At 26.0% G+C, this 108,941-nt stretch overlaps 10 protein-coding genes and 1 long non-coding RNA gene across 12 annotated transcripts; 5 read left to right on the forward strand and 6 right to left on the reverse strand.

Annotated features, from left to right (window-relative positions):
- Window positions 1-4,144: 4,144 nt before the first annotated feature.
- LOC132930662 (uncharacterized) lies at window positions 4,145-6,386 on the reverse strand. The gene is made up of 2 exons (XM_060996651.1): window positions 4,382-6,386; window positions 4,145-4,312 (listed from the first exon to the last, which is right to left on the reverse strand). Exons 1-2 carry the CDS (start codon window positions 5,873-5,875, stop codon window positions 4,304-4,306), a joined length of 1,503 nt encoding a protein of 500 aa, XP_060852634.1. The 5' UTR covers window positions 5,876-6,386; the 3' UTR covers window positions 4,145-4,303.
- A 4,491-nt stretch (window positions 6,387-10,877) lies between these two features.
- Window positions 10,878-14,318, forward strand: LOC132930066 (E3 SUMO-protein ligase PIAS3-like). 2 transcript variants are annotated; one of them, XM_060995725.1, is made up of 3 exons: window positions 10,878-11,027; window positions 11,095-11,201; window positions 12,349-14,318. In XM_060995725.1, exons 2-3 carry the CDS (start codon window positions 11,175-11,177, stop codon window positions 14,095-14,097), a joined length of 1,776 nt encoding a protein of 591 aa, XP_060851708.1. In that variant the 5' UTR covers window positions 10,878-11,027; window positions 11,095-11,174; the 3' UTR covers window positions 14,098-14,318. The 2 variants fall into 2 exon arrangements, with proteins under 2 accessions (XP_060851708.1, XP_060851707.1); XM_060995724.1 differs by having other exon boundaries at window positions 10,895-11,201.
- A 1,451-nt stretch (window positions 14,319-15,769) lies between these two features.
- On the forward strand, window positions 15,770-19,099 carry LOC132928426 (protein lin-52 homolog). The gene is made up of 2 exons (XM_060993076.1): window positions 15,770-16,165; window positions 18,579-19,099. Exon 2 carries the CDS (start codon window positions 18,632-18,634, stop codon window positions 18,977-18,979), a length of 348 nt encoding a protein of 115 aa, XP_060849059.1. The 5' UTR covers window positions 15,770-16,165; window positions 18,579-18,631; the 3' UTR covers window positions 18,980-19,099.
- LOC132928424 (gamma-secretase subunit Aph-1) lies at window positions 16,163-17,351 on the forward strand. The gene has a single exon (XM_060993074.1). It carries the CDS (start codon window positions 16,439-16,441, stop codon window positions 17,171-17,173), a length of 735 nt encoding a protein of 244 aa, XP_060849057.1. The 5' UTR covers window positions 16,163-16,438; the 3' UTR covers window positions 17,174-17,351.
- On the reverse strand, window positions 17,584-27,200 carry LOC132928423 (calpain-7-like). The gene is made up of 13 exons (XM_060993073.1): window positions 26,990-27,200; window positions 25,577-25,740; window positions 25,322-25,448; window positions 22,122-22,281; window positions 21,689-21,848; window positions 21,365-21,497; window positions 21,107-21,297; window positions 20,788-21,015; window positions 20,464-20,708; window positions 20,169-20,377; window positions 19,889-20,100; window positions 19,245-19,477; window positions 17,584-18,102 (listed from the first exon to the last, which is right to left on the reverse strand). The coding sequence occupies exons 1-13, from the start codon at window positions 27,198-27,200 to the stop codon at window positions 17,958-17,960; spliced, it is 2,418 nt and encodes an 805-aa protein (XP_060849056.1). The 3' UTR covers window positions 17,584-17,957.
- On the reverse strand, window positions 27,116-28,064 carry LOC132928425 (adrenodoxin-like protein 1, mitochondrial). Its single transcript, XM_060993075.1, has 2 exons — window positions 27,605-28,064; window positions 27,116-27,521 (listed from the first exon to the last, which is right to left on the reverse strand). The coding sequence occupies exons 1-2, from the start codon at window positions 27,886-27,888 to the stop codon at window positions 27,257-27,259; spliced, it is 549 nt and encodes a 182-aa protein (XP_060849058.1). The 5' UTR covers window positions 27,889-28,064; the 3' UTR covers window positions 27,116-27,256.
- Window positions 28,065-38,682: 10,618 nt separating this feature from the next.
- Window positions 38,683-60,638, forward strand: LOC132928527 (UDP-N-acetylglucosamine--peptide N-acetylglucosaminyltransferase 110 kDa subunit-like). Its single transcript, XM_060993273.1, has 8 exons — window positions 38,683-39,189; window positions 41,708-41,816; window positions 42,369-42,451; window positions 49,465-49,600; window positions 49,672-49,690; window positions 54,715-55,861; window positions 57,566-58,426; window positions 59,552-60,638. Exons 2-8 carry the CDS (start codon window positions 41,793-41,795, stop codon window positions 60,636-60,638), a joined length of 3,357 nt encoding a protein of 1,118 aa, XP_060849256.1. The 5' UTR covers window positions 38,683-39,189; window positions 41,708-41,792.
- LOC132928529 (52 kDa repressor of the inhibitor of the protein kinase-like) lies at window positions 42,887-45,136 on the reverse strand. The gene is made up of 5 exons (XM_060993276.1): window positions 44,645-45,136; window positions 44,413-44,571; window positions 44,101-44,305; window positions 43,641-43,948; window positions 42,887-43,399 (listed from the first exon to the last, which is right to left on the reverse strand). Exons 1-5 carry the CDS (start codon window positions 44,918-44,920, stop codon window positions 43,238-43,240), a joined length of 1,110 nt encoding a protein of 369 aa, XP_060849259.1. The 5' UTR covers window positions 44,921-45,136; the 3' UTR covers window positions 42,887-43,237.
- On the reverse strand, window positions 45,822-47,536 carry LOC132928530 (uncharacterized). The gene is made up of 5 exons (XR_009662034.1): window positions 47,263-47,536; window positions 47,107-47,178; window positions 46,211-47,012; window positions 46,026-46,144; window positions 45,822-45,935 (listed from the first exon to the last, which is right to left on the reverse strand). It is a non-coding gene; the product is annotated as an uncharacterized LOC132928530 (long non-coding RNA).
- Window positions 60,639-63,928: 3,290 nt separating the features above from the next.
- Window positions 63,929-65,028, forward strand: LOC132930097 (ATP synthase subunit d, mitochondrial-like). Its single transcript, XM_060995769.1, has 3 exons — window positions 63,929-64,169; window positions 64,288-64,456; window positions 64,538-65,028. The coding sequence occupies exons 1-3, from the start codon at window positions 64,048-64,050 to the stop codon at window positions 64,796-64,798; spliced, it is 552 nt and encodes a 183-aa protein (XP_060851752.1). The 5' UTR covers window positions 63,929-64,047; the 3' UTR covers window positions 64,799-65,028.
- An 8,492-nt stretch (window positions 65,029-73,520) lies between these two features.
- Window positions 73,521-88,542, reverse strand: LOC132930770 (prohormone-1-like). The gene is made up of 3 exons (XM_060996816.1): window positions 88,421-88,542; window positions 76,955-77,185; window positions 73,521-73,803 (listed from the first exon to the last, which is right to left on the reverse strand). Exons 2-3 carry the CDS (start codon window positions 77,171-77,173, stop codon window positions 73,648-73,650), a joined length of 375 nt encoding a protein of 124 aa, XP_060852799.1. The 5' UTR covers window positions 77,174-77,185; window positions 88,421-88,542; the 3' UTR covers window positions 73,521-73,647.
- Between the last annotated feature and the right edge of the window lie 20,399 nt (window positions 88,543-108,941).

Genomic DNA, 108,941 nt, shown 5'->3' on the forward strand with positions numbered 1-108,941 from the left:
AATTCTATGTATTATATTTTGCTGTTTTTTCTCAAGAATGTTCAACGAAAACCGCTGAAAACATTTGTGACCACGGGCTAGTATAAAATAAAAATATGAAAAACACTGGAACAATATAATATACATATATATATATAATATACTTACCTACTCGCATAGTCGTTTATTATCTGAATATCTGACCACTCACAAATTGCAATTCACTTCCAATATCAGACTATACGTGTGGATATCGAAACCGGAAAACGCAACCGGATTCATACGTAATGCCATAATATATAATAATATTATACATCGTTGGCCGCCAGCTAGCTACTATAGTACTATTCCATATATTGTGTGTAATGTGTATAAACTGTTCTAGGGAAAACGTAAAAATTATATTTAAATTTATTTATAAAAAATACTGCAATCATATATTTGTATTATATGCCTTTAAATCTTTAATGCATAAAATTAAAAACAATATGCGCTAGAAAAAATAATAAATAACTTCATTTCAACAATAATAACGATGATTTAAAATTAAAATATCAGTTAATAATATGCTAATGGTATACTTTATAAATCATAAATGGCTGGACTGTGAGTAGTTCATAATGAAAAATACAGTATTATAATAAAAGTAAAAGTATTATTAAAAATAAAACATAAGATCGAAATTAAACACATTTTAAGTGAAAATAAAATATAGTATTAAAATATAATCGTCTATATAATAAAATAAGTTTACTTATTAATTATTAATTATTACTAAAAGAAGATAAATTCATTTTTAATATAGTACAAATTTCACAAAATACAAACAATATATAAAATATATTAAAACTAGTTCTCATTTTGAGAACAATATTGTTTCAAAAATATATTCATGTGAAGAAATCTTAGTCATTTCTTTAAAATTAAAAGTAAACATTTTTTTTTTTTATAACAAACTGCATTATGCAAAGAAGTTATTTTTACCATAATTTCTATAACTATTAAAACTATGGTATAAACCATGAGTTAAAAAATATGAATTTTAAAAGTTAATTGATATTCGATGCAGCATTGAATTCATTTGTTTGTAGTATGTGTATTGAAATTGAAGGCATCTCTTTAAAAGGATAAGCCGTAACTAATAATCGACTAAACCATCAGGCTAGTATAAGTTATGAGTTTAAGACTCTTGATATTGGGAATAACATATTTCTTAATATACTAAAAATATCAAAAAATGTTCACATTTTATTATCAATTTACTTAATATGAATATTTTTAAATTTATAGTCAATATACATTTCTAAATTCTAAATATTTTATAAAGCTAATTTTCTTCAAAACAAATGTATAATTAGTTGTATTATGTTATTTTAGTATTTTACATACAAAAATATTATATTTATTTAAATATTTAATATCTAAAATATTATCTTATACTGAAGTGTTAATACTAAAATATAAGTATCATAATTTTTCAATACTTGATTTTAAAGAATTATTATCATACTAATATTACTAAGAGTATTTATAGTTATTTTTAATATAATATTATAAATTATAATTATATTATTAGTAACTCTGTAAACAAAAAAAAAAATTCTGTGATATTGTTTAAATGGTTTTCAAAAAAATAACAGACTTACATTTTATATTTTTTAAACGTTTTATTCACTTTTCAGGTCTTCAAAATAAAAATTACAAGTTTTATAATACAAAAAACTGCCTTATTTAAAAATCGATAATCATCGATTATTTTTTGAAAATATGACAACATATTCAATCACGATTTTAATAATTTTAATATATATTACTCATCTCAACAATAAATACTTCATATTTATAGCTACTTTTTAATTACTATAGATACTAAAATATTTCGATTAAAAATATGAAATTAAAAATGTATACCATGCTGTCATTTAAAAAGCAAAAATACTTAAAACAACTAAAGTAATAAAAAAAAAAAAAAAATAGAATTTTTTTCAAGAATTTTGTTGTATAATGTCGTCAAATTTCAATCTTGTTATATTTCAATAATTGTTGAGCTATCATAGTTATACTAGAAGCTAATAAAAAAAAAAAAAAAAATGTCGTCAAATTATGTAAAAATATATTTTTAAAAACGTTAAAATTTATCGAGAAAATAAGTATTTACCTTTGAAAGATGAATCATCCTTTATTTGTATTATCTATATTTTTCTTGTTTACAATTAAATAACTGTAGACGATTGAAAATCTATGATGGTATTCCATTGTTTTTCGTAAGGAATATTTGCTAATAGTTAATAATCTATACTTACTATTCAACGAGCAGTGTTGGAAGAAATGTAGGTATTCCTATTCAAATATTGTTACAAGAAATTGGAAAGAATCCCTATTTTTAAGAAAATTACGTAAATTTCTGTTTCTCATGTTATGAAAAAAATTAAAGAAACACGCGTTATTTTTAATGATAATAATTCCTAGAATTATTTAGGTATCACAGACACTTTCAGTTACTATAAATTACATATATTGTAATAATAAAATCCCAGCTTTTGTATTTTCATCATAAGTTATCCTGGTAGATTTGCATCCCTTTGGCTATAGAATAATATAGATCTTCATTATATTTTGTAGATTTCTTATTGACATTGATAGTTTTTTTTTTTAACACAAATAACAAAATGTAATAGTTTTACATAGTTTTAATGATAAAAAAGTGGGCAAATGGATATCGCTCTGCTGTATAGTAGAAAATAGAGATGGGGTTGATGAGTAGGTCACTATAATGGATGTGTTAAATTTGAATGCAATGACAGGTATCAATGTATACGAAAAACGATTCTGAACGGAGATGATTTGTCAGTCTATGGATAACTAGTAGGATATATTACATTATTACCTATATTTAAATTGTAATAAATCGTTATTTTATTCGATTTCGTAAAAAAATAAATTTCATACGCACATACAATTTTTCGGCTGCATCCGAATTGCATGCTCAAAAAAAAAATGTCCGAATTCCATGCCATCTTTTAGAGGGGTGTATGTCCAAATTGCATGCCGTGTACCCACAAGTTATTTATCATACACGATGTCGGTACTTATACATAAAACTTAAACTTTAATTTTGATTTTTCGTACATTATTATTATTGATTATTATTGATTTATTATTATTATTATTTGTAATTTTTCAGTATAATTTAATTAATTAAATAATTTTAAACTATTCCCTATTTTTTTCATATTGACATATTTTATCATTATAATTATTATTATTTTATTATTATAAATATACTTGTACTATAATGTATATTCTCAATAAAATTTCACCAAATTTTATAATATTATTATTTATTTGAAATTCCATGTAAGACTTCAGTAGTGAATGTATTTCACTTGATTACCTACTAAAACTAAAATCGTTTTATTTAATATTCACAGTGCCATCTTCTCCTGTGATTTGTTAAAAATTTAAAAAAAAAGTATTTCTATGCATGCGTTTTTAAAAAAATAATAGAAAAATCAAAAATAAAGTTCAACTTGTACACGTAAGTGCATAATAAAAAAAGATAAACTTGTTGGTGGTAATAGTTACACGGCATGCAATTCGGACATTCCAATAAACGTTTATTTTTTATTTTTTTGGCACGCAATTTGGATGCACCGAATTGTTTCTATATTTACGCTGGAGTTTTTTTTTACAGTTATTTGATGAAAAGTTATGGAGAACGTTGTGTTGGGTTTTTTAACCTTAGATATAAATTACAAAATTTTTATAAATTTTCAACCTCAAAATTCCTTGCAAATATTCGTGATTTCAAGAAAAACAATTTAGAAAAATCGAAAATTTCAATGGCCTATAAATAGTTTAAAAAAATTCTAAATATTTTGAAAATTTAATCGTATATAGATAACGCTAAGTGGTTAAGCGTAAAAATTCCCGTTTCCGTTACTTTTTCAGGGTTTTTCCTGACGTTTTTAAAAACTACTGCAATTTTTTTGCTTTTGACCCGCCCTCTCAAAAAAAATACCAATTAAATTCAATTTCCTTTTCAAAGAGGGGCTGAAGTCAAAAATCAAAGCACTATTACTATTCCAAAACGTGATGACTAGGGCTGGGATTTTAATGCCCTAAAAAATCTCAAAAAATGCCCTTAAAAAAATGCAAAAATGACTTAAAAAACTCAAAAAATGCACTAAAAAAATGCATTTAAATTATATTTATTATAGGTTAAAAATTAGAAAAAAATTTAAATTATACTACAGTAATGTATTTTTTTTTGTTTATTGTACGTTGTTGCTTCTTTAGTTTTTTTATGCTTCTGTTTTCTTAATCATTCATTCTAAAATAATAATTTAAAAAAAAATTTTAACATTTTAATTTGTTTTTGCTAGTTGTTATTAATACTAACCTGAACAAAATCGCTATTGCACTGAATAATGATATGCTGTCTTATATTTTCAAATAAAAATGATCGTCGTTGGTCGGACAATATACTTTTGTAAGTAGAAAAACTTCTTTCGACTTCGACTGATGATACTGGAGCATATTTAAAGTGTGAAATATCGTCCGTCGTTATATCTTCCGGTATGTTGTTTTCATCTGGTTTTTCACCATTTATAATTTTTGAAATATTTTGTAGTATTTTCAACCCTTTATTTTTATTCAAAACATTTTCCATTTTTTTATTTATTGCAGTACCAATTTCATTTGGTGCTTCATTTATTAAAACTCTTATATCTTCTAATACTCTTAAAGATTCTGATAAAGTCTGTCCACGAGTTTCTAATTTAGTAATCGATTCAGGCAATGTACCGAAATGCGCTTTTATATAAATTAAATTCCTGTGTAAGCTAGAACTTTTAATTACTGTTTGCACTTTTTTAATAGAAATAGCGTCTTCACTGTCAAGTGCATTGACAACTTCTTTGATAGATTCAAAATGTTCGCAGTAATAAATTGAAGCGTTTAACCACGTTCCCCAACGAGTTATAACTGGTTGCGGCGGTAAAGGTATACCTTTTGCTATTTCTCTAAATTTCTCTACGCGGGAAGGTGCTTTCAAAAATATTTTTTTCCCATTTGAAACTAATTTATCTACTTTCGAAAAATTCCCTCTTATTTCTTCAGCGACTCGATGCAGGGCATGTGCAATACAAGTCACATGTATCATTTTTGAATAAAATGACTGGATTGACTTTCCAGCTTTCACCATGTAAGGTGCTGCATCACTTACAAATAGTAATACGTTGTCATATTGAATACCTCCAGGCCACAATAAAGATAGAGAATTATTGAACATTTTAGCAACAGTAGAATGGTTCGCTTTTTCCAATACCTCACAGTTTAAAAGAAATGTTTTTCCAGGACAACCGACTTCTAACGTACCTACGATGAAGTTTGCAACAAAACGTCCTTCTGCGTCGGTTGTTTCGTCCAAAGAAACCCAAATTTTTTTATCTGCTGCATATTGAATTATTTTATTCATGGTATTATTGTAACATTTACTTACATAATTTTTTCTAATTGACGATCTATCAGGAATTGATTTATTGGTATACTTCTCTAAAAAACCTTTTAATATTGGATTTTCAAGTTTATTAAGTGGTATATTGGCCGAAAGAAAGGCATTAGTCAAATCATAAGAAAACGGAGATAGCTGATTTTCATTTATAAATTGCATTGTGGATACCTGTTGGTCCGATTTAAGTTCTCGGCGACGTAATCCTTGAACGTGTTTATCTCGGGAAATGTGTTGTACAACGGTAAATTTTTTTTCAGAAGCCACTTTTATTTCACATATTTTGCAAAATAATATTTCACCGTCTGTAGAAAAAAATTCTTTACCGAATTCATTTACATATTTCGTTAATCGATTTGATTTCGACGTTTTTACTTTCGGCATATTGAACTTATGAATCACACGAAAAAACACGACACGACGAAACACAACGAATGCTATCGAGACTACGACGGCGGACGTACTAATTGGTTACTAATTCAGTAATAGTTATCTAAGCCTAGCTATGATAAAATTGTTATCGACGATAACTTGTACCTATGTATGTATGTATGGTGTAATAAAAATAATAATTCATAATAGGTATAATATAACGGTGATAATTTTCGGGGAAAACCCTAGCGTACCGTCAGCAGTTTGCCGAAAGTTTTTTGTGAATCGCAACAATTTTCGTTCATTTTATGAAGAAATTATGAAAAATGCTCTAAAAACCAAGAAAATGCACTAAAAACATAAAAAATGTCCTAAAAATGCATTTAAGAGTTAATTTTGTCAAAAAATGCAAAAAATGCAAAATAAAAAATTCTTTAAAATAATCAGTATCACCCAAAACACATTTTATACTTACGGACCAATGTTTCAAAACACCAGAAAAAAAGATGCCTTTGCATCAAAATCCCAGCCCTAGTGATGACAGACACAAAAATAAAAATGAAAAAAAAACACACACATCATTGTAAAATCAATACATTCATCACTTCGATCAGAATCTAAAATAATCATTTTTTAAAACTTTCATTATACCTTACTTATTATTCATATTTTATCAATTATATTTCATTGGACATTTTGTGTAATTGATTTTGTTATTAATTATTATATATTTATATTATGAATTTCTTATTGCTTAATCATAATTTGAAAACAATATTATTAATCTTTTTGCATTATGACCATTATGTATGTTCAGATGTTCTTAGTCATTTTCAATTGAATTTCATAATGATTATTAATAATATTTTTTAATCTGATACTAGTACCTTCCTATTTTCCGAGCGATTCTGATTATGGTTCGATTATTCTGATAAGGAAATTTGCATCATCAGTATATTTAATATTATATACTGTATGAGTATTAGTACAGAGTAGCAATAGGATACTTACATAGGTACTATATGTATTACAAGCTACAGCTTACGTATAAATGTAAAAAATGTCATAAAATATTTCAAAAATTAAATACGTTTGAAGTACATTTAGAAGTATGCATTAATATAAAAGGAGGAAAGTACTAAAATATAAATAGGTAACCACTCTGTTGTATAGTAGATTATTGATGTGCATCATATCAATATGCAGTATGCGCGGTGTCAAATGCATGTTGTCGTTGAGTCATTTATTAGTTTTTATTGTAATATAATATATGTTGAATACTAAAAATGATTCTGAGCGAAGACGGTATCAACTTATATATTACTAAGTTGTATATTTAAATTACTGTTAAGGTAATTTGTTTTATTATTTATAATGAAATATAAGTAAAATTAATTTTTGCCAAAAATATTACATTTGAAAAAGTCTTTAATCGTATAAAATATAATAATAAACGTTTAATGTTTAAAATTTCAAGTACCTACAAAGACTGCGAATAATATTTTTAATTTACAACAGAATAATTATAAATTATAATCATTACTCTTTGTTTCAATATCTAATTTCGTTCAAATTTGAAATTCAAATGATTATAAAAACAAAATACTAGATATATTTACCTATGTGTATTTTTAAATTTTGAATTGGCTTTAATAACAACTTGTGAGAAACCTTCTATTTTTAAGTTTTTTGACAGGGTACAAATATTTCTTATTTATATTTATATAAAAAAAATTATGCATGTATAAATAGCTCAAAAACCTACTCGTTACCTATTCGTAAGACATTTTTAGATGGGAGTCGTTTGGGAATTTAACTTTTTTTAAACGGTAGCCGTTTAGGAAAAAAGACTATGTCGCTACGAGGATACTTCTAATTTTCTAATTTAGTATGTTGATGCGTAAATCATGAATCATAATTTTATACAAGTAAACAAACGATAACTAGCGATGGAAATGTTGGAATACCAAGGGTCCCCTTTACTTCATTCACTAAACTTTAAAATTTTAAATACTTTTTTTTTTATGTACGGAACCACTAACCAGTATACCATAAAAATATGAGGGTTGAATGTTTTCACATGCAAGGATTACTCCCCATGCAGCAATATTTATTGAAATACCTAATCAAAAATATACCAATTATGGCACATATAGGACTGAGAACAATGAGAACTGTAAGTAATAAATATTAAATGTATACTATTTTACCCTATTATATTTTATTTGTTACATTATGTTACGTATAACGACTGCCACTCCTGTCAACAAGTTCTACGCTTATGGATACGTTCATTTATAAATACAAATAAATAAATAATTATTAAAAATTACTTTGTAGAAAAAACACGGTTTTAATTGAAAAATACAAAAAAAAAAAAATAACTTAAAACTTTTAAACTTCATTAAGTAATAAGAACTTCTTACTTATAGGTAGGATGTGTTTATTAATTATAATTTTTTTTCGGGCGGAATTTACATGCTCCCCCGTCGACCGAATTAGGAAAAAAAGTCCGAGAAAAAATTATTTAAATATAAATTAATTATTAAATTAAAATAAAATTAGTTCTTAAAAAAATTATTAAACAAAAATGTTTCATTGAGCTTAGTTATTTTTTCAACATTTGTTTCACTCTGTATACTCAAATAGTCAAATGTTCATACTATTGAGACAAGTTATACACAATGATATCTCAATTAAGGCCTAAGGGTATTTACTATTTCCATATAAAACTAACAAGTAACATTACTACTTATCTAGTATACCTACGATATATAGCACTAGTAATCAACCTCGTGCCATAGCAGTGTTAACAGTAATATTGTACATACTTTAATACATACTTTTATAACAATGGATAGTGTAAAATTAATAAAAGATGGTAAAAAAATTATTTTTGGTGAATTTTCATATACAATCCAGCATAAACTAATAAAAACATTCAGATGGAAATGTTCCCAGAAGTCTTCGAAAAAATGTCCTGGTATATTAACTACCAACTGAGGTAAATACCTATATTTATAATATAACTGATATTACAAAATATATCACATTGTTTACGAAAAAGGAATAGAGTCAGTAGGGAGTAGTAACGACTAACGATAATGGTAAATTATATGTGACATAATTAACTTATAATATGTAAGTACTCAGTTGTCAGTATATAATATAGTAATAATAATTTAATATAATATAAGTAATTTTAAAATAATGATAATAATTAATGCATAATTAATTATTTTTTTTTATATATTTTAATACCTAATAAATAATATCATTTTTAAATTATTTTTTTCTCGGACTTTTTTTCCGTTTTTCCGGGCTTTTTTTACCGTTTACCGTTCGGACCAGGGGCTTGTAGTGCTCGTACAGTCGTACTACCTCGTAGATCGTAGTCGTAGCTCGTAGCTCATATTGCTCATAATAAGCACAGGCACAGACCAATAAGTATTAAGTAATAACAACCAAATTTAATGTCCTAAAAAAAAAACGATGATATCGGGCTAGACACGGGCGCGGATCTAAGAGGCCATGCCCCCTCCCTCCAGTGGCGTGTCATATACATGTGTGCGATGTGTGCAAATGCCGCGGGCCCTCGGCTTGCAGGGGGGCCCCATTATTGCTCAACGTTCCACAAAAAAAAAAAATTAAATAAATACAGTTATGTACGAAAAAGTAAAAAAATTGTTTTCAATTTTAAATGGTTCTCGTTTTTTCAATCTGAAAGTATATCATAGTATATTATCATTGTTATAAAATATAAATATGTGTAAATCTATATTATTTAGAATAAAAAGATGTAGGAGGGGGGCTTTTTTTATTTTTTACATAGGCCCATATTTGGGATAAACCACCACTGCCCCCCCCCAGACTGACAGTTGCCACTCAGGTAAACTTTGGATGTCTGTTTTTGGTAGCCGATAAAATACGATACGCATATAGTATTGCCCCCCCCCCCGTAAATTTAGTCTGGCTAGATACAAAATTATTTGTGGAGTGTTTGAATTTTGGAGTGTTTGAACTTTGAAGTGTTTGTGTTTCGCTCAAAATATATAGGTAGTGGTGAAGTTATGGATGGTTTAAGGTTTTTCTTTCATTTTGTAGCATTAGCGCTCCTGATATCGACCAGTGGATAGCACTGAGATATTCTCAGTCGACAGTATAAACTCTAACTCCGCCACTGCAACGTATGTAGATATTTGCATGGCTAAATAGTAAATACTTAGGTATGACAGAACTGTGATACGCATATCATGACGTCAGCCGGAAAGAAATATTATCACCACGGCTATACTCGCTATAGATATTATAGCCCACGGTCTTATATAAGACCGTGCTATAGCCGTGATTATCACTAAGTACTGTTATTAATTTTACTTCCCAAATTTGAAAATACGAGTACATTACTCATGGCATTACTATTTTGTTTTCACAATTTAAAATTATGTTTTTAATTTGAAGTCAAGACAAGTTTGTATATTATATTATATTTAATATTTAAAAAAAAAATGTATTTTTGCAGTTATTCTCACTATCTATGATAATATAGACTTTCTAATTTAATTTCTTTTAGTTTGAATCATTTTAATATTTTATCATCATCAATTTATTCAAATTATTGATTCTTATGAATGTTCTTGTTCTCACCAAACTACTTCATAAGGAATATTGGTTATTTTTAGTTCAAGACAATGTATTTAGCCATGAATATTTGTATCTAAATCTTAGTTTGTGCTTCTATTGTTCACGATCTAAATTCAGTAAATCACGGTCTTAGAAGATATCTTCTAATATATATTGATGACTGATGTTATAATATATCCATTATCTTGCACTATCTATCCATGATCTGCCCCAATTTCATCGTTTCTGCCAAGAGATTATTTCTGAGTATGCAGCTGTTATCTCGAAGGAAGAACTGCCGAGGCGCAGTCCCAACATTTTACAGTGACTACAACCTAGTCTGAGTGGTATAAACCTTATACACTCATTATTTTTTCTATTATAGTTGTGTACGATTGCAGAACGACAGAAATCCGAAACTCTCATGTTATCAGTATATTATAATTGGAAATATTACATTTTAGTATTTTACAGCGCCGTTTGGTTTTTTCATATTCATACTGATCGCTTGTTCATTACAAATGTTGACTGTTATTATAGGGTCCGTTTTTTAATCCATTTTGAATAAATTGTAATTATTACTAATTGTTTACTTATTGATAATTTAGACAAATAACAAATAGATGATTGTTTATTGAACATTTAAACGTAAAATAATCACGGATCCTTGGTCATTGTTGAATCAAAAATGGCGAAATCGATAAATCATTTAATTGTAAGTTTATCTATTTGTATTATATTATTTATTGTAATTACGTATTAAACTAACTGTACTACAGTAGATATTAAAGCAATTATCTTATAAGTGTTGTTTTATACATTACCTACATATACCCCTAGACCTAGATAATACTCTTTAAATTTTTTTTAATTATTTAATTTTTAAACTTAATATTTACCTAAAACCTTAAATTATACACCGTAATCATCACATACCTATCGAAATTGCATTTTAATTTGAAAATGATATACCTTATATTTAGTTTATTTGGTACTTAAATAAATAAATTATCAGAATCATTTTTATTTACAAGTTGTACCTATGTTAATCTAGTTTATTATTATTGTTGGTATATTATGCTAGTTGCCAAGCAGAAATTTAAACATGATTGTACAAATGTAATATTCAGGAAAAAAAATTAAGTCAAATAATGTATTAGTTTAATAATTTATTTTTTTGATAGCTTTCCCCTAAGTTTAATACAGTAGTCTTGTAATTCAGACTTTGCTTGTCTGAACATGTGGTTAATCTATTATTATTTTTTACTTTTAAGCCATGCTATTGTAAATATATATACATAAAAATAATTATTCTCATTTGTCCTCAAAAGACTTTATACATAGCATGAAAATTTCTTGAAAACATAGCATGTAGCCTATTATCTGAGATGTATCCCTACTTGCTGTTTTATTTTATACAGACTTTCAAAGATCCAGCTGGGTTCTGGTTTCATCAAGTGTTGATCAAAGATACTACTGTAGAAAAAGCTAACTTGTTTATACATTTATAGATGTTAGTAATTTTTAGATAAAAAAAGGTACCTATTGTAAATTAATTAACAAAAAATTATGAAAGTAGGTATATCAATGTATAGGTATACGGTATTTCAATAACACCGTGTTTTGTGTAAACCATGAATTATATTATTTAATTTTATAAATAACAACATAATTCAGATTGCGGTGTAGTGGAATATTGCCTCAACTATGTTATTGTTTGTATCACCTATACAAGTATCATATAGGTACACTTCTATGCATACAAATAATGAGTTAATATTTTAAGCTCCTTTTGCATAACAAATTTGACACTGTTACATTTTTTTTACCCTATTTATTAATTTTTTTATTTTCGGTTTTAGGCAGACATTGAATATGTTCATCAGTTGGTATATGATTTAAGATTAAATGAATTACAACAAATTTTGGAAGCTGTTAAGCAGAACAAATCTGGTAGCAAACAATCTTTACGCAAGCGAGTTTTAAACTTGTTAACTGCTCCTTCACCAAAAACAAGAGCTTTGAAATATAAAATTGTTCAAGTCTATAGATCTAGACCACAACAAAATCAACAACCACAACTACCACCACAGGCACCGGTTGTACAACCGCAAAATTTTTTACAACGATTTTTACGACAACCTCGACTTCCGTCTCATAGCCAATCTTATGCATCACCAAGACTAAATCCTGTTCAACCTATTGTTGAAACCCCAATTCCAGCTATCCCACAACAAGAATTTGAAGATTTACCATTCTTTAAAACAGTTCAAACATTATTAATGCCTATGTACTGCCAGACTAATATTGATGCTGCTAATTTTACTGGGCTATTTTATTTAACAGATAATGTAAGACATTCTATTGTTAAATCATGGAATATTGCCAGACAAGAATATAAAATTCAAATAATTTTAAGATTAGTACAAGTTGGACTTGATGAAAATGTTACTGAACGTTTACCTTACAATATTACAGTTTCTGTAAATGATCGTCAATGTAAGTTACCTACGTTAAACATCCCAACAAAAGCTGGTATCACACCTTGGCGATGCAATGTTCCTATAGATATTACTCAGCAAACTGATTTAAGGAATTGTTTACAGAACACATTAAAAATTACATGGTCGGAAGAACCACATGAATATTTAGCTGGTGTTTATGTGGCCCAAAAATTAACTTGGAATGATCTACTTGTTGAACTTAAAAAAAGACCAGTACGTGCCTCTGATAAAACTAAAGAACTCATTAAAAAATCTATGGAAAATGACGCTGATATGGGTGTAGATTCTATGTTTGCTACTGTTAAGGATCCATTAACAAAACTAAGAATGAAACTTCCTGCTCGAGGTGTAAACTGTATACATATGCAGTGTTTTGATGCAATACAATTCTTACAGATGAATGAGCAAAAACAAACGTGGACATGCCCATTATGTAAGAAAAAAATTAAATTTGAAAACATTGAAGTTGATGAATTTTTTTTAAATATGCTTGAAAGTCCAAATTTAAGTGAAGAATGCGAAAATGTTATTTTATTAAAAGATGGTACATGGTCTGAAAGAAAAAATAGAGAATATCCAAGCCATTCTAGAACAAACGACTGTCGACCTACAAATAATATAGAAGTGTTTACATTGTCAGATTCTGATGATGATGATGATGATGATAATAATGAATATATACCAAAATCAAAACGTTTAAAATTTAATGCACCAAAAGTTGAAGAATCTGTAATAAAATCTGAGCATATTGCAGAAATAGAAGATCTAACAAATCCTTCTGAAATTGATCATGTATTAGACTTGAGTCTTAAAAATAATTCAACACCATCAGCTTCAAGTACAAAGTATGAACCAATTATTACTTTAAATGACGATCCTGATCCATCAACTTCTACAAATTCAAAGTATGAACCAGTTGTTATATTAAATGATGAACCTGATCCATCAAGTGACTCGTCCTGTATGTTAAATAATTTTTACCTTCCAAGTATTACAATCTCGGGGTCCAATAACTGTATAGCAAGTAGTTCTGGAAGCAGTAGAAATAATAGACATCAAGAAAAAGATAAATCAAGATCGGTTTTATGTGTTATAACATTAGATTGAACTGATGTATTTTAATTCTTATTTTAAATTGTATATAATTATCTATGTTAAATAACTTGTTTTCAAAAAGATATAGTATAATTGGTAATTATTGTTTTATCTCTTAACGAAACCAAGTAAATTGTAATTAATTAATATTCTTAATAATGTATATATAATTATAAACTGCCTTATTTAACTTATTCTCGATGCAGTAATTAAATCATGTTTTTCTATGTTAATTTATTTATAGATCATTTGAAATATTAGGGTACTACCTACATTACAACCTATTACTGAACACGGTGGCTATGGGTATAATAACTACTGAAGTACTGAGATTTTTCTCATCATAATACCTATTATATGTTTAATTTTTGTTTTTAATTACTTTAAAATAATGCATAGATAGTTTTAGTTATAACTAAAATAAATTGAGTTAAAAAGTTTTTTTTAAACATTTTATTTGTTAGTAATGATTTAATTGAATCTGAAGTATTCTTAGAATTCTGAATTGACTGAATTGTACAATAACTTATAATGTAATTTTAATTTCCATTTAATGATTTTATCACAATATAAGAATAAAATTAATATTTTAATTTTTTATTTAATTTTTAACCATTCCATTTTTGAATCTTTTTTAATTTAAAAGTTTAACCTGTCATGTTTGAAATAGTTTGTTATAAATAACTGCAATATATGCACACGGTAAATTTGTCCTGATTATATTTTAATATTTATGTAAAAATTTTATTTATTATGAGCAGTGAGGGATATTATTAATTGTTAAGACAAAAAATGTAATGTACTATGAGAAAACAAGAAATAAATAATCTTATACTATGTGGGATATTGGGATTTAATAATATAACTAGTAGCATTAAGTTATAATAAACAATATTGTTACAAAAATACAAAGTGTAACTATCATGGCTTAAAATACATACTTAAAATAATTATAATATGCCATGGTATAACTGTTCAAATGTGTTAACAATTTGTAGTGTTGTATAGTAACGTAACCAATACATGCAGAAACTATATTGTACTATCTCTGGAATTTTCAAAAAGCCCTTATCGACATCCAAGAAAAAATTGTTAATTTAAATAAGGTATTTGATGTTGGTAATATAAATAAATATGTACCTAGTGTGATCTAGCTAGTGGGCTTTATACATAATTTAATAAGCTGAAGAGGTCAGTGAAAAAAAAAAAAGGGAGTAAGTTTAAATATTCGCAGTTTTACAGTTATAAAAATATACATAAACTTAGTTTATACTGTAGTCTGTAACAATTATTAGCCACGTTATTTTATAGACCTATAATTATAGGTCTATAGAATAATAAATAATAATATAATGCGTACACTTGTTACCACGATTAAAGATTTATCTTTAAACGTGCTTGTTACTTACCGGCTACCGCCAACGCCCGGCAACACCAACCACTATCAACATTCAACACAATAGTCCATACTTTATTAGTTATTGGTGTTATTAGTCTTTGCGTTCGGCTAATCACGCGCGAAAAATATTTAAAATTTCAAAGATGTTTTTATTGGCAACATCGGAATCGGGTTATAATAAATGTTTAATCACAGTAAGTTGTTGTACTGTAAGATAATACCATTACCATGGTCATCTAATAAGAAGATCACTTACCAGTTACCAAGAAGCTTACCGGTTGACCGAGTGTACAAACAATTAATAAATTTGCATTTGCTGGGATTTAATTGATCCATGGTTTGTGATAAAAGGATGTATATTGTTTATATAATAAATGTATATTAAAAACATTAAAACATGAGTTAAACACTAAACAGTTATTATTTATGTTTACTCTAATTACACTTACGCGGTGCTCCATTCAGGCTTTCAGCTGTTGTCAAGCGTAAGTTGAATATTCGGACGTCAATTACTGGATTGCTAGTTGTAATAACGTAGTATAATTTCTCACCCACTCGAAACAAAACGATATCGCCGATATCACTGCAACCGGGATCCAATTTCCGTCATAGATCATTGTTTTTTTTCAACTAGTTGAAACAGTGAACTTTGATGTAAGCCGCACGATCAAAATTAAACCGGTAAGCCAGACTTAGTACACAATTCGTATATTTTATGATTATTAATATAAAACGCACAGTTTATAGTACGTCCTATTTCTTATGCTCTGTGGTGCGAAACGACAATTTTTTACTAACGATCAATTGATTATAAACGAATATAAAATTTATAATTAAGTGATATTAATCATACAATTTTGTCAAAGAAATGTGCGCGTGTATTGTTCGGTGTTGACGTTTTTCTATTAATTTATTTGCTACGGAATCTTCATTTTTTTGTTACGCCAATCCACAATGACATTATTGGAGTTTACTGGTTGTGCGCTGACAGCATTTGGTCCGGCATTGTCAATGTTCATTGTGACCATCATGAATGATCCTGTACGTGTCATCATATTGATAGCCAGCTCATTTTTCTGGCTGCTCAGTCTACTATTTTCTTCGATAGTGTGGTTCGTCTTCCCCAGCAAGCAGCAGGTTTGGTTTGGAGTGCTCGTATCCGTATTGGTACAAGAACTCTTCCGTTACTTTTTATATCTGCTGTTGCGCAAAGCGGAACGTGGACTCAAACGGTTTGTGGTACACTCATTGGTGTCCAACAACAAACACATGTTGTCATATGTTTCCGGTTTGGGATTTGGCGTCATGAGTGGCCTATTTTCTTTGATCAACATACTTGCTGAAGTTGGAGGACCAGGAACAATGGGCCTCCGTGGTGGATACAGTGCATTTTGTATTGTATCTTCAATTTTTACTGCATTCACCATACTGCTACATATATTTTGGGAAATAATATTTTTCCATGGATTGAACACAGACAATAAAAACTTAATTTTATATGTTGTTATTTCACACTTAGTTGTATCAGAAGTAACGCTGCTCAATCAATATTATTATAATACACTTGCACTATCTATAGTTTTTATAATAACAGTGGGTTCAGGATGTTATGCTTTCAAAACTGCAGGTGGACAATTGCCTATCATTGACAAACTTAAAAATCAAAATACAACAGCAACTGAAAGTTAATAAATGTATTACTTTTTTATAATCATATTTATATAAATTTTTTTTTATTTCTATATTATTATACATGTGTATCATTTATATTGAATTATTTTGATTATACATCATGAAAATTAAGTTTTTCTAATATTCATTTGAACTTTTAATTAATAAACTATTAATCATTTTATTTATAATAAAATTTGTTTGTTTTTTATACATAATTACCCTGTCCAATTTATATAAATACTTAAATTTAGTAAATGTTTTACCTTTAGTTATTTGTAAAAATAATGTTATTATTGTAATATATATATTACAAATTATTTTACTGATATTTATTAATCATTAGGTATATAATTTTATAAATTTTTTAATTAAAAAAATAACAACTTTCAATAAATTAGGTATTAGGTTAAATAAATATTGGTTAATTAACAAGAATATTTTTTTCTTTTATACATGAGTGATATGTATTACATTATGTAATTTACATATTATGTTAGAAATGTATACAAAATGTTTTTAAACAGTAGAATCCACTTAATTGGGACACATTGGGCAGTGACCTATTTGCCTCCATTATCCGAATAACTAATAAACCGATACATTCGTTTGGGACTATGCAATATGTCCCTATTAAGCGGTTGTCCCCTTTATGTGGTGTCCCAAATAAGCGAATTCTACTGTACATTATTTCTAATAAAAAAAAACTTAAGATATTAGTAATAAATATTAAATAAGTATACATTTTAGTTAACAACAAATTTTTAGATAAATAAATTAATAGTTAAATGTTAAATTTAATCTATCGAATTTGATTAATACTAACTGAGCAAGATGCATTTACAGTCAATATAAACGGTCCTTCTTTACCAGGCAAGTATGTTGAAGGAATTATTTCATATGTTCCTGGCTGAATATCAGCTAATTCTAAAATTACATAGCCAGATCTGAAATAAAAAAAAAGATTAAAAATTATGGGATAATTTAATTTTAAATAGTAATATTGTTTAGTCTATATAAAAAAGAAAACATACATAATTATGTTATTTTGAGTATGATTTTTATAAATTACTTTTATTCATATATTTTTATTTATGTATAATGAATATTGTATATATTAAACAAATATTCAATGATAAATTTTAATTGTTACTTTAAAAATCTCAATATTATAATTCCCAATTTTAGGGAACTGTTAAAAGTGAATTCCAAACACTTCTAATATTATTATACATAATTGTTTAATGATTACTATACGTATTAACATTTTATAATTTAAATCTTCTTGAAATTAGTTTTTAATGTTTTGTTTTTCTATTTTATTAATACATTGGTTATTTATTATTTTGTGTTAAGGAACTAATAAAAATTGAAACTATATAAATTGCTTATATTTATTTGTTTCATTATATTCCAAATGAAGCCGAATGTCCAGATCGATGTGTGTATTACATCATCTGCCCAGCTGAGAAGACTATGCCAGAACTTGATCAACAAAAACAACAGTGTTTAGTGGCGATGGAAACCCTCGATCGGTCGTCGCCAGAACTTTGGCCTGAACCAATGCCTGGCATGTCTGGTTTTGCACAACATATACGCGCATCTAGTGCGACTGATAAACAACCTTCATGGAAGCAACCACCAGATGCCCATGATATGCTACTCGTACAACGTTATAGTCAAATGCCACTGCCTCCACTTTTAGATGAATTAAAGTCTTTATACGATTTTGCCTATAACTTAGGCTTAGAAGAATCCAAAGAAATGACGCGTGGAAAATATTTAAATATATTCACACGCAACACTAATAAAGCCAGTGAATAATATTGTAATAATTTGTACAATTTAAAATGAAGTATATTTTTAATTTATGTAATCATCTCAACAATTGTTATATTAAAGCAATGTGAGTTAATTCAATAAATAATATTTGATATAATTAAATTTTTTCTATGTATTAGTAATAGATAATAAACATTAAAAAAAAAACTAATATTTTCTCAATTTAAATTTTAAATTATATAGACAAATTAAAAAAGGAAATTTTAACTCATTTTTTATATTGATGTATTAATTAAAACATACTAACCTATAGTTACCAGAAGATTTACTTATAAACTTGGCTGTAGCATTTATATTATTTAAGCCAACACATGATATTTCAATTCCAACCTGATACTGTTTTGGGGCCTTTAGTTCTATTTGTAACGCTTCAGTATCCGATAATCCGTCAACTGTTAATTTGAATTTGGGATTATCATTATAAGTACTATGATTTTGACATCCACCAGCTCTTATTCCTTTCCATTCACCATTGACAGTCTATATACAAATTTAAATTTATAATAATATATTATTATTTGGGGGACGGGGTGGCCGAGCGGTCTAATTCGTCGGCTGCGGTGCAGCCGGCTCCGGTTCGATCCTCGGTCACTGAGCGGCATTTTTCTCCGGGCAAGTCACGGTGTCCGGAGAACGAGTGCTGCCATCCCCCCACCCCGGGGCATGGCAGAAACCTACAGGTGCCCCATTAAAAATTCTGCCAAATACACTCACGTGTAACACCCCCTACTGTTTCAACCCTACTGTACCAACCCTACCAACCTACAGGCTAATGACCTAAGTTGTCGAAGCCTTAAAACCAATAAAAAAAAAAAAATAATAATAATAATAATAATATATTAATATCCAATTGAGTCTTTGCCCAATAGAAGTTAAAAATAAAAAACTAACCATTTTAAATTTGGTATTATACGAGTTACTCAACTCCTTCATTGTAAAAGGACATGTAGCATATGCCCGCAGTGTATAATTAATTGTATTCATTTTTTCGTATTGAGATATAACTAATGTATACTTTGATGGCGTTTTATCATTAATAACAATCTTGCTAAGGTAATGAGGGCTATTGATACGTGTTCCAGATATATATGGTTCAGGATCATCTATAAGAAATAAAATTATAACTTAATAAAATGTTACTATTTCATTGCTTATTTGATAGACTATGTACTTGGATAATGAACACGTTTTCCATTATTTTTATATATTATAACAGTTATATATTCACGGTTTTCTTTGAAATCTTGTAACTCAGTTATGTGTCTGGTTAATAGTATCCAAACAGCGCCACTGTTAATATTACCAACATCTAGATAAAATTGTGGATTTTCACTTATATTATACAAATCGCTAATAGGACCTGTTCCAGTATTCCAAGTCCTAAAAATATATGTAATATATAAAACAATTAGATTTAGATTCAATATAGTTCTAATATATTTTTAATTCCAAAAATGTGGTTGTACTTATGTATGCATGATGTGTACGGGAATATTGATGGATTCCAATTCATACAAAATACATCAAAATGATGAATTACCGATTTGTAATCTATCCAAAAAATTCCATTATCGAATGTAGCCGCACTTGTTGGATCATAGTCAAGCATTTTTTTTAACGGAGATGTCCAACTTTTTTCATCCAACTCTGAATAACGTCCTTTCCACCGTACATGAGCCCAAGGATTTTTCAATTTCAACAATTTTAATTCCTGAAATAATTTTAAACAATGTTTATTATGTTATTTTATTCTAATATTTAATTAATTAATTTGCATTTATATAGCTTACATTAACTTTTTGCACAGCCAAAACTGCATATGCATGTGAAGAAACAAGACCTGTTCTTCTCTCTTCTTCTGCCGACATTGGTGGTGTAGCTACCGTTATTAATACATCACCTTTGCACAATCTTGTATAAAGAGTCTCAAACAAACCATCAGCATTAAATGTTTTATCATCTAAACAAATAGCACAACGTTCTGGTATCCAGCCAGTTAAAGCATGGAGATCTATGTTCTAAAATCAACAAAAATAAGTATCATTGATTTTCTCACTTTTCAGTTAGTAAAAACATTTCAGCAATGATTTTGGAGTTCAATAAACTTACACTACTTGATCCTGGAAAATCATAACCTCCCATTACTTTAAGGTATGCTTTTTCTATAAGGGAAACCCATAATTCATTTTTATTTGATGAATGCGAACACAATAATGAGTTATACTGGCCAACTGGCAATAAATCATCAATTATTACCTTACGCTGTATACCATTTAGGTGAAATTTGATCATATATTTTCCTAATAAAGTAAATAACATATCAGTATTATGTATTTCAGTTATATAAAAGTAATTCTATTATAATACCAAATGGATTGTACACGGGTTGTCCATTGTGTTTTTGAGGGTAGATAATTGATGTGATCAATCTTTGTTTAAATGTTTTTTCAAACACAGCACATACAGCTAATGATGCTACAAATGAACAGTCAGTCACAATCTATAACAAAAATAATTAAATCTTTCAAATAAATAAAAAATAATAACCTAACTTATAATTTGTATAATAGGTAGAGAATAAAATAAGTTACAAAATTCTTATATCATTCATAAAAATGATAATATATTCTTGAATTATTTATTTATTGCTGTTGTATTTTAACATCATATAACAAGTTTTTTTATTATTACCGTTTGCTTAATGCTGTAAAAATCTATGGAGTCTCCAACCACCATTTTTGGATCCGAACATAATTGATCAGGTCTTATCCATTGTACAAATTTTTTTTTTTGATCCAATGATAATGTCAGCAAACCATCACTGTCTGTGAATGGAATTGATAACTGAAACCTTGTAAGACAAATACAAAGATGATTTGAATTTTGAACTATTTTATTTGTATATAGAAATAAATTACTTTATTATTATTACTTTTAGCCTACTTAACCTGAAATAGTAATAATTTTAGCGACATAATATTTGAATTGCAGTTGTTTTTGAATTTAAATAAAAATCTAATTTTTAACTTTAGAAAAAAAAACATAAATACAAATATAACATATTTAAGTTTTTAAGTACTATTAGTAGTTTAATATTATGTATCATACATTTTTTTAAATTTACCTCTCTAAAAGATCAACATCCATGAAAGGAACATATTCTTTATTATTAATTTTTGATGTAAACAATAATACTTGTTTTTCTGATTCTGTATAAAGATCACTTTTAGATGTTTCTAATACTTTAGGAGTTCTATTTTGAACTATTTTCTTATGAACTATTGCTGAAAAGTAATAAACAAAAGTATTGATTTAATAATATATAACAACTTATTAGTAATAGATTAAACATTGTACAAAAAGTTAGTTATAAAAATTGAAAGATGTATTTGTTAATACACATATATATTTTATTTTATTTCATTCATAAAACAACAAATATAAGTACATACTTAAAAATTAAATATAGCATAATTTTTGCATTATTTTGTTTAATTATGTACCTTAAATAATTTTAACAATTTTAATTTCATAGTGTATAATAAAAAGTTTGGTAAAAAAAATCCTAATTATCTGTAAAATCTAAGATTTTAATAACATAAAATTAGATACTACAAATAAAAATTTGCCATCTCAAGATCAAGTATCAAATTTAAATCCCATTTTACCAACCCAACTAGGGTTATATATGTATATAATTTAAAGTTATTGTTATGAAACAGACACAGACAATTTTAAGTAGTATAAATGACAGTGACTTAGATTCGACACATTGATGGACAGGGAAAAATCATTATGTTTGTAATGATTGGCAAACAACTGATTTTATACAATGTAAAAACTCTTTAACTTTTATCTCTGACATAAGACACATTCAATTTATACACAATATATACCTAATTATTATTACTTAGTAATTTATAATTTATACACAAGATATTAAATAAAAATAATAATTTGTGTTTGCTCTAAGAATATTACAACTATGAAAAGGTGAAAAAAACGAATATTGCGAGTAATCAAATGGTGACCATTAAAGTACACTTTTATAGCACTGCATTCGGTAAGTATATGCATGTACGGTATGTACTTTTAGAACCAGTTATAAAAGAGACGTCAATTTTAAAATTGAAGATACTGTTGTTATGGGCCAGTTTAGGATTCTGAGATCTCATATAATTAGATTGAATGTTTTATATGATCAGAGACAATACATACATTATATTAATGTTAATGTATTTAAATGGCTTATAGCTTTTATGTAAGAGAAAAAATATATTTTTTAGTTAATCGAAGAAAACTAATACAATTATATTTTATAATAATTGATGTTCTTATTCTCAATTTAGTTGTATGATTATTTAAATAAATCATACGAGCTTTAACAATTAATTTTTGAAAATTATATATATTTCTTACAGATAAATATATATTTAAACAATAAGACATTTAAAATATATTTGGCATTTAACAAGTAGCGCCGAAGTCCATGTTAAGGTCAGGCCATGGCCCTGACCTCTTTTTTGAAAAATGTGGCTGGTAGGTCACATTATATAAACATTTTAACTTTATTTTATATATATATATATTATATATATTTTATACTCCAATAAGTATTGAGGCCACAAAGTTTTGAAATTGCCCGACTACATTTTAAAAACTTCGGAACCACTGCATTTAACAATACAAAAATTACATTCATAATAATGCAAAATAACAAAATGGTTCTTAAGTAAAATTTTATTTTCTAAATACAAAACATTTAAAATTTTACTTAATATATCAATATGTCAATTGGTAAATTTTAAATAGTTATAAATTATAAGCTATTACAATAAATTTAAGGAAATTATATTTAAGAAGACACAGTAATAAATGTTCTTAAAGAACATAGACAAAGATGGTTTGAAGAAAATGATAATTAAAGAATTTTAAAATGTTTCAATACATTTTTAAAGAAATGCTAAGTGATTCCATTATTACATAATTAAAAAAATACACTTTTGAACTATAGTTTAAAATGACATCAATAGTTAAAGAAATAAAATAAATTTACTATTATAAATTTATCAGCCTCAGAACTTATACTTAATGTTACATTAGTTGTTTTAACTATTTATATTTTAATGCCATAAAAAATGTTATTTGATATAAATACAAGATGACACTTTTCAATATTTTCATAAAAACAGCATACAATCATAAATTATTGAATAATGAACATGTTTTTGCAGTATAATATGCAATTTATTTATAAAAAATAGTATTTATTTTTTAATTAAAACACAGATAGTAGTCTGCAGTCTTAGATTTTAAAATGTAAAATTAAATTAAAATTAGCACCTTAATTAATAAATAAACATAAAATAACTTTAAATTAAATAGGTAACCTATTTCAATTATACAAATATTGAATAATACAATTTAATAATTTTGATTTTTAGTATTATTTCTATTATATACAAGTAATTGTTTTAAAATTTAAAATAATAATGGATGGAAAATACTATATCTGAATATTATTTTATCTTTAAATTAATGCTTTGAATCCGTGTATATCAAATAAATTATAATTTACCAACAATTAAATATAAAAATGGTCTGATTGGGTTTAACATTAATTTTAAATATTAAAACTATGAGGTAAGTTTAAAATAAATGAGATCTAATTAGTAATTTCCTATTTAGTTTGAATGCTAAACATTTACAGTCTTTACATATGTATTTTTGTATCCAAACAAAAATGTGATAACAATATGATTTTAATAGTTGTAACAAATTATAATCGCCTAAAATAATTTCAAGAACACAAATATCATAATTAAAATTTTCATTAACATGTCAATATGTAAGCGGAAAACTTCATGTTAATTTAAGGATTTTGTACATATGATTATGATTCTTGTATTTAAAAAAAAAAATATTTTCAAAATAAATAAAAATAAGTAATTACTCTTAGTATCACATACAATTATTGAACATTAAATAAATACATTTTTTTTAAACACTTCTTCTCATATTAATACTGGTAACTAAAATAGTCAGCTCAAATAAAGCTTTAATTTTGAACATTTATAAAAATGAATTTTTATCACAATGACAGTAAAAAAATATAACTATTAATAACGATTTTTAAAAAAATCTGTCTATTTAAAATTTTACTTTTTACAATTTGAATATAAAATATATAGGGTATTCATATTGTATAAATTATAAAGGTATGGACGGTATGGTCTTTCTAATATAAATAAATATGTTGTTGTAATAAATTACATGCAATTATAGAAAAGAAACTAGTAAAATTACTTCACTCTCATAAGATACCTGTATTATTGGAGCTATTACATGAATTTGACTCCTTTAATTGTTTTAGTTTTTCTGCTCGATCTAAAGCTCTTTCAATTAAAATAGTTAAATTTCTTATCATCTCATCATCTGATATTTCTTTTTTCTAAAATAGAAATCAATATTTTTTTATAAATATGTTCAATTGTATACAAATATAATTTTTAATAAATTATTAAGAAGCATAGTAAAAATATGTAAACATTTTATTAATTAGAAATCATTTTTATTTACCACTTTTAATGATAATTCAATTGCTTGTGTATATGTATCAATAGCCAAATCCTCTTTTCCTGACTCATCAATATCCAAAGCTTGCTTGAGTAAATATTTGCATTGTTTTAACCTTACTTTATCTTGGTTAATACTTTCCATATTATTGGCAGCTTCATTTTGAACTATAAAATTCAACATAAATATCATAAACTATAAATATTAAATAATTGGTTTTAAATTATTAATATCAAGATGAATGGTATAACATAAAAATAAAATTGATTGTAAAAATGTAAATGATCTATTTATCAGAGGAAAATAAACATAAATTCAAGTGTTAGGTAATTATTTATTTAGTAATGATTTTTCTAATATCTATTTTCAATCAATTAATTAGTTGATATAAAATGAAATAATTAACTATTCACAACTACCTACTGGGTTACTTATTACCTATTTTATTAAATTAAGTTATAATTAAAGGTGAGAGAAATTAATATTTTGATAAATATAAAAATCTTGATTAGGTACTCATTTCAAATATGCGCAGAGTGGAGTAATTAACATCATTTTTTAACAAATCTATATTTTAATATTTTAATAATCAAATGAGTAAATGTTTTTCAAAACAAATAATTTCTCTGAATCTCCAAATTCCACTAAAATAAAAAAAAGGAAAAAATTTGATATATGTAGGAAAAATAACAAAAAAAGTAAACAATTTTCTATTTTCCTTTAAATTACTATATTACTAATATTTAGTCACAATTTAAATTAAAACAATTATTTATTTTATCAAGAAGAGCCATGTCCTAAAGACTTCATGTAGTATGATCACTGGATATATTTCATTTCAAACCAAAAATACTGAAATTTAATAAATAAAAATAATTAGATTATATTTGAAATATTTCTAAAACGTATTTTGATATTTCAAAAATAAAATAGTTTGTTAACTAATTAATTGAATACCTATTGTTTTTTATTTTTACAATTTTCATTTATATAAATAACACATTATTCTATAAGATTATAATATTATCTATTGTCTACAGTTGTATGTCCCTAAATTTGCTTATAGCAACGTGAAAATTAATCTTGAGGTTTAAATGGTATGGTTGATCATTTGTATAGATAGAAATGGTAGTTAGAGTTCCAAAATAAATATGATAAAAAAAAAAAATCCAAAATAATTGAATATCATTTCAGAAATTTAACTAATTTTGTAGTATTATTATTATCCAAGTATGAGCAAAATAAAAGAAATTGGCAAAATATATTTCTTTTATGAGATGCTCTTATATAAAATATCAGAAAAAAAAACATGAAGTAATTGAGACTTCAGAACTACATACGTGAATACTTAATTATGCTCACAATCTAAAATATTAATGTAAGGAAATAACTAACTCGATAATATAAAAAAATTACTTTGATATTCCAAGACTTCAGCTCTATTAACATAATCATGTGATTTTTGACACCATTCATTGGCCAGAGGATCATCTTTTCGTATCTTCCATGCAAGTTCTAAAAGAGTTGCAGCCTCTTTATAATAATAGACAGCAGCTTGCATTTGACCTTTGCAGTCACAGTCTACCGCTTTATTAGATACTACAATGGCTTCTTCAGCGTACTCCATTTTATTTGAACTACTATAAAATAATACGTCTAACAGTCGTACTAATTTAAATTATACTAATGAGGCTTAGGTTTGTGGCCGTCAACATAAAAGTTTCTAGTGGCTGCAGGCAACACAAGTTCGATGCCGTCCAAACACTTGGTCAGAATAATCTGACAACCCAGTCGTGAGTTTTCCTTGAGAAATGGCGCTAAATCTAGTAAATCGTCCTCTTTCTCTTCCGATTCAGGAAGCTTGGACAAATAATCATCGGCAACATAACAATGACAGGTTGTGCACGCTAATGACGCTTCACAAGCACCTTCCATTTCGACTCCATGCCTGGTAAAATTCAAGTTAGATACATTATTCTCACAACCATGGTTGTCGACGCTGACACGCGTTTTTCATTTACTATCAGTTACCTGTGAGCCAGATACAGAACGTTGTCACCGACTTTTCCCTTGACTTCTGTGCGCTTGCCGTCTCTATCAACGAACGCCACTCGGACTATGTCAGCTTCGTTTTTCGGTTCCTGCCATTCGTAATCACCGTGCCGTAAACTCGGAGTGGTGGACACAAACCTCTTCCGGACCGACGGAACTCCGCACCTTGTCAAACAGACGCGACTCAATGGAAGAGTCAGGTGACGGTGTCGATTGCAGAATACACCACGCACTAGTTTTGCCACAGTGACGGGCAAAAACATGCTATATCGTATACTATGCGAATAGATTTCTTATACTCACAACGGTAATAACAGCACATGCTAGACAGACAAAGCTTGACGCCGGATGGTAAGTCAAAACCGAAACTGTAAAGTGCAAGCAGTGCAGTTATAATATTTTGATAACGCTGTGACTGCGCGTGAACGAAAAAAGTTGTTATAACTCCGAACTTGTAACCGTCTATAGTGCTGTCTAATCACGATGACGTCACATACGCGTTTGCTGATTAAAATTTATTGATAATGATAAAGATGATCTATACAAAAACAAACAAGACGAATACGATGAATACGTGACACCGCGTAGGCGTACTATGATGAGCACTTGAAATCTGTTCTATGGTATACTTGTCTGACAATATAGCAAATAATATTTGCTAGTTATTAGTATTCGTATAATTGCATAATTCCCCTGGAGGGTCGGTCTTATACCGGTATGGATCATCGAGTTGTATACTCGAATACCCGATAATAGGTTGTCGTAGATTACACCTGAAAAGTTTGTACTTAAAAATTCATTAAATCAAGTCTTCTGCGAGTAGTGAGTACACTGTATATAGACTCTAAATGTAATGTATTAAAGTATATTTTCAATTTGGTCAGAAATGCTATCAAAAACGAGTGTTGGTTAATCAATAGGTATACTTATACATTTGTAAGCGAGGCAAAGCCACCTCAAATATTTCTTAACTTAACCCCGTCAGTACATATATTGTATAGTAGATACATTAATATTTTATATCTAACTAATTTTACAAATATGTTTATAATTTTATGTTTAATCCATCATAAAATATCTTGTTTCCATCGTGTTCAAGTTTAATTAAGAATAAAGATTAAAGGCAATGCTGTTTTTATATTAGTAATTTTTTTAATGATGTCTCATAACGTCTATGGACGAAGCAATATCTTCTATTAGAGTACCTAGCTAGTTGGATGAATATGTTTTATTACTATTTTGTATGGTTGTCACTTGTCGGTTAGTCAGATTGACGTTGATACATATTATATAATAGGTATTATGTATCAATGTATGGTATAAGGTATTGACTATTGCAGTGTGCCAGTGTCGTCATTTGGGGGTGTCAGGGTGTGCATTTGCCCCTCTTGTAATTAGCAGGCCGCGGCCGGGCCGGGTATGTGCTAGTTTTGTTTTATTTTTTTTAAATAGCTTTATACTCATATTTGACGCAAAAAGGATATAAATAAAATTGAGGTAAAATTTCCCTCAAAATAATTCATCATATAGTAGCTAATAGCATTGAGTATACATTATATATTAAATGCTAATAGTTAATATTGGGTTCATATTTAGTTCATGGTTATTATCTTAGTATATATAAAATGATGACAATTTTTCTAGTACTTAAAGACTCGCTGAATCACATGCCTGTGGGAACGATGTTTAAATGCGCGGCTCGTTTCCTTTGGCGCGGACACAACGGACCGACAATTTTCGGATAGCCACAAGCCTAGACGAGCTATACCGAGCCTAGACGAGCAAAAGCGTCGTGTAGTGTACCGAGCCAGCGTACTTGGCTCGAAGCTCGCCGAGCCACGCGCCGTGGGAACCCGCCTTAAGAAGCATAGATGGACATTTGATTGGATTTATAGGGAAGGCTATAATAATCCAATGTAAAGTGACCTGCAGGGGCTTCGCCCTCACAACCCCTTTCTTACACAAGTATAACATATTACCTTCGATTTTTGGGGGCATAAGCCCCCCACCGATGTCCACCTATGGTAAGAACTAAGAAGTCTGTTTATATTAAGATAAAAATGTATTCTTAGCAAGTGGTTTTTTTTTTTATTATGAGCCGGTCAAAAACTAAAACGATGCCACCAATAGTCACTATTGGGAATTATAATGTCTTAGATAAAGGTATTATAGTCAAAGTTACATTCTTTTAAATTAGTTGAAGTTAACTTAAAAATAAAATTGTTCGAGGAACAATAATCTTGAAGTCGTTAGCGATACGAAGAAATTCACTACGCTTTTTATTAATATTTATGGACAAAAGTAAAATACTTTTTTATGTAGGCACCTATATGTAGTGACTAGCGACATTAAATGACTCCTAACCTTATACGTTAAATAACAATAAGATATCAACATCGTAGTCACTAGTCAGTATGATTATAATATAATACATAAACGATATACCTTAAACATATACGTCCATATATGTTATTTTTTATACGCGTTTCGGCGTTTCAACTATTACACAAATCATCACTGGTAAGTATACCGTGACATCAACTGTCAAAAAATTATTTCTTGGATTTTCTAGTCATTGTTTCTGCATTTATATATGTTTCAGACTGCACTTTTAACAGCTCATTTCTAAATACTAAATAGGTACAATAGGTACATATAAATATTTGGGTGCCCACTATGATGGCACTATATAAATACAACTGTTGAGTTTCGAATGATAACTCTCACAACTATAATTCGTAGTTACCATAAACTTGGTGGAAAACTTGCTTTTGAGAAAATATATTTATCATTTATCAAATACCTACGTAGTTCATAAACTCTACAATTCTTTCGTCGTATTACAGTATATTGATATACAACAATAGAAAATAAACTCATTACTCGTACATAACTATATCAGTGGTGGTCAAAGGGGGATGAGGGGGGATGATAGATCCCCCATCATGACTTTTTTCTTTAATATTTATTTAATTTTATATTTATTATTTATGTATATTGTACTATAATATTGATGCATTAATAGTTTTTTCTTCTCAAAACAACGCCTGTGGACGTATATTATTATTATCTAGATTCTAGACTCATTTTAGAAACAAGGCTAATATTATAAATAATATCTAGTTACTTACACAAAATATACAGGAATTACCCCACTCGATATTCAGCAAATTCGCCATCCAGCTCAAAAAATATAAGTATTTCTGGTTTTATTTTGATATATCTGTAATAACTTTTCGTTCAAGTCCGTTGCTTAATTTTTGTCGTTTAAGGTGTTCAGGTTTATTTGAATCGTGATTATGAATTTTTGGTTCAGAAATAATATTTTTTAAGTTATCGAGCTTTAAAATACTTTTGCAATTTTTATTTGTGCACTTTCACCAGTGGCGCATTTAAATATACGTGTCCCGGGGAAAAATAATTTTTCCGCCCTTCTTACTTCCACCCCCACCCAAAAATAATATAAATAAATTCAAAGTTAAGCAATAAAAAAATTAATTTTATGAAACAAATCATATAAATCAGTTGTTTTGCGATATTGTATATTTGTATTAGACAATTTTATAGTAATACATAATATGTATATTATCATAACGTTTACCTAATCTTTTTTATTCAAAGTGAATATTTCTTAATAAAAAAAATATATATATATATATTAAATATAGAAAACGGAATCAACACTTGTTATTTGCACAATGATTAACAATATATGGTTTTTTATTAGATTAAATAAATAATATTTATTATTAATTATAAATAATAAAATAATCGATACCTTATAATTTTTTTCTTGACTTTTGAGAAGCAAAAGTTTCAATAATATCATTAAAATTAATGGTTTTTGTTAAATCAGCTTCAATGTTGAGGACTGCTAATGAATTAAGACGATTTTCTCTCATTGTTGATTTTAAATAAGTTTACTTTCCTTTTGTAAACTTTTTTACAAAAAAAGGCACTTTTTGTGCCCTAAAGTGAATACATTTATTTGGGAATGATACGTCCAAACCTGTGTACCCGAGCTTAAATTATAAACATTAAACGAAAATATTATATCTTATCGAATAATAAATGTAATATGCTATCTGTAGCAACTAGCATCAGTAGATACTGCAGGTAGATAAATTATGTTTTGTTTTTATTAAAATATGTTGGCACTGGTAAAAACGTAAATGATATTTATAGAAGTAAAAAATATTAAAATGTTAGTATAATTTAGTAAAATTCGGAGGTATTATACTATTATGGCACTGGTAAAAACTAGTATGATAGTATTTGTATAAATTCAAGTTTATTAATTTGGTTTTCTTCCAACCGTTTCATAGTATTTCTAATATGTTATTATTTAAATGAATAGGTATATGCTGTACAAGTCTTTTTAATACAACAGTCAGCAATATCAATCAACATTATTTTTTAAATTTTTATGGAAACTAAATTTGAATCCATCGATTACAAATAAAGTACGATTTTTTTCACTCAAAATTTTATTCGACATTATAATTATATTAAAACAGCAAGGCAATGGAACGTTCTTAGCGGTAGTAAAGCAACGACTAAAAGGTATACTTATTGGTATCTGTGATTATATTTTATCAGTCAAGATTAAATTATTTAGAATTTAAAAAACCCGGGCCGCAACTCATCTGTACCCAAAATAAACTCGATCGGGTCGCAATTCGGATTAGACCTTTTTTTGTAGATATCTTCGGAACGCAACTAGTATGCAATACTAGAAGTAAGCAAAATTAAAATGTGTAGGTTTAGTTTAAATTAAAGGAGTGTAGTATAATATTCAAAATAAAAAATAATAAAATAGTTATGAATATAAAATTAAAAAACTGGTAAAAACTTGAATGGAAAACCTAACCTGTTTTTTTTTGTTCATGACTCAAACCAACTGACTGAATTTTTCTCCACCAACTTTGACCTAACTGAAACTGGCAACCTTTCAATAAAACTTATGGCCACATGATGAATAATGATAAGTATATTGATTTTTCAAATTCGCAAATATTATTTTAACTAAAAAAAGTTTTAAAAAATATCAGTGGTACCTATATATAATTATTATTTTTTAAGTCATGGATTTTAAAAATTGTGTAAACGATTTTGGGCAACTTTTAAAAGTTCCATTCATAAATATTGAACCAACTCCACTAAAAATTTTAAAAACCGGACCCAATTCGTGTACCCACATATTATCACATTTTTAATTTAGGGGTGCAATTCGTGTGTAGCCAGGCCATGGGCGGCTTTCATTTTGCCGAATAACCCAAAAATCAAAATAACATATCGCTTGGACGAAATTTACACGGAACCCTAATTTATCTAGTACATTGTTTGGGTGAGTCGAGATATTTATGAAATGTAAATTATATACTTTATATATACGTTTTCCTTTCCATTTTTAGAGACTTAGGACTTTCAGTTAACTCTAACAGGAATGAAAACTTTTTGTTGCAAAAATATTTATTTAGCGAAGTTAAATAATTTTATACAATTTAGACTATAGTACTATACATTTTATAAAATATTCACATACACGTATTAATCAGAATATACCTTTTAATTTTGAATTATTATATAATTGTTATAATTTTATATATTTTATTAATTATTAATATATATATAGCATAATATTATGTGGACTACATATTTTAAAATATTATGTATATGCCCGTTTTGTCTCAGTTTTAATTTTTTTTTTTTTTTTTTTTTATTTATTATCGAAAAATGTTTCAGCACACCAAGTAGACAAAATATAATATAGTCGTTAGTAGTGAATAGTGATAGACATGGTTGGTCGAAAAATAGTTTCTATTTATTTGAGATAAAATTATTGAGGATACGGTCTAAGAAAAGATAAGATTATGTAGGTATTATGAAACAGTGTGCGATAGTATTATGGGGAGATAATGTCTTTAGCTATTAGTGTGTTTAAGACTGAGGTAAGGAGGGAAATTAATGGATTAATTAAAGAGCTTAAATAAGATATGAGTTTTGAAAAGGTATTTGATATTTGCTCCGTGATTTTATTTTGGTTATTGGTGGCTTCTGCATATGATTTGGTTTTGGCTCTGGGTTGAGACTGTTGAGAGTGATGGTCAGGATCTTTGACTGGTTGAAACTTTTGAGCAGATTTTTTATATATTGACTGGAATGCTGGGCATCCTTTGAAGTTTGCGGTGTGGTCTTTAGCGCATAGTGCGCATTTGGCTGGACTATTTCGGTCCTTGGTGCACTCGATTGTCAGGTGGTTTTCACCACATTTGACACATCGAGCTTTATGGCTGCTATAATTCTTTGTATGTCCATAGTCTTGGCAATTGTGGCATTGCGATGGGCCACGTCTTTTTTTGATTGGTTTTTCGATTTTCACTATTGTGTTGAGAAGATATGTAATATCGTGGATATCATTATTATTATCTTGCTGACGGATATCCACAAAGAAAACTGGAAGTGGGCAGTTGTTCCTGTTTTTGGCATTGTAAATACTCTTGACTGAATGTCCCAGTTCAGTAAGAGCAGAAGTAATATCGGTGTGTAAGGTGGAACTATGTAAATTTTTGATGACGACTCTGTATGTGCGAAGGCTTGGGGGGAAAACGAATGAAAGCTAGCGCTTGTTTCGTGTAAATGATCTATTATTGCATTGTAAGGTCGTTTATCGGTGGGTTGTACAATGAGGTATGACGGAGTGGACTTACAGGTGTAACCATTGGGTCCGGTGATATTTTTTAAGATGGTGTTGAATGCTGAGAAGTTGGATATGTTTTTGATGTGGATAGGAGGGGCCTCGGGCTTAGCGTTGTGAACTTTTTGAGGTGGTCTATCCGGATCTTTCGTGGTGCTAGCTGAAGGTGTGGTGAGTACATTGTCTTCATCGGTGTTAAGTATGGTGTAGCGGTTCGGGGTGACAAATACTTTTGTGTTTTTGTCGATTTGACTGGGCAAACTTTTTGATAGGTTTCGCTTCGTTGTTTTAGGTGTATGCGACATGGTAATGAATTATTATGGCAATTACATAATAGCGATATGATAACGGAGCGCGGACGATTACGACGTGCGTGTGTTCATGTTGAACGTTGCGTCCGAACTGCCGTTTTAATAAAATCTAACAAATTATTATTCACTATCTATATTTGTAAATAGGTTTTGACACTTTAAAAAAATTTACACCAAACAGACGAAACGATATAATTAAAATATTGAGTTGAAGACGTTGTATAGTTAATGCAAATATAAAAAATATTGTATAGATAAATATATTACTTCCCTATTATTCAATAATGTATAAATTCGCCTATGCGATTGGTTAATTTCTCGCCCAAATGATATAATATGCTCTACACAGGTAAATTTTAAGATATTCGCCCAAATGAATGACGCCCTGTAGCCGGCTGCATACTACTTGCGTCCCCAAAAAAGGTATATTTTACAGGTAGTAAATTCAACAGAAAACTCGACTTTATTATTCTTCCAACATGCTATAATAGTCGTAACCGAGTTGCTTCCAAGATAAATAACATAATAATATTTTCAGCATTTGCACACTTTATACAAGAGATAATATTATAGCGTGTTAGTGTAATTGTGATGAAATTGAATACACACCATGGCGATGTCCGGTTGTCACCAAACAATTTCCGAGCCATATTTATAACACTGAATGCTTTGAAAAACCAACACCTGATATCTAATTTGATATATTATAAATAACGATTTATCAGTTTAACACAAAGTATTTTGCACGGTGCTATACTTTTCTCACTACATGTTATACAGTGTTCGATTAAAAATGGAAAAAATGTTCAGCTCCAAATTGTGCGCAACAAAAGAATTTTTTTATAATTCATAACTATAAGTTCAGTTACCAATACTGGTTTTTAAATGCTTAAAAATGAAGTACAACGATGGAGGTGCACAAATAAAAAATGCGAAGTTTTTTAAAGCTCGATGATCTAAAAAATATGATTTCTGAACCAACATCACATAATCACGATTCAAATGAACTAGCACACCTTAAACGACAACAATTAAGCTAATTTTGACGATTTTATAAATGTAAATTAATAACTATTATTTTTATATTTTTTAATTATGCATAATTTTTTTAATATGTTTATTTATATCATTTTGTATAATTTTATTTATTTAAACATGATGTGATAATGTAATGCGATATAATCAATTATCAAATGTACCTATATCAGTGGAATATAATAATTATAAGTTACTATATAAATAGAATCATATGTAATTAATATAATATTCTGATTTATAATAGTCTGTAATATTTAATTTATGCTATTAAAAACTGGGACACAACTAGTTTGTGTAAAAAGATACTGTTGGACGCAAATAAGCTATGACCCTTTTTGAACCTTTTTTTATGGGACGCAAGTATAATATGCACCGCTGTAGCCAACGGAACGCGTGTTACCTGGTGAATTCACTACCTGGAAAAGGGCATACGTAAACCGCGCCCAAATAACCTTTTTTTGTAAGCTGCGCCGGAAATATTATCTATGTTAAAAAGGGAATTACCCGTTTCCGCCAATTTAAAAAAGGTTCGATTCCCGTTTACGCCAATCTACCTGCTATGGAATAATTATTTTAATATATTCCATATTTTTGGTAAAAAAGAAAAATCTTTATAGTTCACAAATCCTAAGTGTTTTAGTTCATCGTGGATCGTAAAAATCCTTCAATTAATTTGAGTTAACTGAAACTACGTAGTACGTACACATGATGCGGTGTACATATTAAGGCAATGTTAGATAATCTATGATAGTGTCAATTTTAAATGCACAGGTATTTTATACATATTGTACAATATTTATATATATATATATAAAACTTAAATATGGAATCGATAAGATTAAAACTACAGTACAGATAGTAATTCGCGCGTAGGTGGATATCCACGGTTGTCGTGAAAATGTGTTAAAAATTTTGATTGAAAATGTCCGGACGGACACATATATTAAAATAAATAGCGTCAATTTAAATATTCCAAATACATTGAAAAATAAATCCACTTTGTTAAAATGTGTTAGGACTAAAATGCTATAACTGATTTTAAAAATAAACTAATATCACGTTATTCGTTCGTAAAGAGTGTTGCATTTAATTATGTTAAATAAATTAACAAAATATAATTAAAAATGTATTACTTAAAATTTTACTTTATTATTGTATTTATTAAAACTTTATGACAAAAAATTATGTACCTTTTATGAATAAGTGACTTTTACTTTATTGTTGTATTTATTATTTGCTTTATTAGTTATAAATATATTTTTCAATTATTAATGTCATCATATAAACCCTGTACAATTATTTCAAGTTAAAATTTAAGTACACCGTAAAAATAATAGGAATAATAATGCAATTAATACATATTATTATAATTTTACAATAACAGGTAGATTGACGGAAACGGGAATCGAACCTTTTTTAAATTAGCGGAAACGGGCGATGGCAGAATCGGTAATTTCAAATTTTGGCGGAAACGGTACATGCCCGTTAAAAAGGTAGGTATAATGTTAATTGCACCCAAATTTTTATCTATGTTAAAAAGTTGTAATGTAAACTGCGCCCCACAACTTGAAGTATGGGATTAAGCATCAACAGAGCAAACTTTATAACTACCAATGAATAATCCGAGTCTTTTCATTTTTACTTCAATTCTAACTTTTATACAACTCATCCAAATATTTTGATGTTCATAGAAAAGTTAAAACAAATTCAAATTGAAACATTAATTCATCAAACTACATAGTACAAATTAACCCTTTAAATAATCGTGTCCAATTGTACATTATTTATACTGACTTTCATAAAAGCATTTGATAAAGTAAATCACAATATAGTTTTATATAAATTATCTTATTATAGTTTCCATGAAAATGTTTTAATGGGTAATAATTATTCTTATGTTCTCATACCCATGCTGTAAAAATTTCTAGTTATGTTTCAAATGATTTTTTGGTTAGTTACGGTGTTCCTTTAAAGTAGTGATCAGATACCTTCTGTACTTTCGGGCCATATTCACGAATTAAAAAGAGTTCGCGGGCTGGACAAAAATAATAATTTTATATTCTTAAATTATTTATTATGAAAAATAATATAATGTTTAAAACTTTAAAATAATGAAATGTATTACAAAATTTCGTCGTCTTAAAATTTAAGGCGGGCCATATGCCCGTATACAATAACGGCCAAAAATGGCACAAATTAGTTTTTCGTAGTTTCTATTGTTGAAAATAAAGTTACTGCATTTACAGCCAGATTCGACACAAAAAGGCGAACAATTTTGATGTAAGGTACATCTACCTAGCGGTAAAATTGTGAACTCCAGATCTAAAATAAACGACTGAAAATATTATTATTGTGCAAAGTGAAAAACTACCCACTTTACAACAATAACAATTTGATACTAAATGATATTACCGATCTTGTCTAAAAAAAATACTATCTTGTAGTACATTTTGTTCGGAATATTTTTTAAAAAAAGTATAGATTTTTAAGTATAATACGTATTGAAATATATCATAAACTCATTTTGTGCCCAAATTAACCCTTAATCAACTTTTAGGGGTAGTTTCACTTGAATATTTTTTAAATATTTTTCCCATCATCTTGGTGTTTTTTTTACAATAGGTACATTTTTATCGGAAAAAAATAAAAATTTAGGCAGAAAGGGATTTTGTTGATTTTTTTGAAATAAACATATTTTTTTTAATCAATTTCGGTTTTTATGTACAACCGCTTAATGTGGGCAAACAGGGCTGGTCCCAAGGTGCCCACATTAAGCAGAATCCACTGTATTATTATACGAATGTACAGGATTTACAGGTGTTATAGCACGCATCATGTCTAGTGTCTATGATAACGTCGATAACCGCCAAGGCGCGAATTATATTATTATAGATAGCATATAATCATAGTTGTGTTGTTGTGTACACCGCTACAATTGGTTTAAACTGCTCTTGAGGTTTGGACCCGTCATGGAGGTATTGGCGTACACATCATACGGAACGCGAATCACCAACCAGTCAACAGGTTAGTATGCACTAACCACGCTTGTTTGTCCGCGCACGCGTAGACCGGCGACCTAAGCTTCATAACGTGATCATTCCACGCATCCTAACCCATCATATCGTTTCTAATGTATTTTTCAAATGTGATTTAGTTCAAGAATTTTGTTTATTTCAACTTCACTATAAGACTAAGTGTGTTTGCTAGTTCATTTCACTGAATTTGAATACTTTTTAGTAGACTGAAGTCTGGAATCACAGTTCGTTTTACATTTTTGGAAGTAGGAAGATCTTTTATACATTCTGTACTGTTTTATACGTTCTGTTTACAATGTTAACACCGTCTACGGTTCTATTATATCGTGAGTATAAGTAGTAAGTGCTGAAGAGTCTCTTGTATAGAATTTCAAATAGTCTACTGTGTGGTGTGTTGCTGTGTTTTATAATATTATTGTGTTGTTGTCACAATTGAAGACTATTATTATTAAACATACGAAAATTGGGATAAATATATTTTTTGTAAGTATTAACTTCTAGAAAAATTTTAAATGTAAGTCGTTGTAGGTATTTAATTGAATACCTATATAAATTTTGGCAACAAATGACAAACCTTTAAACTTAACTATAAAGTATCTAACACTGTTCTGATAGCATTGTTCGCTGTTCGTTATTTCAATGATTATCAACTATTGAATCCATTACTAACAATGATCTAAAATTTATAAAAGACAAGTGATAAATAAAGCGCAATTCTTTTATTCAAATATATATTTTTTTCATTTTCATAATTTTTGAGTTTTATCAGTAATCTATACAAATTATAATAGTTTCAATCTAAAGTCAATAATTATGATACAGTTTTTACTGCATATTATATGGCATATTGTGAACATTTTTATTGTTGACAATTCATGCTTTAATTGTAAACTACAGAATCTTATATTATATTATTTTGTTTGATTTTGATTTTAGTGTTTACAGTGTATTTAAATTATAGTTTTATCATTAACGTTTTGTTTTATTAAGAGAACGTCATACTCGCATGTGTTGTCTCTATCTTAACATATATCATGATAAATTTGTGTTCAGCAAAACACATTTTGTGATGTTAGCTTTAATATTAGAGTAAATTTACCTATTATAAAATTTAAAGGTATGAATATTACCTAGAAAATTACATGCTCTTATTGATATTATAATTTTAAGGTGAGTTATAGCTTTGTAAAATATTTCAACTTTAAAATTTTCATAACTCATTTTAAAATGATAATATCAATAAGAGCATATGTCATTTTCTAGATAATATTCTTACATTTTATAATAGATAAATTCACTCTAATATTAAAGCTAACATTACAAAATATGTTCTGCTAAACGTAAATTTGTTATGATGTAAGTTAGTAAGACAGAAACAAAACATGCGGGTATGCCATCCTATTGATTATTTTTTTTCTTATTTATTTTATATTACTATAATTACTTTTTGTGTTTTAAAATGTTCTATACAGGTGTTATTTTAGTGTATTGCTTATAATGCCGTGCCAATATTAATAAAAATATAGACTTGACGATTATGAATATTATAGAGTATTGACAACACTACATACCCAACGAACATTGAAATATCTATGAGACGTTTAATATACTTCATCGTAATATGTTGTTGATGTCTAAATGTAGATTACATAGATGTCTAGAATAGGTCTATACCTAACAGATATTAGACATTTAAGAGTTGACATCTACATAACATCTACTATTAAAACGTCAAAGAGATCCTCATGAGACTAAGTAAAAACTTTTTGTGGACACAAGTGCCTTGTATTTATACTTCATTAAGAAGATATTGTATCCGTATATTATATTGTCTCTGTCTTATTAACACATAACATAACAAATTATAATAATATAATAATAATGATAGTTCCAATTTTGTATTGTTAGCTTTAATATTAGAGTAGATTAACCCATTATCAAACTTAAAGGGAAGACAATTATTCATTTTCTCTTGTTTTGATTTTTACTTTATTTTAATTTATAATCAAGTCATGAGAATTTTTTCCATTTTTAAATATTAATTTTTTACTTCCTCATAATTTACTTATAAATTAGAATATTGTAAATATTCAATGAGAGAATACAAATAATGTTTTTACAAAAACATGTTATGTTTCAACTTAAAGAGTCTTAGGTCAATTCACTTTAATATTTTACTTAAAAACTAAAAATTGTATCTTGTATTTTTAAATTTTTATATGCTATGTGTAATTAAGATAAAGACGAAACAATACTGGTGTCGGATACACAGTCTTCAAAAAATACAAATTTCATTTAACAAAATACCTGTTAATATCAACTATCACAGCATACTTCATAACAACAAATTGTGGTTGTCGCCAGAATTGAACTTTTAAATAAAACTTCTTAGATTCTTGAATACATGATAGGAATAATGATATCATATTATTCTAAAATTAGGTTACTGTCATCATCAACGACTTGTCCGGCCAGGATGTAAGGAGATGACTATAAGTCATTATTATTATTGTCTTAAATGACTATCAGCTGAAAAACATTTATTTTTATAAAATGTTTAGTATTAATTTTATAAATTTTTATTTTACATCATACAAACAAAAATAAAAATTAGCGGAATTTAATAAATAGACTAACTATTTTAAATATCCAGTTCAAAATAAATCACTTATACTTGAAACTTTAATCTTAAATTGTTTTATTATTGATTAAAAAGGAAGTTATAAAAATTATTTAAATATCAATTTTTAAAATAAATTAAGTATTCAATACAAATTTTAATGCATCAAATTAAATTAAAATGTTTAGCAGTTTCAAATTTCCATTACCATTATTATTTTTCATTTATTAAAACATGTTTGAAAACCTTAGTTTCTAAAACTTTCTTGCCCATTCCAAAATTATACCTATTATACAAATTATATCTATTATTATAGAAAATGTATATACATTTTAATTATTCTAATTTACTTATTCCAATATATATTTTATTTTTTTGCAGTTTATCGTCAAAAGTCTGGTAATAAGTTTATGAGGGTCATTATAAGTTGTCTTTGAAAAATCACACATGTCTAATATTTTAAACTATGAATCCATTAACACCGACCACTGTAAGTAGTATATTATTAAATCAGCTATTTATATATATAATATACATGGGGTGCTTCTAGGATTATTTTATTTATTTACTATAAACATGATATTATATTATGTTAATAAGTGTATGCTGATAATCATATTTTGAAATTTTTGATTTATAAGAACTCTAATTATTGAATTATTCTTTGTTATTACGACTTTTTAATGAAAAATAGATTCCTCTTAAAGATAAATTCTTTAAAACTCCCATTTTGATACATAACTATTAATGAAATTTTCAGATGCTGGTATGACATTCTTTTATTGAAAATCTTATAAATTAAACATCAAAATGGGAAATTGAGTAAACACAAATTGCAGAACATGTACTTTCTTTTAAAACAACAAATGAGTGTATCTCATTTAATTATTCTTGATTCTATTAAATGAGAAGGTTTTATAAAATTCCATTTTGTAATGCATTACTATAAAATCTTTATTAAGATAATATTAATTTTATTTTCTGATTTTTGATGAACAAGTAAACCTAATTCTATTAATTATAATAATTATATTATTTACAGAATATGTTTTGTCCAGAACTTTCAAACTGTGAAGCACCAATATCTGTTATTACAAATCTCTTGTCAGGAAATGACCCTATGAGGTAAATAATTTAAAGTTAGTAATAGTATCATGCCTAAGGATCTAGGTTTCATTTCTTTTTTTATAAATATAAACAAAAAGTTTAATGTATGCATATTTAACTTGGAATTATTTATTTTAGTAATGTATGAAATATTAATTTGTGATTCATGTTTATTTTATATGGATGTACCATTTATGCTACTAGATTTTAATTGCTTACTGAATTTTGATTTCTGAGTAAAATGAAGTTTCAATTTTTTTTTTTATTAGTTTTATAATGATGTTCAAATGTTTTATTATTTCAAAGTTATTATTCTGTAGCCAGTGAAAGGGAGGTTAGGGATTATCTCTCGTCCTCATTGACATTTATTGTAACTGTGATATTTTTTTAGCTGTTATTATTTATTAGTTATTTCCTATTATCTACCTACTAGGTTCCAGTATTTTGAAGGAACGAATTCCTTTTTAAGGAACGTCACGTTGAACGAATTCTTTTTTTCAAAGAAAATGAACGAAAATCAGTGGCGGTCAAATGATTTTGTCATGGGGGAGGATGAGGCTGATTTTTTAATATGCACTATTATTAATCATTAAGAGGCCGTTCTGGTAGCGAAAAATCGACCGTAAAAACATGCTTTCGTACTTCCCATTTTCCTCAGCTCTCAGTAGTCGTAGAAACATGATTTATACACCAAAATAAACTTGAGAAGTTCCTCTAGATGATCTCGTTCCAGATTTTTGAATTTTTTTTTCAAACCGGATTATGCCTAATATCAATTTTTTTAAATTCAGGTAAATTGTTACTTTATTTATAACAATGTAATATTACTAATATTAACAATATTTGTATAATATTATTAAATCTATTTTTTTGTTTTTTTTTTGCTAATTCATCCAACACTTCATTGGAAGTTATATTTATAATTCCACGATGAACAGCCATAGTGGCTAAACCATTGAGACGACTCTAGAATAATAAAATTACACAATTAACAAATATATATATATATTAACATAATGTACTAATATACAAAGCATTATATTGACAGTTCAATCATGCTTACAAGTTATAATTTTACTATAAAATAAATTAACAAAACCTAAAAAGTTAGTGTATAATGTATTTATATTTGAACTGTTAACTTAATACTTATTCCAATTATAGGTTATTATATTATATTGTTTTATAATAAGTACAGCAAACTTACCTCCCCCATAGTATTTCTCAAATATGTTTTCAATCGTTTGAGGCATGAAAACATTCTTTCTGGTGTGGCCGTTGATACCGGAAGTGTGCAAAATATTTGTAATAAAACAAACAAATTAGGAAATAATTCATGATTACATAACTTGATGGCATCAAGTCCTGTTTTTGGAGATTTTCCTAAGCGTAAAAGTTTTGTATGCCATAAACTCAATTCTGCTTTTACAGTTTGAATATCAGTAGGAAGGTAAAGATGTACTAAATCATCAAAACCACCAGATTCATAATCATTCGAAAATAAACATTGAAAACCTAGAAAAGTTATTGTTAAATATAATTAAACTTAATTTACAATAAATTTATTAATTTTGTAAATAATTTAAAATTATATGATGTTTTATTTTCATTTTTAAAATAGTGCTATTCAAGTATTCAACTATTATTTATCAAAATATGAAACAAACCTCCAAAAATTCTACGATGTGCCAAAAACCTATCCTCCAATTGGTTTATAAAAAAGTCAATATAAGGGAGACATATAGATACTCGGAAATATTGCTCAGGATCGGGTATAGAACCATCATCTGTTAGAATTGAGTTATCTCTGTATGTTTGTTTCTTATTAATCCGTTTAATTTTAATATGAAAATCCAAGAATTCAGCCATTTCCTAATCAAATATTAAAATATAAATGTTTTATTGCAGTTAAAATTGTACACTTCCATGTTTACTAAAAATATTTAAGTCTCAATCAAAGTGAATCATGTATTGCTTACTTGTGCTTTTTTGAACATTTTATTAAATTCTGTTCTAATATTAGTTCTTAAGTTTTTGAGTACGGTAACATTATCATCTGCAAGATCTATAGCTTCCTTTAAATCAATGCCTTTACTTTGTAGTAATTTACATAATGGTAAACCATAAGAAAATAATACCTAAAATCAATATATTTTAAAATAATTTATATAAATAAAATATAATATAATATTTTAAAGATTCTATACTTACATTTACAATTTGAAGTGATACCAAAAATTCAGAATCAAGCGCTTTAATTAAAATAGAAGCATCTGTTGCAGCAGTATCTTTCCAACTAGAAATGTCTTCTAAGGACATCACTACAAAGTTAAAAAGCTCTATAAAATCATTTACAGCTTCATATCTCTGAACCCATCTTGTTGCGCATAATCGCTTTAAGCTTTTTACATTTGGGTCTAGATCACTTTCTTTAATTGTATTTAAAAGCACATTTTGGGGTTTAGGAGAATTAAAAAAGGTATACATTTTTTCTATAATTCCCAAGCAATTTCTAATAGGCTGAATATTACTAGCTTTAGATACAGCTAAATTGAGGCTATGAGCAGCACAATGCACATATTATAATGATCTAGGGTATGAATCCCTTATAATAGTTTGAACACCTTTTAGATGTCCCGACATATTATTCGCACCATCATACCCTTGCCCTACCATGTTATTACAGTCGATTCCACAAGCATTTAAACCTTAAAATTAAAAATAATTTACATGCATACAATTTTGTAAAAATAAAAGACTAAGTTGCTATGAAATAAAATAATCTTATTATTTATTACCATTGAGAATAACTTTAGCCAAATTTTCTCCTGTAAGACTTTGAATTTCTATGAATTTCAAAAAGCTCTCATTTATGCAAACGTTTTCTCCAGAACCACTTAAATATCTGACCCATAAAGTGAGTTGCTCTTTTACTGATACATCTGTAGTCTCATCGACCAACACGGAAAAGAAACCTGATTCATTAACAATTTTAACAATTTTTTTTAAAATAATATCTCCACATGTTTCTATTATCTCATTTTGTGTTCGATTACTAATATATTTGTTTTTAGACTGCGTTTCTAAATAAGATTTCATATAGTCTATATCTTTAGTTTTATACTTTAAAATTGCACGAAAGTTCCCTTCATTTTCATTTGATTCACCTAAACAATAAAACAAACCTACAATACCAACTACTATAAAGTATAAAATACACTGTGTTATTAATTACTCTAAACCCTTATAACTTATTAAACAGTCTAATAAAATACCAAATATTAATTTTAGGCAATTAGGCGTATAGCATTTTTTTTTTAATTTCTACTTGAGACTTAAAAGTTGTTAATTATAATATAGGTAGTGTTATATATACATACTACTGAAACAAATAGGACCATAATCTCTATGACCTCTTAATGCTATTTCCTGTTGGCCACATAACATAATGCATTCAATAATTGGGATTAAACGCTTTCGATTTGTTTCAATCTGTTTTGTTCTAAAAATTAAATTGAAAAATGTAGTTCAAATATATTTCTTACATTTATAGATTTTTATAAAATTAAGTTTATTTATTAATTTGATGTACCTTTCACTATCAATAAGATTTATTATTGAAGAACTTTTATTTGAATAAATATTTAAAAAGTTGTCATATTTAAGCAAAGCTGTTTTATGGTATTCTAAATTTCCATGTTTCTTAAACACCTATCAAAAAATTGAAAAATTATGATATATAACATTTTGAATAAATAAATTTATAAATATACATACTTCTGTAGCTTTTTTGTAGTTAGTAAAAGCCTCCACTACCAGGGTTCCTAATTTTTGACCACCAACGCCCCCAACTTTTGAAAATACAACACAGAATTTGCAAAAAGCACCTTGGTACTTTTCAGAATATGCCAGCCAATTATGAGCATTCAGCCAATGGTGCTTGAACTTTAAACCTCTCTTGGCATTACAATCGAGTAAAGGATATGTATATGTAGCTGGTGTAGTAAACCGACGTTTTTACACAAAAACGTCGTTCCAAAGTACAGGCGGCTACAACAATATCACGCCACCACAACAAGCCACTGATGCTGCCTCCGCATTGGTTAATGCCGATTTAGGCACATCACGCCATTTCCTATGATGTCAATCACCCTTTCCTTAACCACGACATGTACCATATAAATAGGAGCCTTTTTTAGAGAGGACTTCAGAGATAGTTAAATCTTCAATCCCAACTTATAGTACTTGTGCAGGTCGCGGACTTTGTAACAGCCGTATTGCCGCCTACATCAAGTACAAATCCCAGTTTTAGTGCTAATAGCTACTCTCCGGCAGAATACTTTATATTCTGTCGAAACACTTTAAATTCTAAACATTATTCTAATTTGTTTTATAAGTAATAAATATTTTAACTTTAATAACTTGTGTTAATCAACTTATTTATCAACCTAAATACAAACCACTTCCGAATCAGAGTCGACAACGTGTACGTGCATTCGTCGTTAAAGAAGCGTGAAGTAACCAAGCGGTGAGAGCGACGTGGTTACTACACTGGTAGTATCCACACATCTTTAAGAATCTTAATCAATTTTGGTTGTATTAGTTGTAATAATGAACTAACACTACACATGGTACATGTATAATTAACGATTGACAAAAGATTTAATTCTTACCAAATATCTATCAGCATCAGTCAAAGTACTGTTAATTTAACAGCCAATATCATGGAAATTGAAATCAACAGCCTAATACAATAGGTAATTTAAATTAATATTCCCATTTCTCTCATAAATAAAATATTTTACATTAATTAGTTAAACAAATATTACCGGCAAGTCCACAACTTCTTTTTCTGTAATTATCTTATAGATCTTACTATTTTTTTCATCCGCATCCGCGTGTTTTATGGTAGACTTGGTAGAGCAAGTAAAATATGTGGTTATTTTTCTTTTATTAGACATTATCAATCACAATTTATAGCAGTCGCAGTTTAAAAATGTATAATGCGCACACAGTATAACTGTACGAGACACGAGTAACGAGGTACGAGTACGATAGTCAAAACAAAACACTGTGGTCTGTGTAACAAAATATTGTGACAAACGTAATAATAATCAATGAATCGGACAACTATAATGACATAGCTACGTATTATTGTATTAATACATTTCGGCCGATGGCCCGGTCAAGGGAGGAGTGTGTTGTTATTGAAAATTCACGATCACCGAGCTGGGTAATTCCCGTATATTTTGTATAAGCAACTAATTACTAAATATTAATAATAATAACAGCCTTGTTCCTAGAACGAGTCTAGAATCAAGATAATAATAATATACGCTCATAAGCGTTATTTTCAGAAAAATTAAAACAAAATATAATACATTAACATTATAGTACAATATACATATTATATGTAATTGTTATAAATATTAAGGAAAAAGAACCATCTATCCCCCTCATCCCCCTCCCCGTTTGACCGCCACTGACGAAAATGTTCGTTCCTTTCGAGTTTCAATTTACACAGATATTTAAATAATTGAAATTAAAATATATTTTTTCTTAGTTTGTGTATTGCCAATATTAATGATTGATAGGTATCGAATATCGACATTAATTGTTACAACAGTATAGACTAAATGATGAACTTTTTGAAAAAATAGTTCTTCTTAAATAAAAACAAATTACATTACAGTCTATTGTTATTGTATATTAATTTGTATTGTTTAAAAAATATCAACAAAAGAAAAACTACAGTAATTATTATTTATTATATATCCTTTAATTAAAATAACTAAATAGTAACTTATAAAAAGATGTAATTTTAGGTATGTATAATTAAAAAGTAAACTCAACAATTATTAATTTGCAACGCTATTTAATTGGTTATTATATGAATATTTTTATTTTTTCATTTAACCAGTATTACTATTTCTATAAAGTATAATTGTATATACACGAAGAAAAATAACATAAATGATTAAATTAGAATTTTTATTTTATTTGGAACTAAAAAAGGAACTAGTTCGTTTTCTTAAAAAACGATCAAGGAACGATTTTTTTTTTTTAAGGAACAAGGAACGGAACGAATTCCTTTTTATAAGGACTTGCCAAAAACTGCTATGTTCTGTGTTACTACATACATTAAGCAAGCACGGATCCAAAGGGTTGGGGCCCGGCTCACCAAAATTTTCAAAACCCTTGATTTTGAATTTGATTATTTAATTTAAATTTTACCGTGTTACCTTTATTACCTTTCGTGGTTAAATTTATGGGCCAACCCAAAAGAATTCAGGATTCGCGCCTGGTATTAAGTATTAACTAAATTTTATTTTATTTTATTTTTTATAAATAGTATGTTCAAAGCAGTATTAGATGTGGTAATTACCAATAAAATTGTGTAATTAGCAGATGCTTCTAACTGGCTAAATATGTTTTCCTTGTAGTGTCTAAATGCCTAGCTTTAACACTGTTCCAATTCATAATCTACGTTTAAATCTAAACGAGCTAGATTAGCGCTGTAAGAAAAATGTACCTTTCCTTGATACTTATATACACATTTAACATGGACTAATGACTATAATATACTTATATTGTAGTCTGTGGTTATAAGATATATTAGAAATTTAACCCTCAAAGCTAATCTGTACCTTTGGTTTTAGCACGACAATTTGTTAAAATATATAATTTACTTATATATTTATAATTAGAGCATAGAATTTTATACAATACTACATTTATATTCTTTAATATTTTTGTTAGCAATTATTTCATTACGAATCAAATAGTTTAATACTTCTGACATTTTTTTTTGCATATTGAAGAAATTAAATTGTGTCTTTTCAGAATCTAATTTTTACATTAATTATATTTTGTTGAGTTTAAAAATCTAATAACAAATTTTGCTGACTATGAACTGATCATTTACTAGGTAACCTAATAAAAATGTTATCGTTTTTAACGTGAAGTAAACTTTTTAAGCTATTGAACATTGTAACATAGCATTTTATAAGTAATTGTTTTGTTTTTTAAAGATTTGAAGAAATCTCCAATCAATTTAAATTATTAGGATTTACACAAGTAAAGGATTTGGCACAAACAAACTTCAGCACAGCCAGTTCAGTCAATTTGCGTGGAGATCCTTTAGGATTGCTTTATAAAGCTTTTGAGGTAAATACTGAATCAATAGCAATCAACATTTTTAAACTTTATTTTTATAATTATTTTTTTTTTTTTTTTAGGTTTATAATAAACACCTAAGTAAGTTATTATCAATTCCTATGCTTTATTTATTGTTTATATGATCCATTATAATGGACTGTCTCTGACTATAACATAGGATTTAGAGTTTTATTTAGTACTATCTTAGTAACTATCATTGGACAATTAGGGCAATCATATTCTCAGTATAACTACATAATTTAAAAACATTAATATTCTCCTAATATGTATAAACTAAAGATATACAATTTTTAAGACTGATATCTTAAAAGCTATATAATAATCAAGTAATATAAAGTATATAGACATATTATTTTGTTTTTTTATAATATAATATAAATATTATATTAAATTCTGAGTAGAACAATAATGAATATGTTGATATTGTAATGGTGTTTGTTGCTGTTTATTTTTGTCTCAATTATAAATTATTTTGTAGTTAGTAAAATTTGTTTTTTTATATCTCAGTTTGAAAATGTAATACAATTTTTATGAGTTTTTCAATCTATATAAAAAAATTTAATTGGAAAGCCAAACCAATTTTTATATTTTGTTATATTTAAATAAAAATAACAGTATACTTGCAATTTTTACCAATTACAGGTATTATAATTTTTAATATACGATAAAAAATTTTCAAAACATTTTAACTCTTTTTGAGCTATTTATAAGCATGACAATTTTATTTTTCTATAGATGTCTATAAAAACTTATTTTCTAAGTTAAAATTCTTGAAAATTTAATATAATATCTCACATAAGTTGTTTTGAAACCATCAAATTTAAATATGTATAAAGACAATTATTTTTATAGACATTTTAAGTTCCAATTCGGACAAAATTACTTATTTAAAGAACAAATAAAAATGTTAATTATTATTTTGTTATAATTTTATAACATTTTTTGTGTTGGCTTAAAATTTCTACCTATATTATATTACAGTGGTAGTCACTAACCATAGTTTTGGGAACCGCAAATGTATGAAGTAAGCCACATTGTTAAGAGATGTTTAAAAATAATTTTATTTTATACGTTTAATGTCAAGGGCTACGCAATATTGACACAGAAGTTTTATTGTGGCCACCCCTGTTATATTAAAACTTAAAATCAATAATGCACTATGTGCCAAAAAGGTTATTTTGAGTTATTCACTATTTATTAGGAACATATTGCCCTGGAACATACCACATACGCTATATAGTAAATATTTCTTCGCCTGTTAGCATTACTCAGGGTACTTAGCTCGTTTTAAATATTATGGGGTTTGGTACTTAGATCATTTTTCTGGGCTTAACTCATTTTTTCAATTTTTTGGTACATAGCATGTTATTGATTTCAAGTTCTCTTTTATTAATTTTACTATACTTAACAAATATTTTAACTTATTTTAAGATATTTTTTATTTATACTATGAACCTATTTTACTGTATCACAGTATTTATAGAAAGATAATATTAAATGTTGAGTCCTGTAAATTGATATAATATGGTATAAATATTTTTTTTTATAATAATTAAATACTAATGACCTAAAAAAAAGTAATATTTGCTAAAAAAAAAAAAATATATATTAACCTACCATAATACTAAAATTAAAATAAATTACTTTAATAGTTATATCTAAAAACATGAAATATACTTGGTGATATAGGTTAATAGACATTTTCTACTCAAAATCGTTTTTCGTGTACAATGGTTGAATTCAAATTTAACACACCCTTAACAGCAACACATTCGACACATAATGTATACCGTAGTGGTACCCACTTGTCCACCTTTTTAAATAGTTTATTGTGTATAGAACTTATATCATAATATGAAACATTTTTTAACAAACCCAACAATTTAATTTAATTGTCAGTCCTTAGCATGTTAAATTGTTTAAAAAGAAGGTAAAACAGGCATAATCGTGTTGCAATGGCATATTCAACATGAAATTTGAAATTGTGTCTGTAGAGGTGCTAAAATTGTATATACATTTAAACTACTATGCTTGTAAATAACCCATTTATCATTTCAATACAAAAAACACATTTATTATTGATACCATAGTTTTATATTAATAATTCAAGAATATCATCTAAAATTAACCAGTTAACCCAATTTGTTTACTTAGGTATATAAATAATTAATAATTTTTATATACACTTTTATTTTTAAATAAAAAGTACAATTGTTGTATATCAATTGTTCTTTGGTTGGATAAGTTATACTATAAGTAAACTAAAAAATGTTTTCCCATGCTCATTAGAATATGGTATACAAATTTATATTTTTAAGGCAATTCCTACACTAGGAAAGGTTTTGCTTTTGGAAAGGTTGGCACTTTATTAATGTATTTTTTTTTGTTGGAAACATATTTTTTAAATTAAATTAGTTTTACATTTTTTAAATAATATTTCCAATATTTTTGTGTTATTTATAGACATTTGAAATTTAAATTTTTTTAGTTACATATTAACTGAATAATTTGTATAAATATTTAAAAAAAATTTCACTTGGTCAAAAAGGTTGAAAAATTAATACAAGATCCCATGTACGGCATTCTTAAACTATATAAATATTTAAAATACATTAGCACAATTTATTGTTTTAAGCATTTTTAATTAAAATTGTAATAGTAAAGTAAATTACTTAAAAAATAATATCAAACATAATTTGAAATAAACATTAATATTATAAGCTCATCATTTACTCAGAATCATTTTTTTTTTATATATATAATTACAAATTGTTAAATTAAAATTTAATACATTCATAACAATGGCCCACTTGACAACTATTGTACAGCACAGTGATACCAACTTGCTCACCTTATTTTGTGTTATTTGTATAATTTGTACTTTATACATAATTTAATTTAAAATAATCCCCAGATTTTTGGAATTAAAACTTAAAGGACACAATATTGTAACTATAATAAAAAGAATAGGAATTCTGTTCCATAGATTAATGTACTTTTAATATAAATATAACAGAAAAATGGAAGTTGTACACATTACACATCATTTCTGAGAGTGTAGTCTTGGGAGGTTAACATTAAAATAAAAGTTAAAATACAATCAAAAAGGAATATATAATAAATAATGCTTCTCAATAATAGATACCTAGCAAGTTAAACTTTGAATATTTATACCATATTTTTTTAATTCCTATAGGTTGCTTTAGGGTGTCTCAAAAACTTATTTCGATACAAGGTCATTCAGCCAAAATATTTAGTGTTACATGAAATCACTTATTTATACCATATTATGTAATATCTGTTTTGCAAGTGTGTTATGTCAAAATTACGACCATTGGTTGGTTCATATAATATAAGGTTGTACCTGTACTTCTCTATCCTCATAAAGCTTATTTGCTCAACACCTTATGTTAGTTATCATTATTTAGTCTACTAGGAAGTAGGAAGTCTTCCTTATTAATTTAAGATGACACTATCCTCATGTGTTTTCTTCGTCTTACTGACGTACAATATGGCAAATTTTTGTGCATTTAATTCATGAATATTAGAGTGAAATAAAATATTAATATTTTATATTCTCATAACTTTAAGTTAAACACAAAATTATTTCTACTGAATGAAAATTTGATATGTTGTATATTTGTAAGACAGACATTTGGGTATAACAATGTTGTATCCTCCTCCCTTATAAAAGTCTTACATTAGCTATATCTAAGTCTAATAAAATGTTTTTTGATATTTCTATCAAATTAATTTATTTTAATATGAGTATATAGGTAGATTGGCTTAAAACATTTATTAATTAAAATCATATTACAAAATTATACTTAATAATATTATATATTTTGATATAGCTTAAATAAGGCTTTTACAAGGGTTAAATTAAAAAGAAAGGATTTCCTTAGTATATACCTATATTTTATAAGGCAAGCATTTAGAGATTAGCTTAATTGCTCATAATTGGTGTGTTCTCTTGATGGAGCAATATAGTTTCTTAATACTTAATAGGTTTACCACAAATCTTTAGACTAGGTTAGAGTCTGTGTTAGCTTCAATTCTATCACTAAATATGATAGAATTAAAACTAAAGATGCTATAAAAATGTAATTTTAATAAGAAAGACAATGCCTTCTGTTTTCCTATTTAAAGTACTATTTAAATTAGAGATTCACAAACTTCTGAGACCTTGTGCCAATTTTTTCAATTTTTTTAGACCCTTAATTTTGATTTTTTACAAATTAGGTAATGTAATCTGGTTTTTAGATAGCTTACACGGAGTTATTCGCGTGAATAGGGTTTATTATGGAGTGAAAATGTTATAATAATGACAATATTTATTTCATTTTTTAATTATTTAAGCAACAGGAAATGCAAATTAAATCTTATAATACTATAGCACCATTTATCATAACATATAATATTAAAAATTATTGTTACTACTTGTATTATATTTATTCTTTATTGCCTATTATTAATATTATTATTATTATTATTGAATTATTAACATGTTTAAACTTCTATATGTTATATAAATTTTAAATTATTCTGTGTTTAAATTGTTGTATAGGGCTTTACCCGTTAATATATATAAATAATATAAAAAAAAAGTTATAATTTTAATGAGAGGGGTGAGTCTGATGCTTTGATGTTAAATGTTGTTTAACATTCATTATTGTTGCACACATTTTTTTTTATATAAATTACGATGCACACGTTTTTGACTTGATAACTTTTATGGATCCCTTTTTTTTAAATCGACCCCTGGCTTGATATAGAATACTTAGGAAACCTCTGGTTCAAATAAATAATAAAAATTTTAATTATTTTATTTAAAATGCTAAAACTAAAATAAAAAAATAAAATTAAGTTAGTCAAAAATATAAGACATTCTCTTAAAGGAACAATATAGTCTCTTAATATTTTATAGGTTATAAATCTTAAGACTAAGTTAAATTCTGTATTAGCTTCTGTTCTATCACATTTTGTTATAGAATGAAACTCCATTTGAATTTAATTGCTATATATTAATCTATTCATTATTAAAATAACTTAGTATTAAAAATTACGATGGTCTATATTATATATATAATTTTTATATTTAGATGATCTTCTAAAATCTGCAAAATTAGAAAATCAAAATGGAAATTTCACCAAAACTCAGGAAATATGTGAAGAATTACTTAAGCAAAAACCTAATGATTTAAATGTAATTTTGCTGATGGCTGGATCATTTTTTAAATGTGGAAACTATAAAAAATCTAATAGTTTCTTGGAATCAGTAAGAACTTTAAATCCAAATTCGTTTGAAGTGTTGAGTAACATTGGATGTAACTATTGGAAACAATCTCAGTATGATTTAGCAAAAAAATACTTTATTGAAACTATTGACAAGAAACCTGAATATTATAATGGTTGGATTAATCTTGCTGAATCATTAATTAAAACAAATGATATAGAATTTGCTGAATATTTTTATATTCAAATTGTAAATACAATACCGAATTCATATATTGTACGAAACATGTATGGAAAATTGCTTCTATCCTTAAATAAAATAGAAAATGCTAGAGAGCAATTTATGATTGCTCAGAAAATTGCGCCAGAATCTCAAGAAACATACAGTAATTTAGGAGACATTTATTTGATGACTGATCAATTTGACAATGCTATTTTAAATTATCATAAAGCTTTAAAAATAAATCCTAATCTGATAACGACTTTGCTTAATTTAGGAATGGCTTATCTCAAACTTACAAACTACCAAAAAGCAGCGCATGCATTTGAAAAAACTATTGAATTGGATGCAAAAAATGTCTCTGCTTTAAATTATTTAAGAGTTTTATATTGTTATCAAGGAAATATATTATCGTCTGTAGAAACCTTCAAAAAAATGTTGAAAGTTCAACCTGATAATTTAGATATTAATTTAGAATTGGCTTTGATCTACATAAATATCCTCAATGATTATGAAGAAGCTGAAAATTATTTAAAAAAATGTATCGAATTGAATTCACAAAGAGAAGATCTATATAAGCTTCTTTTTACAGTTTACAAAAAGTCAAATAAACCTATAAATGCATCAGATATTTGCATTTCTTTGGGCGACTTATATTTGGATCGTTTAGATCTAGAAAATGCAATAGATGCATTTAATACTGCAGTGGATTGGAATCCTGAGAATGCACTTGGTTATTGGAAATTTGGACTCATTATGCATAAACTGGGTCATTTTGATTATGCTTTATCTAGGTAATTATTAATTATCATAGTAATCATAAAATAAATGTTTGTCTAGTAATATACTAATCATCCATGGTGTCTTGGTAAACTTAAGTTAAAATAATTAAATTTTAAATATGAGTTCCATTGCAAAGAAAATACATTATAAAAGAAATTTATTATATGAAATTTATTTTATTTTTATTTCCTAATTATTAATTAGATATTCTGAATTTAAAAATATATCCTATCCTTTCTGTTGAATTTTATTCTCGATTTGTCCTATACTTCATATTTATTCAAAGTAAACTACCTTCCTTAGTTTAATGTTTATTTGCTTATTAATAAGTAACGACTCACACAAATTTTTTTTTTTTATTTACAACATTTAGTTAAATTTCTATATTTTGTGTAGCAGTAATTGACATATAAGGAGGAATTGTGTGTTTTATTCCATCTCAACTTTAGAGATGATTGTTATATGATGTACAAAAAAGTATCATAAATTCATAACTAAAATCAGTGTCTTAACCAAAATTTATTTCCGAAAGGTAGTTTATGAATATTTAAAATGTTAATTTAAATATCCTAATCTGAAATTGCAATACAAATTAACACATGCAACTCCTACATAATAACAAAAATATTATTTCTATCTGTGAATTATATTGTATGAATCTATCTACATTTTAAAAAGAAACATTTCTGCTTAGTGCTTAGTTTCAACAATTATAAAGAAATCAAGTTAATTTTAATATTAGTTATAAAATATTAATATTTATTTACTTTATTGTTTTATATATTTGATACTATTAATGTATATATTCGCATGCATGCATTTAATTACTGATATTTTTAATTATCGATTATTAATAAATTATAATTATTTTATTTTATTTTAAATTTTAGTATAAGATACTATAATTAGAATAAGTCGACTAATGTTATCTATAGACTTCTTTGTTATTAATTTCTATAGCATAGTACTCAGGCGCGGTTCTAGGACTATATTTTCTTATAATTAGGTTTTAACTGCGAATAATATTCCTTATTTTCTCCCCTCCTCCCACAACATTTTTTTAATAAAATATTTATGCTTATAGCTTCCACAAATACCTTAAATATTAACAGTAGGTACATTATAGTATGTAGCTTAAAATCTTTATATTAATTATAATAGGTAGGTAATAGGTAAAAAATATTTTAAATACAAAAAAATAGAGTAATCCTTAGTTTTTAAGTAATTAAGTATAATTATATTTATCTAGATTTAACTGCCAAATAGTAATTCAGACTAATTTAAAAAAAAAAAAATTAAAATCTAAATTTGAAATTGAATAATTCTGTTTTTCATGCTTACAAATACTTCAAGGGCAGCAGTTGGATCTCTTAATAATTTGTCTGTGTTTTCTGTATCAATTGTTAATAGTGTAAGGCTGCTTAATCGTGAACTCTTCATAGTAGATCTAAATATGTCTTAACACAATATATGATGGAAAAACTGTGTTAAGTTAGGTCAAATGATAAAATATCTTATTTTTGTATAAAAATTACATTTTTAAAATAAGCGGCATCAGAAATATTGGTATGGGCAGCTGCCCACCCTGCCCATACACCAGAACCACCATTGATAGTACTTAGTTTAATTAATTTTTGTTATTATTCTTTTAAAATGTGTCTTTTTAATATGACTGAGCATAATTAGTAATTTTATTATAATTTATTTTATAACAGGTATAAAACAGCTATTGAATTGAAACCAACCCTTATTCATGCATATTATGATATTGGAGTAGCTTATCAAAGATTAAATGAATATGAAAGGGCTCTACAATATTACAAAATTACTCTTATTTTTCAACCAGACCATTTAAATGCTTTACTTAATTTTTTATATTTAAAAATTAAGTTGGGCCAATATGATGATATTGAAAGCTTTAATAGGATTCTTCAAATTGATCATGAAGATGCATTAAATTTGCATTTAAATTTTGCAAATTTTTTACAGAAGGAGTCTATAAATCTTAATGATGCTCTTCTTCATTATGAAAAAGCCTTAGCATATAACAATACATTAGTTGAAATTTATATAGGTATGGCAAACGTATATACCAAGTTAAACAATAATAAAGAGGTGATTCATGCTTATGAAGTTGTATTACAAATAAGTCCAGATTTTCCAGGATTATATTTTAATTTAGTACTATATTTACTAAAAGTCTGTGACTGGTCAAAATACGATTCTTACATGATAAAATTAAAAGAAATAATTAATAAACATCTCGAGGATGATCAAGTCTTGTCCTTATTACCTCATGATTCATTATTATTTCCATTATCGCCTGAAGTACAAAAAAAAATTGCTACTAAGTATGTACAACAATGTGTTGAGGAATTAGAAAAATCAATTGAAGAACCACAACAATTTCTTCACCCATCATCTTTAAACGGAAAACTAAGGATTGGTTTTATATCAACCAAGTTCGGTAAACAGCCAATAACAGATATCATGGAATACACATTCAAAATGTACTCAGCCAGAGTACAATTTTTTTTTTATTCATTATCTTCAAGTGATGATAATAAGCCAGCCTGGTAAATATTTGATTTAAATTATTTTAATTAATAAATGCAAAAAATGTTGTTTTTAATGTTGTAAACATTTTTCAAAACATTTTATAACTTTAATTATTTATACAAAAGAAAACTAAAAAAACTTAAATTATTTTATTATCATGTGATTTCAGATTCCTTAGCAAAGGCCAACTTAGGAAATATGGGTCCAGGGCGATATAATTTTAGGGTCCTTTAATATTTGTTAAATGTACAGTATAGTCTCACTTATCCGGTTATTGCTAATCCAGAAAATTTATACTTTGCACTTTAGTACTTATGTACACATAATTTTGATATATATATTCTTACATATGTACTTATTTATAGCATAACTGTAGGTACCTATACAAAATTGGTATTACATAATGAAGTATATACTGGAACGTTGTTTTTCAGTAGTACCCACATATATACATATATAGTTGATTAAAATTTTATTGTTTCGATTACATTGTGATATTATTATCATTTCTTAATTTAGTTAATCAGTTAATTTCAGTTTTTTTTTTGAAAAATATTTATTAATACATAAGTTGATAATAATGTCATTCTGTTTAATCTATATTTTCAATAATCCTGATAGAGTACAGTCCCCATCGAGTCCGAATCAAACGGGCTACTGAAATTTAAAAAAAACTGAGCATTCAAATAAAATAATTGTTACACTAATGAGTGAACAAAATTTTTATTTACAGAACATAAATTCATTTTTAATACTTATATAATATTTAAATATAATTATTAACTATACATAGATAGGTATAATAATATCAGTACAAATGAAAAGTATTAATTAATGTTTTCTGATATTCATCATATCATGTAAATGTCTAATGAAAGCAATAATATCACAAAATTTGACAGTGCAACTCTAATATTTAATCATCAACAGGGGCTCAAGCCTCGTCCCCCCTCCTTAGTTGGGCTCTGTTCCATAAAAATAAATACCTTATAATTTCTATATTTTGTATTTAACATACAGATAATATTATTTCTTCAAAAGCACTTGTTGAATAGTATTAAATTATGTATTTATATATTATATTACTATTAAACACTTAATTTGTGGTAAAATTAATTATGTAAAATCATTTTTTTTTTTAGTTTCAGGATGAATAATACCTCAGAAAACTTAAACTTTAAAGATTTGTCACAACATAGAGTAAATGATGCTGCAAAAGTTATAAATAGTGATGAAATCCACATATTAGTTGACATGTATGGTTATAGTGGTTATATTAAGAATTCCGTAATTAAAATATTTGCTTTGAGACCAGCTCCAATTCAAGTTTCGTGGCTTAATAATCCTTGTACCAGTAATGCGACTTTTATAGATTATTTTTTTAGATTTGATTCATATTCTTCTATTAATCCCCCAAATGAATATAATGGAAAAGTGTTTAGCTTACGTTCAACTATTTTTCCTGGTAATCACATGCTGAGATATACACATTTAATTAAACGTAAAGTTAAAGAAAATACATTTAATATGTTAGATAAAAAAAATTTATGTTTGACTTCTATATCTGATTTTGATAATCAAGTTAATATGAATTTTAATAATATGTATTGTCAAGAAGATCCCTTAAAAGAATATATGAGAGCGTTTTACAACTTACCAGAAAATGCTATTGTTTTTTGTAATTTCAGTAAACTCTATAAAATAGACCCATTTACTTTCCGTATGTGGCTAACTATTTTAGATAAAGTTCCTTCCTCTGTATTATGGCTTTTATATTTGAATGGTGCTGCTGAAGAAAACTTAAAAAAATTTGCTAATGATTTAAAGATTGATTCATCACGTATTATTTTTTCTGAATGTATTGACAAACATAAACACTTGAATCGAATCCAGTTAGCTGATGTATATTTGGATTCATGTTTATACAATGGGCATATGGCTTGTTTGGATGCATTATGGGCAGGAGTTCCAGTAGTAACATTACGGGGAAAAACATTTTTATCTTGTGTAACGGCTTCACAATTATCTGCTTTAGGATTTGTTGATACTATAGCTAAAAATGAAGAAAACTATATTAAAATTGCAATACAATTAGGGATGAACAAACAATTATTGAAAGACACAAAAAACCGAATTTGGGGTTCAAAAGAATATTGTAAATTGTTTGATGTAAATTCGTATACAAAAGAATTTATGGACTACCTAATAAATGCACGAAAAATTAAATAATTGGCATGTAGAAGTGTATATTTATTACAAATTATTTAAAATGTTATTTTATTTTATTATTATTATTATTATTATTGGTTTTAACATCAATTTTTAATTTATTTGTTATTTTTACACATTTTGTATAGTTGTGTATTATTTTATTATTTTCAGACTATTATAAAGATAAAAATATATCAAATTTGATTTATTTATAAAATGTTTTGTAACAGGTACATAACTATTAAGTACCTAATTCTATTTTGTATTGTTGTTAAGTAATAAAAAATTCATAAACCACTAAAGTACCTTGTTAAAAATACTTATTTATCATATTGTTGCATTTAATATCTTGTTTTATTATATATTATATAATATTATGTGACTTAGTAAGAAGTGGTATATTGGTACTTGTGATGTAATTTTACAAAACTTGTTTTGCCATTTTTTTTTCTTTAAATTGGTATTAATAGGATATTATAATAATTAATAATATTGGCACTGAAGTAGTGAAGTTATAAAATGTAGGTATCTACTACCCACCGCTACCTGTGTTAAATCATTACATTTAATATGATTGTTATATCATAAAATTGTACATGTTATAATTAATTTAAAACAAATTGTATAAACGGCTCATTGGTAAATAGGCTTATCTGAATAATGCTGTTACTAAACTAAAAAGTAATCTCGTTTTAATTTCAACATATTACTTAATGAATGACTGATACATAGTAGTATAGTACAAAGAATATAGTAAATATACTATTATAACCAGGGCTGACGGTATTTTTGGTATACAGTTAGTATACACAAATATTAAAAAATTATAATGTTAAAATTAATGAAATTATCTAAATTTTTTGAACACCTCTAAATTTACCGAAAATACCAAAATACAATATTGCTATTTGCCAATAATACCGTATCCGTAGTAAACAAATATCGGATACCGGTATCAACATTTGAAATACCGCCAGCCCTAAATTTATAAATTATAACACCAACTATTGTCTATTGGCCTATTACTAATCGTCAATTATTAGTTTGTAGTATATCTATAAGACATTTATTTGAATTGTTTTGTTCTTCATTTTATTTCATATTAAGTATTATTTCGTAAATCGCATGATTTCAAATTATTAGTCATAGTGTGAAATTTATAACAGGCACGTACACGGGGGGTGTTTAAACACCCCCCGAAATACTTGGGTTTTTGTATGGTTATGTACTGATTCAATTTTAATGTTAATTTTGTTATATCAATGTTTGTATTTGAAACAAGTATTTAAGTATAGCTAATTTTCATAAATTTTTTTTTTATATTTATTAAAAAATGTTCTACTTTTCAAAAATACTCCCCAAAACTTTTTTTTGCGTACGTCCCTGATTTATAATATCGATTTGACAAAACGACAAAATGTATAATGCAATTTCGTTATGGATTAAGTAGGTAATAATGTTTATTGAATTTTAGAAGTTGAGATGACAGATTAAAAGTTGCAGCGTTGCACAATAGTGCGCAAGGAACTGAGAAGTATTCTAAGTATCTACTGAGGATAAGATATGAGTGAGAACTAAACATAGCGTGGACCCACAGTCCACCACCTCAGAGCCGTAGCCCGCAATGAAACAATGAAAGATGGGAAATTGGGAAGTATATAGAAGTATTACTGCTATGATCCGTTCGGTATACGGATAATTAGTCCCCGGACCCCGGTCAATGGCCGATATTATATTACCCGGTCAATGGCTCGTGTGCTTTGAAAGTGGTAGGGCGATATAAAATTTCTTATTCATGGAAAGTATTGAACACAAATAATATTAATAATAGTTATTTAATTAAATTCATTTAATACATATATAATGATAATGAAATAATAAAATAATAATTGATTACGATGAGTTACGACAATACGACGGCAAAAAGTAAATAATAAACACACGCAAGTTCGAAATCCGTGCATATCGGGGCATCGGGCGATTAAAATCATCGCCCCGGCGGCAGTGTTATTATTGTGTTCCCCCTTCTTAGTTTTTGTATTCCGATCATAGTTATAACGGGCTACTTTTAACATCGCCCAAGATCGCATTCGCTGCTCGCGGATTTCGGCAAATTGTTATTGGTAATCGTTTCTCAGAAATTGTAAACTCCCATTATCTGATGTTTTCATAATATTTATTAGTGTAAATAAAGAAAAATTAATTTTTATTTTTGACAATAATATTATACTACAATATAAATTTGAAATTTTATATTAAACTTATAAATTAGTAATAAATAATAATTTTAGAAGGGGGCGACCGCCCCGTCACCCCTGTCTACGAGCCGCCACTGTATTTTACTAAGTTTTAGGTACTAGCAAACCACCAATTTCTTCACCACATTTATGGGGTGTATATAATTCATCAAAAAAAGGTTATGTTCACACTAATAACACATCTGAAGCATTTAACAATAAATTTCAAAATATTATCAGGATTAAACATCCAAATATGAAATAGGTATTTATATTTTTATTGAAACGATACAAATAGTTAATTCTATAACGATAATATATTTGACTAAGAATAATGAAGATAAACTCTTTCGATACTTTCGTAAATTGTAATTATTATTTTCGTGAGGTGTGAAAATACTCTTACATAAAAATATCCATTTTTATTTTATTTTTTAACGATATCTTATGCTCTAAAAGTATTATATTAATGAAAATACAATTTTAATGAACATTTTGTATTAAAAAAAAATTTTGTATTTAACTTTTAAGCCGGGGACTATATTATTATTATTATAATAATATTTTCTGAGTATAAAATTATGACGCAAACAAATTGTCCGCATACGGTATTTTTTTGCCGGAACCAATGAATTGTCCTTGATCGCCGGTTGTCCATTAACGATTAACTTTTGGATTGCGGATTTTATTACTCGTAAATTTCCGCTGATTAGCAGATTATATTACCGACAGTACTTCGCCGGTTAGCGTTAAGGGACATTGTAAGAACTAAGGAAGATATAGAACTATAGAATCTAGAAAAAATCAAAAAAACATCCATCGTCCTGTAGAATTTAATTCACCATCCAGCATCCTGCGATGATAGTATGTTCGGGGCGTGGCACTCGTCCCCCGCAATCATACTATCTATTCCCAATTTCTAAAACCGCGGTTATTTAGTTCTCGTAGTCGAGAGATAAGGGGTCGACGACAATCATAACTATTGTAGATAACTTTATTTTTCTCAAAGTGTTGAAACTGATATTTCTTCAACTCAGCTGCAAATTTGATAACACAAATATATTTTATAGATAACCATTAAGGCATTAACCATATTCTAGTGTCACAACTCACAAGTCACAATTTCTTGAAGGTTCTCTCGCTACCTGTGATTTTTCTATTTGAATTTTCCTGTTTAATTTTGATTGAAGATGGCTTCTAAACGCATCGCTCAATCTTCTGTGAACTGGGCTGCGATTGCTGAACGAGTACCGGAAGCGGACAAAGCGTCCTATTTGGCGTTTAAAGCTAAGTCGGATGGATATCTTCGCAAGTACGTTAAGGTCATTTAAAGGCCACACGTTCAGTGTTAAAATTATTTTTATTAACTTATAATATTTGTAAGACTGTTATTTTTGTAAGATTCTTAATTGTTTAATAAATTATTTTAGAATGTTGGCCTCTCCGGCCGAACCATTGAAAATCGATTGGGCTGCATACAAAAATAAAGTGGCAGTACCCGGGTTAGTTGACAATTTTGAGAAATTGTACAGTGCAATTAAAATTCCATACCCAGAAGATAAGTACAGTGCTGCTATTGATAAACACGAAAAGGAAATTGTAATTTATTTTTCTGTTACTTATACCAATGACATTATTAGCAAGTCATAATATGTATGGTGTATTGATTTTAATTTTTAGAAAAAAGGTATTGAAGAATTCAAAGCTGAATCAGAAGTGATAATCAAAGAAGCTGAAAAGAGGATTGCAGAAATAAATAGTTTATTGCCATTTGGTCAAATGACCTTTGAAGATGCTGCTTATATTCAACCTGAATTAACATTGGACTTGGAGAACAAACCATCATTCTGGCCGCATCAAGAAATTGATTATGTTCATGATGAACCAGAAGCAGAAACTCCACAAATTGAAGAACAAAAAAAGATTGATGCAGCTCATTAAATAAATAAAATGGTTCTTAGTTTTCAGTTCTATTTTACATCATGGTTTTTCCATAAACATTTAGAAATATATTTATATACCTATATATAAATTTATGGTTAAAATTTTAGATTTTTTTTTCATGTTTTATTTAGAATTCTGTTACACATCAATTTTGTAAAAACAAAAGTACAATAACATTGCTTTGAACTTTATAACACCGTGTTGAATAAATTATGAAAGAAAACATATTTTCCATTTATTATTTTATATATATTTTACTGATTAAATGGACGCCATACCCGCATGTGTCATCTCCGTCTTATAAGTACGTAACATTGCAAATTTACGCTCAGTAGATCAGATTTAGCTTCGTTAATTTAAAAATTAAAGTGAATTGACCTATTATGAAACTTGATGGTAAGAACATTATCTGTGTTTGTATGTTTGTTATTTTTACAACTACTCAGTTTTTAAGTGAGTTATGAGCATTTTTAATTTACGCTATATTATATTCGCATAACTTGCTAAAAAATTGAACAATCGTTAAAAATCAAAAAACGAAAACACAGATAATGTTCTTACCATCAAGTTTCATAATAGGTCGATTCACTCTAATTTTTAAACTAACGGTGCTAAACACAATCTGCTGAGCATAAATTTGCTATGTTCCGTACTTGTAAGGAGGAGACAACACATGTGGGTATGGCATCTTCTTAATAAGTAAAATTATGGTTGATCTTAAAAAATAACTAAAATCTAGTATGGAATCAATTTTTATGTTCCTAATAATGCATAAGGCAATAGATATAAATACTAATGTTAATAATATTTACCAACTCAATCACTAGAATAAAATGGAATAATACAATCTTATGAGTTGCAAATTTTATGGAATAGACACTCGTTATATTATACGGTTTATACTACAAATATGTTATGATGATAATAACAGTTGAGAACTGGCAGGTCTGGGCTTAAAATTATTTGTTTAAATAATATATTGTTTTGAAGCATACAAATTCATTATGAAGGATGCATTCTTGATAATGTGAATAATAATATTCCTAGTTTACAAATAAAAATAATAATAAATGCGTATAATATAATGAATAGTATAATAGTATAAACATTTTATTATTTTTAAATTTCCAACCTATTTTTTACAAATTGTTTAAATGATTCAAAAGTAATGTTAATTCAGGTGAAATATCAGCAATGATAGTTAATCTACATTTTAAATCGTTAACCTTTTAATATTAGATTTGACATAAATATTAAAAACATAGGGTGTAACATGACTATTTAACAAATATAGTAACATTTGTAATAGAAGTTTGTCCAATAATCTTGTTACACCTTATATAATATATATATATATATGTTAGCGTTAATGTATGAAATTCCATAATTCTATAAAATAACTAGTTATTCTGTAGAATTATGGGTACTTTGAACTACTTTCAGTTGATGTATTAAATGAATCCATAAATACATACTTCAACTAGTTATTCTATACACTAACTAAATATTTTATAAACTAACAATAAGGGTTTAGTTAATGTATTTAAAATTATTATTGAATAAACATTTTAATCAAATTACAAATTACAAAAAAAAATCAAATGTTAGTATTAAGTCAAACACACCTTACATTATTATAAAAAATATTTAATTTATTAGAATAATTATTAAAATCTTAAACAAATTACAAAATAAAATAAAAAAATCTATTATTATAGTTATAATTATTAAATTATTATTTTTTTTACAATTTTCAATTTATTTATTAGTACAGGAACTTTTTGGATGACATTTAGAGTTACAAAGTATATTATTTTTTAAACATATACACCGTTTTGTGGTGCACTTTTGTTGGCATGTGTATTTGAAAATCCCTTGAAGTCTAGTCTATGCCAATTGGTGTGGTTCAATATTATCTTATTATTTTTATTAATTAAATGACAACGGTAACAAATCTTGTATGTTATCTAATCCAGTCTCGGTCATCATCTATCTAATTATATAAATTTCATACATTAGCAAAAACTCAATCATTATTTTATATATTAGCTAGTAAAACAGTGTTATTTATATATTAACGAGTATACTTAGGAATTTTATAGAATAACTAGTTATTTAATAAAATAACGTATTACATACATTACCGCTAACACATATATATATATATATATATAAATACATATAATATTGGTTAATAAGTTCAGTAAGTCATCCATCTAAATTTGATAATTTTTAAGTAAAATTGATTATAATTTATTAAGTTATCAGTTGCCAAATTCATAAATCATTATAGATCTAATAAAATTATACAAGTATTTTGTGATATAAATATAAATTAAAATGTTGTGCTTTATAGAAGGTTTGAGTATACTTTGTTGCTGAGTAACTCACTGTAATGGATGTGTTAATTTGAATATAATGATAAATTATTGTTTTTGAAAAACAATTCTAGTAAACATGGTATGTAGGTTAGTCTATTTCTAAGAGTATTTTACAAATGATTTTTATTAAATAACTACAATAATTAGTATTAGTACCTACAGTTAATTGAACTAATGTTTGTCTTAACTCTTAAACTCTTAACATCACATATTATATTATATTATTAACTTAAAAAATTGATACTATGTATAATAAAACACTGTGGATAGGTCCATAAATTAAATTCAAAAGCCTATATACACTTAGGGTAATTTAAAATTAGTCTAAATGTTCTGAGAATTATATTTTGTATACAAGATCATAATGTAACTAATAATAGTGTCTTCTTAAGTTAGTATGATTAATATTTTTTTAACTATAACAAAATAACAAATTGTTGTTGAACTTCAATCTTATACTTTTATAGGTATTAAAATTATAAATCTATGATTATTTATTAACTACAAAATGTCAACTTAAACCTTAAAATACCTATATATTTTCTATTTATTTTAATTACTTACTGATTGAACAATTTATGAAGAATCAAAATTCCATGTTACTTTTCAAGTTTTTCGGCATGGAAAAAAATGTTATTAATTTAAGTTGAAAATAACTTAATTAGTATAAAATTAAATAATGCACAGAAAATGCAAATATAAATGTTATTTTTGAATTACAACCACAGAATAACCAAATAACAAAATAAATGTGATAAAAGACTAATAATTACGATGCATCCATCACATTTTTTTAAATTATTAGATTACTTATTATAAAAATTAGGCGAGATTATTACTAATAAATTATCCTCTATAAAATATTTCATAAATTAAAACCACTTTTTAAATGCCATTTGCTGTAAACATGTTTACGGTTGGAATTACCTACCGATTAAATATCTTGGAACCAATATATAATATATCGCCATTCGCCAGTATAAAATATAGCAGCAATTTAATTATAATAAAATATATAAAACTCAAATAAACAGAACTACAAAAGCATATAATTTTGTTCTCCAAATCGAAAGTTCGAAGATTATATTCAAGATTTTGCTTTTAATATCTACTCGCATTAATACCTACACATATTTTATTTTTACTATTTACAGCAATTTTATTATATTTTTATCAGTACTAGGTACTTAAGGTACTATAATATTATATTAATATCACAATATATCCTTTGAAATAAATATACAATTAAAAAATTGTCTATTTTAGTTTAATATGTTTTATTATAATTAAACTGCTGCTATATTTTATACTGGAGATATTTATTCCATGCGATATGCCGATATATTGGTTTCATGATATTTTAGTTGTGATATTTTGGTCACACAATATATTGTTACTGGCGATATTTTATCGGCATGTCTATACGTCGTTATTGATTTACCTACCTATATCTTATCTTGTATACTGCTGACATATGCTAGATTCACACGACGATACCCAGTAAATTAATTAGTAAAATGTGATAACTTTAATTGTGAAAAGCGAAAGCTAATATGATAGTAGCGGTACCTTTATATAGGTAAATACTATTAACAGTATTAACTATATAAACATAAGTGTCAGTAGGCCTTTGATTTTTATAGAGACTAGATAAGACCTAATAAGATACCTTAAGGTTAGGTTTTAATTTAAATTAATTAAAAATAGATTTATAAATATAATTTATTATTTTCATTATTTAAAAATACCCAAGTGTCCCAAACTCCCAAGTATAATATTATATAATAAATTAATAACATTTGCGATAACCTGAAGACGTTATATTTTAAATGTTATGACGACTGAGTAGTATGCGAGCTTATGTTTATGTGCTATTAATTAGATATTATGAAGTAAACTTCAAATAAATTGATTACCTACAGAAGTTAAATTTTAAATAAATATATTTTTTTATTTAATTGTGTCACCCTCACCAGGTATTTTTACAATATTAAATAAATATAATTTGTACTTAATTTTAGTTTTATGTGAGATAAAATTTAGGACTTGACACAGTCAACGTAATTATTATATTTCTTATACATAACATCATAAATAATTATTTTAAAATGTATCATCAACTATAGAAGTTAAATAATTGTGAGGTTACGATTAAGAGTTAAAATCACCATCGCCGAAAACTAATATTCATCATTTTGCAGCATACAGGGTTGTGTCTTTCCTAAATTAATTTTTCATACACGATATACTTGTCACTTTTTTTATTCTTTGGGACATTATAAAATAGGTACTTTATAACGCCTACTTATTTTTTTGGACATAAGTATACTTATATGACTTAAATTTGGTTAATTTACAATTATATACCATATACGTATAGCTATAATATACATCATCATTATATATCCATAAAACAGTAAAATACGACTATGACAAATTGGCAACCCTTATAATAGGTGCTAGTGGTGCTACTGATGGTACAGCTAACTGGTTCCCAACTCAAACCCCGTTCAAGCGTCAAGCGATCTCAAAAATTACCTCGACTTAATTAAAATCTAGGCAACTATAGGTGGAGAATTCTAATAAACTATACAAATACTCTAAAAATTCCTTTTATATAAGATTTACGTTTCGTAAAATAACCTTCCTTCAGACCAACTTCGACGAGTTGAGATGGGCGATTGTAAACTCCGCCAGAATGGCAGAATACTGGTTAAATAAAAAGGTAATAAAAAAGTATAATCTAAGCTCCGGCAGTTTTATTTTCTTACCTGTAATGAGTACATGGAAACTGGAAAGTCCACCAGTGTTAAGACCTTCCTACATTAAATACGTTGACATCCGTTGCGATGTCATACGTCAAAATTGACAAAGTTAGTATTAATTTAACGTAACATACCTATTACCAACATATTTTATGATTATTAGTTATTACGATTATTTGACGTTATACGCGTAATACATATACATATAATTTGTGTCATTGATTTGTTCAGACAATAATTATTTTTATTTTTAAGTTATATATATTTTTTGACATATCTACTACACACTCATACGTTATACCTAACTATTATTTAATGTGGACAATTATTGTTATACAAATTATTATTTTGTATTACTTATGTTATATCAAATTTATACATTACACTATTTAGATATGTAATTTTATATTTTTAATTGCATACAATTTTTATTTTTAAGTTTTATATATTTTTAGTGAATATATTACACGTAACTTTTTTTTTAATTTGGACGATTATTACAATAAGTAATTATTATTATTATAATATATTATAAAATTATGATTGTTTTAATAATAATATATGATAGGTATTAATTTTATATTGTTAACTGATTTTTTTTTTTTGACAAAGTTTACATGAACTCAATTTTACCTGTATTTTATTCTTGGTGAAGCTTACATTAAAAAAAAAGCCAAAAGGTACTTGTGGTGGAGTTTACATGCACCTAGTTGAGTTACCAATCGATACTATACGTCTCAGCTTAAATATCTGGAAGTTATGTTGGACAAATGAGGGTTCTCATAGAGTCATAGCTCATTTAAGATCCGAACACAAAATGTTGAATAATCACCTTCGTCTGGCTTGTCCGGTTCGTCCTATATTTAGATCTAGATTATCAATTCACACAAACCATGAATGGCTGAATAGTTCTATCAATGGAGGGCTTCCCACATCATGTTGTTTTTTCTATATGTTATTTATTATTATTACTATGTGCATTATCGTATTTACTTACTATTTTTGAAATTGATACAGACTGTTTATTTTTCTAATAAAGTAAAAAAAAATAATATATTGTTCATCGATTTATATTTATAATTTATTTTTAAAACTTTATATTATATTTATTTCTATAATATTATATGTATGACATAGATACTATTAATTGTTATTATATAGGTAGGTATTTGTTAGGTACTTATTATAGGAACACCTACGCCGAATTATTCCTTATTACGGTGTGCGTACTGTGATAATGTCGGTGCCATATATTATGTAAGTATAGAGTGTCCCGTAGTGTTAGGTTTATTTTTTTAAGTAACGTTACGGTATACGGTTATAATATGGCGACTCTATTAACTCATCGCCAAAAAATAATAAAGAAAAAATAATGATGAACATCGCGAGACGTCATGTAGAGTACTACCTAACCGTACCTACTACCTATACACGCATCTTTTTTACTTACTTAAAGTACTTACACTATATACTACTATGGAACTATCATTTTTTTCTACCACTATTTTTGTAGTTAATATAAATATAGGATTTATGAACTTTGATGCACTAAAAATTGATTAAAATTGCGGGTACTAAAAATTACATTATAAAATATCGTTTTGTATTATATATAGTTAAACGTTTAAGTTTATTAATCGAAATTTAAAGTCTTACCTACTTTTTATTTATACTCTGTTATAAACTAAAAATAGTTTTAGAATCATCAAGAAATTAGTGTTTTCGGCTATTTACATATATCTATTTCAGATTTGAGTAATATTTGGCTCATTTATTTCTAAGACTGTTACCGAATTGGTTCCTGATTAATACATCATTTTGGCTTGAAGTTTGTAGGTTTGATGTTAAAGTTAAATTGTAATTTGATTTGGAGCAATTAGTAATTACAGGCATCCAATATAAAATGCAATGTAAAATTACGTTGGTATTATATAATACGTAGAAATCAATTATATATAGTTTTTATATTTAATACAACTTTACTGGAAAGTATTACTTATAATATTTATATTTATTGTATATTTCATATTATGGTATACTAATTAATAATAATTATTAAAACATTTGAATATAAACTTTAATATTAAAATAGTTGTATTCATTTTTTATACGCAATATTGAATATATTATTAATATTAAATAAGGTACTTGTTTGTTATCGCCCCGCCATATAGTGTGCCGTTATTATACCTACAATTATCGTATTTAGCTCGTGATGGATGATCTATTTTGGGAAATGGAAAAACTATTGTACATTTTATATTAAACCATATTAGTACGCTGCTGGCGTACTATTTATAGTATTTCATATTCATTGGTAAAAATGCATCAAAGTTTCAGGAGGCTAACATTTTTATTTTTTAATATCAATATTATCAGAGTATCAATAAGTCTAAAATATAATATTATATTTTTAATAATTTTTTAAGGAGTTTATAATATAATTGCTAGGCTTAACTTTTCATTCCCTTATTTCTGTCTAACTTTATAGTTTACCTATACAATGTAGTTATATTTAAAAAATATATTTTTTTTAAATAATTATCTATTTTATATAAAATGAATATTAATATTGAATTATTATTATTTTAATAAAATAATAATATTAATATAATAAATTATCATACATCCTTCGCATTCCTAAGACTAGTAAGACTAAAAACAGGGTAAGAAAATGTATGAATATTTGACTTGTATGATATGTCACAGCCAAAAGTGGGAAGCTGGAAACCAACTCGATCCGGTATATTCTAAATGCAAATTGGAACAAATTCAATTTTCCTTAATAAAATACCTGTTTTCAAACGGGAATAAATTTGGTCTAATAATGGGAACCAATTCGGCAACTCTCATTTCCAATTTGCCAATCACAGATGATCAGTGTTCTTCACAATTATAGAAAATTCGTATCGATTGATAAAAAAAATTATAAAACTATAAAAGATTTCAACTAAAAAATATTTCATTTTTGTTGTCTCATCATGAAAATATGTAGCTAAATTCATTAATACACGTAAAAAGTTTCAAAAACTGCATCATGAGATGTACATACAACATACAATTGTATTCAAAATGACTGTATTTTTCACAGAACACATTTATAACTTATACAGCACAAGAAATTATAGCGAGGAAAAATAGTTGTAAATGCAATTAAATTCGACCCATAGTTATAAGCATCGAAGATAATTAATTCACATAAGGTAAGTATCTATATTCTATACAACAAATTAAAACGAATTTTTATTCAATTTTATTATATTATTTAAACTATTTTACAGTATTATTTTAGATCAACATAATGTTTATTATTATAATATATTAATACTGTAGGAAATATAAACAAACGTATATATATTTTAATATTAATAATTATTAATCATGACAATTTAATATGCGTGTAGTATAGGTATTATAACATAATATTATATATTTTTTATTATTATTATTATTAATATTGTTTTTTCAACTCGAGAAAAATTTAATAAAATAGGTGGATTCTTGGGGCTATTAAAAACTATATTGGTAAATATCTATTATAGTTACCTATAATATAATTATAATCGAAATAAATAGTTGAATATTAAAAAGCATTTTATATTATTATTTTATTATTATGTTAAGGGCTAATATCCTGCCGTAAATTATATTTTATGTTGAATAATATTAGATATGTGGACATTGCGTACACACGTTAAACTTAACCAAAGCACGACACCGCGTTGAAAGCGCATTGCTTCCAATAACTTCTCTTCTTCTGTGCGCGATACGAATCCGTCCGGGCGCGGATTTTGTTTATCATTTGTTTGGTAAACAGATAGTCGATCAGTGCAATCTCGAGGTTCTGATCATCACTCTGTAACATGTGTAAATCATACGAAATTACAATATTTTGTGTCGATTTATTCTTTGTATTATATTATATGACCACAACCCACAGGATTTTATAGGTAACATTGATAAATTATTGTATTTCGTATAAAATACCAAATATATATTGTGTCTATTATCCTATATTGACTTCAGAACAAATCTTGAAACATAAAATAATTTTACTTAAATACATAATATACGTAATAATTAGTATAATTAATACTAATTCGCTATTCTTTCGCTGGGTATATTAATATATTATTAATGCATCCGATCGTCTATGTTTTTGTCGTTTTCCATATTTTAACAATCTATATCCATTGTTTGTTGAAGACGACTAGTTTAGATTAAATGTTTTGGTAGGAAAGGTACATAATAATTATTATATCTAAATAGGTACTACATTTTTTTTTTTAGTTTCGCAGGAAATAGGAATGGTTTTATTCAAACGCTCGCAACCATATTATTATTGTAACAGTTTTAAAGGAAAGTATACAGGTTATTATATTATCATACCATTATTGTCGAAAACTTTTCTTTATCAAGATATACCTAGCAGTCAAGTTTAACTGACTATGAGTTAAAAGAGAGGATTATAAATTTAGTACTTAGCATACATTGAAAGTAATATATCAAATATAATTAGGCAATTATGGCAGTGGTCAATTTAAATACATTTGTAACAGTAGACTGTGGCAGAAAAATTATAATTGTTAGTTATATTAAATTTATTTTAAACAGTTGATAGTAATAATTATCCTAATCGTATTACCAATTAATTAGGTAGTTTGTTTTTAAATTTCATTTTTTATTCTCTCAGTTCTTAGTTCTTCCTAATTGTTCATTTGTACCCAATTTCCGTCTATAGGCTATTAATTATGATTCATTAGGATCATTTTTATTTTACAATATTATATTATTCTAGAATCTAGATTTAAGTAATTGAGAATTGAGAATTGAGATGATTTTGACATCCTTTAACCTAATCAACAAACTCTCAAATTGCACTTAAATTACACACAACGACACAACTAATGTTTAGAAATAAAAACTGAGTTAGGCAGATACATCAAAGGATAATAATAATAATAGCGTGCCTAATAATTATAGGCTGAGTAAAAATAATTATTTATTTGAATTCTGAAAGGATTGCACTTCATTTTCACCGGAACACGAGGAACAATATAATATGTACTTTCATCATTGTAATATGATATAATTATATTCCTATCTCCTATGTATGCTTTAGTGCGACTAACTATTAGAACGATTTGAGTAGATAACATAATAGATAAGGGGACATGAATGTACTGTATTTTATACATTAAAGATAAAAATGAATATCTAAATTTAATTAGGAACTAATTGTGAAAAAATGTTTAAGGTTGATAGGTGGTGACGTAGTGTACCTGTAGAAGACATTAAATATATATTATTGAGAATATATTATCTATTCTTCCCTTTTTATATTTTTAATTAAAAATATTCTCTTCATTTATTTTTAATTATTAATAAAAAAAAAAATCTTGTTTTATACATTTTATAAGTGTTAAGTGTAAAAAGTAGTCCAATCCTCGGTTATCTATGTGGAACATCACGAGGAATGAATCTGCAGTGGACGGACGTTATATTGTTGAATAAGAAAAAGTGTCAAGGGTTAAATATTGATCTAATGATAAGTTGGAAGTTTGATTGAATGTTGTGTAAAACAAAATAAGTATAATGTAACAGTTTACGGTAAGGATAAGAAATAAGATTACAATCTACAATTTATGAATTTCATATCTATATTCTCAAGCGTTGTACGATGCATAGATAAAACTACACAACATTTTTAATTAAAAAAAAAAAAATTATAGTTAAGGCATGTTTATTATTTTGTCGAACTTGAAATAGGTTCTACATGTCAAAATGTCTAAGTAAAAACTTCTCAAATCAAGTTCAATAAACTTAGGGTCTTTATAATAAAAGCAAAAAAAGCTACGTATAAGGTATCTATTTAAGCTATAATAGCTATTACCAGTATTATCTAATGTACCTATATTACATTTTATATTACGACGGTGTTTAAACATAAAAAGTGCATTCCTACCTATATGTTTATTTTTATTTATCTTGGTATACCTACCTATAGCTTTACAACAATAATTATTAAAACATACCGTTTTGATAATTGTAATAATTAATTTTTTACTGCCCTCTGTCCAGTCGTGCACGATTTGATTATTTGTACAAAATATTATACATTGTTTGTTAAAATATTATAACATGTTATTAGTATTATCACACATAAAGTCCATACCAGTTAGTGTACAATACACAATTTATATGTTTAAACTGTATTTTTATTTTTGTTACGTGGCTATATATTACGAGTAGGTAACCTACACCAATTATTTCGAGTGTTAATATTAATTTATACTGCTCCCCTAATTATTATGAAAAGCTGTTTGCAAATAGTCCTATTTGTTAAAGAAATATAATATGTGAATCGAGTCCATAATATTATAACTTATGACAAAATGGTAAATTAATAATTCTGAATGTACCTACATAATATTATGCCCATGTATAAAACTTTTGGAGTACAAATATTAATTTTCTAATGGTTTTTTTTTATTATTATTTATTGATATAATGATATTGATCCCTTTTATTTTAATGAAAAGTTAATATTTTGCTTTATGTACACATTGTTCCACATATAAATTAGCCATATCTATTTAAACACTACTAAATGTATTATCTTTTATTTACTGTATTATTTTCATATTAATTGATAATTATGATTATGTTATGTCATTATTTAGAAATTCTTAAATTACAATATTCAAATTACACAGGTTATAAAAAGAGCAACACAAAAAGTTATAATTTTTCTGTTATTTTGTACGTAAATCAGATTTTTAATTCATGTCTATTTGTGTACGGAATGTGATGTAGTAATTGAATGTCAATATTTTTGTGATAAATTTATTGAAATCGTTAGTCCATTACGCCACGTTTAACGTAGGTAGTGTTTAAAATATAGTAACACTAAAAAAGAATCGTAACGGGTTTTAACTTTTCAATATCCTGTTAAAAGTTAATGATGAGATATTTAATGATGCACAATTATTTATCAAATTAAAAACCTTATTTTTTATAGTATAATCATCGACGGAAGGTTCTTCAATTTCGCGGAAATCATCTTTGTCACCCATCGACATTATTTCAGGAGAATTTTCTCCAAGTTCTCTCTGCAGTACTCTTTGATCTATGACGTTTCCTGTGGTTAGTATTGGCAATAACACAGTTAAGACTGTAAATGTCAAAATTACTCCGTAAGATATGAATCCCATTTGTGTAGCCATTTTAAAGTATATCTGAAAATAATTTTATGATTAGATAGAAAATATATAATGTAAAATCAATAGGTACAGTAAAATTGAATAATTATTAAGTATAATAAATAACATGAATGCATATCGACATATAAAAGTTAAATATTTTAGTTATAATAATATATTAAGCTTTAGTTATTATAGTTATTACAATTACACAGTCATACAGATAATATTATATATATACTTAATGTGTGAAGTATTTAGTGAAAAAAAAAGTAGGTACATGTAAACAATTCAATAGACAGTAGGTAGGCACTATTTTAATAAAATAATTAGAAATCAAGTTTCTATTAATTTGTAAAATTTTACTTATATATTATACATATACCTAATATAATTCATCAAAATTGGGTTTTAAGCCAAAGGAGTTAAAATGTTTTATCCAAAAATTAATTATGATTATTAAGAACAATATACTTGATAATAAAAATTGTTCGATACCTATATTATGAGTGTATTATTTACTTTAAAATAAAATTATCCATTATAATTAATTTTATTTATAATTATAATAGTTAAACATAATATTATATGGCTTTTAAAAATTAGATTGTATCTCTATTTTAACGCCGTTGCGTTGTAAAAACACAAGTCTATGCTTTGACTTTATGATTTTGAAAACTCTTTTATCATTAATTTAAATTTTAAGTATACACATAAAATTACATTGTTTACAAGCTTAATGTTTTGTTTACACTAAAATATTTAAAATTATAAAAAATGAGATAGAAATAGGTACTTTTTTTCATTAATTTTAATACTTACCATTAAGTCACTAAACGATATCGGATATTAAGTATTTTTATTATCCGTTAAAGCAAAAATAACATTGGAATGCAAGTCGAAGTGCAGTTGAGTTTGATATTTTATTAATATTTTTAAATATAAACACGTCTAATAATTTTAAATGATTCAAAGAAACGTTTGTTGTATTTTAAACTGTAATAAACACTCCCCACGAGCGTATATAATATACTAACCGAGAGTTTAGAATAATAATTTGCATTAATCTCTATTCGAAAACACCCCGGGTACTGGGTAGGATAAAATAATATATACACACATATATATACACTATAAAACAAGTAATTCTCAATAACATTACCGAGTTCATTAAATCCATTTTTTTCAACTTGCACATTAAATATTTAATTTCCTTACATGCTTACGCATACGTAATTAAAGAGTATTAATCTCTACATAGTAGAAAAACAAACGGTTGAGGGATTCGACCTTTGTTCATTAATTAAATATTCGTATCCATACGACGTGCTGGGGAAAACGAATACGAAATATATTTGAGATTTTCCTAAATCTAGATTAAAATATTAACTGCAAATTTTATAAAACATCCTTTTAATTTTTGAACAGTTCTCGTTGTCACATTGCATATTATATTACATTGTAATCCCTAGTACGCTAAAGGCATACATTAATGGGATTACCGATATTCCCGTATGGCAAACATATTCTTTAATACCAATTTGAACTATTACGTCACTTTTAATAATTATTTCAATTTTGTAATAGCATCCTCCATTAAATACGTGTGCCTTTTTGGATTCCTGGTGGAAATAATATGAAGCTATATATATATGTTGGTGTTTTAATGATGTTTTTTTCACCGAGTAAAATTCGTTTCGCTCTTAACAGGTTAACCGCTATAGCAACTATACCTCTAGAGTCTAGACCACGATACGCCGTGCCATTAAAATTATTAAAAAAAAAGGTTCTTGCTCAAGACCAGAATCATAATTTTAAATCATCGAGTTTTTAATATTTCGTTGTGCAGTTTATATAATTGAGAAAATCCTCACCAACGGCAATACAGAATATTATTCTATACTTAAATCGCGTTTATGTGTAAACGATACTCTTTAAAAAAATCTCTCTCTCTCTCTCTCTATATATATATATTTATTAATTTTAATGGTTTGATTAGTATAATGGTACGTATAAAAATCTAATAACCGCAATAAAAGCTTTATTATAATCTGTGCTCTAGCTGTGTTTTGTGTAAATAATCAAAATAGGTGTTAAATGTTGATAAACTGATAAAAAGTGCAGTAAGCAATTCGTATGGCTGATCGACCGTTTCAATCAATAGAAATTAAATATCTAGTAGGTACCTACCTACCTACTTATGTTTTCTTGAGATTAATTGAGAATATGTAAAAATTATTTAATTTTAACATAAGTAACAAATGCTAATGTTTTACTTTTACAATATTATTGACTATTATTGTGAATTTATTAGTTAGAACTTTTATTAAATGATGTACCACAAATTATTTTATTGAACAATTGGTTGATCGATCGCACTGCGTTGTTGTTTAGTATTATAATATATTTTTTATGTATATACAATTATTATTTGTTGCTACCTATATTTTAGTTTGCGCATGTATACCGATTAGGCATAGCTTTTGTTTTTTAATTAATTCTATAAACAATAAAAAATTAACAATACAAATATATATATATATATATATTATATGTATATTATATTCTATATTAATCTATAAATTGTTATATTTATTATTCTAGAATTCAAATCATTTTTGCAGACTTATTTTATACTATTATTATCCCTGTGCACTTCGTTGCCCAGTATAAAATGCACCTATGTTGAATTTATTTGCCTATAGGCTATAATGCTAACATTTAGCACAGAGCGTGTGGATAAATAATAATATTATTTTTGGTTTTTAATTAGTGTAAAGATGATATTTGGATATATTAACTTTACATAGCTGCTCATGAGCAGCGTTGCTTTTTTATCATTTAATAAAAACATTTTTTTTTTAAATTATTTTTATTTTTTTTTATCGACAACTCAAATTTGATTTCCTTGGTCAAAAACCAATAACTCATAGAGTTTCAATAGTATGAACTAAAAGCAATGAAAACGTTTTGTAATGTTATATTATATCAACTACGAGTATTCACTAAAATACTAATTTCTCATAGTAACTAATAATTGGTAACACGGATAAAAAAATCTTTATATATGCGTATTTCCTGATTATTTAAAAAATGAATAACTCGATTTTTCATTAACTTATAGAATTAGAAATAGGCTTAAAACGTTCACAGCGATGTACTTTCATTAAGAAATCAAGATAATCGGATGAATAGTTTCAGAGAATGCGTGACAAAGATTTCCATTTTCACATTTATATATATACATACTAAATAGTGCAGTTGCTTTGTAATTAATAGCATTGTGAAGTTTAATTGTTAATTTATTCTCTTTTAATCGTAAATTCTGGAGGTTTAACTAATCAGTTAACTTGTGACAAATTTAGTTTTTGTACAATTTCTATATATTTCATTTTTTTAAAACAAAAATTGTATTGAAGTTAATAATATAAAAATACTATAAAAAATGCCTATAAGTTAATGAAGTTATTTGAAGTGTAAAACTTTAAAAGAATATAATTGTTTTTGTTGAAATATTAGAGTAATTTAAAATTTAAATGAGTTTTTGTAAAGTATTAATAATGAATTGTTTATTTTACAAAAATGTTACTAATATACATTGTGATTCACCAGGCATGTATACTTTCACTTTTTTCTTTAATAATGAATTTATTCTAATTTTGATTTTTTTTTAATTTTATGACGTAGGTATATTAGAAAATTATTTTCAAATATATATTTTATATGCCATTTAAGCAATGCCCGGTGACGGTCCAAACTTCTTTCTTTCAACTTTTAAACGATAACTACATTTTTTTATTGTACATTTTTAAGCAGATTATTTTGTTGAAAATGTTGAAGTGTATAGGTAATTCAATATTTGAACAAACAGTTAAGAAGACGTTGTCTCTGTCTTACTAATGTACATCAGTACATCATAGCAAATTTGCATTCAGCAGAACACGTTTTGTGATGTTAGTTTTAATATTAGTTTAATTTACTTATCATCAAATTTAAAGGAAAGAATATTATCTAGACAATGTCACATTGATATTATCGTTTTAAAATAAGTTATGAACATTTTAAAGTTGTAGTATCTTAAATACATTTATAATAATGATGTAATTAGAATTTAATATTTTGTAAAAAATATTTTGACTAAATGTAACATATATATTTTGTATATAATTTGAAACCAATATTATGAATTTCATTTACTTACATACAATTAAATACCTAATAACAAATTATTCAATTAATTATTTTTAGCCTTATAAATATAAAAGATGGTTCTCATTAAAAAAAATAAATTTTTACCGTAAAATGTCATTTTTTAAATGGTATAATATCTATAAATATCTTTGATCATAGAATCCTACTAAAAAATTTCGCCAAATCAAAATTTTGAATCACTACATTATTTATTGAAAAAAACTTGGTAAATCTTGGTACTTGATAAATCACCCTGAATAATAATTTAATGTAATTAAACATAAGGTTGTTTAATTAATTTATTTGCTTTATAATACTTATTAAAGATTAAATAATTAAACGGAAAATTTGTTCCAACCATTAAATGAACATACGTGATATGTCCATCACCTTTGTATTCGTATTTAAAATACTACTTATTTGGAATTATGATAAATGATTTAAGAGAAAGATTAATATTAAATTCATTCTTTTAGTAAAGGTGACACGCTGATGTATATAATGTTTTATTATTTAACTTGTTCATTATTCAAATCTGGACTAAAATAGGAATATCGGTGTTATATCAGGTATTCAGGTACCTACCTTATTAAATTTTCAAGATCTTATATAGGAACACGAAAAATATCAATGAATTTTTTTTCATATACGATTTAAGCAATGTGATCTATTGTCTAATATGCTCTTAAATGGATTAAAATATTTTAGTATTATCATAAAATGTAACAGGCAAACATAATATTTAGGATGGAATTTACTATTTTAAAATACAATTTCAAATAAAATGATATAAAGGCATATCGTTTATAGTAACATTTATAACATGAATTGAGGAAAATTTAGATATTTGACAGATTGCAGTGATTGCACTGTTTTTAAATTATGATAAAACCATATAACTATAGTAGAAAATATAAATCATGGCGGTCCATACTATATTACCTATTATTTATTATCTATTTAATATTTTAAATTGTTATAGGAATATATTTAAAATATAATTTTAATTTTGTAAATGTATTATTGAAATGAACTAATTAAAAAAATCAATTAATTTAGCATTGTAATGTTAGTGTATTTATTGAAGTTATTAAATGTTTTATTTAGGATTAGTGAAAATCTCATTAAAAGTTCGTTTTTGTCTGTTTTTATAAATGTCACTTTCCACTAATAAGATTTCACTATTCTATATGCTTTATATAGTACTCAACGTAGGCAATAATGAAACCAACCTTATAAAAATAAGATATAGATGACTTAGACGTAGTATGTTAAAGTATAAGAAGATGCTATTCATTGTTATTTTTGCTTTTCTTTCTAGTAAAGTGAGGAAATAACTGTCTGTAAATCCAAAACAAGGGATTTAAATCGTTATTATTTTATACTTGGCTTGTTGTTAAAATTGATATAAGTCATAATCATTTATAATGAAAATTTATTGATTCGTTATAATAATAAAAACTAAGAGCATGAAATAATTCGATTAGTGATAATATAAAATTCAAATAGAAAAATATTTAATAAAACCTTAAAATATTATCCACCATTGTATTTTAATTTTAAAATTCAGTTTGAAACATATTCTTATAAAAAAGTGTATTTTGTCAGGCACAAACATAAAATATGACTATATATTAATAATAAATCCTTCTGTTAAACCATATAGAAAATGTATTCACTATTTCGAATTTAATTTTAAGTCGATTTACAAATATATAGGTACACGTATGTATTATTTTATGTACGGTTATATAATATTTATTTCCCAATATTCTGAACGATACCATTAGATTTTTCTTATATTTCTCTTCATTCGTGTATGTCTATTATTGTGTATTGACACGTTCTTCTCCTGAATATCTTTACTTATTGCATCCTACAGTGAATATTAGTGAATATTGTGAACAATTACGTGTAAAATAGATAGGCCCATAATATATAAAAAAAATCGATATACGAGTACATAATAATAATGATTACAACACGTATAGTGTCGTCTAGCTGTTTTTAGTTAAAGCTTGGAATATAGAGTACATAGATCCCCGACCTTTTTTCAATTATAGTAGGTTGCTATACATTTAACATTAGAAATTTCTACAATGATCGACCCTATTTTATTTTTAAATATTTAACGGTGTATTATTTGTAAAGTTCAATGTAATCACACATATATTTTTATACTTAATGTATCATGTACTCGCATGCGTATTATAATTATGATGGCTCTGTGAGTTATGAAAATCGAGTTGTATAACTGACAATCGAAAAATATCTCGGCTGAATTTTAGTTAGACCACCGAAACCACTGCGGAATACATAGGTAGCAGTTATATATTATATAGTAGGTAATTTAAATCCCGTTGATTAAATTTTCATCAGTATATTTTTTTTTCATGAATAATAATTTATTTAGATTATGAACGCGATCAAAAATTAGAGTATGTTATGAAAACATTTTATTGCGACCGATCTCTATAATACCCTAGCTCTATAATCTTGATAATACGAAACTAAAAACTATAATATAGTTTCATATTATAAAGTCTATAAATGTTTTGATTTCGCGTAATATAACTTTTTGGCTATACGCGCGTGTACGAATGTGACAAAGGTATTTATTATTGCGAGGCGTCCACTAGTCCGCAGTTAATATTTATATTGATCCTTCGTAAAAAAAAAATGTTTTACTGTAGTTTAGCTCTTACTGTCAATTAATAATGATGGAAAAACAGTTATTCTATAGATGATTTGGTGTAATAATAATATTGATATAGTATAAGTGTGTTTTAAATTTTAATCGATATACTTGAGCGCCGTTAAAAAAACATAGTATCATATTGTTATAATCAATTAAGAATCAATAAAATAATTAGACTAATGTACAACCTTTTTTTTTTACAGCGCACCTATTCGATATTTTTTTTTAATTTGTTATTCGTTTTAAGTATACACCAATTATATTATGTACGAATATAGGTGAGTGTATTATTATTTTAATTTAAAACGATCGATTAAAATTTTTGATTTAGGTATTTTGAATTGCTCAAAAAATAATGTTTTATATGCATATATAAGTTATTTAAGTATGTTTTCAATGTCTTAATATGAAGTATTTTTGTAATTATAAATTATATAGTTATAAGTTCAATGTGTTCTATAATCAACACGGATAATAACACTTGATTATTGTTTATTTGAAATAATTGCATAAAATAAAACATGAACTATTTTGATGAAAAACTTTGGTGCCTAAACATATTATAATATAATTAATTCCCCAGTGAATAACAGACTACAAAATATGAATATTCTGTTTTCATATTTCGATAAATTACATTATATTGATTATTTGTAACATAATATTTTTATTTTGTTTTAGAACTTCTACTAAAAACTCAATTATAATTACATTTTATAAATGTCCCCATTATTGTAAATAAATATTATGTACTGGTTAAAACTTTAGAATATTAGTTATGAAAAATATCAATCTAATTGTTTGAATAAAAAAAAAATATGTATAAAGTTATTATAAGGTTAGGTATATTGAGTTATTATAAGTATAAAATAAAAAATGAATAAGAAAAACATTATTAAAACGAAATTTGATAGTCGATCTTTAAACTTTATTTTTAATTTAACAAACAGTTGAATAAAGATTTTCAGATCATTAAAATGTTACCGACTTGTTTTACAATAAGATCTTGTTTCAAACAATAAAGTTTCCAATTTCTTGAACAAATTAGTAATTGTTTATTTTGGTTTAAGAATAAAAGCTTCTAATAATTTATTGTATTTGATTAATGTAGACTAAACAACTGATAAAAATTATTCATTATTACAAACAAAATCCAAACGATGATTTTGAAGTAAAAATAAAATAAATTATTAAATGAAAAATAATATAGTCAACCGGAGTCACAATTTTGTTGCGGTGACTGACCTTAATGGTATTTAAAATGCCTTACAGAATAAGAATAATTATTTTATTAACAATATCAATAATTATCTAGGTATAATAGGTATAATAACCAACCACTATATTGTAGCCTTTAGGTAGATAACATGAATGTTCTTAATAAGTGAAAATTAAACTGTCAGATTTACAAAAATAAAAATTAGATATAAACTAAATCATTGTTACTCTGTTTAATCGTCAAATTGTCAATACATTTGTTATATATTAATTAAAAGCTTCAAATTTAAATCATCTACTAAAACATCTAATTATTAAAGGTTTGTTGAATATTAGATTTTAGTGTGTAACCTAACGCCAACATTTTTCTCAAGTAATTTTTTTTGAAATATGATTTATAAAATATTCTATAACAATTAACCAAATTTAATTACATTTATTTTTTTATTTGTGTAATTCATATTAAAACGACATTTTTTCATAAATGGATTCAATTGTAATGACAAATTAGCAAGATTCTATTATCTATAGTGTATTTTTTATTGGATTATTTTTTTCATGAGTTAAAGCATAAACTATAAATTCAATACATCAACAATCATTTTTTAATTCAATTTGATTCATAATAATATGTTTCAAACTATTTTAATGAAAATAATTCAACATTTCAACAATTAAACATAACTTTTATGAGTTATATTGTTAAATTTTCGTTGTAAACAAAGGCTTTAAAGCATTTTTGTATTATTCTACCAGAAAAAGTATATAGCTACACAGATGAAAGACCAACCAAAATAAGCGTGAAAATAAACATGCATTTTTCGTTCAGTTCAAAAGCTAAACAACAAATTTCCATAAATCCCATGAATACAAATTCTTTACATATTATAATATGATATATTATTAAACACCTTATATCAGTATATCCAAGCAATACTTCTTAAAAATATATTTTTCTTATCATGTAACATTTGATAGAAGATAGAAATTATTTCGAGGGGTACAATTTAAGGAGTAAATGAAAATATGTAGGTGGTATACTACGTGCACGGTCTTTTGAGACTAAATAAAAATAAGTTCCCCGAGGTATATTGTATCAAGCATATATGATGTAGAACAAAATGTATGTAGCCAGTGGATACACTAATACGTTTATACGATACTAACTCAGGACCGTCAATTATAGTTTACATCATAGCAAAAACTATTTTCTACACATTTTCAAAAAATAGACCGACATAAACTCTCGTTACTCTAATAAAGCGTGTCATCGTTAAAAATCGGAAAAAAAAAATTTCGAAGGAGTTTGCCGATCAGTATGGTATCAAGTAAAACATAAAAATCATTTGTAATAATCCGATCTTAACAGGAGTCTCATACTCTCATATATATTTCAAAATAAATTTAAGTACAGCTCTACCAGTATATACCCTATATACTTCTGATTTTCTGAGAGATCAATACTTAAGTGCCTATTTTGCGTGTGTATATTTTTTATATTGTTTAGTTATTTTTTCTTAGTTATGCTTGCTCTGCAGCTTGTGAATATAAGATATAATTATTATTAGAAATATATATTTAATAATTATAGAAGTATTTTATGTATTAGAATAAAAAACAATAACTATATTCATCAGAGAAATATTAATTTATGCAAGTGTTTTGGTTAATGTTTAATTATTTTAGTTTAATTCTTAAGTTTTCGGTTGAATTTTGAGAATCGTGAATAGAAATTATACAACATAATATGATGTTCTAAGAAAGTAGAATTTAAAAATTAGTGTACCTCAGTTTTTGTTGGCCTATAAAGCTATAACTATAACTAGTATAAGTATAATCGTATTTCTATAACATTAAGCATTCAAGAATAGGTATAAATATTGAATTTCTCTGTACCGATTTAACTACTAGTAAAGTAAAATTATATTAATTTAAAAAAATGAATTATTCATTTATAATATAAATAATACCAAAAAATTATTATCTTACAATATTACATTATACAGTTATAATAATAAAATTTCCATTTTAAATTTGAACTATATAATATTATAATATATACATATTAAATGTGTACAAATGAATACATTTTAAACCACGCAACAATTGAGGATAATGATAATTGAATAATGATGATAATAATAATAATAATAATAACTACAAGAAATCGTCAAAATATAAATTTCACATAAAGTTGTAATAATATTTATTCGCATAAGTCAATAAAGACAATGAATTAATTAAGTTATTCCTAACGTGATGATATTTTAACATAATATTATGCATACGACCAAAGAGTTTATTTAGGATCATTATAATATTATTTTAATGTTATCATACAACTATTGACAAAAATAAGTTGATATAAGTTTAATTTATGCATGCAACAATTTATTATAATTTGATTGTTGTATCTAATTAAAATATCGTCAAATATTCTATATTATTATTTTTTTTTATTAAAGTTCATATTTTCTATAATTTATAATCAATATAGGCCTAATTAGGTCTATGGCCTAACTATAGTTTTGTACATTGTCAATGCGTGATTTCTGTTCCTCTTATTAAAAACACGGAATATCTCAAAAATATTTTGGTGCTTATAAAAACCAACGGTTTTCATAATTTTGTTATAATTGTATTACAGTTAAGTACGGTAACACGCATAATACACCTATCCATTCACAAAATACAGGAATATTATATTTACAGGTACTTTTGTGATTATCTAGTCTATTATTAAAGGCGTTTAATTTCAACTTTTGAGATTAATTAGCACAAAAATTACTACAAAATTAGTTAGTAAACACATGTATGCTATATGGATTTGAACGAAATTTTAGCTTTGATATTATTAGGATAGAATAAAATAAAAATTAATAAATAGCTGAAACGAAATTGCAATGTTAAAAACACCATGGATGCGGTTTGTATTGATGATCAAACGTAAAATAATTTTTTGTGTTTAGTATTGACTCAAATTGAAAATAAAATATCCTGTATTATAATTATTGTCGGTATTAAATGTAAAAAAAATAATGCAAACATAAGTATACTATTGTAAAAGTTAAAGAAAATCGTGTAGTTAAATTATATACCTACATTATATATTCATCACAATACTAATTATATATTACTATTAAATACTTGTGCAGCATACGTACCTTTTATGAATAGTCGGCGGCCGAGTTTAGTGTAAAAGTAAAACAAAATGAGTAGATGAGACGTTTTATAAGCACCAAATGGGCGCGGAACCTCATATAGGGGTGTCGCGCATGTTCTTCAAGCTAAACACTATCTACCGACTGAAATACGCCTTTTTCAATTCGGTGTATACAATAAAAATATACATCATGTACGGCATCGAGTAATTTTCTGTTATTAATAACAATTTACCAAATTCAAATTCGGTCCACTGTTTTATTTTAAAGTATTGATAATATTACAAAAAAAAAAAAAACCTATCAACCAATATTTATACTTATATGGTATATACATATTTGCAGTATTGTCGGCTGATAATAAATTTCAAGACAAATATATTAGGCTTAAGACACTAATAAATTATAAAATATAAATCAAATGTACTTCACAGATAATCACATGTTATATAAAACTTTTGTAGTATCAAAAAATAGTTTTCTTATAAAAATAAACTAAACGAAATACATGACATTTTTATTTTTCTAAATTATACTACTTTGAATTATAATTCGCTAGTTTATCAAATATTAATATGTTATATTCATATAAACTAAAAAGTTACAACTAATTTTTTTAAATTAAAACATACGGCTTAGTTTCATCATTATATTTATCACTTTTCATATGAATCGATAGTCTTTACCATTTTTCGTATATTTAATATTCTTTATTTAGTATATTTTATATAATTATGTGGCACAATAACAATAGTTCATAATTGTAAAAAAATGTTATAGAACCATTCACGATTTGTATACTTTCCACTTTTGATAAATTATTATCGTAAAATATTATATAAAATTAATTAGTTTTATTAAATTTTAAATATAATAATCAGTCAAATTATGATTTTACGTTAAATCAAATCATAATAAAATTAATCGAATAACTGTTAAAATATAGCTTTTTCCGAGAAAAAAATATTATTTATTATACAAAATATTATGTTCTATCTAGCTTTTGATTAGTTTCGGTACGACAAGAGGCATAATACATTACTTTATCTATTAAACTGAAATATTTCGTACTTTTTTCTTAAACCTACTTGTAAAATCATTTGTCGATAATAAATCTTTTAAATGTATCTTATTACTATATACTATACATAATTAACTATATACCAATTAAAACTCTATCTCTATCGTCCAATCGAGTCCCAAATCCTTTAAATAATTGCGTTTTTAATTTATTATACTTAATATCCACAAACTACGATGACAATCAGCATTTAACTTACTACCTACATTTTGTTGACGTGCTGACACGACTAATTGATCTCGAAAAAAAAAAATGACCCCCGTAAAATGACTGAAGAAATGCAATCATACTTAAACCAAATTTTCACGTAGAGCATTTAACAAGAAAATTAAAATAAATTATCACAAATCCGTCAATGTTATTTTACTTTCCACGGGTGTGATGATGACCCATCTCTTCCACAAAATAATAACTCAATAATAATATTAAGTATTTAAGTTATCACCTTAGTGTGTAATATACTAATATTTGCTAAGAAATTAACTCGATCTCACAATCTTACTATGTATATACTGTAATATACTGAATCACATCATTACATCAATATAAAAGCCTTCACCAGCAATATACTTTGTCATGTATTGAAATCTAAAATTAGCCCAACTAACAAGGTAATATGATATATTACCACAAAATTCGTACAGGATTTAGTAATAAATACTCTGTTAAACTTTCATATAGGTACTTATATGATCACTCAAATATTTGAGTGTACGTTGAGGCTTATTACAATCGACACTTCGTGATAATATGTGACAAATCAAACATCATACATAATTTGATGTCGATGTTATAATGACAATCAATTTTCAGTTATTTTAACAACAACTAAACTAACTGTAAATTAACTTTATTTTAAATTTAATATAATATTCAATAAAAAGAATGTTTTATTTTAATTTCAATTTCTTAAAACACTCTACCTTAAAAAAATTAATTTATTTGTTATAATTAAAAAAAGGAAATAATAAACTCTTTGGGTGGGTACTGGTAATGGATGTTTAGGTTACGATGAATGGTCTCCCATCAAGCGACTAAAGTAGTTTATATTTTATTAATTAGTATTATCATTATTTATCAATGTTATTTATTATATTAATCAGGTAAATAAAAATACACTTTTAATTTATATATTATACATTTAATTTACTATTTATATGTATTATTATGATTTATAAACTTACCTCCCACTTAAAAAAAATTATTATATTTTTCAATTGTATTTATTAAAATCAAAAAACGACTCAAGTACCTATCTATGTTAGATAATATCTTAAATATATGCATATATTTCATTATGTAGTTTCTATTTGTATTTTATTTTTAATATGGTTTAAAAATCAGTGATAGCGAATTCAAAGATTCATTTAAAATCAATCAATGTTAAATTTATGTTAAATGAATGTTCAATTTTATATTTTTTTATTGAGTTTTGCATTTTACGCGATGTAGAATACATCAAATACATAAAGTTATTGGTTAGAATATAGATTAGTTCATTTTAAAATTAATCTTAATTTCTATGAATATATTTTAATAGAAATAATCAAGCTTATTTCCTAGAAAAATAAAGTTTATTATATTTACCTAGTTGATCAAATAGTTTTTGTTAAATACTGGAACTATCCACTATATATTTTGTTAAACTATAAATAAAATATTTGAGATTTTTGATTTCATAATTAGTTTATTACATAAAATACTTTTTAACGGGATGAAAGTGTTCAAAAACTTTCTTGTAGGTGATATTACGTATAACTTAAAATTTAACTATCCACAAAATTAATATTTTTTATCACTTTTTAAAAATACTGAACAAAACATTTTAAATGAGTTTTAATTACGTTGAAAATGTATTGCAATGATTTATTATAGTATTATACTGCAGTTATTTTTCTGCTCATATTTATGGATATATTATTCAAATTAATTATCATTTGCTATTATATATTAAAATTTTAAATATGATCAAAGAAATTTGGTTATATTGCAAAGTGTAGTTTTTATTTATAATTGTACCTTTGGGTAAAAATAGTATGTGGTCTTAAAGTTTCATACAGCGTTCTATCGATTGGTAATTTGACACAGAATAATTGGGTCTTTTGTATCGTCGTTATCTCCGTTATTCCTATACTTTTTATGAACACTTAAAATTTGGATAATGACATACATTCTATAGTAAACTGAGATCTGCTCAGAATCATCGATGATAGAAAACAATGATTAATCATTTGTTATTTCCGAATTTATAACAATACATCAACACTGCTGTACCGAGGTAAACGAAGTGAGACAAGTATTCAACGCCCTGTTCCTGGATTCTGTCCTCACATCTTTAACAGCGTATTTATTATAAAAGTAATTTATGCTCATAAATATTAATAATTTATTCCAAATAAATTTATGCATAAATGTATTGTACTGGAAGAAAATAAATAAATAATATAATTATAATATTTAAATTTAAACATCACTAATTGATTTTAAAAATATATCTGTAAGTTTATAATTAAATTTAAATATATGTATATACTATATATATATATATATATATATATTATGTACGTATTTTTTCCCGAGAAACATTTTATCTTATAATTTGTTTATGAAATCAACACAAGCTGTAACCCAGAGAGTAATGAGAAAATTAAAAAATATATTATACATTTACATGTTCATTGATTATAATATACCTATAATATTTAATTTTGTTAATTTTTTTTTTACATCTTCTACTATGCTAATATGCTATTACTTGTATATTTATGTAATATGCCAAAAAACTAAAAAAGCTATTGTGCGACAAAACTGCACGTCTGCACCAAAGTGTACGTTATTATATTCAATTTGAAAGTTTGTTGAATCATCAAATTCATAGAACGATATTGAGTAAAACCTTCTCTACTAGAAGTTTCTCAAAATTATATATAGTACCTATATTTACTGAACATAGTAATGAATATTATAAGAGTAACCTCGTATTAAAATTTCAAGGCATAATACCCTAAACTACAAATTCTATTAAAATAAATCTAAAAATCCCTTCTATACGGTCTATAATAAGCTCTTCGTGGATTACTTAAAAGTCAATTTCACATTTTTCACTGTAGTCTCTGTCCTCTTATTCATCTGTCATTCTATGTTGCAAATGTATTTATGTCCCTTTTACAAGTACCTATCCTTTCTATTTAATTTTATGTCTTTCACTAGTATGTCGTATTGTCGTTACAACATCGACAGAAACTCCCTAAGCGCCCATTATTAATAATAATCTTTCCACACAATATTTTTTAATATTAATGATACTATAATAATTATTTAGTAATTAGGTAAAACAAATTCCTCCAAGCCTTAGAATAAATTCTGGTTTCATGTTCACAAAATAGATTTATGTTGTCTAATTATTTAAACTTTGCCTTCATTTGTACGCTTACTTTAAAAAACAATATACATAATGTATCTTTAACAACTATTTGAAAAAAATCTATATTTTAAAATACTTTTTAAAAACACAAATTACAATGCATAAATTGATGGTTGAAGAAACTTCTAAATTATTCTACTCAAGATATTGAATTTTCTTAAAAGGACGTTAACCCACATATACAGTTGTTTTTGTCTTACGAACTTCTAATATAGCAAAATTAGTGTTCAACCTAATCCATTTTGAGTCATGAATTTTAATATTAATTTGATTGGATATTTTATCAGATTTTTAACTAACCATATCTAGAAAAATACATATAGACTTGTATTTATATTATAAATTATACCCACATTAAGTTATGATCATTTGAAAATTGAAATATTTAGCAGTTATAAATTATAATACTCACTTTAAATTTATAATAGATATCAATTAAAGTATCGGGTCACTTTAGATAATATTTTTATTTATATAAATTGATTATATAATATTTAAACTATAACAACAAACAATGGATTCTTCTGTACCCAGATTTGTGATGTTGTACGTTTGTAAGACGTAGACCACCCATGTGAATTAGTAGCACCCTCTCGATAAATACATAAAATCATAATATGCAGGTATTATAAAGTGTAAACATTATTTATACATAAAATATAAATACTGCTACTGAATTGAGCAGATGGAAAATATACCACTTACTCAACTTTTACATCCATAAATAATGAATTAATTCAATTTCTGATTTTTGTAATTTTTAAATATACCCGAAAGACTATACTTATATTATCAAGTGCTATTTACTATTTTAGAAGTAGCTATCCTGTAGTAATACAAACTTTTTTTTTCAAAAGAAAATAATACTTTTTTACTGTAATTGTATATACGATGATTTTTTTGAAAATATCGACCTATCTAAATTGAAATTCTAATGAATAGTTTCTGATTTATTTAACTTAAAGTATTAAGTCTAATTATAAATTATAACCCTCGGTATAATGATTTCAAATATGTAAACAATGTAAAATACGTATTTACTATTTATTCTAATTCTTTTATAGCCAGAATATTTTTATATTATAGATTTGATCGGATAATTTAATTTTTCCATAGACCTTTTTTAAATGGTTTAACTGTTTAAAAAAAAAAAAGAAAAATAGAATTTGGAGATTATCGTGAAATATACGTATTTTATTTGTTACACTTACATTACAAAATTGTTTAAATTAAAACGCATAGACGTAAAAATGTAAAATATTTTTTAATTTAAAATACAAATGTTAAGTATTTTATGTATAGCTAGAGTAATTCTTTTAAAAGTAACCACTCATTTTCTTAAAAAGTTTCAACTTTATACAAATATATTTTTTTAAATAGTTTGAAGTAATCATAAAACAACATTTTTAACAAACCATTATATGTTTTGTTATTTTTAATGTTTTAAATTTTTGAGTAACTACGTACAATTTAATTTTCATACTCTGGAATGATAAACAATAATACAGATAAATATTAGTAGAAAAATATTGTTTTGTAATTACTTGAAGCTATCTAAAAATAAATGTCTCCAAAAACATTAAAACTTTTCGATAAAACGAGCTTGTTAGCTCTAAAATAATCACTCTGTATGTATAGGCTAGATTAACAACTATACTGTTTAGTTTACATATTATTGTCAAAGAAAATAATTTAAAAATGGTCTGGTCCTGCATAAATCATCGCGACGAGGCGCCAGCCATATGCTTAATCCACATTTATATTGCAACGCAGTATTTCATTGTTTGACAAGATAATATATACTTGTGTTTCTCTACATCGATGATGGACATATTATAATATAGTGTACCTATTCATATCAGTGGTTGCATTTTCGTCATAATGTGTGTATACCGGGTGATATATTACTTAACGTAAGACACTACTCTAATAACTATTAACATTTTAGAAACTACTTTTTTTAAATACATTTTTTTATTATTTTTAATGTTATTATTTTATTTATTTTTTTTAGTAACTTTTAATGACACTGTGAATTTTTTATCTATAAACAGAATATTGTTTAAAGTACTTCTACATGTAAAAATTGAATTTTATACGTTTAGTTTATGAGTTTTTAGTATTTAAAATATAAATAAGTGAAGTGGAGTACAAGTACTCCATAATATATTGATCTACTAATCCGATCATCTGAACTTTAAATAATATGTACTTATAAGTTATAACTAATAAGCTACTTGTCTGAAATTTGATTTTTATAGATCGAAATACTACGAATAATATTTTACATTGAAACATTAAATTAAAAATGCATAACGTATGTAACCATAAAAATAGTAAGAGATATAATTTTTTTAAATTTTTTTTTTTATTGCAACTTAACATTATGTTATGAAAAAACGTTTGTATTTTCTGAAATAATGATGAGTGTCTTATATTAAATAGATCACCCCGTATATATATATATATATATATATATATATATATTAATATATTTGTATGGTGACATAGTACTTAGTAATTCGTTCAATAATTTTAAATTATTTTATGTGTAATTTGTACACGGATAAGACTTGTAATATATGTACGTGAGGTATGTACATTTCGTCACTATATATTATAATATATAGGTATATATATTTATTTTGTTTACATAGTATATAGATGTGCTCTCGTTTCTGCGTATTATTGAAAAATATAAATTGTTTAAACAATGTTTTCTCTTCTCACGAGGGCAAGTAAATACATACACATTATAACAGCGTATATTATAATATAAAATACATAATTGCATTATGTTCATTAATGATAATATATTCAAATATTACATATTTTTCAGCCCCCATCGCATATTAAAGTTTAAAAAGGGGGAAAGTAAGTAACCACTCTGCTGTATAGTAAGTATCAAGTATATGCTATCAATGAGAATTAAATCAGTAATTATTCATTGTAATACCTATATATGATGTTAATTTTGAGTTCAATGATAAATCATTGAATACAAAATACGAACCTGAGGAAAGACCTATATTATTGTCAAGTATATTTTATATTTCTATTAAAATAATTTATTTTACTATCAGTAATATAGTAGATTGAGTTGAATTTTAGTTGAAAACATTGCATTGGAAAATGTTATTATATATAAAAAAAATAAAATAAAATACGTTCAAAGTTTCAAGTACGCATGAATAAATAAGATTACAAATGCAATTTTTGAACTTAACATAAATTAAAATCCTTCCATATAACATTTCTAAAATATTTAAATATTTTTTACGATGTCTATAATGTTTAGTTTTTAACCTTTTTTAAGGAGCACAAAACACAGAAAAAAATGTTTTTTAAATTTTAAACAATGTTTAATTCTAAGAAAAACGATGTCAATTTATCATTAATTTATCATTAAATGAAAAAAGCGCGTGACGTCATTGAGCCAAGTTTGCTGTAATTGCCTATTTTATACATGCAAGTCGTAAAAATTACTTGCTTCACACAATTATTTACCTATATTATAGCTTCTAATTGAACAAAATGTAATATGTTTTTATGTACTGAAGACGTTAGTGGAACTAGAATTTTTTTTAAGTGTTTAGTTTTTTGGAAATATCAATAAATAAATCTTATAATAGTAATTTTTGTAAAGTTGCGCCAATGTGATTACAGGTACAGGTGCGTGTTTAGGGAGAATAACTTTTTTATTACTTTTAATATTTAAAAAAAAAATTACACATTTATACTTTATAAATATTACATCAAATATCCAAAATATACAATTTTTAAGTTGGTAAATTATTGTGTAAAGCGAACAACTTTTATACGAGTAAGATGGACAATTATATAGAGCCCGTAGCCTAAAGAACACACAACTACTACAAATATCTTAATATGTCCTTAAATAATATTTATTTTTATTTTACATTAGATTTTGACTTAATCGTTTTAAATAGTTCTGATTACAATAATTTAACATTTAATAATAATTTGAAAAAAAAAACACTTTTTTTTTGTTGTGTACACATGTGCACAACAAAAAAGACACATTCACCATTGCATTGGACATCAATTATAATGTATAGGTAGCATAATAATTTTCGTTTTAGACATAATGAGCTTATATAGCTTTCTATATATTATATTGTTAGTATATACGATATGCACTTTAAATTATAATAAATTATGTTTTAATTAAACGTTTAATTAAAACAATGGCTTGTTAATCATTATTTATTAAATATGTAACGTATATACATCGGCATATACTGTTATATACAGGATAATTCGACAGGTAAACTTACCGATATGTTTTCCTTTAATATTGAGTTGATTGAAATTCTGATTTTTTTTTGAATTTTTTAGATTGGAAAGTGATGTTATAGTTGTTATAATTTTTTTTTAATCCTGAATTATTTTTAAATAAATTTTTTCTATTTTTTTTTTCATGATCGACACTGATAAATTTATTAAAAACCTATAATCTATATAGTAGGTACCTGCTATAAGTACTTAAATTCTAGTAATATATTTCATGAGTATTAACCTCTTGGCTCTTTTTGAATATGTACATTTTGTAAGAATAAAACCATATGAGGCAAGTCTATACTCTATTTACAGTTTAGCAGGGACATTTAGTATATTTAGTATTTTAGTAAGTAGCTGGTAATGATAACTACCGCCAATATGAAATTTTCCAAAGTGAATTTCAAATACAATTTTAATCAGATAATGGGATTACTAGTTGTATTAGAGGAACTTATAATAGTGGACTGATTACTGTTACTTCCTTTCTTCAGATTTTTCGACATTTTAAAAAACGTGTTCATCGTAGTCCATATACTATCTTCTGTGTATAACTTAGATTTGAGGTTTTAACCGGGACGTCATCGGTTATTAGTTATTTACCAAGGGAACCTTATCTGCAGTAGATAGTGTGAAATTGTTAATTTTCTTATTATCATTATGAGTATAGAAATTGTTTAAATTAATTTCAAAATCAAATAAACCTCAAAAGGTTGAAAACCTCTGACTTAGATAATCATATTTCACAATTCGTCAATCCATATCTTTGTTTGTTTCATTTTGATTAAATAATATTTATTACTATTTAAAAATATATATTACAAATAAAAATATAATTCGTATTGATAGTTACATATAGTAGGTATATAACTATTTATCCCATAGTCCACGTCGGGGAGAAATATTAAATTTTTACAAAGTAAAATGCAACATTTGGTTATATTTTTTTTATAAAAAAGCTTATATTAAATTAGCTATTTAGATAACGTGATAACTAAGAAATCAATCCTTAAAATTAATAAAATTTATTCCGATAATAATATTAAGGAAAAATATTACTCTCCTTAAAATTAAGTATTTTTAAATATGGTCTTTCAGAATTTTTATAACTTGTTTAAATAGAAGGATGAACATGATTAGTTTAATCACAGTATAATATACTCACTAAATTATTCTTGTTTACTGATCATCACTGAATTGAAAAATTGATCATCAAATATTTTTTACTCCTTGACTCCATATACTTAGTAAAATTAGGTTCTCCTATCCGAATTATCCTGGAAAATATTTTATTTTAATAACATTTTTAATATTAAGATTAATATATTATAACTACAATAAAATTATAATAATATTTATTGAAGATAAGTCGTTATTGGGCGTATGTGTAGCTGATTTCATCATAATTTTACTTTGTTTTCTAAAAAATGAATGTGGCTTAACGCTAAACGTTCTGTTTTAATTCCAATAAGATGCATATTATACTTATTAAATTAGCCGAATCTAAGGCAGATTGTGTTTAAAGTGTCAAAAATGTGTGACATTATGTGTCATAACTCATAATTATTAATAAAAAGTTATAATCGAAAAATGAGAATGGTTATAATGGGGCATTTTTATTTAACTGAATTTGGTTATTACACAAAAATTACATTTAAAATTAGTAAAACACTGTATTCATTGATTTAAAATAACTTTTATTAAAAATAATGCTTTTTGAAACATGTTGTAATAGCCAATAAGCGATATTCTGATATGATAGTAAAAAACTATCTATAATCGGACGTCTCAAACAGTACAACGTAACTAACATTTAGATAATTTTATTTCACAAAATAAGAATCAAAATAATTTAAATACTTAATCTTTTAAATAAAGAATAATACTGTATTTTATTTATTTTCAATAAGATTTGGTGTTTATTCAATCGTATATAAAGGGTAGCTGAAAGAACTGATGAGTGTAATTAGTTATTATACGAGTATAGGTTAGTTAACTATTTTATGTAATAGGTTACTATATTATTCTTAACATTTACAAAAAAGATTTCAACACAGATATTATATGATTATTGTTAATTATATATTTAATATTGATGAGTAGTTACGAATCTTTTGTAATTATAAATAAATGAATACATTTTACATTTATTTCTGTTACATCATAAATATTTGTAACATAAAAGTGTGTACCTACCTACCTACTACCTATAGGCTATAGGAATTAGGAATGAATAAGAGTATCTTTAAATAAAATATTAATGCATTCAGCTGCCAAAGGATTTTTTGTTGAATTTACATATAAGAATACGAAGTAAAGGATCCTTAAATTAAGTATACAAAAAAAATAAAACAGTGTGGGAGTATTTATAAAATTCTAAACCGTAAAAAATATGTTTAACCTAATACTCTTTGCATAAAAAACACTAACATGGTATTAAAGCTTTTGAGTATATTGAAAAAATAGTTTATAAATACTATATGTATACTATAAAGTCTATAGGTAGTCCGTTTGTGTTTTAAGACTATAAATATTTAACTAAACTACTAAAGTACATAAAAAGCATTATATATGTTTGAAAATTAAATTATTAATATGTAGACTTATTAATACATTAAAATTGTACCAATATTAATTTATGTTTATTGTAACCCAGAGTTTGCGTTAACGGGTATTTCTAAATTAAAGTGGGCAGTTCTAAAAACCAATTTAGACAGTATCTAAAAACCATGAATTTTCTGTGTTATTGGCATATGTATTATTGTTTTGTTTAATTTTATATTCCGTTATGCTTCACTATAAATGTCTTAATATAAAACCTATGAAACTTATATATATATTATAATATTCCACCACTATACGGTTGTGATTCTAGGACACAGTTCACCGTTGAACACGTGTAAAAAGAAACATCATAGAATTCTTAAGATAACAAAAAGAAAGGAACAGAGTTATTTTAAAAGGGTTTTCTTTGAAGCGTTTAGAAAAAATAAAATAATCGAGAGTGAAGATAGCGGCGAATAATCTAAAGATGAAAACAGTTTTTTTAAACTGTTACCAATGTGATATTAATAAAAGAAAAATAATAAAGTATTTTATGTTACTTATAATGTATAATTAATAGCAATTTTTTTTAACTTGCATGCACAAAAATATAAAAATGTTGAGTAGTTTTAAAAATAGGAGCAAAAAAAACGCAAGTTCTATTATCACCAAACAAGTGTAAGGTATATCAAATTTAAACATTCGTATTGTTTTTAAATGTAAAATAAGTAGCTTACCTGCCTAACCTAACCTAAGCTAGATAGGTATGTACTATGTATATACTGTTTTAAAAAAAATTTAAACTTGCTAAATAAGAAAAAAAAAATTAAAATCACAAAACAGCAAATTAATGTTCTTAAAATCTAAAAACTTTATTTAATATAATAGATGAATTGATATAAAAAATAAGATAACTAAAATAAATTTCAATTATCCATCACAGAAACGTATTTAATTCTACGATAATAAGCATATATTTATTAAAAAGGAACAACATCGCGCAATCTTTGAATATTATTAATCGTCAAAGAACTTATTGAATGTCTAGTTGAATTTTATACTGTTAGAGAGCATTGCACGTTTCATTCGTTCAAACTATGTAAATATAAGTATCATAAACGATTCCCTCAACACAAATGCTGAATTTTTAATTTTATTAATTACTATACAGACATACCGCAGTGTATTAATTAGTTAAGTAAGTTATTAACCCTATAGTTCAGGACGTAGTACGACTATTTTAGTGCAGTTTTTTTTTTTTAATATAATAATACCTAAAAAAATGGCTTGCCTTTAACCACGGTACCTTTATGTTGTCATACAACGTGTCAAACGTGTGATAATATATTATATTACATTAAAAACAAAAAACTACCCTAAAATATTCGCACTATATACAATATCATAAACTAATATCACTAATTAATTAACACGCTGTAAGCATACATATATAATATTATATGTTATAGACGTTGTCAATTTGATATTGGCGCTCTTTATGTTTGCAGAACTGTATCAATGCTGCAAAATTGTGATTAAAATGAAAACGGTTAAACATTGTTAATGACATTTAGAGATATTAAGTTATGTTGGTAGGTTTTGATTTAAACGTTTTATCCATCATAGATAATATAGGTATAGCGTTTCAAATTCGGAGGAACTTGTGTTCAGCGTGCTATTCTATCATAAAAGAGCAACAATAAAGGTTTGACCCGCGATATGAATGAAGAATTAAAATCTCTTGCAGATCTGTGAACCGTGGCAGGATACTATAGAGTTCCGGGTTAATCAAATTTGTCACACATTCGTTTAGAAAATGCACGTGGACAGTTGCAGTTCTAGTCTACGTAATTTGAAGTGTTGGATTTTGACATAGTTCCGGAAGGAACAGTCGGAAGTGACGGCTACGGGTTGAAGCCACCGACAACGGTTCAAGTAGATTTGACAGCAGCTAAATGACTACATCACGGTCATCGTAGCATTAGTAAGTACTAAGTCTTTCTTATCATTACTGGAGTGGCATATCCTCAAGGTCGGCAAGAAGTTCTGCTGCTGTTGTTACAAATAATGAGAGTGGTAGGTACATTGGTACACTAGTACCAATTTATTGAACAACGTGAGACAAAAATGAGTAAATAGAAGGCGAGAATTGCTTGAGTGGATGTTAACTACATCAATTAAAAAATCTGTGAGGTTGATTACCTATTTATTATTTAAAATCATTAATCAAGAAAGTTAGCTCGTGTAGGACATCATCATTTATTAATTTATTATTATAAATATTCTATATAATGCCCGCACAAGTTTTCATTTATGTAAAGATTTAAATTTTTATAAAAGTATTAATAAGTGTATACTTAGTATATTTTTTCATATTACTATGCAAGAAATAAAAATAAGTTGTTTACAAAACATTTGATTATTCAATTGACCGGTATACCTTTACAAGTCTGTATAGTGATACAATATTATAACTTATAAGCTAAAGATAATAATAATATGATAGTACCTATTGAATTAATCACATAGCGTTGCTGACGTTGAAAGCGTTGAAAGCAGTAGCGTAACTAGTGGGTAGTCCGGCTTCACTTAACACATCTTTTCTTATTTGTGTTTTCAAAAATTTAAACCACTGATCTACAGTAATAAAAATAAATTAGTTGCATAGTACGACTCGAATAATATAAAGGTTTATAAAAACAATATTTTCGCAGTCTTATAAGTACTTATACGATTAGATTTTAATTTACTTATAAGTATAACCTTTAATTGCTGGCTCAACTTTTGTGTGTTCGGTATAAAATTCAAAATTTTTTTGTTTGTCTGTTTGTAATCGAACAGCCGCGATATCTAGTTATTTGTAACAACTTAGTTACGTATATAGTTTTTAACATTTCAGCATAATACTATCTCATATTTTCATTTCATAATATTAAATTTTAAATTGGTTTTTAAATTAGCAATGATATATCTTAATGCAAGAGAGTTTCAGTTTTTTTCTTGGAAATTTACACTTATACGGTTTCGGACCAAATATGTGTGTATAGAATATTTTCGTAAAACGTAAAATTAAAAATTATAAATATTTTTTTTCAATATGAAAGCTTTGTTAAGTACATACCTAGGTAACATAATTAGAGACTTAATAATTTTCACTCTTTTTTTATGAAATTTCAAACTTATAGCGTTCGTCAATATAATATTATCTATCAACCTAAATTTTTATTTTAATATGTCAAGTTTTAAAGTATTTTTACAATGCCTTAAATAATTTAGTACTTTAAAAAGTTGTACGAAATTTATTATAATTTAATTTTGATATATTCATGCGAGTATGCGTATAAGACTATAATATGACCTATGTACCTAGTATACAATATTATATAGAACTGCAGTACTAGGTATAACTCGTATATCACATATTATGGTCTAGCTGGAAAAATTGTTTTCTTACTAAATAACAATGAATGAACATTTCATTAGGTTATGATGATGTTAGTGAGAGACATTTTAATCAAATCGGCAGGGGATATTTATAGCTAATGGGTGAAAAGTCTTTTTCGATGTAAACTCGGTTGGAGGCAGTAATATGCGTCATGCCGTGTATACACTGTAACATACACACGTCATAAAAACAACTTTTTTTCTTTTGGTTTTCCTAAATTTAATAGATTTACGATTTACGCTACCAATAATGAATTATGTATATTATGTGATATTTAAAATACAGGATAAAAATATTAGTTAAAATCTATAACCGCAGATCAAAATTCGGTCGTTTGATTTGCTTAATACGTAATATGAACTAAATTATAGGTTGAATACACCTAAATGTTTATAGTTTATATTATGAATTAAAGTCAAATACTCAAAGAAAATAAATAAATATTTATTGTTTTAAGAAGTAATTATAACGTGATTCATATCATTTTTAAATTAAAAATTCCCAATACTTAGGTATTGAAATTATAATTTCGGATGATTGCGTACCTATATAATATAACTTTTATCGCTTGTATACAAGTGATCAACTTTTAATATAAATACTTATAAAAAACTGTTTTATACATAATTTAGTATAGTCTTATAGACAACTATGCAAATGCAACTATGGATTATAAAAAATATTTATTTATAAATAGACAATTCAAACTTCATCGTACCTGCTATAACACATTATTTAATGTCAATATTCAACTATAATTTAGGTCTTATATAATGAGGACTGGAACAATTTCGAATTTGAGAATTAGATCCACAAAGAAAATATGTACCTATTTAGTTTAATTATGATGATGTATGTAAAATAAAAATAGATTTAAAGAATATTTTACATTGTACGTGTGTATCATAATATGTTCATATCTTAAGTGAAATATACTTGCCAAAATTTTGAGTTAACATAGATTTTGGTTTTTTTAACGCGAAATAAGTCCTTCACAATAGTCTTATTAGGAAATTGTGTGAATGTATTCAAATGCACGTTAATCATGTATTTGAAAATAATGTTATCATAACTGTATTTCACACTCCCATATAACGGTTCTAACTTCTAATACGTTTCATAACATTTTTGTAAATATTTTATAGTATTTTCTACAGACTATAGTTAATTTTCAATCTAAAATAATAAGAGATTAACATTCAACATCTATACGTGAACTACCTATTAAAAAAAATAATAATAATATTTTTCTATAATTTTCTTTTTGCGCTTGTTTATTTAACACAATATTGTTTTCGTTTATGCGATCAACAAAAGCGTTCATCTGGAACAATAGTAGACAAATTGTGATGTTATTTCTGGGTCCAAATTAGAGATGATCTTGAAAATGTTCCGAGCATTAAATAATTAGATTTAACGCAGGCAGGGTGCTCGGGCGACTGACGTAATTAATCGGTTGTAACGTTTTCTTGGCAGGGGGTTCTACTACGTAGTGTGCGTACACCAAAAGGACGCTTAAAAAAAGATAGAGAAAAATACTGTATGGCGTATTAAAATGTAAAATAAAAACCCAAAAAATATAAATTACACAAGCATATTATATATAATATTTTGTCATTTTGATATAGTATACGTATTTAGACACACTGAAGTGTGATCAAAGTGATACATATAGTTATAGGAATGTTGCACCTATAATAGTTATAGTACAATAAAATAAAATATCTTCGACAAATAAACATGATAGGTGAATCCACTTACAAACGTTCACTATTAGATTGCGGTGACAGATCGAATAATATATATTAAGGCAGATATATTTCCAAACGTGGGTCACGAATCACGATTGAACTTTTGTTGATGTGTTACATACAATTTGAAATATATTTTTTATGAGATCATAATTGTCAAACTCACTACATCTCAATTCTCAAGTCAACTACCTTGATACAGACGATACAGTGGATATAAATGTTCAATGATCAAGCAATATAGAAAAGAGTACAATTAAATTAATAAATAACAAATAATCATAACGCTTTTATTTTTAAATTTAATACATTATACTTTTTACAATGTTATTATTTAGTATATTAAGTAAGAAATCACAAGCATGCTCGCTTCCTTTTATTTTCAATAATGCAGTTATTCAAAATCTGATTTCGAAATTTTCAAGTATACTTTAAGGCCATGTTTTCAAATTCTTGAAATATTTTTGTACTTAATATTTTAATAATTAATCTATAAATATTGATGTATTATAAAAATGTTAAAAGTATAATAAACACTAAATCCAATATTACACGTATTTTATATTTTTGTAATATAGGGCTCAGATTTTATACACTTAATTTTTTAAATAATTTCCATAAAAATTTCACATATTTCTATAACTTTATTTTATTATCTATACTATATGTATATTGTTACTACCACAAATAAGTTTAATCGTAACAATACATGATAGATTATTTAAATAAGTATCGAAGTTATCGGAATTGTAGTTTTATCAAAATGTCCGCAATTACAGTTTAATTTACAACTTATTATCTGTCATATTATTATATTGTTGTAACTGTTTAATAAAGTTATTTTTATAGTAAATTCATTAAGTACGAATATTTCAGTTTTTCGGTAAATGTCAATCAGTCAATATAAATAGTGTACTATAACATTTAATTTAAAATTTAAATTCTACGTCAAAATACCAAAAGTTAAAAAATTAAACCTTAAGTTAAAATATTATATTTTGTAAATTGTGTGAAGTCAAAATAAATCCACAGAAAAATTTGACGTTCAACAACATATAAGCAGAGAAAACATAAGAAGCATTGAAAAAACATTAAAAAAACGTTTTAAATTAAATAAATGATTTATTTTACTATAAAATCCGAACCCTATAGTAATATTGCTTTAAGGACTATAATTCTTATAAACGTATTTACAACTAAAAAACCACTCATTCCAATTTTGAATTAGATACATAAAAATTATTGATTCCCGCGTTTTAGTTGTAAATATCTCACTAACCCGTATCTGTAGGTATAACAACTTATTCCAATATAATATTTTTACTTAGACCTTGGAAATTTTTAATAAATTAAATATTAAAGTGTACTTAAAAATTATAATGATACTATTTATTTCTTCTTTTTATTACTATTATTATTATACCTATAAATTACACAATATCTAAATGATAATTTAACATTATAAACGTCGTAATTGATGGATTTAAACATTTTACAAATTAAAATATATGTTTGAATTAGTGCACCCTCAATGTCGTCAGTCAGGATGTACCCCTGCCGATGATAGTGAATCGAGCGGAAACTGTAGAAAATGTAGAAATACATACTTTGACAGTCGCATTATCAATGCATACACACTACGCGCAATATATACTGTCGAGATAGGCACCTATCTTTATCTAGTCTATGCGAATAATAAGAACATAATACGATCATGCGTCCTTAACTCGCGCTTTATTTCGGCCCCGGCAATGTATTATGTAGAGAGTTGATCGATATAGTTACTTAAATACCTACAGCGTAGTGATATGGGTAAACCCTATCCTTGCAATATATAATCTGAATTCCACAAATCCAAAGAAGTGACGTTGGACGCGCTCCAATTGCGATGAAAGATCAAGCGCTGCCCCGTATAAGACGTAAGTAATATATATATATTAAGGGGTCCCATATCACGGTGTGTACTCAACAGCCGAGCTCACTATAGACATCAATACTGTGGCTTTAAAGACAGCGACATTATACGTTTAAAATCTTGTTTCCGTTCATTTTATACAAATAACTTCGGTACATAGCCGGTAATTCGATATCTTTACTACTACAGAATATGCATTCGGTTTGATAACGGAAATCGGAAACTATGGTCAAGGGACGGGGTGAAATCTACGTCTAGCGAGTCATCGATGTGTTCGAGGCCCAAAACCAATAAACCTCGAACAATCAAAGGTGCGAGGAGTATTATTATAGCCAGTATTTAGGTATACACGAACGGTCGCGGATTAAACAATAACGACTATACAATACGTCCAAGAGTATATTACTATATACGATCTACTTAACAAGCTCATTATTATATATTGTAAACAACATTCTATAGCGCGATTTTATGCGCGAATCGCTAATATCATTACCTCGACGAAATTGTGCGAGCGAATAATGTTGAAAAGACGAAAAGTGCCTACGTGTATTGTATTATAATAATAACAATATGATTAATATTTAATATCACGACCTCATAAAAAAGACGATTGTCATTTGTCGTATGAAGTCACTAGTCATAATTATTATGTTAATAAGTAATTTTCAGTGCAGGCATTTCATTAGCGTTTGGTTATATACGTATTTTGCGCAACATTTAAAATTAAAACTAATTTAATATTGTATAATATACTAATATTAATAATGTGTCTAAAACTGTTGTTAGTGTGACTAGAAATTAATACATTGTAGTCTAAATGTAAAATAACATATTATATTAAATTTAAAGTAAATTGCAAGTGATTTGTGTTATGATACTATTTCTTAAAAAATATATATAAAAAAAACTGTTCGATATATAATGTAGTATTTACAGTCAAAATCACTTAAGTAACTTAATAAAAACAGATTCTTAACGTCTATTTAAGTAAAAAATACTGCATTATTTGTTTACACGTTTTATCGGTTACAGCAAACTAGTTTATGCCTATAAAATTTAATGTAATGTCCTGTTTTCACTACAATGATCGGTGTACACGAATTGCTTCTGCGTCTCAATGTATTTTTTTTAAACATCACTTGAACCGAATCATGACTTTAAAAATTAGTATTCAATTGAACCGTCACTATAATATTAAGTAAGCAGTTAATGTCTTATTAATCAAAAAACAAATTTCTTTTATATCATAAAAAAATAGAATGTTATTATAGTTGTCAAAACAAATATTACGACCATGAGTGACACTGACATGTTATGACAATGACTATATAATGTGAGCTTTTTCGGCTTCCAAAATTATTTAGAAAAACCGTTCCGGAAGGGATGGTTTTAAATATAAATTGTACCATTTGTACCTATCAGGTACATTGCACACGCTTGTATTATTATGATGGTTTAAAATTATGAGTAATTCAACTAACACAAAAGTTAAACTATATATATTTTAATTCATGAAATTAAATGTTTCAATAATAGTCCTACAAAATATTAGATTGCAATATTTTTAAACAATTATTTTATGTAAGATGTAACGAAGGTTTTGCTGAATCCAAGAAATTAGATTATAAAGTAGCTTTAAACAGTTTAATTTAAGTGTTAATTTAGAAAAAATGTTATTAATAAAAACGACTATGATGTAATGAGTTCAATGTTATTTACGTAAATAGATGATACAATTTTTATCTTGAAAATTGGAAAACAAACACGTTCCATTACACGAATGAAATTTTTATTTCTTTTGAGAATTGAATAAACATGAAATTGATAATACATAAATTTATATATACTTACAATGTTTTTTATACACATTTTATATATTGTTTATAGCTAAATAAAAATATTATAAAAAAGGTTAAAACTCTATAGTATAATAATATATATATAATATTATATCTATACTTAAGTAAATATTTTCAGTGACGATCAAATTTTTGTAATTTTCTTATTCGTAAACTATAGATATTTTAATACCTACAATATATAATTGATATTAAATTCATAG

This window comes from Rhopalosiphum padi, chromosome 4 (assembly GCF_020882245.1).
Source record: "Rhopalosiphum padi isolate XX-2018 chromosome 4, ASM2088224v1, whole genome shotgun sequence".
In the NCBI taxonomy this organism is placed as follows: Eukaryota; Metazoa; Arthropoda; class Insecta; order Hemiptera; family Aphididae; genus Rhopalosiphum; species Rhopalosiphum padi.

Coding starts and splice junctions, on each gene's coding strand:
- LOC132930662 (XM_060996651.1), bottom strand. CDS start 5,875: ATGCCGAAAGTAAAAACGTCGAAATCAAATCGATTAACGAAATATGTA.
- LOC132930066 (XM_060995725.1), top strand. CDS start 11,175: ATGGCGAAATCGATAAATCATTTAATT. Junction 11,202..12,348: donor AATCGATAAATCATTTAATT/GTAAGTTTATCT, acceptor TTTCGGTTTTAG/GCAGACATTGAATATGTTCA.
- LOC132928424 (XM_060993074.1), top strand. CDS start 16,439: ATGACATTATTGGAGTTTACTGGTTGTGCGCTGACAGCATTTGGTCCG.
- LOC132928426 (XM_060993076.1), top strand. CDS start 18,632: ATGCCAGAACTTGATCAACAAAAACAACAGTGTTTAGTGGCGATGGAA.
- LOC132928423 (XM_060993073.1), bottom strand. CDS start 27,200: ATGGAGTACGCTGAAGAAGCCATTGTAGTATCTAATAAAGCGGTAGAC. Junction 25,449..25,576: donor TTGAATTATCATTAAAAGTG/GTAAATAAAAAT, acceptor TTTCTATTTTAG/AAAAAAGAAATATCAGATGA. Junction 22,282..25,321: donor TAATAGCTCCAATAATACAG/GTATCTTATGAG, acceptor ATTACTTTTCAG/CAATAGTTCATAAGAAAATA.
- LOC132928425 (XM_060993075.1), bottom strand. CDS start 27,888: ATGTTTTTGCCCGTCACTGTGGCAAAACTAGTGCGTGGTGTATTCTGC. Junction 27,522..27,604: donor GTTCTGTATCTGGCTCACAG/GTAACTGATAGT, acceptor GAATTTTACCAG/GCATGGAGTCGAAATGGAAG.
- LOC132928527 (XM_060993273.1), top strand. CDS start 41,793: ATGAATCCATTAACACCGACCACT. Junction 42,452..49,464: donor TCAGGAAATGACCCTATGAG/GTAAATAATTTA, acceptor TGTTTTTTAAAG/ATTTGAAGAAATCTCCAATC. Junction 55,862..57,565: donor TTTGATTATGCTTTATCTAG/GTAATTATTAAT, acceptor ATTTTATAACAG/GTATAAAACAGCTATTGAAT.
- LOC132928529 (XM_060993276.1), bottom strand. CDS start 44,920: ATGTATACCTTTTTTAATTCTCCTAAACCCCAAAATGTGCTTTTAAAT. Junction 44,306..44,412: donor AAATGTTCAAAAAAGCACAA/GTAAGCAATACA, acceptor ATATTTGATTAG/GAAATGGCTGAATTCTTGGA. Junction 43,400..43,640: donor TGAGAAATACTATGGGGGAG/GTAAGTTTGCTG, acceptor TTATTATTCTAG/AGTCGTCTCAATGGTTTAGC.
- LOC132930097 (XM_060995769.1), top strand. CDS start 64,048: ATGGCTTCTAAACGCATCGCTCAATCTTCTGTGAACTGGGCTGCGATT. Junction 64,170..64,287: donor TCGGATGGATATCTTCGCAA/GTACGTTAAGGT, acceptor AAATTATTTTAG/AATGTTGGCCTCTCCGGCCG. Junction 64,457..64,537: donor ATAAACACGAAAAGGAAATT/GTAATTTATTTT, acceptor TTTAATTTTTAG/AAAAAAGGTATTGAAGAATT.
- LOC132930770 (XM_060996816.1), bottom strand. CDS start 77,173: ATGGCTACACAAATGGGATTCATATCTTACGGAGTAATTTTGACATTT. Junction 73,804..76,954: donor ATTATACTATAAAAAATAAG/GTTTTTAATTTG, acceptor CACATGTTACAG/AGTGATGATCAGAACCTCGA.